The sequence below is a fragment of the Pseudorca crassidens genome, chromosome 15, assembly GCF_039906515.1.
Source record: "Pseudorca crassidens isolate mPseCra1 chromosome 15, mPseCra1.hap1, whole genome shotgun sequence".
In the NCBI taxonomy this organism is placed as follows: Eukaryota; Metazoa; Chordata; class Mammalia; order Artiodactyla; family Delphinidae; genus Pseudorca; species Pseudorca crassidens.
Window position 1 is genome coordinate 69,739,522 of NC_090310.1, and position 144,179 is coordinate 69,883,700.

Consider the following 144,179-nt stretch of genomic DNA (forward strand, 5'->3'; position numbering starts at 1 on the left):
TGAACAGGTCCCAAGCAGGCCTAGCGCTTTCTCACTGGAAGTCTCTCACACTTGAATTCATGAAACTATGCACAAGGTTTCCCTTTTATCCTTGCTTTATTGCCTACCCTGCATTTCCCTGCCTAGTGCATGTCCTCTCCTCCTGGAAACAGCTGTGGTTCACACTAATTTCCTCCAGAAAGTTAAAGCAAACCCACTGCCTTGCCCTGTCTTCATTGCAGACAAGTTCACTGCCGGATTTCCCTGAGGACACTGTTTTCAGGTTGGTGTGTGCAAAAACAGAAAGGGAAGCTCTGAAACAAAGAGAAATCTCTCCCCACCCCCATTTTTCTGTAGCTATTTGGGCTGGTCTCAATCCACAGCAAGTGGAAAATTAAAGTTCTGGCTGTGTCTGAGATACCTCTGTTCACTGGCTTGTGGAGAAAACGACTACCCATCCTGCCACTCAACGGCATTGATCAGGAAAACTTTCTGGCCATTAATCTGACAGTAGATTGGCAGCACTCTACCCACCCCACTGGCCCAGAGCACCAGAGCTTCCTTAAGAACCACATGGTTTACCAGTAACTGAAATGAATGGTCTTCTAACTGGAACAGGGGAGTATCTAGGATTAGGAAAAAAAAAAAAACAGAAACCTAAAAATAATAAATTAAAACCAGAATAAATGGACAAATCCTCAATAGATTGGGATCTGATGTTGGAGCATCAATTCCCTGGCCCTCCTGAGGACTCCTGGCTCTTTCAGTGAGGCAGGCAAGGTTGAACTCTCTCCAAGGATTCTGAGAGATGGGGGAGACATGAGAACAGAAGAGGAAAGCAATTGCCGCCCTCAGGAGTGAACTACAAACAGTCACGAGGTGCAGACAGAGCAGACTTCTCTCAGCGTTGAGAATCCACAGGAGCAGTGAACAGTTTAAATCATGGATGCCGTTGGTTTTTGTAGGCAGAGCCTTTAACTTTCATCCCAGGATTTCAAAGCATCTCACAGCCATTAATTAGTTGTAAGCAATTCAGGCCTGTCAACTTTTCACACCTAATCAAGGGCTGATGTATGTTACCCCTAGGGATCTAATCAATAATTCCTGGGCACTCTCTCCCTCCCTTTACCCTTCTCCCAAGTCAGTTTTTATTTCAAGCCCACCCTCCTTTTTTCCCCTCTTACGTTATCTGATTCCCTTGCCCTTTTCTTACCCTTCCCCTTCTCTCTTCTATTCCAAGGATTCCTTTCCTTCTCATTTCCCTGGATAGAGCTAGAGGGGAATTTGCAAACCAGGGGGTTTCAGGTCAGGGCACAGAAGTTCATGAGTCCCTGGTTTTCACAAGGAAAGACCCAAATGAAAATGAGGTCATGATTTTCCATTTCTCAAGGGAGATATTTACCTGGGAGTCATTTGTTTGTGAATCCTGCTCACCAGTCAGATAAACCACTGCCGATGTACAGGCAGATCTCTGATGATAAAGGAAGGTAAAATACAGCTCTGTGTCTTTAAATTGGCTCAAGCTCTTTTCATCCCTTCAATAAAGGCAAAGCTCCATTCCATGAGAAAAAATCACTTAGACCAGGAATGATAAATCCACTGCACATGAATTGACTCTTACATCCACACTCATGCAGACATCAGTAATCGAGCATCAACTTTCCCCTAGAAACCAACCTCAGACCCAGAATTCTTCTCAAAAGGAAATATGAACCTTCCCTATAACTAATAGAATTTTAGGATTCATAGTTCAGCCACTGCCCTCTCAACTTAAATACTGCTCTTGTCTGCTGTTTAAACCTTGCCCTTTAAAACACACAAATTAAACATCATTTTATGGATGTATGGAGCTAATCATTATTTATATTTACATGCATATTTATCACTTTATTTGTTCACTATTACATCCTACTTCAAAGACAGTCCACTGGAATTTTTTTTTTCTTAAAACGCATTCTTTTTCAATTCCCTTAGTCTTGATCTATCAGTGGTAAACTTTCTCAGGTGTCTGTGAATGTGTGTGTGTGTGTGTGTGTGTGTGTGTGTGTGTGTGTGTGTTCTTGAAAGTGCCTTATTTTATATTCATCAGCAGTCTGAGGGAAATGCAAACACATGATCAAATTCTAAAGGCAAAAATCAAGGCAGAGCTTGATATTTAAACAAGAGAATAAGGTACAATAAAAATAATGCAATTTTAAATAAGAAGACAGGGGTTAGGTTTAAGTTCTTCTTTTGGTCTTGGATAACTTATTCAGTAATATTCATTAATTTATGGGTGAAATAAACAGGGTATATATCTGCTAATTGCTTGTCTCTGTCTTAGACATTCATGATTAAAAACAGAAAGCATGGTTTCTGGCTACAGTGAGCTCAGTCTATAACGTCATTCAATCACATTAATTGGATAGATAAAAGATTATTTTGTATGTGGAGAAATAGAAATATCTATTTATAGTGTCTTATGAAAATATCCATGGGGACATCTATATGGCTTTGGGGTGGAGACAATTGTTGAAAGTTTGGCTTCCTAGAAGCCATGTGAGGAGGGAGGGGTATGAAAGGTATTCCTGGAAGAGGAGGAAAAGAGAGAGGAAAAAGAAAAAAAGAAGAGAGAAAAGGCACAGTGACAAAAATTAGAATGACATGGATAGTTAACTAGTAACCTGAAAGTGGGGCATAAGTTTGAGAAAGGATGCCATTGGAGACAAGGTTGGATGTTTAAGCATGGACCAGGTCATAAAGGGGCATCGTTGCTGTGCCAGAGTATTTAGACTTCATCTCATGGGTCAGGAAGGCTCATTACAGAAGTGAAATGTAGTGACAGGTCATATTTGTGTTTCAGATGGCTGACTCCAGCGAGTGTGAAGAGGCCAAATAGGGTCTGGGGAGGAAAGACTGGTGTCCCATCCGGCTCCGAAACCATTTTATAGTCCAGGCAAGAGCTGATAAAAACTTTAAATGAATCAGTGATATTATTGATGGACAAGAAAAATACAGATTTAGAAAGTAATAATGAAGAAACAAACCCTGCAGACTGTACTGCTAAAAGCATGTGAGTGGTGAGCAAAGGGGAGAAGGAGTGAACAATAACCCACTGATTTCTAGCTCTGGTCTTGGGTAGATGGTGTAAGCCACTAACTCACCAACTAAGAGAATTTAGAAAGAACCTCAGCTTTAAAACAAAGGAGTAGAGCTCAGTTTGGAACACCTTGGGTTTCAGATGCCAGTGGACATTAAAGTTGAAAGCCTTAAATCTGAAATTCTAGTCTCCAAGACTTAGTTTTCTAACACCAGAAGCCAAAACATTAGCCAATCCCAGGGCACAACTACAGCATATGATTATGAAAGAATATTGGGGTCATAAACACTTGGTAGAATATTCCTCATCACAGGCTCTCAGGTGGCAAAAACCAAGGCTTAGGCTCTCTGAGCTCTTAGAACAAACAGAACAAAGAGGGAGGTGTTTTGCCAGCCAAAACAGATGTAATGTTTCTTCTCTCATAGTCTCTTGTCTCTGAGAATTGAAGCTCATTTGGCTTAGATGGCCCAGTTTAAGGTCACTTCCTTTATATGCACTGAGGTCTAAAGTGGTGCATGTTTTATAAGGTGGTTGTACAGGCAGAAATTTCACCTGCAACAGCTAATAATCACATTTCATGATTAGCCTTTACCTATCTGCTTGGGAATTGTGTATGGTCAATAGAATATAGGAGAAGGAATTGTTCCAAATACCTGCTTTGACATTCTCTGCAATGCCTATGGTCCTTTATCACCAGAACAACTCAAACCACTTTCTCTGAGATGTGGAATATACTCAATTAATCAGTGAATACATCCTCACCCCTTATGCACACATTGGGAGTCACCCAGACCCCCTTTTTGTTATATTATCTGTGTACTTATCAATCTTTACCTGAAATCTGTCCTCCATCCATAATTTCTTCCCATTGAGTTATCCAAGACTTAGAAAAATGGGGCTCTCTCTTCCGTCGGTAGCAGGAATCCAAATGCATAGCCCTTGGATCTTCACTATTATTGAAACATTACCTCTGAGAAAATCTCTGTGTGTTATCCTTAACCCTTTAGAAACCAGAGCAATGCAGTAAGAGTGGGAGTTTTGATGCCCCAACCGATGTTTAATCAGAGCAGCCTCCAAGCAAGGATTTATCCACTTAAATATTGTGCTTTGATAAAAGTTCTGCTGAGAATCTGTGATTACTGGAGTTTTTTACAGGGTACTTCATAAGCCATTACATAAAACACTAATTAACCAATATTTCTACCAGCAGGGTCTCTTGTACTAATTAAATTAACACTGAAAACCGCTAACATCATTGATTAAGAGTCCAAAGTGCTGTATATCAGTAACAATTAGGACAACTTCATTTTGGGCAAAAATTAAATTCTGCTCTTCCCTTATCCCAGGAGATTAATTATCATCTTATTCTAATAACCAAGGTTCTCACCTGGGAATAATGACTTTTGTGATTTGTCCCCATTTTGACTCCCATTATAGGGCCTAGTTTGGGGATAGCAGTCTTCAGTTTCAAATCTGGCTTCAGACTTGGTTGAACACATTCAGGCCCCAGCCCTGCCACTTAGCAGATGTGTAATCCTGAGCAAAGAAAGACCTTCTATTGGGCTCAGATTCCTTTTCTATAGTATGTTGATTAAAAGAGTCCCTATCTTAAGGGCTGTGATAATTACCAAAGGCCAAAAGTCCTGTAAAAATGTTAGTTCTGAGCCTGGCGCATGACAAGAGCTGATAACCTTCTCTCCTGTTCATGATCGAAGACACTTCCCAAAACCTTAAATTTGGAAGGGAAGCCTTAGACGATTGCTTTAACTAATCTTTAACGTTTACTGAAAAGCCAAAGTGCTGACATTAATATGATCCAAGAGAGACTCGAGTGGTGGATCATTGTACCTGGCTACTTCCCTTTCTGGAATCCAGGGTCAAAAATTCCCAGAGCTGCTATGGAAAATGAGAAAACACATGGAGGTCACTTACAGCCCAGACACTCTGGGACAATCCTCATGCTCCTTTAAGACTTTTGTTCACAGATACGGAGAGTCCTTGGAGGTGTTTTGGAGAAGTTGTTTTTGGGAATTATTCTCATAACAACATCAATTGAAAAAAAAAAAAAAAAGCTTAGTTTAATCAATCACCCTTTTTGTGCCGGTCATTGTACTAAGCATAACTGCATTACCTCATTTCATCTCCACATGGAGAAGCTAAAATTATCTCCAAGAAGTGTAATTATACCCATTCTACAGATGAGTAAACAGACTCAAAGAGGGTAAGTGACTCCTCCAAGGTCAGCCAGCTAGCACATGATGAAGAGAGGACTTACGTCCATGCCTTCCTGACTCCAGATCGCACCCCTTCACCATGGGGCACACCACCTCCATGTGTAAAAGACTTGCTTCCTTCCTGTGGGCATCCCGGAAAAACCCCACATCCAGGAACTCCTGGATGTACCAGTTCCCTGGCCATCTTGATGCTCAGGATCTTTGAGGAGATTCAGCCACCGCTGGGTCAGTTGGGGACTTTTCACAAAATCCCCAGCAGCCTCATTGCAAAACAATGCAAATGACAACATAAAACATAGTTCAAACTCTTCAGCCTAGCCCTTGCTTTCATTCCTCTTGGAATTTGCTTATGAGAAGACAGTCATTGCATACAGGGATGCTTGCAAATTACCGGGCCTCCTTCTGGCCCTTTTCTATTCTTTCAAAAACCCTCCTTCCCTGGGCCCCATTATCAATCTTCAGCTGAAGCTTCCTTTCCAATTCTCTTTCCATCAGAAGCTCCAGAAATCTCCTTCTCATCCAGTGTTTTCCAAACTGACTACCCCTGCGAGCCTCAAATCCTCCCCTTCCCTCTACTTGTCCCCCCAGCTCCTTCCCAGGGTCCCCCTCCCCAGACTACCTTCCCCCATCACCCACATCCCTTTCTAAGCGTCTCTGCCCACCCCTCCCACAAGCTCAGGCCCTAGAACTTAAGCACTCCATCTAATGGACCTTCTTACTCAGCCTCAATATTTGCTTTCCGATACATTGGATTTATGGAGTGTTTGCCTGAATTAAAATGAGAAATTTTAGAGCAAACTGAGGCTTTTCGGCTGCTAAGCTCCATCATGTACTTTAAATAAAGAAAGGAGGGGAGCGAGTGTGAAGAGGTGCCTGATGCATCCACCTACCCCTGAATTACCATTTCATCCCAGGCTGCTTCCCTTCAAACCCAGCTGGTGCCTACCTGGCACTGCTCGCCTCCCCCAGCTAAGTTAACAAAGCAGTTACAGCTCATCCGCAGAGCTCCTTCTAATCTACTCCCAGTGAAATAATATTTGCTTTCCATGCCTACTTTGAATCCCACTCACTTTGTTAAAAGATTGCCTCTGGCTGTCTCTGCTGGCTTAATCTAATAGTTTCTAGTTTGTACAAGCAAAGTGTTTTCAACCACCTATATAAATAACTTAAGCAGAGGAGGACACTTGTGCAGCCCCAGCGCAGGGCTATAGGACATGACAGATCCCCAAATGATGCCTCAGTCAAGCTGCTGGGGGATGCCCCCAGCTGAGTGGGAGCAATTACCATACTGTATCAGGCTGAAAGGATAGTCTGTGTTCCTATAGAAAGGCTGATGGGAAAAGACATTGCTGTCTGGTTTCTCCAATGCAGGAGACCATCATAAGTGCCTCAGCCCCCTCTGTGCCCCTCGGTGCTGCCAGCATCCATGTAGAGGGAGCCAGAGCAAAGGAAGGAGAGGGGAGAGGAGCCGGATAGTCAAGCTATTTTTTTTTTCTGTAAGATATTTAATGCAGTCAACTTTACTTTTTCAAAAATTGTGGTAAAATACATATATCATAAAATGTACTATCTTAACCATTTTAAGTGTATAGTTCAGTATTGCTAAATACAATTCAGATTGTTATGCAAACAATTTCCAGAACTTTTTCACCTTGTAAAATTGAAACTCTCTCCATTAAATAACAACCTTCCCACCCTGCCTCCCCTCAACCCCTGGCAACCACCATTCTAACTTCTGTTTCTGTGAATTTTACTAATCTAGGTCCCTCATGTAAATGGAATCATACAGTATTTGTCTTTTTGTGACTGGCTTATTTCACTTAGCATGATTTTTAGATTCATCCATCTTGTAGCATATGTCAGGATTTCCTTCCATTTTGAGGATGATAATATTCCATTGTACGTATATACCATGTTTTGTTCATCCATTCACCCTTCAATGGACACTTGGGTTGCTTTCACTTTTTGGCTATTGCGACTAATGCTACTATGAACATGGGTCTACAAACTTCTCTTTGAGACCCAGCTTTCAATTCTTTTGGATGTATGCCCAGAAATAAAATTTCTGGGTCATGTGGTAATTCTACTTTTTTTTTACTTTTTGAGGAAGTGTCGTACTCTATTCCACAGTGGCTGAACCATTTTCCATTTCTACCAACAGTACACAAAGGTTCCAATTTCTCTACATCCTCACTAACACTTGTTAGTTTTTGTTTGTTTGTTTGTTTTGATAGTAGCCATGCTGAAGGGTGTGATCAAGCTATTTTTTAAAGTTTATTTTGTTTTGGGCTGAAATAAGAAAAATCAAAAGCAGGTCAGGTAATGGATAGGGTTTCTCATGGGAGTGAAGGAACATCTCTCCCTTTGGGTAGAGTCATCTTCTAAAACCCTTCTATAGGGTGCAAACTGTAGTTACAGCACCCTATATTGGTAAGTAATATTTTATTGGGAAACAGCCATGCTCATTTGTTTACCTGTTGGTTATGGCTCTGTCCACACTAGCAGGGCAGAGCAGACAAGCTGAAACAGAGATTGTTATATGATGCACAAAGCCTAAAATACTGAATATCTGGTCCTTGGCAGGAAAAGTCTGCCAGCCCCTGTTCAAATAGAATCATGTGGGGAACACCTTGTTAGAATTCCCATAATTTCCTATAGCCAGAGGATTAATACTAAATTACAGCCTCAGCAAGATGAAGCCCTCAACATTCATAGGTGTGTGCAGGGAGTGGGATGGTGGGAGAGCATCACTGAATCCAGCTGAAAATGGGGGACATTGACTCAGAGATCTTAGGAAATACTAGGAAGGGGAAATAAATTTTATATTGAAGGGGTAGCAAAGGCATCTTGGGGAGCTGGAGCAAAGGAGCTGGAGTTTGGGCTGAGCTGAGAGAAGTATCAGGATTGGGTGGGCAGAGAGAAGTGAGGTCGGCTCTTCAGGGCGGGGACGATGGCCTGGGTCAACGTGCAGAGTCAGTAGCACTCTGTACAGGACTGAAGACCTGTAGAGAGCTTAGAGAAGGTGTGTCTGGGACACGATGGGGAAGACCAACAAGCACACAGTGAAGCCAGGTCATGGGGGCAAATGATGTAGCATTAAGCATTTGACTTTGGCCTTGAGAATAAGAGGGTGTCCTGGAATCTTTCATGACCTATGAATTAGATGTGACCCTATTTTAGCTTTAGTCACCTCCCTTTTGAGAGGCACGAGAAAGCGGTTCAAACCTCCATCCAACCTTTGGTGGGAGGCTCGGTGTCCCTTCTAATCCCTTAGACACCCCCGGGTTGGGGGCTTGGGGGGTTTTGCTTTTTCCAAGCAGTTTGGATCCTCAGTTCCTGCTTCCACTGAATTAAAGTTGACCCTTGAACACGGGTTTGAACTGTGCAAGTCTACTTATATGTTTATTTTTTCAGTACTGAATACTACAGTCCTACATGATCCATAGTTGGTTGAATGGGAGGATCCAGAACTGTGGATACAGAGGAATCTCAGGTACAGAGGACTGATTGTAAGTTACAAACAGATTTTTGACGGTGGGTGTCCCTATCCCCTACATTGTTCAAGAGTCAACTGCAGTGGACTTATATATACTACCAAATGTAAAATAGATAGCTAGTGGGAAGCAGCCGCATAGCACAGGGAGATCAGCTCGGTGCTTTGTGACCACCTAGAGGGGTGGGATAGGGAGGGTGGGAGGGAGACGCAAGAGGGAGGGGATATGGGGATATATGTATATGTATGGCTGATTCACTTTGTTATAAAGCAGAAGCTAACACACCATTGTAAAGCAATTATACTCCAATAAAGATGTTAAAAAAGAGTCAACTGCATTCAACTCCATATAATCTTACATCCTAGATGTTTAATCCATTTATTCACTGCAGCCATCCACTTTAGACATTGCCACTTCTTCAATTCATTCACACCCCCAAATACCATGTGTCCAACACAAGTCTGGATAATAATGACAATATAAAATAATTTAATAATAATAATAACAGTACATGCCAGGGGCTGTTCCAAGGATTTTATATATTAACTCATGTTCAGTAAACATTTTCTGTGTGTGCATTTATCTAAATAGCATGGAAAAAAATCACTTAAAATTGAATATTAGACAATTTGGTCACTTTTTCAAGAGAAACTTAGCATGCTGCATGCCTAGCATTTTTCCTAGATTATTTCTCTCCTCTTATATTTGCTCCTCTCTTTTTCCAGGCCTCAGAGATTCCCAAAATCCTGTTAATTTCTCATTGAGAGAATCTTAACCCTTTGCGTATAACAGTCTCCGCTCAACCTCTTGCCTGGGTCTTACTTTATACATCTAAACCCATACCCGTCCATCTGTCCTGGATCTTCCAATGTCCCTTCAAAGGGAGACTCGGGGACCAGCTGAATGGTGACCAATGTTTCACTCTCCTCCTTACATATGAGAAGCAAGGCTTCAGAAGGATTCATTTTCCAGAGTATACAACACGAATTAGAGACTAAAAGCAGGGCTCCATGATTTCTGTGAAAACAGTGAGAGAGCAAGCACTGGGCTCCTGCCAAATGGAGAGAAGTCAGAGAGAATGAGAAGAATCCAACAGGTACCGATAACTCACTGTGTGTCCCAGGCACAGTGCTAAGCTCTGTAGCATCATTCTGTCTTCAGGAAAACCCCATGAGGTCACTACTAGTATCCGAATAGTACAAATGAGTAAATGGAGCGTCACAGGGGTTAAGCAACTTGCCCAGGGTCACACATTTAGTCAGCGAAAGACTAGGGGTTGAATCTTTGCTCTTTCTACTGTACCATGCAACTTCATCTAGATCTATAGGAAAGAAGAGGTTGCTTAAAGGTGTAAGAGCAAGCCTTAATTTGCTGTGGCTGTCGCTTGCGAGCTTTCAATCGCAAACACCAAGATCTCTTATTCTCTGTGTTTGACTCGTATTTCTACTCAGTCTCACCAACACAGGAGTGAGTATATCAACTTTCCAATGGGACTTCATAACAATAATTTGCAGCATCTTTTTTTTTAATTTCCCTTTGAAAAACCAATAAATGGTTAGTGATGCCATTAATAGAGTGAAAGCAGATTCCTCCCTATTATGAGAATTGATATTTGTAGCATGTATCACACATACACACACACACAAGAAACCACAGAGTTTGTTAAACCCTAAATACTTGAGTTTAAATGCCTGCAACCAAAAGAGAAGGCAATGCAGTCAAGAGTCCTAGCACAGAGGTCAGAAAGCCCCAAGTTCAAGTTCTAGTTGCGCCTCTTCCCAAAGGACTATTTTGAAGATTAGATGAATTAGGTCGTTAAAAGCACAATGTCTGCTCCTGGTAAGTAGGAAATGCTATACCAGAGTTAGTCACAGATGCAGGTGAACTGAACCCCTTCTGTGACACTTCACTCCTTGGGTACCCAGGATGCCTCTCCCCTTCCACAGCCCACAACCTCTGGCCAGCAGTCAGCCCCAGCCCTTCCTCTCCCAGTCTGCCTGTTTCCCCCCACTTACTGTGTGACTTGAGAAATATCAGTTCCCTTCTCTCTACTTCAATATTCCTCCCTTTTCATGTTGTTATTTCGTTGTCAGGTACATCCCATAAATGATCTCATACATCCCTAAACATAACATCTGATCCTCCTGAAATAACTCCTGACTCAATATCAGAGGCTTGAATTCCAATCATGAGCAAAGAAACATCTTTGGGGATGACTTTTGTAGCCTGGTCCTAGGGAAATGCATGGCTTTTAATGGGACTTCAAAAAGATCAGGTCCATGACCAATGTCAGACGATTTTGGAGTGCCAAGCACTCCTTAATTATGGAGAGCCCAATCAGTCACACCTGGTGAAGGCTGCACAGATGTCCGAGTTGGATCAACTGGCCAGATCATTCTGGAAGGATCAGACCTAGGGGATCTTGGACAAGAAGAGCCCAGTGAGATCAGAAGCCACAGACCTTGAAGAATGGGCACCATCCTGCAGAAGAGAAGTAAATAAGACACCATGCTGGCCCCAGAGGAGAAAGAGGGGATGAGACAGCTTTTATATTTTCTTTCCCACTCTTCCTCAGAAATTTCCCTTCTCATACCCTGCAAAATGAGGACAAAGAACCCCAGGAAACCTGGATGTCCAGAAGAGGACCCAGCTTGTGCTCTTCCACATAGCTCCAGCTCTAACATAGTTTATCTGCTTTATCTTATCATTACCTGAAAGTATACCATATGTTTTTTTTGCCTACATGTTTATTTGCCTGTCTCCTCCAGTCAATGTAAAGTCCACAGGAGAATACGAACCTGATTTCACTCATTTGCTCTGGAATCAGGTGCAAACTTTATCTTCTGTGCCTAGGACCATGCCTGGCACCAAGAAGGTACTCAGTGAGCATGTGTTGAATGAATAAGTGAAGGAATAAATGAATTAACATAATCTATGCCATTATAAAGACTAACTCTGCTGAAACTAAACCATTAGTGTGGAAGGCTTCTCAGAGCAGAAGCATTTGATCAGGGAGACTGAGAGTTTTTCAGCTAAAGAGCATAGCAGGCAGAGGAGAGAGCATAAGGAAAATCATGCAGTTGCGACTCTGTCATATGAAACAACCCAGGATGGTCAACTTTGCTCCCAATCACCCTGACAGACACTACTAAAACTCTATACTTGGCCTGGGAGTGCAGAGAGAAAAAGAAACACCCCAAATTTATGACTCCGTATCCTCTTTAGTCTTCCAGAAGCAGAGAACCAGCCCTCATTTACATATAAATGGTCATAATTTTTTAATCATAGATAAATGCCATTCTGTTTGCTTGTCCTTGTGCCTCCCTTGATGGAAAAACAAGAGTGACTTCTGATTCATGCGTAACAGCAATTAAAACACATATACACTCAACACTTCCTTGCTTGTTGTATCTCTCTGTATCTTAACTTCTCTCTCCAACTCTCCTTCTCCCACCCTTGAGTGATGAGTGGCAGAGAGAACGCCGTCTTGGCTGAGAGGAAGTGCTTATAAACAAGGGCTCTGTATTCAAATGGTTTGCTTTCAAATCTTAGGTCTTTCATGTACCTTATGTGCAGTTTTGGACAGGTCACTTCACCTCTGTGTACCAGCTTGATCATTTATAACATGGGAAAAATATAAAATCACATAGGTTTGTTACAATAATTAAAAGAAGGGATGCGGGGTTCCCTGGTGGCGCAGTGGTTGAGAGTACGCCTGCCGATGCAGGGGACACAGGTTCGTGCCCCAGTCCGGGAGGATCCCACGTGCCGTGGAGCAGCTGGGCCCGTGAGCCATGGCCGCTGAGTCTGCGTGTCCGGAGCCTGTGCTCTGCAACGGGACAGGCCGCAACAGTGAGAGGCCCGCGTACCGCAAAAAAAAAAAAAAAAAAAAAAAAAAGAAGAAGGGCTGCACCTAAAATACAAATATAAAGCTAGTCCTCAAAGTGGAAATTATTATTATTTCATTAGTATTATTACTATATTGAATGGATATATATATGACTCAATTCAAGTCAGAAAAAGAAATCAAAAGTCTTGCTCTCTTACCAGAAAAGAGAGAAATGAAGCCACATACTAGAAGGTTGCTATAGATTGGACCTTGATGATGCTCATATTGAGAAAGTCCATAATTCATCCCTGGAGAAACCTTTGTTTGGAAAACAGCCTGGCTTGAGCTCACGAACACTTGACTCCAAGAACTGGATCAACACTAGAGAAATCAACCATCAGTGGACAGACACCTCTTTAATGCCTTTTTTAAAGAAAATTATGTTTCTGTTTCAGTCCTTTGTTCTGAGACAATCTGTGGAAAAGAGGGGTAGAGGGTGGGTGGGAGTGGAATGGACACTTACTGAGTCCCTCCTGCAGATGTTTTTCTTGCTTTATCTCATCTCTTTCTCACACAACCCTATGAGGCAAGAGTTATTATTCTAATTTGCAGATGAGGAATATGAGGCTTAACAAGGTTAAGTAATTTGCTGACAGCTGATGCAGGAGAACCTCGATTTGAAGTCAGCCTGCCAGAGTACTTCCATTTGTAGCATGCTTCCTGTTTTTCACGGACATGGAAGGTGTGGGATTATTTGTTAGACCCAGTTTATGGACATCTTTTTGCCAGAAATTATCTCCTAAGAATCTAAAAGCATTTCTCTGACTGCATACCAGCCTTCTGCTGATGCAAGGCCTACTAGCACCAAGAATTCAACACGTCCAAAACTCAGCCCAGCATCTCCCCAGTTCACCATTCCCACCCACCTTCTTGCCATAGACCTGTTCCTTTTACATTTTTTACAAATTGTCTGCTAATATGAGTCACCCTAGAAACCTCCCTTCACTCAGCTCCCAACATCCCATAGGTCTTGTCCACTCCCCTTTTGAAGGTATGTAAAATTTACCCTGTTCCAGGTCCACCATCAAGTCTATTATCTCTCACCTGAAGCAGGTAGCTTCAGGCCCCTCTCTGGTGTACTTGCCCTGGGTATTTGCTCTCCAATACATCTTTTTTTGTCTGCCAGGGTTATTGTCTTAAAAACAAATGTAACCATGCCATACTGCCCTGTCTACATGTTAAAGATCAAAACACCTTAGCAAGGCATCTATAATATAAGTCAACATTATACTCTCATCTTCTCTCATCTCCTTCCCACCACAGAACTTTCTAACGATTTCTCTAAAATGCAATGCCTTTTCATTCTCCCATGTTCTTCCCGTTTAAGAAAATTCTGTCTCCACTATCTTGTCTTTTGACTCCAAACCCGCATGAAATGTTATGTCTCTCTCATCCAACTTCCCAAGACAGATTCGACCCTCTACTCAGCATTTCAGACATACTACCGTCCTTGCCCTCATACCATGATAACACTTCCACACACCTATCTCCCTCAGTGTAACATGAGCCTGGAGCTTCTTCGAGATAAGCATCTTTTCTTATACTTCTTTATCTCTTTAGCACCTTGCCTGAGAATTTTTAGACAGAATCATAATGCAGATACCCCTTTTCATGTTCACATTAAACATATTCCCACCCAACTATGCAGTTTTCCTAATTAGCTTTTTAATTGCTGCATAATATTTCCTGCTCTTGATGTGCCATAATTACTGAAACATTCAATTCAAGTCATTAAGTTCAACAAACATTTGTCTAGTAACTAACATACATCAGGTACTGTGCTAGATGCTGGAAACTTCGAGAGGAGGGGATATGACCTATGTCCCCAAAGATGTCACGTTCTAATGTAGACAACATCAAGTGATGCTAATGCTCTAAGGCTGGTATGTCACCAATGGGCTAAGAACACCAGGTAAAGAAGGACTTTTTGTTTCCTGAAGAGGTTTGGGAAAGCAAATGACATAGGTGACAATTTGTCTGAGTTTTAAAAGTCAAATAGGAACCTAAGAGAAAAGTTTAAAAAAGAAAAAAAAAAGAAATTATTTAAATCCTCACACCTCATAAGGAGCAAGAATTTCACTTCACACAAATGATCTGATTCTAAGAACCCACTGTCATCTTTTTGTTTGTTTGTTTGTTTTGGTGAATTCCTACTCACCTAACAAGGCTTGGCTTTAGCCAGTTCTGTGCTCTTTGTTCATCTCAGTTCTTTTTATTCAGCGTTTATGCATTTCACGGAGCTGGATTGTGCTAGCAAATTCTCTTCAACCCACAATTTACTTAAATTTGATAACTGGGGCTTTGCAAATTATGATTTTTTTTACGTTTTAAAAAATGAGTTCATCATCGTGATGCACTTTCATCCTTTGTTCCTGTTTTCTGTAAGAATTGCAATGTTACCAAAGAAACACGATTCTAGAACAAATTCCTGGTAGATATTAGGTTCTCAAAAGGTATTGAATGAATAAATGGTCAGCCAAAGGCCTGCATGAGTTGACTGTGTGGAAAGCAGAAAAGAATTAGTAGAAAGTGAAAGGCAGTGGCAGGTTACATTATATTTGCAGAAGTTTGAAAAAAAAAAAAAGTACCCAAATTAATATGCTGGTACCATGCCAGATGCTTTACTGCTTATAGAATCAGCAGAACCAAGTTTATCAAGAGCTATGAAATCAACCCTACCTTTTGACTCATCCTTTCATCTAAGAAACTCATTCAAAAAGGAAAATACAACAAATATTGTATGCACCATTTTCTATATTAGTAAAAGTCTGGACACAATCTAAATGTCCACCAATAGGGAGTGGTTAAATAGATTACAATATGTGAACTGGAAGGAGTATTATGAAGTCATTAAAATGGTAATTAGAAAGATTACGTAGCCACATGGAAAAACATTTACTATATAATATTAAGTGGGGAAAAAAAAAAAGCAGAACACAAAATTGAACCTAGACCATCACTGCAATTATGTAAAAATGTGAGCACATGAATCAAGACACCGGGAAAGAGGCATGCATGTGACTAGCTGTTTTAACTGCTGTCTTTGTCTTTTAAAAATATCCTTCAATTTGATGTGTATATTCCCTTGTCCAGCCTATTTTCTCCAACCTCTAGGGGGCGCCCAGGTCTTCCCCTACCGGGGCCTCCTCTATCCACAAGGGGAAGATAGAGAAGGTCTCCAAGGAGAGCCGGCTCGCAATAAGGTGTGCAGGGCTGGGCTGCTGGTGAAAAACTGAAAGGGATTATGAATAGAACTGAACTGGAGCAAACCTTCCCTGAGCCTTTTTTCTCTTGGTCATTTCTGTTCGCAGCTCTTGGTTCCTCTTTTGGAATTATTTGCTCCCTTGACTTTTTCCTCTTCTGGGCATTTACATGTTTCTCTTGCTTCTCTCCTTTGGCCACTGTATTGAGAGGTATCTGGAGTGTCTTTTATCTGGGAAGCAAGTACTATCCACAGCCCCCTTTAAAATAAAAAGCAGAAATTATCCTACAGATATATTTTCACAAACAAGAAGTACATTGTGGTCCCATAATTTATAATTTTTATAAAAGGTATACATCTTTATACTTAAATACTAGGTAGTTATTTAAAAAATAAAACGTGCCTGTGGGTTGATAAAATTCTCCAAAATATAATATTCAGTAGAAGGAATAAAACAAAACACAGTAATGTCTGTGTGTGTGTGTGTGTGTGTGTGTGTGTGTGTGTGTGTTTATGGAAATTATCCAATTGATCATGAGAAACATTTGTCTATATATGTTGGAGTGAATAGCACTGAATATGTAAGAAACTGATAAATAGTTACTTAGTGAGAATAGAAATTGGGGGAAGTACAGAAACTTTTATACTTTTTACTAATACTCTTTTATGTTGTTTTCTTTATTTGCCATGTGCTCATGTTAATTTTGATTTATCTTTTTCACATGGGATTAGGGTAAGACCTAAGGATAGCGAGGCTGGGGTGGATGATTTAGAATCAGATTCTATACTTATACTATATGCCTCTATACTAAGGAGCTTTCACATCTCCCAAATATATTCCAGTCCAGCTCACACTGCACTAAGACACTAGATAGGGGTTTGGGTCCAAATCTAGAAAACACAAACCCACCACCACTGCTACTGCTCTTACTATTACTATCACTAATACGATTACTAATAATGATAATAATAAATGTAATAGCAATAAATAAATTTAAGAAACTAAAAACATTTAATAATAATGCAGTAATAATAAATGGATGGAAGCAAAAGAACCAAAATAACATTAAATATTTAAAGTTTCAATATTTAAAGAAAACTGTATAAAATAGTTTAGTTTTTTAAAAAATCAGGATGGGAGAAGTTTCACAAACAATTCCATTTTAACCAAGTCACATTTTGACCAAGTCACATTTGAAATGGAAAGTCCATTTAAAATAGGACAGGGCTAGTCCCTGCTTGTGGTTTCACATTGGCTTCCTAATAAACTGTGACTAAATGGGCTTAAGCTGGCTTTGAGCTTCAAAATTTGCTTTTCTCAAATGTCCCTTTCTCAGATTTTGAGCCCCCCCCCCTTTTTTTTTTTTTGCGGTACACGGACCTCTCACTGTTGTGGCTTCTCCAGTTGCGAAGCACAGGCTCCGGACGCGCAGGCTCAGCGGCCATGGCTCAAGGGCCCAGCCACTCCACGGCACGTGGGGTCTTCCCTTACCAGGGCACGAACCCGTGTCCCCTGCATCAGCAGGCGGACTGTCAGCCACTGCGCCACCAGGGAAGCCCTTGAGCCTGTTTTGTTTCTGCTACTCTCCATGAGGTTTTAAGTTCATCAGTTTTGCTATTTTAAAGGATTGCTTCTGGTAGGGGATGATAAAGAGTGAGGACTGACTACGGAAGCCAGAGGCCGAGGCACAAGTACAGATACATTATGGTCAAGACCAGAGTCCTGATGTGGCCTTGTCCCAGAGCGGTGCCTGGCCTCATCTCTTTTCCATGTGTAGCCTCATTAAAGAACTCTGGCTTCTCAGGCTTTCTGGTGCAGTAGGCACTCCACTGAGGGCCCAAACCCTATTCCTCCAGCAGAGCTCACTTATTAGAAGAGAACAGAAGTGCACAAAGCACCTAGCATGCCAACAGGGATGGTTTGTGAAGGCAATCACCACCAAAAGGAAGAGTCGCATCTTCACATCAGTTCCTCTCCTGACAGATGTGTCCCAACAGTTGCTCTTCAATGCCACCCCTGGGGAAGAAGGTGGCGTGGAACCAAAGCTAACCTAGGGCTTTCGGTCCTTCATTGCCTATAGATTCCTTGTTCACCCAAGTTTGAGACACAGTGTGTATGGATGGAACTCAGATTAGAGTGTGCTGGCTCCCATGTCCTGGTATGCCAATAATCCACACACCATCACTGCTCGTTGGTTCCCAGAGCTCTCACCCAGATTAATTGGCAAATGGTTTAGTGTAGAGTGATTAATGCCTGATCTCCTCCACCATGGGGTTGGTATCTGAATCTAATTTGTTAAAAAAAAAAAAAAAGTTGCTTCTAGCCAGAACACAAGGAGACTTTAATTTTCAATGTCTCGTTTTTGGAATTCAAAGTGTCTCTCCCCATAAAAGCACTATTACAAAGGGATGGTTAGGACTACAATATAACCCAGAAAAGCATTTTGAATTACCATATTATTAATATATAAATGCATAGCTATGCATAAACTGCAAGCCTGTGACCAAACAGCCAGCTTTGATGGTCTAATAATCAGGGTGATCTGGAACAAAATATTGAATTTCAATGTTCTTTCCTGCAAGCGTGGGGTGTGTAACATTGACCCTCTGAGGCACTGAGGAAATTAAATAAGCTAATGTGCATGACGGTGCCTGGGGCCAGTGCTAGGTAGATGTGCTCAGGATATGTTTCCCCCACTGCTGCATCTTCCAAGAATTACTAAGGCACTGGAATGTCAGAAAGAACCCTAACTCTAGCTACTTGAGAGCTTCTTAAATCATCAACAAAATGTCAACATTAAGAACCATTTTTTGTGTGTTTGAACCAATTTGCTATAAGTAATATCTTGCAAGCACCCAGTGCCAACTGCCTTGTCACTGAGCTCGCCTCAGATGAGAGTTTGCAGATCTCAATTCAGAAAACGAATAACTTTCAGCTAACTTATTTTGGAAAGGAACTCCATTTGCCTTCAAATAAATGTTTTGTGAGTAATTGCTACATTTCTATTTCCATTATTCTGTAATTCTATAGCCAAGAGACAATATGCTAACTTGTTACCTATCTATTATATATGTTTGCTAGAACTGGATAGATTACTTGCTCCAGTCATTACTAGCTTGGTGATCTTGGGCAATTTATCTAACCTTTCTGAGCCTCAGTTTCCATATATGAGGAATAAAGGTAATCATATTTTCTACAAAAGTTTGTTGAAAGATGAAATCACATGCCATATTTATATATATATGTATATATATAATCACATGCCTGGCCCAGATGGTAATTATTATTGTTGTTGTTGTTATTGGGTTTTTAGAAATCATCTGTTACCTTATGAGCATTGTTTTTTTATATTTTCAGCCTTTATGAAGGATGTGATTCTTACCTCTATTTGATCATTCTTCTTTGCCATTCATATCACAATTAATAGAATAATAAATTATAAACATTTAAGATAATCTTTAAAACGAACACAGTATCCAGCACAGAGAGTTGAATGTAGTAGACCTAATGCACGTTTGCTGATAGTCTGAATAAATGATGAAGTCCAATCACCCAATCAGTGTTTTGCATGCTCTCTAGAATATCCCTGGCAAGTGGTTATCGGACCTGTGTTTGGACACCCCTGGTCTCCAGGAACTTAAAACTACCTTAGTTGCATCTATAGTAGGTTTAGCAGATAGGTGACTTGTGAAACTACTTTCTAACCTTACACCCGCGGCAGGCTGCATACATCAATCAGGGCACTGACCCAGAATCCTTGCCTTCAGCTAGATTACCAACAAATCTTCCAATTTCCGAACTTTAGAGAAATCTGCTTTCCACTGAGCTATCACCAATCTCAGTCTCTCCCCCCCCCCCCCACCCCTCTCTCTCTCTCTCCTTCTTGTTTGTGGTCCTAATAGCCAGACATTAAAAGTCTGATTGTTTTCCTGTATGTGGTGGCTTCAGAGATCTGCAGGCAGCAATCAGTTTTTCAAATCCACCCTCAGTAGGAAATACTGTTGATCCTTGAACCACATGGGTTTGAACTGACCAGGATATGTGATTTTTTTTCCAGTGGTAAACACCTCAGTACTACAGGATCAGCAGTTGGTTGAATCCATGGATACAAAACCAGAGATACAGAGGAACTTTGTAAAGTTATATTGGAATTTTTGACTGTGCAGGGGTCGGTGCCCCTATCCCTGGCATTGTTCAAGATTCAACTGTACTCCTTTGCAAGCACCACATACAGAGATGTAAGAAATAGGGGAATTCCTCATGATCTGTTCATGAAGAGGGAAGAAGAGAGGCCCCTTGATCTCATAAAAGCACTATATAATAGTTATATAATAGCTATATAATAGCTATTATCATATGAGCTACTATAAAATAAATATGATTGGCTAAAAGGCCAGAAAAGTTTGGGGACCCCCCCAGGCAAATAGCATTTCCCCAGTTCCATATCATCACTCATTGGATATACTACTAACGCTTTCTGTAGTGCTTCACAAAAATGTTTCAGGATCGAGTGACAGAGTTCAAACACGCATGTCACAGGTGCTCCCTCTGGATGGCTCTGGGGAAACACCTCCAACAAAATAGCAAAGGATGTTTCTTTCCTCCAGTTCCACCCAGGTTTGTCATTACTCTCTCTCTCTCTGGATGGGAACACAGGAAGGTTTTGTTGAATCTCAGAATCATGAAGCCACCATTTGAAATAGGCATGGTTCAGGGTGTAAGTGTCAAATCCAGAGGGTTTTGCTTCAACTTGCTTTCGATTGAACACCTCCCCTGAGAGGTAAAAAATTCCAGAGGTCATTTTTTGTGGCTTTGCTTCAGGTTCAGTCAGGGTTTGTTGTCAAAGGTGACACAGAAGTGTGAGCTTGAAATTTTTCAGAAACTTGGGGTAGAAAGTGTCTCTGGACTTCTGAAAAACAAGCACTATTATAATCTGTAAGGTCATATTCCCAGAAAGAAGTTATATTTACCTGATTTTGCTGAAACACAAAAGGCCTTTTTATTAAGTTGGTGAAGAAAAAAATAAAAGGTGCTTAAATGTATGGTTTACATCAACCTGTCCATTCTGCTCTAGAAGTTTCAGCCTTCTTGCCTACTAAAGAGAAGTGATCCGTTACAATCATTGCTCCATCAGCCACTTTTGAGCTCTTTAAGGAGATAGACAGCCCATGGTTAGAACCACTTTCCTGAGCTACTCAGAGCACTTCCTGCCCTGCAGCCAGGACAGGGCTGTACAAAGATGCAGTGTTCGTTTTCTATTCATCCTGTAACAAATTAATAAAAGCTTAGTGGCTTAAAGCAACTAAAATTTAACATCTTACAGTTCCGGAGGACACAAGTCTGAAATGGGTCTCACAGTGTTAAAATCAAGGTGTTCTGGAGGCTCTAGGGGAAGATCCATTTCCTTGCCTTCTCCAGCTTCTGGAGGCCGCCTGTATTCCTTTGCTGGTGGCCCCTTTCTTCATCTTCAAGGTCAACAGCATAGCATCTTCAAATCTCTCTGTGTAACCTTCTTCTTCCACTTATAAAAACCCTCACGTAAGTGCATTGAGCCCACCCGGATAATCCAGGGTGAACTTCCATTTAAAGATCCTTACTTTAATCACATTTGCAAATTATCTCTTGCCATGTCACCTAATATACTCACAGGCTTCAGAGATTAAGACATCATTGAGGGACCATTATGCTTCTACCACAGATGCAAAGGCAAAGTTATGATCTGGATCTAGATCTAGGAAATGAAGATGGCAGTGAAGCAGACGGCCCTTGACATTGATGGAGAGCTTGCTTTCTGCCAGGCCTATTATGTTGTCATCATAGAATCTAGGGGAAAACAGGGAGAGGTGTCCCATTTTCAAGATATGGAGACTGAGACTCAGAGAGTTTGCATGGTATTTCTAAAACACACAGTTATCCCAAAGAGATAAAATCCAAGATCTTTCCACAGCACCATGCCACTGGCATCAAATGGCAGTTGTGTTTAGTAAGGTTTTTTTTTTTTTTTTTTTTCTTGCCGCACGCGGGCCTCTCACTGCTGTGGCCTCTCCCGTTGCGGAGCACAGGCTCCGGACGCGCAGGCTCAGTAGCCATGGCTCACGAGCCCAGCCGCTCCGCGGCATGTGGGATCTTCCCAGACCGGGGCACGAACCCGTGTCCCCTGCATCGGCAGGCGGACTCTCAACCACTGCGCCACCAGGGAAGCCCTAGTAAGGTTTTATGATTCAAAGTCGGGACTGTGCACTAGTATTAACTTGCAGTTGGTGAAATCTCAAAGCTAAAGGTTGACATTTTTGATGTTATTCCTCAAAGGTGAGACTGACTTCGTGAAATCGTTTTTCTCTTTAGTGGGAAGTAAGTGAAAACATTCCTGTAGTTTTGGCTGAGCCAAAAGAAATTCTGTTTTCAAAGAGTAAGTAGTTTTCACCTGTGAATACTGTATTACATTTCAGGGCTTTAGAGGAGGTTTTAAGGAATATCCAAAAAAATCAAAAGGTAAAACATTTCTATATGGAAAATTATTTTTAAGTCTAAAATAAAAGGTTAGTCAGGGGTGAGAGAAGCAGTGTAGAATTAAATACCTGGTATCCTGTTCCCCCTGCCTTGTATTTCTGAGCCAAATTGTATTGAATTTTTGAAGAAAGAGACTTGGCATTTCCACAAAATTTGGAAGAGAGGGGAAAATATCTCATAGAAATGCTGCAAGAATAAATCATGCTTTGGGACTCCTGGCCAGAGAGACCAGACCTTTCTATCCACCCCAAATTAGCCTAAGAGGTTCTCTTTGAAATAAAATGGACCTTTGAAATTCTGAATTATTAGAGTAACTCAAATTACATATTTAGAATTCTGAGAAAGGACAACAATAGTTTCAGATTTTTCCCCCCATTTTTCTACCATATGATATCCTCTTCTACATGGTTCTGGGAAGAGGCACAATGGACAACATTTTATAAAGACTTATTTTGGTTTAAAAGCTTTACACTTCATTTCAATGCCAGGTGTAGTTTTGAGCATGTGAGAAAGGCATCTCACTTCTGAAAGTTATTGCTGTTGTTACAAATAAGTCAATAATTCACTGATTTCAATAATAAGGCTGAAAGCTTAATTTCCACCTGGCCCATTTGCTATCTTAACCAGAACATTCAGCTTATCCAAGGGCCAAATACAAATCTCAGAAATAAAGTAGGATACTTTACGTTTAGATATTTTATTTTAGTTTTTTAGGTGAAATAGTATAGTTTAGAATAAACATAATAGGGCATCTGAAAGATTAAGCCTGAGGGGATTATGATCTCAACCTATAATGTGAAGGACAGGGGAGAAATTGACAATTTTTAAAGTATCTTCTAATTGCCCTTTTACCATTTATGTGATCCTCATAATCATGCTTTGAGGCAGGTATAGTAACCCTGTTAACAAATAAAGAAACTGAGGTTCAGAAAGCTTAAGTAACTTTTTCAAGGACATCTTATTAGAGATAGTCAACTAGGTCTTTGAGACACAACAGATGTTTTCACTGCCTCCAATGTGAATATATTTACCGCAGTCTAATAAAAGAGATGTAAGGTTAAAATTCATGAAAGTACACAGAGCATTTACCAAGCTTGTTTACTTGCTACACTGAAATATTCCATTTGGATCAGAAGCATTTCCAGGCTGGGCATGAAGACAACGATCCTGATACTTGATGAGGTACAGGTCACATTTCCAAGAACAAAGTGTTCAGCTGATAGTTGAATTGTTCTAACTCTCACATCTCACGTATATAGTATATATATAATACTATATATATATATATAATAAAACACATATACGTATTATTGCTTAGTTATGTAAGCCACTTAGCAGTTAGCCTATATAGAGTTAATTATACGTATATACATATCATATACATATGATAACTAACCTTTATGTGAGCTAGCTAGCATAATGCCCTCCCATAAGACTTACTCTTTGACACTAAATCTGCCGCCTGGTAGTTTTATATACTTAAAATGTTCCATGAGATGTGACTAATAATACCTATTTCATAGAATTGTTGTGAAGATTAAAAAAAACATGATGTATTTCAATTAAGATTTACTTGATTATTCCTAATGCTTTTTTACGATTCAGGCCACATGTCACCTCTTCCAGGAGCTTCTCCTGGCTCCTGCCCACTCCTTGGCCCTGCCAAACTGGGCGAGGAGCTCTTTGGTGTACTTTCCTCTTCACTGCATACACTACATCACTCCTTAATTATCACATTAGACTGTGAGCTCTTTGAAAGCAGGAGTAATGTGTCATTAATCTCCAGACCTTCAGCAACCATTCCAGTCTCTAATACACAGTCTGTGTTGAATGAATAAATGCAAAATGCCTTGCATGGTACCTAGAACATAATATTAATGCTATCTTATTTTATGTTCGGAAAGCACTAACAGTGCAATGAGCATTAACTACTAAAAAGAAATATTTTAGTTATAAGTCAAGTTATGGAAGGTTTTAAAATGATTAAAACAGTGAATGTGAAGAATCTTATGTTTCACTTTTATAATGACTTGTTATTTTTGAAATTCACAGCTTGGATAGTGAAAGAAGTGAGAGAGTTTGAGTTCCAGTACTTTCCATGCTCTACCATAACACTGCAGAATGCAGAATTCATTTCAGACAATTCTTTTTTTCAAGAGTTTTTATGACATAAAAATAAATGTGTAAAGTTATTTTTCCTATTGTCACTACTTACTTACTAGTCTTAGGGAAACATTAAACATTATTTTTGGAAATCCGAATGGGAAGTTTTGGCCCATGAAGTCAATGTCTACTGTCCAGAAGGACTGACTCCAGGTGAGGCCCATGTCTGTATTGAAATCAACAGTCAAAGCCCTGGCATATTCTCAGCAAAGGGCAAATGTGGGCATACCCTCATAACAATCCTTGTCTTTTCATTGAAAAATCAGTCTCATACCTACTGACTTATTCTTTTCCCATGAAGAGGTCCAAATCTTCCAAAGGACTCTGATGGTCCCGAGGACTATATTCCTACCTGACTTTCCAGAAAGTTCCATAGATTCACTCTTAATAGACGTACCCCAGGCAGATCAGGTAACTGAAAGGCACAGAGTGAAGTTAGCATTTTTCCATTTGCAAGTCTAAGGGCCCATGTTCATGGAAACATTTCTTCAATTTGACAATAAGGGAACACACCTGCTACAATCACTGTGGAATTCTACAGCCTTAAAGGGCTAAAGGCAGTGATTCTCAATCTTGACTTAACATCAATATTGATATCATCTAGGAAGGTCTGGAAAATATTGATGCCATCCTGGAGAGGAGATTCCTGTGTAATTGGTCTAACAGCCTGGGCATCTGGACTTTGAAAAAGTTCTCCAGGTGTTTCTAATGTGCAGCTAACGTTGAGAACTGTTGCTTTGAGGTCTATAGTTGTGGTTCTCATCCCTGAGTGCACTTTGGAATCCGGGAAACTGAAAACATCCCAGTCTTCACCACCTCCCTCTAAATCAATGATTCTTAAAGTTTAGCATAAGTCAGAATCGCCTGGAGGGTTTCTTAAAACACAGATTGCTGGTTCCACCCCCAGAGTTGCTGATTTAGTAGTTCTGATTTGGGGTCTGTGCGTTTGCACAAGTTTCTAACAAGTTCCCCTATGGTGCTGTTGTTGCTGGTTCTAGGACCCACTGTGAGAACCACTGCCATAGATATTATCATTTATTTGGCTCAGAGTATTTTATATTTCTAAACTGAAAAATATTTGAAATCCACACCAAAGAGCTATCTTCCTGTCATTTCCAGTTAATCAAGCCTGCATTGTAATGGAGATTCTCCACAACTCCAGCTCAAGTAATTTCTTGGAATCCCTCCCCCATGGCTTTTCAGGGAAGAATGACAGAATGAAAGTAGCACAAGACAAATCTGTTTTCAACTCCTGGCTATGCTACTTAGTAGCGGGTGACCACAAGCACATCATTAGCCTTTGAGTGATCAACTCATCCCTGTTTTCCAAGAACTTTACTGGTTTGAGCACTGAAAGTTCCACATCCCAGGATATCCCTTTGTCCAGGGAAAATCAGAATGGTTGGTCACACTGACTATACCACCTCTGTTTTTTAACCGATGGTAAGGAAAACCAAGCTGACCTTGAAGAGACTCTTCAAGCATTTGAGATAGTACGTGTAAAGTGCCTTGCATGTGCACTTGCTTCATAAAGTGCAGTCATTATTATGTCCATGAAATCTTTTAAGATAGATTGTGTCAGAGAGGGGAGCATCATGCTTAATCACCATTAATATTATTTATAGTGAAGATAATGTGAGGCCCTTGGTTTGGCCAATCTTATAGAGCAATGGACCTCAACCTTGGCTGCACAGTAAAATTACCTGGGGGGTAGATTTTTAACCACCCCCTCCCCTATACCCTAATCAAACCTCAGGTGATTAAATCATAATCTCTAATGTTGGAACTCAGACATCAGTATTTTTGAAAGCTCCCCAGGTGTCATTGTGCAGCCAAGGTTGAGAACCAATTTTCCATGCAGTACTGCTCAGAGTGTGCTTTCCTGACTGGCAGTACCAATATGACCCAGGAACTTGCTAAACATGCAAGGGCATTTCACATTGCAGATGTTTACATTTTTACCTCACACATATCTTAGGCATTGTTTTTTAATTTTTGACATTTTAAATAATGCTTCAATTAATATTCTTAGATATCCAGGTGTACATACATGATTGTTGTCTTGGAAGAAATGTTTAAAATCAAAAATTATTGGGCTAATGAATATGAAACATATTGATAAATTACTCTGTTGAAATAATTTTATTTTAGCTATGTTTCTTTTAAACAGAAAATAATAGTAGTTTTATATGGACCCAAGTTGAAAATCTTTTTAAAAAAGGAGTAATTTGCTTTGTATAAATATATTGTTCTAACTAGGATTGTTCACTTTTGTTGCTGTTATTGTTTTCTAGTTTTGTTTGTTTTCATTTTTGTCTATTTTGCATTTTATTTCCTTTTTTTTGTGGTTCTCTATCATGTGCTAATTAAACACTAAGTCCTTTTATTCTCTAGTAATTCAGAAGGTATATTCAATATTTATACACTTAAATGATCTTTAGTTTTCTGATTTCTAGGTATAATAAACAAATAAGTAACTCTCAATTTTCCCTGTAAGATAAAGAAATTAATCTTCCCTCACTGTCCCTGGCCTTTCTCCCACCTAATTTCCAGGATGTTCCTGGAACTTATGGAATTTTCGACCAGATAATTATGCTATATTTTTCTTTACATTATTTACTTATCTTTTTGTTTATCTGTGATTGTGTTTGTGAAAAGTCCTTCATTTAACTGATCTCTATGATTGCCAGGATACTCTCTAAAGAACTGGTACATGAATGGTTTATTTTTTGGAGGTTATATACTGACATGTGTCTTTCAGCCATTGCTGAAAATGAATGAGAGTCAAAGGAACATTTGATCTGGTTCCTCAATCACAATCCTTTCTCTTCAAAACTGTTGACGTTTCTCTTGTGTTTCTCACGGATAATACTTTGGAGAATTTTGAATTCTGTGAAATGTTTTATAGGCTACTTTTTTGATGTTTTCTGTAAGAAATCATACAGAAATAGATTTTTATCCTTCACATAGTAAGGTTTCCTTCCTTCCTTTCTTTCTTCCTTGCTTCCTCCTCCCTCCCTCCCTCTTTCCTTCCTTCTTTCTTTCTTTCTTTTTACCAGGTTTTATTTAGAAACTGGACTTTGCTTATTAGTCACTCCTGGTACTTTTAATCCACAGCCTCAGCCATTTCATTATCTGTCTTTAGGAATACTACAGATCATTATATTTCCTTCACATTTGTCACATTTGATTTACTGCAGTAGATTATAAACAGGCTTAGCTTCTCAACTAGGCTCAGAGGTATGTAAGAACCTGTGACCGTATCCCATCTCTTAAGGTTGGTATCATGGAAGATAATCTGAACCTTTAAAGTTAGACTCTTTGGGACTTTATTAACAATATAATGCGGGAGTGACTAGATCATGGGTGAGGTTCTCCATCCTTAAGAAAATTCTCCAGCACCCTTTACTCCTCCCTGCTCCCCACAAGGATGGTGCTAACCTGTGTCACTTCTTCAGCTCCCAGTCCATAGTAAGAGCAAGAGGGCTGCTGCCCCAATTCTCAAAGTGCAGTCATGATCCACTTGCACCAGAATCATTTTAGGGTGATTTTCATTTAAACTCAATCATCAAACCAGATGAATCAGGCATCTGCATTTTTATAAGTAACCCAAATAAATCTTGGACACATGGAGATTTGAGAATCTCTGATTTAGATTCTTTTTTTCCTGGAAGGATATAGAAGATTGCATGGAAGAATGAAAGATAAATCCCCCTCTAGTAGTGCAGGCAGCAGAGTCAGTGGTTGCATTGTGCTTTGATTACTTATCTGAATTCAAATTAGACAGATATTTGGGGGATGGCTAAATGGAAACTCTGAGCACTCTGTTTCTTTAGTGGCTTTTAAAGATATTCTGTGTCTTCTTAATGAACCTCTATGAATGACCTCAGTCCTGAGGAGAATTAGGCTGCTTCAAACCCACCACTTTCCTTACTTATCCTGAAGACTAAGTAACTATTAGAGCAGACATTAAACCCTAACCACCACTAGCTATACCAGATGACTCAACTCAGGTTATAATTAGGGGAAGAAAAAGCCAGAGGGAGACTGGTGGGGATTAGGGCAGGGCAGCTAGCTGGAAGGAAGAATGTTCCAAATCTTCCCCCTGAGGGGCAACTGGCTCTCCTCAGGGGTCAGCCCTGGTCAGTCTCCATAGTCATCCCCTGATATCCTTCTTAAGCCCATTGGACCCTTAATCATCCAGAAATGCCTGAGACTTAGAAGGGGGAAAAGAAATAGATTCAGATATTATAATATAGTTTAAGGCTTGACGCTTCAGAACTGTTCTGTGGATAGCATTCGAAGAAGGAGTGGTAGATCCAGGGTATCTAGGGTTTAAGGAGATTCAGGAAGGACAAATTATTTTTGGAGTTAAGAGTAGCCCTAGGATAAGAAGCCCCCATATATAGCAGGAAGAATTGTGGAGCCAGGAAATGGGCAGAGTGTAATTCCTAAGACAGTTCACCTTAAATAATATTAACTCCTCAGAGATGGGAAGGTTGGGAGGAGGAAGAGAATTACAAAGGAGAAGTCTCAGAAAGTCCTTAGCAAAGCTACAGGCTTTCTACCATCTGAACCCTGAATCCTGCTCACTTCTCTGGCCCCAACTTCCTATTGACTTTTTGCTATAGCCATGCTTCCTGAAAGGCTCTGACCACCCCATGCTCCCTCCAGCACGGGACTCTTTGTAAGTACTGTTCGCTCAGCAGGAATTAGTTTGCCCTCTGTCCCTTCCCACTGAACATACACCACTTTCCTAGGGAAGCTGGACCTGAATCCAAGCCTGATCAAGTCCTCCTGTTCCAGTGTCTTCCATTGCACTGGTTATAGTTTTTCTCCATGGCAGTAAATATAGACAAACTTTGCTTTTGTGTCTGTGATAACTCAATTAAGAGCTAACTGCCCTACCAGACTGCAGGCGTGGTTAATGAAGAACCTGAGCCCTCAGGTTTTATTTACCATTGTCTCTACCTCCTTAGAACAACATTATTATTTATGAAATATATGAAGAGAAGGTGCCATCCCATTTGTTGAATGCCAGACTCACCAACAGAAAAAGACACATCTCATTTTTTAACTGAATCACTTTGCTGTACACTTGAAACTAACACAACATTGTAAATTAACTATACTTCAATTAAAAAATAAAAATTTAAAAATACATACATTAAAAAAAAATTCACTTTCATTTATGTGTGTGAGACCCAACAAAGATTTTGGGGGCTTCCCTGGTGGCTCAGTGGTTGGGAGTCCGCCTGCCGATGCAGGGGACACGGGTTCGTGCCCCAGTCCGGGAAGATCCCACATGCCACAGAGCGGCTGGGCCCGTGAGCCATGGCCACTTAGCCTGCGCGTCCAGAGCCTGTGCTCTGCAACGGGAGAGGCCACAACGGTGAGAGACCCACGTACCGCAAAAAAAAAAAAAAAAAAAAAAGATTTTGGTTTGTGTCAGAGAGTAAAATTCAGTTCTTACTTTAGCCAGAGAGGTTTCCTTTTCCTCAAATACTATTCTAGTTTTAAATAAATTCCATCACTCTCAGGAGAGTACAGTGGGAACCATTCCGTCCCCACATGAGCAATCCTGGACTGTCATTGTGAAGAGGTCTGTGCTTTGAGAGCCACATCTTCAGGAAGGAGCCAAAGTACGATAGACAGCAGTGAAAACACCACCAAAGCACAAGGCCTTCTTTTGTAAGCTTGTCCCTACGAACTTGTGTCAACTGCTCCCTGATCCAGAATCACCCAGTTAAACAAACCAGGGATTACCCATAAACTCACACAAAACCAAACCTTCCAGGCCCTTTATAATCCTTGAGACAGTCTCTACCTGTTCACATTCATTTAGGCTCTGATAAAATGGCAGGGAAAGAGCTTCCTTTCCAAGATTCTTAGGATGCAGAGATTAGCTCAGTTTTCCCTTCAAAATGACATTTTCCAAACCATACAAGCAAAGTTTCCTTTGCAGCAGCCCACTGAATTGCAAACGAAACCAACCAATGGTCCATGTCACTTATAAGCTATTCTAACCTCAAATACTCGCCCCAGAAATCATGGCTGGACAAATTTGAAATACCCAAACCTGGATTAAGCCTGTAAGCTTCAATCGACTTCACCTCAAGCCCAGCTCCCTAGTTTATCATGTATGACATTACATCACTTCATTGCAATGAAACATATAATCAAAAAGCCAGACTCCACTTTCCTCTGGGGTTTTGGAAGAGCAATTCCTTTTTAGGGGTAAAACTATGAGCTGTGAACTTGTTCTCCACATTGTCGGTCAAGAATCAACCCAAACATTCATCCTTTTAAAGAGGGGTTGCCGTGTAATCAAACCACTCCCTGGCCTGTTGATTTGTCCCCCACCACCCAAATAACTATGTGTGCAGGTCACTTTGTGGGAAATATCTCAGCAAACAACTCCACTCTTCTCTCATTTGACATTATTGGAAAGTTCAGGCAAGAAAAGACAGACTTTGGGAGATCAGGTTTCACGGACTATGACGAGTCAAGGGTTAGGAATATAAGAACCCTGTTGCCCAGGCACTGGGCTTGGGGTGTAAGACATTATCTCCAGGGCACCTAACTTAAGAACAGAGAATGACGTTCAGATTAGAAGATGGACATAGGGGAACTTGAGAGCACAGCACAGAACTGAAGTTGGAGGTAATAGAGTGAGACGATAATTGTGGAAAGCCAACTGGTCTCAGGAAAGAGGTGAACCACAGCAGACCAGAGAGATCCACAGCTCTTGAGACTGTGGGTGAGACAACTCCTTCCAAACTCCCAGCTCAGGGCCAGATCAGGGATGTGTGCCTGAGCAGGTCTGAGGCCACAGGTCCGAGCATGTAGACCTATGGGCATGGAAGAAAGGACTCCAGGGCAAGAAACCAGGCTCCCAACACAAGCTCAGGCAGCAGCCACTCCCTAACCTCCAGAGGAGCATAGTAAAGCCAGGCGAAAGCCTGTCATCCTGGTAATCCTTCATGATTCCCAAGGAGAGAAGGTGTGTTACAGATGGAATAGGAAGAGAATGTTTTGAAATATGCAAATCATTCCACTCACAAACAGTTAATAATTTAAAATAATCTTTGTTTGCTAAAACTTTGAATATTATGAACTGCGGCACGTCAGAAAGCATACTGATACCGTAAACACCGCACGTGTACTCATCTTGAAGTTTTATTCTATTTTACTTCTCAGAAAAGGAGCAACCTGTTAAAGGATGATAAAACAGGCTGCTAGGGCTCATACTTCCGCACTGCAACAGGAGTGAGTCTAGTTTAGTCTAGGTCAATAATTAGAGACAGATCTAATTTCTGCCAGGTCCTATGGGGCCACTAGGACCACAAGGATGAAACTGACCCAGTTCACCAGGTGGCTCGGGTAAACCATAGCCCACTGGCTTGGGCAGGTCATTGCTGAACATCTGTGGTCTCCCTTTGAGACAAGCAGCATCTTTTCTCATACTGAGGCAGGGGCACATTGAGGAAGGGGCAGAGCTAATATTATTGAGTACTTACCACATACAGGCTCTGTGTTAAGTGTTTTACATCTATTGCTCCACTTAAATCTCATCTCTGGCAGGTAGTATTTTACTTATCCCTATTTAACACGGAAGGAAACTGAAATGCAGAGAACTTAAATGGCTTTCCCATGAACACTAGTGAGTGGGTGTATTAATTTCCTCTTGCTGCTATAACAAATTACCACAAACTTAGTGGCTTAAAATGACACAAATTTATTGTTTTACAGTTCTGTAGGTCAGAAGTACTGTATGACACAGGTTTCACTGGGCTGAAATCAAGGTTTCAGCATGGCTGTGTTTCTTTCTGGAGGCGCAGAGGGAGAATCCGTTTGCTTGCTTTTTTCAGCTTTTAGAGGCCACATTCCTTGGCTCGTATCTTCCTTTCTCCATCTTCAAAACCATCAACGTAACATCTCTCTGACCCGCTTCCATTTCTTTCTCTGGCTCTGATTGCCTCTGCTTCCTTCTTCCACTTTTAAGAATCCCTGTGGGGCTTCCCTGGTGGCGCAGTGGTTGAGAGTCCGCCTGCCGGTGCAGGGGACACGGGTTCGTGCTCCGGTCCGGGAAGGGTCCACATGCCGCGGAGCGGCTGGGCCAGTGAGCCATGGCTGCTGAGCCTGCGCGTCCGGAGCCTGTGCTCTGCAACGGGAGAGGCCACAGCAGTGAGAGGCCCGCGTACCGCAAAAAAAAAAAAAAAAAAAAAAAAAGAATCCCTGTGATTATATTGGATCTACCCGGATAATCCGGGGTCATTTCCACGTCTGAAGATCAGCTGTTTAGCAAACTTAATTCCATCTGCAACCTCAATTCCCCTTTGCCATGAACACTAAGATATTGATAGGTTCCAGGAATTAGAATGTGGGCATCTTTGCAGGGACATTATTCTTCCTAACACAGGGGGACAGGTAGGATCTGAACCCAAGGAATCTGGCTCCAGAATCCATGAGCTTAATCAGGAGACAATGGCAACTGCTTGGAACATGTGACCATTTACACAGCATCCACAGCCACCTATGCAGTTTGTACAAGGTACATTTAAATGAAAAGTTACTATCTGAGCAGAGATATTTACCCTACTGGCTTTTCCCAGTGTATTTCTTTTCAGTTCCATTTAGGTAACCTTGTCAAACTAACCAATGCTATTTAGACTGAAAACTATTTTAGACTCTGATGCCCCCTCCCCATTCCTACCCTAATGACTCTGCTCTATGTCTCTCTCTCTGTCACTCCCAACTCACACACACACACACACACACACACACACATCAGTCACTCATATGTATACATACATAGTTTCATCTCCAGTCTTTCCCCACATTTCAGGTAATAAGACACCCACCCACCCAGTTTCTCACTATAGATAACTTAGGAGCCCTCCTCAAATTTTCCCCTCTCTTGATTACCCACACATCTAATCCTTTAACAGATAACACCAGCCTTACTTCCAAAACAGATCTCTGCCCACTTCTCTCCCCCTTCACTGCCCTATTGTGATCCAGTCAACATCATCTCTCACTGGGACACCCCCATCTCATCTTGCTTCCAACACTCACCCTTCTGCAATCCATTCCCCACATAGCACAAAACGTCATTTTTATTTAACACCAGTAGGATGGATTACCCATTACTGCTTGAAACCCTTCACTGGCTCCCCAAGCTTTTCAGCACAAAGACCACTATTTGTAATGTGTCTAGTAAGCCTGAAGGATCTGCCCGCTGCTGACTCTTCCACCTTCAGCCTGAATTTTGCTCCCTTTTGCTCACTCTTCTCACACCTTCCTGGCTTTTTTCAGTCCTTGACCACCACAAACATGTCCACGTCCAGACCCACTCGCATGCTGTCCTCTCTACCTGGAACATTCTTATGTAAACTCATCACCTGCCTAACTCAGCTCTCCATATACCTCAAGTCTCTGTTTAAATACCTTGTCCCTAGATAAGTCTCTCCTGGCACCACACACACACACACACACTCACCTCTGAGAGCAACCTTTGTTTAATTGTGTTTATGAAGAAAATATCATTTCATTATATAATTATATATACATATCATTAACTATGTGAATATTCTTTTAATGCCATTCTCCCTCCACTATAAGGCCTTTAAGGACAAGGGCTATGCCTTCTTTTCCTCACTATTGTATTCCTGTCACCTGGAACCTAGCACACAGGTGCTCAACAAATACATGTTCTAAAAATGCTTCAGAGATGGTGACCCAGTCCATCTTCCAGCACATTGTCATCATCACCATCATCACAACCACCACCACTATCATCACCATCCTCGTATCTCATGTTTTTGTGTCTTATAGATGACAAAAGAAAAATTCATGTTTGCATCCCATCATAACACTTTGAGATGGGTAGAATAACTATCATTCCAAGGCTGTGTAAATTGAAGCTCAAAGAGAAGTGTGATCTCCCCAGGGAATACCGCGAGGGGGTCTATGGCCGGTTCAAACCTGCTGTGCCTCTAGACCCTCCAGTCCAGGATGAGGGTCCCCTATGGTTATAGCCAGGAGAGAGCAAGAAGGGACCCCGAGGAAGGGCAGTGGGGCTCCTGAGGCCCAAGACTCCAGAGGGAATCACCAAAAACAAATTTGGTTTTCTCTAGGATTTGATTTTCCTCTCACTATTCATGATGAGGGGGCAAGAGAAGGGCCTGCCCCACTCAACTGCTCTCAGTGCTAATATGCGGCTGTGGTAGAGTGATTATGAATGTTTCCTTTCTGTGAGCTTTGAGAGGAGGGCTATACTCGTGGTCAGCTGTCTCCTGCAGAGGGCTAGCTACATGGAGGTAGAGGGGAAAGGAAAGGCATGGACAGTTATCAGGGACTTTCTTTGTCACTGAAGATAAAAACAAGATCCTGTATAGAGCCCACAAGATCCTCCATGTTCTATCGTATTTCCTTTTTCTCTTTTCTTTCTATCCGCACAAGTCTTTTGGATCTCAATCTGTGTGAACATCCTCAGTTATACACCCACCGGGAACCAGGTTTCTTTCATTTATTAGTATGATTGCTTTGTTGCCTTCTGTCTGTCCTGCTAGACTAGGGGTTGGCAAACTGTGGCCCACAGACCAATTCTAGTCCTCCACCTGTTTTGTAAACAAAGTTTTATTTATTTACATATTGTCTATCATCACTCTGACACCGCAACAGCAGAGCTGAGTAGTCGTGACCAACACTATCTTCGCTATCTATTCCTTTGCAGGAAAAGTTTGCCAACCTCTATACTAGAATACAATAAAAGAACCATGTCTGTGTCTGCTTTTACCCACCATTTTTGCCACTGGTGCCTAATAGAAGGTCTGACCTATAGAAGAGTCAAGAACTATTTTTGGAATTATGAATGAAAGAATAAAATTGTAGCCTGCCCAGGTTATTTCTGTACAAAAATCTTATTCAGTCTCCCTCTTAAGACTGGAAAGCTCAAGTACTGTTAGCTCTATTCAGAAATTCAAGTTGGGAGAAGTTGAAAATCTCAACCAAACCCATGTATATTCTGGGCAGTATGAACAGGAGTCCAAGTCAGCTCTCTCATGATACCTGGTAGAGAAGGCCTGGTAGAGGCCTTGAGATGAACAAAACTGTGATTCCACTTATATTCTCTCTCAATCCAAAGACAGGCTCACTCCACTAACTTCTACCTTTTGGACACTCTTCTAGGAACTTTACATACATTGAGAGAAACTAGTAGTTTTGCCTTCCATTTATATATCAGGGATCTAATGGGGCCTATCTTTCCTCTTTCCTTGATTCCAACAAAACTCGTTATTCCAGATGCTTAATACAACATTGAAGATCTTCTTTCTAAAACATTGGGAGAATACGTCGAGAAGGCACCCAGTCCTGAGCCCATCCAATGTGTGGAAGAGGAGGCGTACCTACAGCAGAGTAGCATAAGAAAGCATAATTACTATATGCAGGACACCAAAAATAACAACTTGCAGTGTGCAGACCAATCAGAGAAATGAAGAGGTACTTGGGGGTATCACCAGACACTGATTAGGAACGCAACGTTTGGGGCTAACCTTTGATGAGGTAAGATCAAGGGAACATAAAGCATATGATTGCAGCCATGTTCTATGGAATGTGGGAATTATATTTCACCCTGGATCCAAAGCACAAACATAAATCAACCACAGGGCTTTCTTGAACAAGGTAGAACCTACAACCTCTCTATGCTCCTCTTATCTGCCAGTCAGTGGGTACCAAGAGCTAAATTTAAGTAATATGAGTGGCCGATAGTCTAGTTTCCTGGAGACAAAACCTGAAATATATGGTTTATATGACTTTTTATGGATATTTAGGGGATCTCTGACTCAAACAGTTTAATCAAGTGTCTCAACTCCCACAGAAATTCATATTTGTAATCCTTACACCTGGTCAAGAGAGTGACTCAGCAATGTGTTTGGCTTAATTAATGAATTTAAACTATAATGTAATTTACTTTTTATTTTAGCAACTATTACATACCAGGCTCTATTCTAGACATTTTATGTATTTTGGAAGGGGAGGAGATAATGGGTTTGGCTTCCTTATAAGTTGATTTTGAAATACATGTGAATTTCCAGATAAAGATTCATTTGCTCTTTTCACAAATGTTAACTGAGTACCTAATATAAGCCAGGCCCTAACCCTAGGCGCTGGGGAAACAGAGGTGAAAAAGATATGGTCCCTGTGTTGTAAAAGCATGCACTTTAGCAGGAGAGAGAGGCACGGAAATAACTATAATAACATGTAGTAAGCTACTCTATGATAATAATGACAGTAACAACAGTAATAATGTATTCAGCTATAATTTATTTAGCACTTATTCTAAGATAGACATCTTAAATAAATGACCTCATTAAATATTATTAACCCTGTAAGGTATTTATTCATCGCCCCAATTTATAGATGGGGAAACTGAGGCTTAACTAGGATAAACTACTTGACAAAGAACTTAAAACTAGTCTACTTAGGTCCATCTGACCCCACAGCTTCTTATCGCCATCCTACACTACCCACCTCCTATTAAAATTTCAGAGATATGTGTGCAGTGCAATGAGAGTACAGAGGACCCGAGAGCTAGAAGGGGAAGAATGGAAAGTCTTCATAGGAGGATGAGATTTGAGTCAGGCCTTAAAAACAAAAAAAAGCTAACATTTGCTAAGCTGTGAAAGATGAGTGCTGAGTAGCAATGAAAGCTTGAAGTCAAGAAAGTTTCTGCCTTTTTAAGGAACAGAGAGATTAGCACAGCTGGAAGATAGGCTGCATTGAAAGAAATGTGGAAAGATGTGACCAGAGAGAGACACTGGAACCAGATCTACATAGTCCCTGAGGACCAGCCATGTTAAAGGTCTGTGACTCTTTCATAAGGAAGATCCATTGACCCTTTCTAGGCAATGGAATAGCAAATGTCCATAACATTTAGAGTATGGAGTCATACCCTCACCATGTCTAATGCCTACTATAGTGCCTGGTGCAAGGTAGGTGCTCAGTGTTTGTTGGATAGACTAATACATATTCTTAAAATAACTCCCTGGACAGTGATGTGGAGGATACATTGGAGAAGGAAAAGACCAGTGGCAAAATATAAGGCAAGAGCTTGTTGGAAAAATATAGAAGAAAGATCATAGATAGTAAAGAATTTGATGCGAGAGAGGCATTTGAAGTAGAACTGACAGATCTTAGTGACCAAATGACCATGTGGGCTCAGACAGAGAACGTAGTTGGAATAACTTCCAGAATTCCTACGTGCATCTGTAGTCTCAATACGGAATACAGAAACCGGGGGATAGAGTTCGGAATTTTAAGTTTGAGGTGCCTTTGGAACATGACTGCACAGATCGGGGGCCTGATATGAGTGACAGAGAAGACTCATTCAAAGTGGCTGCCAGCAGGTCTCTCTCTTTCCTCAGGCCTCAGAGGGTCCTGGTGGCAGTGAGGGCCACCCCCGTGGCTCATTGGTCACACAGTGTGAACAATCGTGATGAGAAGACAGAAAAAAACTCTGTATCAGAGATCCTGAAGGTGAGAGGAACTAAAACGCAGCAACCTGACCGTTCCAAGCACGTAGTTACCCTCAGTAGGAACTAGAGGCAAAGCCAGGGCAGATTCTGTAGGCTCTTCCTGTGGAAAGTTTATGAAGCCCAGATTGGAGAAAATGTTCTGATAGTTTTAAGTCTGGCATTTTAAGTTGGAATGCTGTCCCGAAGTAGCACAGAACGGCACAATTCAATAACTCTGACCATTGTGGAAAAATGCCATGTGCCAACAGCAATTTTCCATAATTTTGTTCAGAAAATCTGAAAGAAATGCAGAAAATGGATTTGCAGCCCTGGCAGCAGGCAGAGAAACAGTAGCAGAGGGCTGCAGGCCAGTAATTGATGTTTCAAATATCACTGACTGCTTTGCCTGTAATTTTAGGGGAGAATGATAATAATTAAAAGCACAAACTTACAAGTCATTTCTGAGGAGGGAAAATGCTGAATGCACTTAAAGTGAAGGGGGTTTGTTGAAATGTTTAACTTTTTCCAGATAGCTTTCAGATAGGCAATGATTAATTTTGTGTTCACAGAGTGACTTTCTCCCCAAATGTTCCAAAGCGCCACAAATGGAAGATTACTGATCCACGGGATTATCTGGGAGCCAATAAGAAAGCTATGCCCACATGACATTCCCAAACATTCAGACCTTACCTGATGGTATTGTTTTTTGTCACAAACAACACACTCCTTGAAAGGAAAATTAAGCCTTCCTCCCATTATGGAATCAGTTGTTATAATCATTCATGGAAAATTAGATTTGAGACTTTGCTATGAGGCAGATTTGAACTTGAGTCTACAGTCACCCTTATTAGCTCTGTAATCTTAGGCACATCACTCAACTTCTCTGAGCCTCCATTTCTTCTTCTGGAAAATGGGTATAACAATAGCTCTTACTTCCCATAGGGTAAATATTGAGGATTACCTAAATTAAGTAAAACAATTGGCACAGTTCCCCGTTTAGGATAGGTGCTCAAGAAAGATTAGCTATTATTAATATAACTATTGTGGCTAAAATGACAAAGGCACACTCTTTTTGTATGTGTATTTATTTTTGCTGATGGAATGTAATTTCCTCAACTACAATTTGGCTAAATCTTCTTGACATTGCAAACAAACAATCAAACAAACGAAAACAGCCAAAGACTAAACTGAGCTTCATACCCCTATGCAGAAAGGAATCCCCTTCAGTTACCAAATTCAAGGACTCAGTTTTCCATATCTCTAACCCCATTTCCTATCACAGGTCTGGACATACAGTGAGAACTCTATAAGTGTGTGTGTAGCATACAAATTTCTAGATCGACATAGTTTTATCCCTCCACTGTGATAAAGGACAGGGGACCCTGGTACATTTTCAGCTTCTTTTTAAAAATATTTTATTGGAGTATAGTTGATTTACAATGTTGAGTTAGTTTCTGCTGTACAGCAAAGTAAATCAGTTATATGTATATAACTTTGAAGAGTTTATATATATATATAGATAGATAGATATTTATATATCTATCTATATATATATATGAACTCATATTTTAGATTCTTTCCCCAAATATGTCATTACAGAGTATTGAATAGAGTTCCCTGTGGTATACAGTAGGTCCTTATTAGTTATCTATTTTATATATAGTCGTGTGTGTACGTCAATCCCAATCTCCCAATTTATCCCTCACCCCCCTTACCCCCTGACCTTATCAGCTTCTGATGACTAACCTTGTGCTTCCTCCAACACCACTAACCGTGACATCTGGGTTTATTCGTGTGCAAACTCTCTCTTCCTTCCAACACTGACCGGGGGTGACCTTCTGTAGCTTGGCTTGACAGAGGAGATAACAAGCTATGTCCAAAAAGACAAAGCTATTGGTTGACTGGGATACTGTGATTAACAAGTGAAGTGAACACACTAAGCAAACGCTGTAATTGTAGTGGCCTGCTATTAACAATGCAGTAAACATAGTCATTTTGCCTTATTCTTTCACACCATCAACCTCTTTCTGGCCTATCAGAGTGAATTTTCTACTCCAGACTATGTTTACTCACTTCTTTAGTTTTGACAGACATGACCCTACTTGTTGCTTCATGATTCTGAATATGGACTAGAAACCACCAGGAGATGAGAGGCAGGGCTTTAACTTTTTTTTCCCAGCTTAAAACAGGACCTCTGATGCCCCGGAAAATAATTTACAGCAGGTAGACACACTGCATAGAGGTGGATAAGTGTATGTCAGGCTGGTGGCTTGTATCAGCCTGAGAAGTGATTCTGTCCTGACTAGCTTAGCTTGCAGGAAAAACAGGAAGCCATCATGAAAAATCATACACTTCCTTCTCAGCGCCTCCCTAAATAATATGTTGGCAATCTAATCCAGCTGTATTTTTGTGCAAGAAACACCTTTATTCAAATGCAAGACTAAATGCTCTAAAAGTACCTACACCATTTTGCTAACCCAAAAAATCTAGACACTGAGTTGGGGGAAAAGGGCTGTGTTTTCTCCCTGGAAATTGTGTGTCATGAAAAACTGAGATTCCAGGGGGTAAATATCAAACCAAAGAATTTAAGGACCAGCCAAGCAGCAGTGAGACAAGGTAAAAAAGGGATAGCAGACCATCTTGTTGATTTCATTTTACAGAGAATAGCAAATAGAATTATTCGAAATGAATTTTCCAAGCCAAACTCTGTTGGATTGTAATCATAATTTAGTGTCAAGATGAAGGTGACTGAACACCTATGATGAGTTAAGAATGGCAGTGTAAGTAGTTTAAAAAAATAAATAAATAAAATATGGAGCAGAGCTACAAGGGAACTCTCAGCAGGGAGGGATTCACCTGTCATTCTATGCTGATGACTCGGTATGCCCCAGGAACACCCAGATTGGACTCACATCCCTGGACCTAGGAGGTAGGTGTTTCCATTTAAGACTCAGGATCATTTGTTATTTTCCACGCCTCTCCTTTAAATGGAGATGGATTCATTCCAATCCCCACGTACTTAAGTTGGGGGGTTTAAACAACGCCAGACTAAAAGGCAGATACTGAGGGAATGAAAGGGATAGTATGCCATTTAAACAGAGATCCCCAAGCCTGGATGGGTACCAGAATCACCTGCTGGTGTTGTTAAATAGATTATGAGGTCCTACTCAAAACTAACTAGATACAAACCTTTCTCCACTGAACTGACTTTGAACCTTAGTGAAAAGTAGTTGCCCACATATGTGTGGGTCTACTTCTGGGCTCTCTAGTCTGTATTATTGTTTCATCCATCTATATTGACACACTGCCACACTGTCTTAATTATTGTAGCCTTATGTCTTGAAATCACATAGCATTAGTCCTCCAACTTTGTTCCTATTTTTGTTCCTTGTATGTTGTCATTTTTCCCTTGTTGCTTTCAATAATTTTTCTTGGTCTTTAATTTTTGTCAATTTGATTACTATGTGTCTCGGCATGTTTCTCCTTGGGTTTATCCTGCCTGGGACTCTCTGCACTTCCTGGATGTGGGTGGCTATTTCCTTTCCCGTGTTAGGGAAGTTTTTGACTATAATCTCTTCAAATATTTTCTCGGGTCCTTTCTCCCTCTCTTCTCCTTCTGGGACCCCTATAATGCGAATGTTGGTGTGTTTATCATTGTCCCAGATGTCTCTTAGGCTGTCTTCATTTTTCTTTATTCTTTTTTCTTTATTCTGTTCTGCAGCAGTGAATTCCACCATTCTGTCTTCCAGGTCACTTATCCGTTTTTCTGCCTCAGTTATTCTGCTATCGATTCCTTCTAGTGTATTTTTCATTTCAGTTATTGTATCGTTCACCCCTGTTTGTTTGTTCTTTAATTCTTCTAGGTCTTTGTTAAACATTTCTTGCATCTTCTTGATCTTTGCCTCCATTCTTTTTCTGAGGTCCTGGATCATCTTCACTAGCACTATTCTGAATTCTTTTTCTGGAAGGTTGCCTATCTCCACTTCATTTAGTTGTTTTTCTGAGACTTTATCTTTTTCCCTCATCTGGTAAAAAGTCCTCTGCCTTTTTATTTTGTCTATCTTTCTGTGAATGTGGTCTTCCTTCCACAGGTTGCAGAATTAAGCAGTTGGCTTTTTTCCCCCTCTAGATTCCTGAGACTTTGCACTGGAAACGTGAATTAGGTAGCTCTTTTAAAAGCTCACTTGTCTATCTTGTCTCCATTTAGAAACTTGATATGGAGTATTTCTCTTTTTGCTAGTCAACTTTCTAGAACTACCTCTCTTAAAATATTTGTTTACTGGTCACTTCTCACAATGTCCACCCAACTTGTTTCTCTAAATGCAATCCCTAAATTTTTATTATGTCTATCCTCCCTCAATAACTTTATATTTGTTCAAACCCATCGTTTTACTTACCCATCCCCCTGGACCCACATAAAGGGCGTTTGCTAGCAGACTTTCATGTGAGTCACCTCCCAGTTGCTCACTACCAATGTTAACATATGAAAACCAGAGTGGTATTTTCCTTTTCCTTATTCTGGCCACAAAGAATTACAGTCACATTCACATAAAATTTTGTTTCTATGTTTTCATTGCATCTGTCCCTGGCCTTGACCTTAGAAGAAAAAATAATTATTCTTGATTCCCCATGTATGTTTGATTCATGCTGTGGCTTCTTTAAAAAACTTGGAAGAGTGTGAAGAGTAGAGATGAAATAAAGGACATCTATCCATCTGCCATTCATGTTAAGGAAAGCAAGACCCATGTATTAGGGGTTAAAGATTTCTACAGTGCACAGAGTCACCTTTGGTAAATGATCTCATTTAACAACTGTCACTGGGAAATCACACCCTGAGTTCATACATCTCTCTCACCATTCACTGGGACACTGGGCTGTTGCATATTGATTAAGTCCCCAGAGAGCAAAGACTTGCATATAAAACTGCAAACAACTCAGCAAAGTTGCTAAAAATAATTATATTTCAGTAGATGATTCTAAGCAGAAAGGAAGAAAAAAATGTATTTATCAAAACCAGAAATATCCAACAGACAGTGGAGTGGAACTGAGCAAAATCATATATAAAAATAGTATTTGAGTCCCACCTGATTTTATTGATAAGGACTGTAACAATATGATACAAATGTACCTTGTGTAGCATTTGTCATCTAACTCTGGCTCTCAGACACTTCATAGCATTAGATAATGCTGTTACAGAGAGATCTAATAGCAGAGGGACAGGAAAAAATTAAAAGACCAAAGTCAGGTAGGCACAGTGGTATGCCAAATGAGATTTACAAGTGGATTAGTAGACTGACAGGGCCCACATGATTCCAAAAGGCCAGTTAGAGAATATTTTAGAATGACAAAGATTAAGGCCAAGAGCCTCTGAAAGGAACAAGAAGAAAAATTGTGATCCCATACAGATGTGTGGAGCAGCTAACAAGCACCCACCATTGCTCTAATCCCTTCCATACACTCTATTGCATTTTATCTTCACAGATCTCTCTGATATAAACATCAGCATTTTAACCTTACACGGGAAAAGGAACTAATCCTTGGAGAAAGTAAGGGTTAGGTCCCAAAGTCAGGTAAAAAGGGCCAGAAGCAGGATTCAAGCCAAATCTTCTAGCTCATGGTTCTTAGACTTTAATGCTTATGTGGGCATACACACACGCACACACATGCACATATCACCTGGGGGAGCTCATAAAACTGTACATTTCCAGCCGCCACCCCCCATATATTTTGACTCAGTCGGTCTGTAGTAAGAGTGTGTAGAGCGTTCGAGGATTTAGAGTTGATTAAAGAAAAAGCTAAGACCATGAGAGGCAGTAACTACAACAAGTTTTATTGGGCTGTACTTGGACAGGGTTGATGCAAGGAGAAATCTGTCACAGCATGAGACCATCCAGAGGCTTCAAGGGGCCACCGTGTAGAAGAGGAGGAGAGCAAGAGAACTCCCTGAGGAGGAGGACCTGACCTTCTCTCAGCAGCACGGTAGGGAGTCCCTGGGTCCCAGCACCCCAACGGACAGCAGTGGCTGAGGGCCTTATAACTACAAGGTCCTATCTTATCAATGGAGAATAGCCTTCAGGTGAGGTTTTTAGGGATATGCAAAGAAGATGGGTTGTATGTGGCTAAAAATCTGCTTGTTTGGGTTTTTTTTTTTAAACAACTGGCTGTGTAAAACTTTGGGTTTGGCACTGGTAGGCTTTTGAGGTAACAGGTCTCAGTCTGCAGTGAAGAACAATCAAAAGAGCGACAGACAGACAGAGGCCATCTTTGGCTCATCTCTTTAACAGAATGGGACCCCCATTTGAAATAATTCTGTTGCAGTAGATCACATACCACATTCTGAGGAAGGAAAAGTCTTCAAACTCCATGTTTTGGGCTCTCTTCTCTGCACCGCACCTACTAACACAATGAATGAACAAGTCCACGGATGATTTCCCAGGAAAAGATGGTTTCCTGGGAAGACGGTCAGCACTGAGAATCAGTGTCAGCACCAGCTCATGCTGGTTGGCCCTCAGGGTCTGACTTAGGATGGTCAACATGCCCTCATTGTCCTATCGAGGACAAATTCTCCCCATACAAACTCAATGTTTGCAATCCTTCTTTATAACCAATGTGAGAACAGTGAAGCATTGGGCAATGAACCCTCCACCTCAGTTAGGAGTGAACAGTGAAATACACACCATATTTGAATCATTTCATGATTCATCCCAAAATATATATGAAACTATAACTGTAAGCTCACTGATGGTAGGGACTGAGTTTATCTGAGGCACAATCATACACCCAGCATCTAAGGCAATGCCTTTCCAGGGAGGTAGTTACGAAATGTGCATTAACTGAAAGAACAATATAGAAATTTCTAAGTTAGTGGGCCCTGCATATTCAAATTGGTGACCTGAGAAATTCACCTTCATGAGCCATGTAACTCCAAGCAATTCTGCCATCCTTGGTACAAATGGGGACTTCAGAGTCTGTCCTCAAGGGATGGACGCATCAAGGGATGCGTCATAAACTGAGGCTGCCACTGGGGATGAGGCATTTAAGACTACGCTCACTAAGCTTATAATATATATATATATTTTTGGTGGTGGGGGGAAGCTTTCAGGGGGAGGCAGGATTCGGAGGAGGAGTAGAGAAAGAGAAACACTGATTAGAAAAAGGCTTGAGGGACCTCGTCCTCCCTTCACTTAGGGGTAGGGGTGAAAAAAGAGATTCAGCCCTTCCTTTAAAATGTTGCCTCACTTCCTTGCTCCCACCTCATTCGTTGTGACTCCAGAATGTCCCCTTTTTATGTTTTATTTATTTATTTTTTAATTTTTTAAAATCTGTTCTCCAATGCCCAGAAACCACCTGATGGGAGGCTGGTTTTTGGTCTTGACACTTAATGTGCCATCACAACCTCAAGTTTCTCAACAAGCAGCTCCCTCCAAGCACACTCAGATTTCAACTCACATAGAAATGTTCCAAGTCCCAGCATTATGTTCAGATAGTGTGGAGACATCATGGTTCTACTCACCTCTACCCCACCCCCAATGAAAGAAGAAATACAATAATTCTAAATTGTGGATACCAATATTGTGTTTCACAAAAAATAAATATATCTAATTTCTTTTTTAAATGTGATCTGTAAATTTTGCTTCATTTTTCCTGAATTTACCATTGTGTAAAGAACGTGATTCATCTTTGCCCAAATTACCCCTCATTGCTAGGGATAGACCATGTGTTTATAACACGTGCATAGGTGATTTTAAGGTAATGTGGGTGCTTGCAGTTTCTTACATTGCCCATGGTCTTTCTTACACAGGTAACATTGCAAATGCCCTTTCCTCTACCAGAAAGCCCTTTTTGCCCTGGATAATTCCTGGTCATCCTTTAGGCATCACCTTCTAGACCCTTGCTTTTCAAAGTGTAGTCCATGCGCCAGCAGCACCAGCAGCACCTGGGAATAGGTTAGAAACACAGAATCTCAGGCCTTACCCCATCCTCCTGAATCAGAGTCTCTATTTTAAATAAATCTCTGGGTGCTTCACATGCATGTCAGAGTTTGAGAAATACAGTCCTGGAGGCTGTCTTCCTGGTAATAGTAGCAACTCACTTCTGGCTTCCATCTACTTTTACATACTTCTTATTCTATTATAGTGACTGTAGGAAACCCTCTCCTATTCTAAGAGTGGTCTTTTAAAATTGCCTGCAAGTAATTAGTTGTACTAATTGTAACTCATAACTAGAGTATGGGATCAATTTAGTGGGTCATAACTAGATTTTTTTCATGAAATAAAATAGGTTAATCCACTCTAGAATAGAATGGAAAATGTCACTCAGGTAAGTATTGTTTCATAAAACTTTTGAAACAGTACTTTTCTATGTGTGTGTTATATATATTGGATTATTTATATATATTTACTGTGGGTCATGGTTATAAAAGCTTGAACCCCACTCTTCTAGAGCCTAAGCTCCTTGAATTCAAGGACTGTTTGATCCATTCATTGTATATATAACACCTAACTCAGGGGTGGTGCAGAGTAGATGGCCCCTAAAGGTAGAATGTTACGTGGGATGCAAATTGACTTGGAAAGTCATCAACTATTAGTAAAGAAAGCAACCAATGAGAGGATGACAGAAGGCAGAGGAATAGAAAAGGTCTGGCATAATGCAGGATGCAGGAGAGCAGGAAGGAAGTTACCAACAGATATGAGTCCTTTTTTTTGAGACAAGCCTGAGTCCAGAACCTGCATGCAATTCTTGTTAACCAGATCATGTGGCTTTTAAGGGAGCCCAGGCTTCATCTGACCATGGAAGTATCCCTGAATATGCATATAAGGCATGACAGACCACAGCCATTGGCCTGAGCAATGCTAATCAGAAGTAGAAGTTTGAAAAGAGAGAGGAAAATGAAAAACTGTGTGCAGAAGATTGAGATATGGCCCCAGACAGAATCTTACATTGTAAGATAGCAAAACCAAGATAAATGATGGGCTTTCTGGAGACCAGAATCAGATATCCATGCATTCATTCCATAGTTACCTACTAAATGCAGACATTATTCTGGATACTGGAGATACAGAAGTGAACAAACTGGACAAAATGTCACTGTTCTCATGAGCTGGCATTCTAGTGAAGGAGGAAGAAGTAAATAAATAAAAACCACCTATTTGTATTTATCTTTATATTGTGTTTGTATAATACTATCCAAAATTCTGCATTTTGTTTATATGTTACATAATGTGATGATTGCAGGTGGTAATACTGGAAGAACTGATGGAAAGTGAGAGACAGTAGCCCACAGACCTCCCCTCTAAGCCCCCTCACCTGTGAGCTAGAAAAGATCAGGATAAGGTGAGAGCTACCCTAAAAATGTAAGGTCAAAGATTGATTCAGACTTTTTATGTGATTTATTTAAAAGTTTCACTTCTTTTGGTTTAACTCTAATAATCTGAGGTTAAAGAAGGTAGTATAAAAAGCTTTAGAATGGTCAAGTCCAGCGGTGTTGACCCTCTGTCCTGGACAGCCCTAGGACATCAGCATCTGGCAAGCGGCTGATTAAGAGGATAAGCCAACAGAACCCTGGCTGCCTCACCACTCTTCTCATTCAACTGGGACATGGCCACTTAACCTCTACTGTATTTATGGGGGTACATGGAAAGCTGTGTTTGGCACAGTTGTCTTGATTCTGAATAACTTTGACAATACTCTACAATACTCTCAGCTTTCCTGTAGAGAAACTAAGATTTAGCAATATTAGCTAATTTATCAAGATGCCATGTTGAAGAAAAGTTAGGGATATAATTATGAATTATGCTTGGTTTTCCAGATCTTGGTCAATTACAAAATAACAGACTTTTGAGAACGTCTTACTACGGATAGAAGTTTTCCAGGTTATGTTTCCCTTAGTAGATAGAAGAGCATGAGCCAGGCCAAGGATCACCTGCCCTATTTGACTTTGGCACTACCATTCCTTGTCTGGCAATGGAACCTACACATACCTCATCAGACACTTTTTATCAAGAGATAACAAATGGAGACTTAACTCTTGGGAAATGTCATTGTTCACATATATCCTACCTTAATCATACCCTCTGCTCCTCTGCTCTCAACCTTGGTCTATTAAAATGGGGTGGATATTATTATCTTGTTTGATTGCTTCTCAAAGTGTTTTCAAACCTTTGAAAGCAAACTGTCCATTCAAGTGTACCTCTTTGAACTCCTTCTTTACCCTGGTGCAGACACCAAGATGACTTTTATTACCTTTTTATTCTGCCAGCTCCAGGAAGGATTTTCTCTTCTTTATATCCAAAGCTGTCCAGATGCCAGTACTTTCTAACAAGTTTTCTTAGGCTCAACCTCATTTCTCATAAACAGAAAACCAACCGTGCCCGCATTTCAGAGTACCAGCCATTGGAGGTCTCCCATAGTCAAGAGAAGGTCCTCATGGTACACATCCATTGACTCTACCCCTGCTATTTTCCTCTCCCTCTTATAGCAGTTTTTCCTAATTTCTGTGGGTTCTTTGTTCACTGATCTGTATGTCTTTTTTACCAACTTGAATTGAGATGATCTATTTCCTCAAGGGTCTGATTCTTGTGTTTGCTCTTCTTTTTTCCCCTCCATCTAAGCATTTTAAATTCATATGAACAGATGGAACTGTTTTTTAAACACAGTTGCAGTTTTTCCTCACAGACACATATCCACACATTCTGGTAAACTAGCTGGGTGACCTGGGTAACCAGTCAAAAGGATTTGACAGCCATTTTCCAACCCATCCATAGCTAAGATGGTTACAGTATGGGCTGTCTCGTGGGTACATAGTTTTCTTTCTTTTCCTAACAGAGCATCCTGGCTGAAGCCATTCTGCTGGCTTCTCTGATGCCAGCCCACAGGAAAGTTTCTCCGAACCACCCTCTATAAACTCTATGTGACCACACTGGGGATGGCTACTGACTATTTCACAGCCACTTAGGCTAAACTTCTCTTTAATTCTTGTCTCCACATATTGTCTTTAGTCCTTCTGGAGTTGGAACTAGAAATATCACACATCCCTAGTGCAGCAACAACATCTGTGTTTACTTTATAATACATTTCGATAAGCACCCAAAATGCTTTAGATGAAACTGAAGGGCATTTGTGTGAGGTAGCAGATTGTGAGGAAGTTTTATGTTTCAGCATACTCTGGGGAAAGGAAAAGAAAATGGCTTTCTTTCCTGGAAGAGTAGAAAAGAGAAAGAGAGAGAGAGAGAAGAGAAAATAAAGACTAAGATGGAGAGCAAGCCACAGAAAGACAAGCTGAGGGAATCCCAACAGCATAGACTTCTCTGGGAAAAAATGGCACCTTTTAATCCCCCACAAAAAGCCCAGACTCTAGGAAAACTGTGCTGATGATGTTGGAAACGATGCTTGTTTTGTGATTGAGAACGAACTGCCCCTTTTTTCTGTAGGAGGCTGAACCCAAGAAGTGTAAATGTAGAAAGTCTCTGCTTTTCTGAGTGGAGTAAGCTCCCTAAAAAAGAGTGTGAAGAGAATAGGAACAGCTGAAAATTCCAGCCCACAGCTTCAAGTTTTCCAAAGCCTGTTTGCTTTGGCCCGCCTCTGCCATTCCTTTCTCTTTTTTCAGAAGCGTGAAAGGGCTTGGTTGCTGGTATCTGTTCTGTGGTCTCTGCTGACTCTCCCATCTGTATAAACTCAGCTCTGCCAACCAAGCAGTTTAGCAGCACTTTCTCTTCAGCTGGTTCGAAGGTCCTATTAAGTGGTACTTTGAAAGCTTGCAAATGTGTGATGCTGGCCCTGTGATGGAGGGTGTGAGGCTTAACTGTGCTGCCCTCCCTGGGGCCAGCCCTTCCTCTAGCACTAGTAGCTGAATAGGATGAGGACAAAATGAATCTAAGTCTGGCTTTGACTGTGCCTCCCCAGAAGCAGGGAAGTGGTCACAGTGCCGATGATGTGTTCACAAACGAGAGCCACTGAAGATGGGACATTGTACCTAGAGGTGTCTTCCTTCCTCTAATGATAATGTTTGTTTGAGGGTGAAGAGAGCTGTTGGAGAATCTATATTTCCATTTCTTCCAACATTCCGTTTATATTTAATTGTATCTGGGTCAACCAGCTACTATCCTTCCAAAAGCAAAAGGTTAGCGGCGTACCAATATTTTTATCCCTGTTCCCACTATAACAACTTAGCCTATTTAATTAACTATTCTTCACTAGCTGCTGCTCCATACCAAAAACATTGTCAGATATGACAATTTGCCCTGGGATCAGAAACAAAAAAATGTGTAGAATGGATGGCTTTTGCCAAGCTCAACAAGTACCACTGTGAAGTGTGAACAGTTATTAATGAAAAGAGAAGAGCTACATGTTGGTGCATCTGCTCTAAGGCTGAAGCCAGCCCAGTGGACTCTTCAGTGGAGAGAGGCTAAAATGGAAAAGTCAGGCCAGGGTAAATAACCACTCTAAAGAAACGATTTGAATTAGTGCCCCTCCAAAAGATCTCAACTACATCACAATTAAAGCCCAGGAGCCTTCACTGTGTTCCCCAAGCTAGAGATGGCAAAGCTCTACCCCAGGGCTTCTTGGGGAATTAGTTCACATAAACTACTTTAGTGTAGATACTAAAACTTTAAGACCCTGCCTCTCCTTTATATCCCTGACCTAGATAATTTATTAATCTGCTCATAATGAGGCAATATTAGATTTTATAAGATGCATTCTAAAGTTTTTTTTTTTTTACATCTGTGCAATGGAGCAAATAATACATACTTCTTAGGACTGTTTTAAATAAAATTACCTTTATAGAATGCACAATGGGTTATTAGGGACAAAACAAGTCCTCAAAAAATTAGTAACTAAAATTAAAAAAATATATATGTGAGTCTACAGTGATCTCGGCCCAGTACAATACTGTAAGAAAGAAAAAATATATATGCATTCCTAAGGCCACACTTATACTGTTATCAGTATTTCCAAAGAGGTGGACAGAGCTCTTAAAGCACAAGGAGCAGTATCTTTTTCATGGGAAAGCTCTCCCCACCCTAAAACTCTTGGACAAACACACCAGGGGGTATTTAGACATGGGGGCTCATGTAGTGGAAATTGACCACAATGGAGTCAGGACAATGGAAATTATCAGGAAACATTCCCATAAGATCAAGAGAAGCTTTTAATGTATGCTTCAAAGCACACAGGGTTACTTTTTCAAGGTGGGGCCATCAACATGAGGTAAGACCCTTCTAAAGTAAATTGGCTCATCTTCTTTTGATTCTTCCTGGATAATTGAACTCTGAGCTCCTGGAGGAAAGAGATTGTACATTTCCAGTATCCAGAATAATTAATAGTGCATAGTGAATGCTTAATAAATCAGGGCAATGACCTGGGTTCAAATCTTGCCTCTGCTACTTCCTACCTATGGTATGTTAGCATTCCTGTTCCTTAGTTTCCCCTTCTGTTAAATAGAGAGACTCCCTCATAGGGTGGTTATGAGAATTAAATGGGTCTGCATGTTGAGTGCTTACAGAAGTGCCTGGCATATAGTAAAGATCTGTAAATGATATCTGGTATGATGATGATGACATAATCTATTGGTTGCTTACAATTAGCCATTAACTCTTCTTTCTTGCAAACAGAACCACATTTTGTCAAAACCAAACATGGAAATCCTGTTCCACTTTGCCTGAGATTGGTCTGGCATGTGTCCCAGTTCTGGCCAGTGAAATGTAAGAGGGTTTCTGCTGAAGTTATATTACTATAGTTCAAGGCATTGAGAACATTCAAAGCTAGACTTTAATCTGTACAAGGACTGAATCTTTATTTTTTTAATGGTTTACTCTTACTTCCAGATATAGCCCTTCCAAATCCCAAACCAGACCATGATGGGGGGTTATTGGAGCTTCCTATCCTCGACAGCCCTGGATTCCAAATTGTGTTCCTACAGTTCCATGAGGCTATAAAAAGCTCAGCTGTTTATCAGCCTCACGGCTACCTATTCAGGTAGTTCAGAGAGCTATACTTCTCTGAGTTTCTTTCTTCTCTGGAATTGCATTGCAGTTCTTCAGATTTTAAAAACACTCTAGCTGTCCTAGTTGTTCTCAAAGAGATGTTGACCAGCATGTTGTAGTCCAGCAGAAGGAAAAGTCAAATTTTAATATTCTTGAGGACTAGGTAAAGACATGCTTGTAATATAATTTCTAGATTCAAAGATGTCTGATAAGTGGGCTAACATGAAGCTGAAAGCTGAACAGTAGTAGTTTCTGGGCAGGAAAGGCAAGAAAAGACAGTGAAAGAAAAGAAGAAAGAAAATCAAACAAAAGGATGAAATGTGAAAAGTCAAAGACCTCACGGTGTAGGTATTCTTTTTTATCTCCAGTTTATAATGAGGACTGGCATTAAAAGTAACTTGCTCAAAATGTTGGCATGCCATAGATATTGGAGTCAGTTTTGAACTCAAGACTTTCTGACTCTAGCCTATATTTAGCTCCCTTCTCAACAAGCTGATCTGACTTTATACTTTCGACCTCCCACGGTCTTCTAATTCTTGAACACTGAGAACCGGTCTGAGCTCTTTGACCCAACTGAAAACTTTGGCTAGTGAACTTGACCTTTTAATTTCTCTCTACTCCCCTTTGGCTACACAGAACTGCCTTGTTCCACCAAAAGTGATCAATCCAGGCTAACTAATCTCAGTTCTCCCCCTACACTCTCCTCTGGATTGTTCTCTCCTACAACAGGAATGAATATGAGGAATTCAAAGGATGATAAGAAGGCAGCCTTAGAGATTACTGAGTGGAATGGACTATGTCTATCACTTTCCCTCTCTCTCTTCCTCTCCCTTTCTCCCTCTCCCTTCCTTCCTCTTTCATGGGAAAGCTCTTCTTCCCTCTCCCTCCCTTTCTTTTTTCTTTTTCTTTCTTTCTCTTTCTTTCCTTAAAAAAATATTGCCTCCACAAATGCTGGGTTCTACTGGCATTGTTAAGGACTGAACATACAAGGTAGACTAAATGCTGTAATTCCTATTGATCTGGACCATGGAGGTGCGTGAACGCAGACTTAGGCTGTGTTTCCAAGTTTATCACCCTGGGGCAAAGGTGCAGATCCACAGAAGACCAATGAAGAAGAGAAAGGGTCTAAGTTATGGATAAGGCATTCTGTTGGTGCTGAAGCCAGCCTACACTTCTCCGATTTCCTAGACATGTGTCCACAACATCAATGCAAACGAAGAGCTTTGGCAATTGCTCCATGACTCCTCATTATCTTTGAGCAATAATGTCATTTTGGGCTGAATTGACCTAGTTTCTGAGACCCCATTCCACCAGAACCTTCCAGCTCTCCACTTCCCCTGGCCACAACCCAGACTGCATGGAGACATGACAGCTGAGCAGAAGCCCTGCCAATTAGAGGAATCTGCCCTTCAGGATGCCTGGCAGTGGAGAGCCAGAACATTTGACCCAAGAAAGAGATCCATCCACGGCTTTAAAAATGTATGTACTTTTTTTTTTTTACTTCTGAAGATGAGTTAGAGCCAAACTGATCAGATGACCAAGTGAGGATTGCGTGTCTCCAAATGCCTGGATGGAACCCATTGAAACAGTATCTGCTCCTGGCCTCCCATCCTCCTAAGCCTCCTCAGTAGCTGTATCCAGTCTGACTCTGAGGTTACCCTTGAAGGCAAGTTATTTGTGCTTACAAGTAATTAGTCTGGTTGACTCTTAGGACCAAGGTGCTTCTATTTGTTTAGAAGAAGTTTTGTCCTTCAGTCATTTTTTCTTTCACTAGCTCACAATAAAGCCAAGTACAATATAATTACATCTTGGTATAATAAATCTGATATGAAAGTGACTTCATCGCATTTGATACTATCTTTGATGTAAAGCCCTCCATACTTTAAAATGAAATATGGATTCATCCCTTTAGTGCAGGCAATACCTCCATTGCTAAAAGGGAAATTTCAGGGGAAGGAGAATATAAATTTGTGGGAGAGTTCTTTCATGGAAGAAGAACAGTCTTCTGGGAATAAACCTGGGTGGGAAAGGAAGGTGGAGCATACAAAGTTTGTAAAGTAGAGAGGCTCTCTTCCTCAATATTTGAGCTGAAATTCACTCCTCTATAACTTTTGTCCATTTGTGGTAGTTGTTCTGTCTGAAATAATGCCAAACAACTTTCTTTCCCCATAACAAGCTTTCAATTAATTGAATACAGAGCTCATGCCCTCTTATCCTTTTCTTGTGTCTTCTGTTCCTCAAGTTGAACATTTTCTGTCCTTTCATCTATTTCTGATATGGCATTTTGGCAGAAGGAAACAGGGGTGGAAAAAATTGTGTGAATAAGTACTCCGTGTACGCTTCAGTAAATGGCAAATCTCTCTCTGACCTGTAAGCCAACATTCTGACAACAGATCAGAGTACACACTTGGAGTGGCATGTCAGCAGGCAGCATTCCAAGCCTCTGCCTGTGAGGGGAAGCAAGAAAAAGTGGTCAAACATTTTTGCCCATATTAATTAAGAAATGTTTTGCCTTCATTGATTCTCATATGGAACTAACAATTTTTTTTAGTCACTCTTTAGCATTATTAAAACATTTATATTTTAAGCTCTTAATGAATCTTTCCTTAAGATACATTTGGAACTATTTTAGTACTTAAAACATAACTCTGCAAATGTGCTCTAGAGCATCATGACCTTTTTATTTATTTTTATTTCCTGAAATAAAAATAAACAACTACTCTTAACAACTGTCTCTATTTTCTGAAACTGTGGAACCAGAACAAAACCAGACATCAAAACGGGCTCCAAATCAGGCACAAGTTAATATTTTTTTAATTGAATTTCTAGAATAAAGCTTAGAGTGTAAATTCTGGCATTTCCCAGCCCTTATTAGCTGATAATGGCACACCTCCACCTTTCTTCTCTGACTTTTTTAGCTTGAAGGAAACCAGAGGAGGATGAGGAACAAATGTATTACATTTCGCACTATTAGGCGGCATTAGGGGTTAAACTTGTAATTAATCATAGAACTGTATTCCTGTGTTCATTAAAGTTGAAATTAACACATCTTTTAATATTACTACTAGTTTTATCAACAACAGAAATAGCTATAATGCTCCTGATTATATATGAAAGTGATTTTAATATTTCACTATTAATTATGATAGTGGCTCCTACTTTAAGATAGATTTTAAAATCATGTTGACTGTGATCTTCTAAGTTTTCTAAGAAATGTAATAAAGACGTTAACATTTTAAAGTGTCTTTTCAAATTGTATAGATGTTGTTAAACATTAGTATTTACATATTATTTAATTATTGCTATTATTGGAATTATTTATAATTAATTAATGTGATGTCCCAGTGAAGTCTGAGAAGCTGGTGGTGACAGTGGCATAATTTTTTAAACTATGTGAATCCCACACAAAACCTGACAGAAAAGCTACATAATAAAAACCTAAGCCTCTAACAATCATATATAACCAAACCAGATGACCAGGTATCCCCATTCAATACAAAATTTAACTGGATTGGTCAAAACACAGACAGCTACACAACCTAAGTAGTACCAACATCAGTGTGGGAAGAAGCAGAGGAAAGAAATAGAACATCTGACAAAGCAGAGAAGAGAAAAACCAAAATGGCCACCAGAGACTCACTGTAAAGTACAGTGAACTATGGGTTTTGCCAACCCAATAGTGAGTGAGTGTTAAGAGGTATGAGGTAACGTCTGCAGGTAAGGTCTGAAGAATTCTGGGCACTGTAAACTCTCAAAACTAGCCAACCTCCCCTTGAAGACAAATGAGCACAGTGATGAAGAGTTTCTGGGACAGAATCCTCATTGATCAGAGCACGGATAATTGAGATGAAGAAAATGCAAGTTTCATATAAAAGTAGAGGAGATGAACAGGGCCAAGGGATAGATGTTAGAAATCAAGCTGACATATTTTGTCACAACAGAAATGGAGCTTGGTGAAGTTAGAAAAACTATAACGAACCATGACTTCCTCTAAAAGTTCAAAAGAAGTAATAATTTCACATAAAATGGGCAAGATCTTAAAAAGCATAAGGACTAGCTCCCAATAGAAAACAAATACACATAAAGGACATACACACAACAAAAGACAAATTATTCCTAAACAAGCTGAAAGATATTATGAGTATGACACATAAAGTGAAATAATTTACATGTGAGATTTAGTTTCGATGGATACAAAATCCTTGGCTCATTTTTTTTCCTGAGTGTCTTAAATATGTTAGTCCATATCTTTGTTTCTGGCATAAAGCATTGCAGTTGAAAAGTGTGATGCCAGTCTAATATCATTTTTGCTATAAGTCTTTGTGTTTTTGCCTAGATGCCAGAAGGATTGTTTATTTTTCTTTCAAGTCCAGTAATTTTACTGGAATATTAGTGTTGGCTCTTCTGAGTCAGTTTTTCCAGATATGTGCTGTACCTTTTCAATATGTAGTTTTAATTTTGTATTGCAAATTTTATTGTAAGATATACCATATGTTTTAATTTTTAGGAAAGTTTTTTCTTGTTTTTCCTCTTCAGGAACTGCTATTATACATTTGTTGACTATTCTTTGACTATATTCAATATTTGTTATTTATTCTATGATTACCTTGATTTTATCATTGATCTTTTTTTCCAAAAGATACTGTTAGATGCTCTATTCCCTGAGTTCTGACCTGACTTTAGCATTTGCCGATTTTCCTGGGGTGCATAATCCCACCATGGCTGACTTCAAGCTATGAACATGATGTCCCTGAATGCAGACTTGGGAAGAAATGTTAAGGAGCATGTCATTATATTACATTATATAATATCTACACTGTAAAGAAACAATAGACATAAATAATCTCAAGATCACAGATAATGGTAAAATCTAGCAAACTAATTAGATAGTAATGAGTCTTGAGTATTACTTCTGGTTTTAAAAAATAATTTATTTAATTATAAGTTTATATAATTTAATTTTAAACAAAGTCTGTTTAAAAACCGACTGGTGACATTCCTAAAATTTTAACAATAAGCCCTTGGAAAGTCAGTACAAGCTGGGTCCAACACATTGATCATAGCTTATTTACTTTAGAACTCTAGTGAAAATGGTTTTTGTTTTGTTTTGTTTTGTTTTCTTGCAGTAAATATTACTGTGGAAACATCCAAAGCTGACTTTTTGCAACATGACAATTAAACCCACATACTTTGTCCACTTCATACTTTAAGCCCATAGAAATTCTGGATGAAGTGGTAAAAATTGAATAAACCAAAATAAGCCAAGAGAAATCTCCATGTGCAAGAGGGGAAAATGAAATCAATGCCAGAGTAATAATCTGAACGTGATTCAGTAACAACATTCAGGTATTAGAGGAGGCCTGAATTCTAAGAGTTGGGTGCTGAGGATCTAATGCCCAGCCAGACAATAGCATGTGGAGCAGCTATAATTCAAATCCCACCTCCTCCTCACGGATTATAAACGCTCTGTCCATCAGCCCAAAACAAATTAGTCTTATGTCTAGCGCTTTGGATCAAGGAAAAGAAAAGTCACTGGCAAAAAAAAGAAAAACTCCAAACTCACACCAGGAATAAATATGTGGCCCAACTTTAAACTAGATGAATAGTGCATTAACAGTAGGTCCAGAAACTAACCTAAAAACTGCTTCACAGTCATTAAAATCCCTGAGCTTTCTACTGAGGACCCTCATTATAAGCAATCTTGAAATCATATGGTAGCAACAGTTTCACTAGGCAAGACATGCAGAACTTCCACAGAATAGTTCATCCCTTCTGAAGATGAGCTCAATGTCAAAAAGAATGAAGCAGCAAAGAAAAGATCCATGAGATCCAAAGGTCCTGATGACCCAACAAAAATAAAACTTAGCAACCCAAGAACTAATAAAATAATGTGTAAATATTTAAACACAAAATTTAATATACATTAGATATAATTTTTAAATAACAGAACCCTATGAAAAAGAACAAGTGAATTTTAAAGACAACCAACTAGAATTTCTGGACATAAAAAGTAAGTTGTTCATTAGATATTTTTAAAAAGTGAATAAATGGATTAAAGAGGAATCAGATGCAGCCTAAGAGAGAAGTGATAAAATGGAAGGTGGAGAATAGAAATCATTTCAAAAACACATAGGACATTTACAAAAAATATGTTACAACAAAACACACAAAACACCAAAAATAACCAGTACTATAAATTCACTTTCTGTGATAAAAGTATAATTAAATGAGAAATATATGATAAAATAACAACTAAAACAATCCACATACATCTGTAAAAATGTTTTAATGGTCTAAAAAAGAAGAAAAGAAGAAATAAAAAATGGAAATTGCAAAATATTTAAATTGAATGACAATGAAGGTAGCACAGATAAAATCTGTGCAAAGTAGCTGGAGTAGGGTTAGAGGCAAATGGAGAGCTTTGAACACAAATATTAGGAAGGAAGGAAGGGAAGAAGGAAGAAAGGAAGGAATGAAGGAAGGGAGTGAGGAAGGAAGGGAGGGAGAAAGAAAGGAAAGAAAGAAGAAAGAAAGAAAGGAAGGAAGGAAGGAAGGAAAGAAGGAAGGAAGGGAGAGAGAGAGAAAGGGAGAGAGAAAAAAAGAAAGACAGAAAGAAAGAAAGGAGAAAACTTAATGGGCTAAGTGTTCAATACAACCAATTAAGAAAAAAAAGGTATATTAAAGCCAAAGAAAGTAGGAAGTTGGAAATCAATGATCAGAGGAGAAGTTAATGAAATAGAAAAACCAAACAAGATCAACAGAACTAAAAACTAATTTTCTGAATGATCAATAAAGTAGACAAAGATCTGTCAGGACTAATGAAGCATTAAAAAATGTTAAGGCACAAATGAACAGATTAAAAAAGATAAAGAGACATAAATACAGGCATGGCAGAAATTTTAGAAGAACATAATGGACAATTTTATTCCAATAATCTCGTAAAGTTATGTGAAATGGACTTCTTTTTAAACATAATTAAAATAAATACAAACTTCAGTAGATTTTTTTAAAATAAATTTATTTATTTATTTTTGGCTGTGTTGGGTCTTTGTTGCTGTGTGCAGGCTTTCTTTAGTTGCAGTGAGTGGGGGCTACTCTTCCTTGCCGTGCACAGGCTTCTCATTTTGGTGGCTTCTCTTGCTGCGGAGCACGAGCTCTAGGCGCACAGGCTTCAGTAGTTGTGGCATGCGAGCTCAATAGTTGTGGCTCGCAGACTCTAGAGTGCAGGCTCAGTAGTTGTGGCACATGGGCTTAGTTGCTCTGCCGCATGTGGGATCCTCCCGGACCAGGTCTCAAACCCATGTCCCCTGCATTGGCAGGTGGATTCTTAACCACTGCACCACCATGGAAGTCCCTTCAGTTGATTTTAGAGATGACTATCCTTTAAAGAATAGCTAATCCATATATTATATAACTGTCCCAGTCACAGAAGATCACATTTTTCAAAAAACTGAGGAAACACTCTTTAAAATCCTTTTATAAGACAGATAACTTCAAAACCAAAAAATGGACAAAAGAAACATAAGAAATAATAAAAATAATACTGATAACAATAAGGGCTTCAAGTTATTATGGGCCTTTTAAAAGTGGTTTTCATGTATAAACTCTCCTCGTAACAAATCCATGAGATAAGGAATATGATTGTTCCCATGTTACAGATGAGGAAACTTTGGCAGAAAAATGGTGACTAACTTACCCAGGGTTACACAGATAGGTCATTCTGTAGTTCCAAAGTGAATCTAGACAGTCTAGTATCAGATCCTCTGCTCTTAACCACAGACTCCAGATTTTTAAATAAAATATTAGCAAAATAAATGCAGCAATGTATTTTTAGTACAGAATGATGATGTTGGGTTGGGAAAGATGTCCAGAGCCCTTCTTAGTGGCTGATTCACATTCCTGTAATATACAACCTTCAATCCATCTTCCAAGTCTCCAAAACATTTTGTAAACTGGCAAATATATCTGTCTTCTCCAGCAACTGTTCAATCTCAGATAAGTTCCCTTTCCATCTCCTTCTGCTCTAGCTTTAGCGACATAATATTTAATGATCATGTCACCCCATTTCTACCCATCTACACTGCTCAAAACAATTCAGTGATTTTCCATTGTTTTTATCATAATGAGTAAATCTCTCATCATGGCCTACAAGGTCTGTCCACAGCTGACCTCTCCAGCATCATCAAGGATCATATTCTCTTTCCCTTCCTTCCTGACTTTAGCCACACTGGACTACCTTCCTGTCTAGAACTTGACCCCAGGTGTTCACTCATGCTGTTCACTTACCCTGAGCTTTGCCTAGCTTTCATATCTCACCTCAATCATCACTTTTTGGGAAAAATCCTCCTCTGTGCTCCCTACCTCTTGAGACTAGATCAACTTCCATTGTTTAATCTCTCATGACACTCTATACCTCTCCTGGGTAGCACTAGGTATACCTGTAAATTCATATGTGCTAGTAAGATAATTTTATTAATCTTTCTCTTCCCCACTAAAATGTAAAGTGCAAGAGGGCTAGAACTATGTATTTTCTTTTCTAGCATTGATTCCTTGGTGTGTAACTCAGTGTTTTTACTTTATTAGACTAATTAATGAATTATTAACAGAGAAGAAGGAAGGGATTGTAGATTATTTTTCTAATGGTTGAAATTATTCTCCTTCCTATATCCATGTTCCTTGCAATATGATCTTGCGACTATTTCCTTTAAGAAGCAGAGTCCATTTCCAAAACCCTTGAATCCAGGCTGGCTTTGTGATTTCCTTTGCTAAATAGAATGCAGCAGAGGAAATGATGTACCATTTCTGCACCTATCTTCAAAAGATCCTATGGACTTCTGCTTTCTCTTTTGGACTTCTGTGACTGCAGTGGGAACAAGCCAAGGCTAGCTTAATGGAGGATGAGAGACCACGGAGAAAGTCCCAACATCCTGTCCATCCCAGTCAAGGCCATCTAAGACCAGCCAGCGCCCTGCCAACCTGCTGGCTGACCTCAGACACAAAAATAAGATCCAACCAATGTCAGTCGAGTCTGGCCCACAGAATCAGGGATGTTCAGATAATCCTTATACTCAAGAGCAATAAGAAATGGTGTTGTTTTAAGCCCCAACTTTTGGGGTGAAGGGAGGAAGGAAAAAGTTTAAGGGGGAAGAAAAAGATACAAAATATGTCACATATAAGTGGACAATGTTTATCTCCAGGAAAAAATAAATAAACTAACAAAGAAGTTACATGAAAAGAGGTCTAGGTTTATATTAAGGCTAGACTTGCTAAAGATTGAGTTTTCCAAAAGATGGGTTGAAGTCCCTGTCATGGGCCATATGATGATCAGAGGGGAGGGGGGTAGATATAGGATTTTGGAACTAGAGTTTCAAATCCCAGCTCCCTCTCCTAGTTCTATGTACAGGGATCATTTCCCTAAGTGTGCACAATGGAGCCAACAGTTACTACTTTACTGATTTGGGAGGGCATGTTGATATTGACAAGACTGCGGTTCCATGACGACAAGCCTTGTGGGTAAATTCTCTACCCACCAGGGAATTTGAGATGCAGTTACTGCTCAGACCTGGGCTGATATTTCTCAAGTGGGGCCCAAGCTGCCCCTGTGCCTGAGGGACCACAGATTATCCCTAAACTGCATCACAAATACGCTCACATGAAATATCTCAGCATCCCCAACCAACTGAGACTGGAGCATTGCATTGAGCTCATTCTTTTTGAACAGGAGTCTGCCTCCTATCTGGCTCTTACAAGCAATCTCCTAGTAGCCTAAAGCTTGGCCCTCATTCCACACCCAGTTGTTGTCTTTGTTCTCACTTTGATCTAGATAGCCTTCCCTGGAACTCGATACCAGCACCATACAGCTATGAACCTAGAGTCTGCTCAGACTTTGTCCCTCATGATTTGGTTGGGCACTCTGAACACCAAAGCTAGACCTGTTTGGTGTTCATTACCCTGCAATGGCCATAGTGATTGGAATTGTCCCCTGTGACCCTCAGGAGCCCAGCCCTATATCCAATCTGTTCCTGTAACCCCACCTCTGCCAACAACTATAGACAATAGAGTCTCTTCCCACAGCCAGTGTGGTCCTAACGCACCTCTTGAAGAGGTACTAAAGGTCAGAACTGGGACATTGCTTGATTTTAAGAAAAAATTATAAATTGTAATGTACTCTGCAAGGTCTCAATGTTATCATCATGAGTATTTCATGATCATCCAGCCCCTCTTGCCAGAGATGCTGCTGTGTCGAGGAACATCTTGAGAGGGAGACTGGATTTCTAAGAGCCTTCCACGTCCAAGAAGTCAAAGTTCTGTGGATACACTGAATTCCATGAAAAAAAAAATGAATCAAGACCCATGCAAATTAGTTAAAATTCTGTCTTCGGCATTAATCTCAATATTATTCAATTTAAATTTTTCTCTTCTTATTGGTAGCAATAAAAAGATGAAGCAGACAAAATTTTGTCAGCTGGATGGGTCTAGGCTTTTTTCACCAAAATCAAAAAAGGGCGAGCGACTAATAATTTTAGCTACAAACACTCTACTTGGCGCTCACTCTGTGCCAGGTAGTGTTCTGAGCACTCCACTGGACTCATTTATTCTCATGACCAACTTAATGGGTGGTTACTATGATTATCCCCATTTCACAGATGATGAAGCCAAGGCATAGGAAGTTCAGGTTGTTTACCCAAAGTCACAGAGCCAGTAAATGGGGAGGCAAGATGCAAAACCCAAAAATCTAGTCTAAGAGCCCATTGCTTTAAAATCCTATGTGCCAACACATAGAAGCCCCAGTACTTCCCTCGTCAGTGTCCCTACCTCCTATTACAGAGATGAAACAGCTTGGTTGTGAGGCAGACTCTCCCTGCGAGGAAGAAACCTCTGTGTCTGGTGCACGCATGAACCTGGATTTTTCCAGTTTCACTGGTTCCGGCTCCCTGGAGAGAATGCAGCAAATGGGGAAGGCAAGAACTGTCTCCTGCCCACTCTTGCTAATTAAACTCCTCCAACTGACACTTTTTGGCTGGTTCCAAGAGGATATTATTTTTAGCTTGTGAGGGTTAAAGGGGAAGGGAAGTGTGTCAAATTCAGGTTGTTAGAGAGAAAGAAGAAGAAAGGAGCTCAGAAGGATGCATTACGATCACAACTCCATTTAATAAGAAGAAAGGGAACATTGGGAGCTTCTGGTCCATCTCAAAGGCCATAAGAAAGACTCCTGAACTCTGTCAACCTCCTAATGACCCCGCCTCATTTCAATGGGTGGAATAATTCTCCACCCACACAGTCCCAATGGGACAGCAACTGCAGATGTTAGAAGGATCCAGGAGTTTATTTGTTTATTATTGTTCTTATTTACAGGAACGAAAGAATCGTGATGCTTTTCAGGCCAGAAGAGAAGTAGCTCTCCACCTCCTGCACCATGTTTTCTTTCACAGTTCCCTGACAGCCTGACCCTGGCCCATCCTCAGAGGCGATAAATGATGTACTAATGCAACCCTGATTAGGAAGCCAGGAGGTTAATCTGCAGGGCTCCTTCTGGTAAAGACCAGGCCAGACTCTGCAGCACAGCTCAGCCAAGTGATAAAGCCCAAGCCTGCATGACCACAGAGACTGTCTGAGGGTACAGTCTGCAGTTCTGCCTCCTAGGACCCCATCCATCGAAGTCGGTCTCACTCTTACGCCCACTGCTTCTTTCTTCGGCTCTTCCCTCTTTGCTTTGGTTCCAGTGATTAAAGATGCAAGATACCCAGCCATTTCCCAGCACTTCTGTAAACTGTGGAAGCCCCAGAGGAGAGGCTCAGCCCTGTTAAGCTAAGGCCTAAAGCCCGGCAGTCCAGAGATACAAGCCATGAAACCCTTAAGACTCAGTTCACAGGAAAAAGAACTTTGTTTTTTGGTCCTGCTCTTCATGTGATTAATAGGTGTCATTGTTTGGTCTGACAACAAAGGCATCACTGTGGAACAAGCTCACAGTTTTGCTCCCAGACAGAACCAAGAGAGAAAATACTCCTGACACCCAGATCATTTTTCTCAGAACTCAGTTCATGGCCATTTTTTAAGAGCATGTGGATGGAATTTTCAACATCTGCATTAAACATATACAGTAAAACTGAATCTACTAGTGTGGGAAGACAGCTAACATGTATTACAAAAGTGGCTGTGACATATACTAATTAAGAGTGGGTAAGATCCAGATCTGGCTTTGAATCTCTATTCACCCACTTACTGCCTAAATGACCTTTTGAGACATACATCTATCCTTGTGAAATGGGGTTAATAATAGTCACCTTATAGGGTTGAGTGGAGGATTCCATGAGATGATGCTATTAAAGCTCTGAGCACAGTGCCTGGCACAGAATAAATTGTCCCCTAATATTAGCAGCTGTTATTGGTGATCCATGAACACGAGGGGCAGCGAGAGGTCTGAGGCAAGACCAAATCCACCACATCATCTTTGGCATGAGGTAGGCTCTACTTTTCAAATCTCAATATACCAACTTCTAATAATCAATGGGTATATAACACAAAAAGATTATTATCAGTAGGAAACGATTGTTCATTGTAGATGTCTAACTGTTCCTTCAGTTAGTAGCTGCATTTTTAAAACGTGTTCCTCCTCAGTGAATAACACATTTATTTAGGAACCACTTGGTAAAGACTACAATAAATTGGATTTTAATAGCGGGCAGTTGGTTCACATGTAATAGGCTTTGTAGTAAATGAAGTAATGGCTTTTTATTCTGTCTCTCAGGAAAATGGGAAAATATTTGGCTTGAACATTTTGAATGATGATAAATCAAATGTTAGTGGTTCTGAATCTGGGTTAATTTTACTTCCCCCCCCCCCCACCTGATGGACATTTGGCAAAGTCTGGAGACATTTTTGGTTGTCACAACTAGGGTGAGGGCAGTTTCCATCGGCATCTAGTGGGTAGAAATCAGGGATGCTGCTAGACATCCTAAAATGCACAAGATATCCCCTCACCACCAAGAATGATCTGACCCCAAATGTCACTAGCGCAAAGACAGAAATCCGGGTGTAACCAAACCTGTGGGGCTGTGGAAGGAGTCTAAATGGCTTCTTATTATGTGAGGAAATTTAGCTACAATTTAAATCACTGGCATTGAATTGAAATAAATTTCACCTAAAAACTTATTGGAGAATCATTAGTAAACTTTGTAGTTCTTAATTAATTTCATTTTTTGCATTTTAATTTTTTCCCAAATGCAAAATGCAGTGGTCTTCTGGATTCTCATTGTTTCAAAGGTCACTCGGGTTGGTTCTTTTGATTCAGTCTTTTAAGGAAGGCATGAAAGTCAGAAGCTGGGCAAATACTGTCTCCATCACTCAGGATGAAACTCATCCTCACAAACCCCTTCCCTAGGGCCCCCCTCCAAAAAGAAAAGAAACTAACTGCTAAGATTTTACTTACCTTAACTTCAGTTTAAATATTTTCCTCCTCTAAATTCACCATGAGCACGGTTTCTAATGCAAGGATAGGATTTCCCCAACGGTTGCCAAGGTGGAAATCAAAACATTCAAAAGTACAGGAACAAGGTATAGGTCCCACTCATTGTTTAGTTTTCTTTACCTTTTGTGCCCACGGGCTATGGCTTCACCCATCTGAGAAAGTCATTAGTGAGGGAAGACTACATAAGCACTTCCTTAAAAATGGGGCATGTTTGCTGTTTTTGGAAAGCATCAGCCTGGAAGAGATCAAATTCAGTAGAGGATAAAACTACCAAAGTAAAATCGCATGATCCTTTGATTTCAAAGGCTCTCGGGAAGAAGTTGGTTCTGTCCCACACTCATTCTTCCTCCTACTTCCCACAGATCAACCAAAGCCGTGATGCGGTCTGGAAGGCCCAGAGAGGCCTGAATTCCACAGGGCATGGGTAGAATCAGCATCATCATCTTCATCCAGAACGGGGGGGGGGGGGGGTGGGAACCAGCATTTATTAAATATGAATTATGAGTCAGCTACTGTGCAAGGTGCCTCAGAACATGTGTTCTTCCAGGGGAATTTTAGAAGCCACCACTAGGATAACATTTTTTAAAAATGATTTGGGGAGATTCTTGTTTAAACTAACATGAACCCCAATTTGGATTAATGAACATATCAATATATGTTTTTAAATGTGCCATCATGGAGTCACCATCTTATTTACATATTCTCTGCAGCCTGTTCCCTCCTCCACAGGCTGTCATTCCCTCTGAGCCCAGGCCCCTTAAAGACCAAGAGTTTATCTGCACCTATTTATCCCCATACCATAAAGATGCCTGACTTAGGGAAGGTCGTCATTGGTTCCTACTGAATTATTATATTTTAGTCCCAACGCAAGTGGATGTTTCCCATGATGCCTGGGACAGAGTAGAAACTCCAATACATCATATAATTAAATTTTATTTATCCACAGTATAATGGGATGAATGACAGTTATACCATAGAGTAGATGCCAAAATGTAAATGGACTAATATCAGAGACAGTGCCTAGCGTGGTCCTTGGTGAATAGCGGGGACTCAGTTTGCTAATGAGGCATTAGTATAGGGAAGGGCTTCCTAGAAGGCAGAAGTGATGTATTTGCACAGGGATCCAGCCAAGATTTGCTGGCACTGGCTCTGCTCTGAGAAGCTCTGGAATGCAGCATGGTGTCTGCTGTGGAGCCTCACACTTCACCTGTATGAGGTCTGGCCCTTAAAAAGAATGACAGGTCAGAACCTTCTGCTGGGATGAGACATGCAAGCTGCATATTTGGGCCTTCTTAAGTAGTGGACACAAAGTAAACAGCCTATAACTAAGGAGTAGATCTTGAGGGACTGCATAGAAATATTAAATAAAATTTTTTTAAATCTCAGTTTAAAAATGGGAGAAAAGTTTGTACATGACTTTCCAACCTTCTATGAGAAGACTCTGACATCTGCACATTGTTTCAGTTGAGTCCCTGAATTGCACGGTACCCCAAGTGTATCACACTGTGCCTTTGCTTCCTACCTTCTCGGCTTCTTTTCATTTTTGTTGAGCATTCCACATGCCATCATGTTATTTATCGGGACAAGCCACCATCCCTACCTTAGGGGTACAGGCTGGGGAAGGCAGACATTACTTAGCAGCACGGTGTAATAATGACAACAATAATAACAATCACAATCATAGCATTTACTGAGACCCTTCCATGTGCCAGACACTATGATAGGTGGTTAACACTTTGCAGTCGGGACCCTGGGATCTAGGTTCAATCCCTACTTGATTTGTGGTTCTTTCCAGGGTTAGAACAGTAAGGGACCTGGAAGAGAGACTAAGCACAAACAATGTAGCAAGCATTTTGCTAAGTGCTTTTCCCTATGTAGTACCGTACTTCCAATAAGCTCCTTGAATCATAAAGATGTGGTAAGACAGCAAGAACAAGTCCATTCAAATCTCATAATTAGAACAACAAACAAATACATTGATCATGGTGGTACACTAAACGAGTAAGTATTTATTGAGCATATACTGTGTGCCAGACATTGTTCTAAGCCCTGAACCTATGCAGAAAATAACGCATAACAGGCTCTGCCTGCAGGAAGCTGACATCCAAGTAAAAGAAGGTATGACAGAGAAAAAGAAAGAGAGGGAGAGAATGCATAAATGAGTTTATTTCAGATTATAATTTCTGAAAAGAAAATAAAACAAGGTCATGTGATAGAAAGTGCGCAGGATAGCAGAGGGCAGGGCAGAACCAAACGAGAAGGGATGATAAGGGGAGGCTTCGTGGTGGAGATAATATTCCTGCTAAAGGACGTAGCAATGCCAAGATCATATGGAAGAGCAATCATCTCTGTTGATTCATCAGAGAAGCCAAGATGCAGAAAAGAGGTTCGGTGTTTGAGCAATAGAAAGAGGACCAGCGTGGCTCAAGTGTAGTGAATTGGGGATAGTGGTAGAGAATGAGGACAAAGGGGTCAGCAGGGGACCAGTCATAGGCCATGCTAAGGAGCTTATAAAAACCATTACAAGGTCTGAATAGGGGTATGACATGGCTCCACTTATACCTTCCAAAGACATCACCCTGGATGCCATGTGGCCGCCGTCTCAGATGGTCAAGTAAAAGTTACTATCTGTTATTCTAAGGACCATCCATTGTTCATGTACCCCAAAAGGAGTAATTGTGCCTCACCTATGGCCATGAACTTGGCCAGATCCTGAGGCTGCAATGATGAATAAAATACACACAGTCCCTGCCCTCACTTAGAGTCTTGTGGGGTTTACAGTCCCACAAATGGATAGTTCATTCTAGTGCAATTTGTTCTGCCACTGGGGAGATACAAAGGCTCTTGAAGACATAGCCAGACAAGGCTTTCTGGAAAAAAGTGACTTTCCAGTTGATACCTGATGGTTATCAAGAGTCACCCATGTGAATAGAGGGAGGGGGTGGGGAGCATTTGACAGGAAGTTATCTTGTGGGGCACAGGGACAGCAGTCCAGCAGGGCGGGAGTAAAGCTCAGGAGTGGCCAGGGAGAGACTAGAGAAGGAGTCTGGCCCACAGCTTGAGGGTGTTGTGATCCAGGAGGTGGGTTTATGCTGAATGCAGTGATCTATAAAGAAGGGCTGCAGAAAATCCTGATTCCACAGAGCAGAATTCAAGCACACAATAGCATAACATCAAAGTGTTCCTCTGGCTGAGATGGTTACTTAGTAATCAAGGTTCTCTTCCCCCAGCACAACCACCTGTCTTCCAGCCCTCGCCCCCTGGCCCTCTGGCTCCCTGGCCCATGGGCAGAAGCCACCCCAACTCCCAGGAACCTACGGTTGTCGCTTCTCCAAGGCTGGGTTTTGGTGGCTTTATGTCAAGTGCCCAGATGGAGAAGGAGGGCTGTGATTGATGTTGCTGCTCCCAAAGCTGCAGGAGAGCTGCTTGCCCAGCTCAGTGGGCCGTGCCCCAGCGGCCCCTCCAAACCAGAGAGGCGTGATGGTTAGGGGTGCGTGGCTCGGCCACACAGGCAAACAGCAACAGGCTCGATCTCTAAAAGAAGGTGGAGGAGAAAGAGTTAGGGTTACTGGGAATAAATATTTCGAAAGACAGCAGGGGCATAGGCTCTTTGCCAACCCACGAGGCTTTCTGCTGTGAAACTGCACAGTAGACAGGCTGATAAGACTGGATTTGGAACCATTTGGGCCAAGTTCAAATCCTGGCCCTGCCATCTCCTAAATCTATGATGTTGGAGCTCTTTGCCCCTCAGTTTTCTCACCTGTAAATTAAAGTCAAAAGAGTATCTAGTATAATGTTGTTAAAAAGACTCAGGAAGTCAATACACGTCAGGCTCTTAGACCAGCGCACAGCATGTGGTAAGTGTTCATTTAATGTTAGCTATCGTTACTCCTTACACTGTGCCAAGTTTTGGAGATTAAGAAATGGATAAATTTAGTCTTAAGAACTGCACAGCTTAGTCAGAGAGAAAGAAAGAGAGATCATTTACTGCTCACCTACAGTGTTCCAGGTATTTTGCATATATTAGCTATAAGGTCATAGAAAACACACTAGTTTATTTTTGACTGTCTGATACCACAGTGTGGGGCATTTCTACTAAACATAATAGAGTAGCACAAATTCTGTACCAGGGACACACAGATAACAACTTCTGTATAAAGATGAGTCCTCAAGGAATTCTGATTGTGGAGAGGGAGTGAGGTCTGGATGGACACTAAGATTTCAGTGGAAAGAAGTTTGTTTATAATTCGATATCTCTTCTCTTTTAGCCATCCCTTAATAATTTTCCTTAGCTTGACCTCCTCCCTCCCTGAGACTGTTACAGGCTAACTTATGTATTCGATTTGGTCCAGAGATTAGGTTACTGGAGGCAGTGGAAGTATGAATTCTAACCCCACAGGAAGAGTCCTGAAGCAAAGAGCACAGCGTGAATTTCAAATCTACCTCCTCCAGGTGTGAGGATTTAGGCACTTCACTCAACCCCTCAACTTTATTCCTCACCTGTACAGTGGGGCATGGCCACTACCTGATTGTTAGGAGGATTAAAGGACATTGTATTGGTAGAGCATATAGCACCCCAGAGTGCCCCTCCTTCAGTGACTTGTTCCGTTTTCCATATCTCCATGGTCGATTTCACTGGACATTCAGCATGTGCTCACCATGCCAGGTCCGTGATCCCATAACATGGAGCAACCCCAAGGAGCTGTGTCACGGGACTCTGACCCATCCTGCCTGATGGGACCAGCACTGTCCACCTGCCCCAAGGACAGCCAAGCCTGTTTCAGGACCTCCAAGAGACTGGGCACAAGAAATCCCAAATGGGAAGAAGTAGACCCACAGGATTCTTCTTATTATAAACTTAGATTTGAAAATGGATGAGCAACAGGGAGTCAGGAGTGGAAGCCAAGGTGAAAGACTGTGAGAGTAGAAGCCATGATTAGAGAGGTGCTAGGACAGCACGTGAGGAGGCCACCCAGGAGGTGGGAGAGTACCCTGGGGTGAGCAAATTCCAGAGAAAGAGCTAGAACAAGAGCAACAGTCTCTTCTATGGAGGTCGTCAACACCGGCTTCCACAAAGGCCTTCCAGGGCAAGAGCCATGAGGCCTAATTCCATCAAGGTCCCTGCCCTTGCTGAGGCCTGGCCATTCACTATTCCTTGGGGTTCCTGAGGTCCAGCTACATGCTCAGATGCCTGGTTCACATCAGGCCCATTTGTAACCTCAGAAAAGTGGTTCTCAACCAGGTGGGATTTTGTTCCCAGGAGACAATAGGCAGTGTCCGGAGACAGCTTTGGGTCTAGGGTGGAGAGGGTGCCATGGACATCTAGTGTCATGTCACTAAACACCCTCGAATGCACAGGACAGCTCCCAGAACAAAGAGCCATCCGGTCCACAGTGTCAGTAGTGCCAAAGCTGAGAAACCCTGCCTTAGAGTCAACTCCACATTACGTGAAGCAACTGCAGAAACTCTCCGCCTCTTGAAACCTAAAGAATCCAGGAAACACAATGCTTTTTCACTCCTGCCATCTTGTTGGTACTTGAGGGCACTTTGGGGAAAGATAGATTTGTAACCCCCACAGCTCATGGCTTGGGGGTCTGGTGCAGAGCAGTCATTTAATAGAGTGGCTTTGCCTTGAAATTGAAGTTGGTTTTAACCTGTGGTTTAAATCACACAGACAAAGGCACCCTTGGAAATCACTCAAGTCACACATAATACTTTGTCCATTCAACGTACATGGCTTGGTGTATAGAAAAAAGGGCTTGGCTAGTTCCGGGTTTTCGTGTTTAAAACTTTGAAGCTTAATATGGAGGATGCACAGCATATCAAAAGGGTTTCACATCATGAGCTGTACTAGGCTTAGCTGTACTAAGCCTAAAATATTTATGATCTAGCCGTGTACGGAAAAAGTTTGTCAACCCCTACCTTAAAATTACATAGGAACTGCAATATTGAAACTCATTGTTTTGAGTTAAATGAGAAGTTTTGCCAGAGTGATAGCTGAAACTGAGATTTATTTCCTGCACTCTATTTTATCAAATATAAATTTCGGATCTATCTTGCATCTAGGAGTCCAGTAAAATGTTAGGGCTCTGTCCCCAAATATCCTAATATCATTAATGATGTTTTATGGATCTATTAAGTTCTCTAAGACTTTTGTAGAAGAAATGACACCTTTCAGGTTATGACCATTTTACACTAGAGTATATGCATTCCTCATGCCACTAAACTCTGGGCATTAAATTGTTTATCTACCTCCAAATGTCTGCACCCTTCTCATGCCTCCCTCTTTCTACCCCGTCTGCCACTAGTGCCATAAATTCTGATATCCTGGGCAGGGTTAGATAGTTCTATTAGCTAGCATGTTTATGTCATCAAGAAACCAGGTTTAATGTGATGTAGCATGTGATAGGAACAAACCCGATATGTGTAGCATGAGTGGTGGGTCCACTCTTTGCCTATACCTTGTCACCACAAGGTCTTCCCCATGGGTTAGGTTGCCAGCCTTCCATTTCTTCTCTGTCTTGATGACCTGTGCCGCTGGTCTTCCCCTGCCGTTACTCCAATGTAGAGCTATACCCTTGCCATTTGGTATTTGGACTGACCCCACTGACTTCTGGTTTGACCTTGATGACCTAAGCTCTTGAACTGTCCCTACAGGAGACCTAGAGCATGGCCCTTACTGAACAGGCTTGTCTCCACTGTGGCTCTGGCTCCAGCTGGCATGGGGTAAGAAGTGTGGAGCCGCTGAGAGGCCAGAGGCTGTTTTGGCATTTAATTAGAGGCAGGGGTCCTTACACATTAGAAAGAAGCCGGGCCAATAGGGCAGAAACTTGACTTAGACTTATGGACTGTGCAATTCTTCAGTGAGTCTGACATATTCTGCTAAACTCATTCTGCCTCATTCCTGGTTTCAGAAAAGCTAGAACTACCTGTGCTGAAAGACAATCAGGGAAAGTTCTTCTGGGGAATCTCAGTAGGGGTAAGAGTAACAAGACAGACTGAGATGAGATTGTTAGAAGCCTGAAATGCCAGACTACAAAGTTCCTGAAATTTCTGGCTAACCTACATTATAAGCATTTCATCTTTAAACTTTTAGGTAAAAAGAAAAAGAAAACACCTCTCTAATGCTTTAATGCAGAGGAGGGACTGCCTCATGGTTGGGAAGATGAACTTTGGAACCGGACTAGCTTGTTCCAAATTCAATCTCAATCTCTCACCAGAATATATAATCTGGGACAAGTTTACTTGACTTTTCTGTGCCTCAGTTTCCTCCTCTGTAAAGCAGAAACAATGGTAGTGAGCACCACATCAGGTGATCCTGCAGAGCTCTTGTTGTTATAATTTAGCATTTGCCAAATGTTAGATTGTGAGCAAGGTAGTCCAACTCACTCACTTTTCACAATGACTAGGAACAAAGTAGGAACAATTAGCACCCCTGTTTTACAAATGTGGAAACAGTAGCTCAGAAAGTGTAAGTAACTTGTCAAAGATCAAAGAGTGAGGAAACAGCAGGATCTAGAAACAAACTCAAATCTGTCCAATTCCCAAGTCAAGCTTTTAAAGATTCTGTTATATCTCCTGGTTTGAGGGGGGGAAAACAGTATTTGCATCAAAAGTAATTCTTTTAACTCTTTAGGCCCTGTAGAGCCTTGCTCCTGGAGCTCACCATCCATGGCCTGAGATATAAATGCAGATGGTAGAGGCAGGGGCCAGGGCTGGTTTGTATTCTGTTTATCTCCTTCTCTTGGAAAAAAATCAACCACATGTAATGAACAAACAATTGTAGGAAATTGTGGATACTTCTTTTCTGAGTTTTAGATTTTTAACGAGGCATTGATCATGATGCATGTTTTGCTAATCTTAGAGCATTTACCCTGTTCATTTGCTGCTTCTCCCCTTATCTTCTCACTCCCTTCCCTGTGCAATTTTTGTCAGTGCCCCTTTGCAGATACAGGCTATTGTTTGATGGATGTTTCATAGAGAAGAAAATCTACCTAATTCTTACAAACAAGGAAATCTAAGAACACACACACACACACACACACACACACACACACACACTATATCTATATCTACATACATAGATAAAGAGAGAGATAGAAATTTAGAGAGAGAGGAATGTTGTGGCTCAGTCCACAAGTTGATGTGGAAACATATTCTCTTGTTCATACTTACTGAAAGATGGATCCCTATTAGAAAGATTTTGGGTATTAGATGATACTGAGAGGGCAAAGTAATTTACACATTTATGTATAAATTTTATAAATTTATATTTATTTATATTATATTTATAAATTTATAAATATAATTTACACATTTATATATCTCATTTTGACTCTGATAGAGAGGAATAATACCATGAGTTACAACCTCTAGATTCGTTTGACCCAATTCAAGGGAGCTAAGCCCAGGAGGAGAGCAATGAGAAAGAGACAATGAGGCAGGAGGCAAAATGGGAAACTTCTGCCTGAGTTACCCTGGACGTGCTTAGTTTATTGAGTGCTTACTCTGTGTTTGGCTCAATACTAAGTGCTTTCCATAGATTAACATGTCCCACCAACCCTTTGAGCTAGGTCTTGTTGTTATCCCCATTTTCCAGATGAGAAAGCTGAAGCTAAGAAAGGCTCAGTAACTTGCCCAGAGCCACACTTCTCCCCTCAGGTTGAGCTGAAGCAATACGACCCCAAGCCGACTTGATTAACCCGGAAGGTGGTCTTAAGGTGGGCAGCTCCTAGGAAAGAGATGCTCTGATGTATAAATGTATACTTACTGGAGTCTCAGCCCAACCAGGATTAGGACTACACTAACAGTGTGTGTGTGTGTGTGTGTGTGTGTGTGTGTGTACACGTGTGCAAGTGTGTGCGCTCTGCAAGGATCATGTATGAATGTGTGCACTTTAGGAAGCCAGCAACATCACTGGTGTAAATGTCGTGCACACCTGAATACAAACGAAAAAGAAGGAGGGAAGGAAGGATGGAAATAAAGAAAAGTGAAGTGCCAAGTTTACCAGATGTCAGTAGCAGGTAAGGTGAGTTTTAAGGACACTTTCAGCTGTGGGAGAAAACCCAATGGGACTAAATGAATAAGCCACAGGTAGGAAGACCTGAAGTTTAGCTAATTCAGAGGTTAAACCACTCCACCAAAGACCCAAGTGCTTTCCATTGTTCTGCTCTGCTATCTTCATCCTCAAAATGGTTCCCCTCTGGCCAAACAGTTTGAGAGTTTACATCCGGACATGAAAACATTTAGAGGAAGAAGAAGACCATCTATTATAATGTATTCTTAAGGATTAGGTAGCCTTCCTAGAACCCACCATCAGCCTTCTCTTTGTGTCAGTTAAAGCCAGTCACAGACCTACTTCCACACCAGTCCCTGGGAAGAGAAGTGAATCTCCATGGCTTAAACTGACCCCTTGAGATAGAGCGTGTCCTGAGAGTAAACCACTGTGGCCATCAAACTCCCAACACACCATGTCCCATGCCAAAGATGGCATTTCTGCTAAATAAATGAACTCACAGACGGTGTTGAATGTTGAGTAAAGGGGCCCACTGTCCAAACTCCCAAAAGCAGAGGACTCACGGGAAAGGACTTAGGGCTTGGGAGAGCTCAGCTCTGCATGCTGTTTGCCATGTTCCCTCAATCCCCAGGGCTGTTGCACATGTATCCATACACGGAGCTAGAGAAATGGTCCATACACACAAAGCCCCTGCCTTCAAGGACTTTAAATTCTAGTGGAAGAGACAAAAAATAAAGAATAGACATATAATTTATATGGCAGCAAAGAGTAGTATAAAGAAAAATAAAGGGAGATAGGCTATAACAAAGGATGTACATCCTTCTAACTGGAAAGACCTCTTCATCCCTGCCATGCTATTCGCCCAGCCCAGTTAGTTCCTGTTCTTAGTTCAGGTCTTAACTTATGTTTCACAATCCTTTAGGGTCTTCCTAGCTTCTGAAGCTCTCTCTTCTCCTATGAGAACTTCTTCTTATCACCAGAGTTGCAATCTTATATATACTTATGTGAGTGTTTAGTTGTCCTTCTCTATATAATAAGAACCAAATAAACCAGGAAGTAAGTCCATGTGATCAAGATTCTATCTCCAGCAATGAGCACATTGCTTAGCACATAATAACCACTTCATAAGTTTTTTTTTTTTTTTTTTGAGTAATGGAATAAGAAACTAAATAACATAAAATACTGGCTTCCGGTAGGGCCACAGAAAAGAAGCATCTTTCCTGAGGGCCACGTGCTGCTACCTAATACAGCACATCAAACCCCGGCTATCTACAGCCTAGTTTGCCTGCCCTGAACCAGTTCCCTAGGTCTGCGTGCTTTCCAAAAATGCCAGTAAGTGATTGAAAAATATATAGATCAGGTAGCATTCTTATATCCTGTTCATCACGGAGTAGCAGAAGTATTTTTTTTCCTGTACAGCTTGTACCACATGGAGAGGGCACCGGGAGCACAAAATCCTCTCTCTCCTTGGAGGTGTGTTTTTGAAAGCTCTAGAGAATAAAATTGATAGCCAAGACTTCACAACACCCCTGATGATGAAAACTGTATCCAGCCTTGCTTCTTTATATATAGCAGAGCAGCAAATATAGTATTGCAGACCATGGGGGAAAAATGTACATTTTGATTGTTATTATTATTCCCAGATTTATTTTGTCTCAAGCATAAAAGACAGAAAGGAAGTCACACTTCATTGAGTGTTCACGTTGTGCTAGACACTTTTAATAAAAAATATTAATGATAGAAAATAAGATTATTTAAATGCTTGCCTGCAAGATCTCATTCAGCCTTTGAGACAGATTTTATTAGTATACCCATTTTACAGATGAGAAAACAGAAGCTCAGGATGGGAAGTTATTGCCTGAGATCACATGGTAGATGAGTGACAGAGACAGGTAGGCCAGGTCAGTCTGTCTCCAAAGCCTTATGTAAGTCTCTAAACTTACTGCTTTAGTTTGGATTCCCCTGCTGAGAGCAGAGAATTAGAAAGAGTTTGGGTGCAGGAAGTTTATGTGGAGAGTGATCTCCGGAGACAGGATTGAAGGAGCTGGGCTGGGTACATGTCAGGAAGAGAGGAAATGACAACATAAGAGTGTTTGCTATGGTTTCAGATTTTAAGTCTGTGGGACCTCTGGGAGATTGGGGCATTTATCCACCTGCTTCAGTTCCTCACTGGTTAAGGATAGCTCCTGAGGGTGTTAATTCTCCTACCCTTTCAAGAGAGGGCTGAGTAGGCTCCAGAGACTTTGAAAAAGACCTTGAGTCAGAAAAGCAGAAAGAAGTTCATCAAGCACTTAAGGCGAGGTACTGTCAACATGAGTCTTCTGCACTGGACTCTGCAACAGCACCTGAAATCGCAGGTGGGCTGAGAGATGAGGTACCGGCCACCTGAAGCTCTGCTACACTCACTGTGGCTGAAGTTCAGTTTCATTTCTTCTTCACCATGACCTTGTGAGTTAGGTGTTAAGTGTTCTACCTTGCAGTGGGGAAAGACTGGGGTTACGAATTGTCAATGACTAGCCAAAGGGTGCACAAGTGGGCAGTGCCCTTTGAGCCTCCATTTACAGGCAGATCTTTGCATTTGGCTTTCTTTCTGCTGTGCCACACTCTGTTCAACTAAGTTTGAACAAGGCTTAATGCACAAGGATGCAAGAAACCAGATGAGAGAAATCCCAGCCTTCACCCTCAGAACAGCTGAGAAGGGCATGAGGCAGGGATATCACGACTCTACCACAGGACGGTACTCATCTAAAGAAGAAAACACCAGGCAGACTTCCTCTGAGATCTGTCCTAGAAGCAGGAGGTCATCACTATCTCCAGAAACAGAGCTGATCTCTGTCTTATTGATATTATATCTTTACAATATAAACATCGATGTTTCATCAGTCCTCAGAGTTCACTTTGAGTAGTGAAGACACTAGCATTTTCATTTGCTTTTTAATCAGTGAATGGCTCCAAAATTATTTATTTATGTGCATCTATAAAGACACAACAAGAATCTTTGGGGGAGGGGCATCCTATACATCATGTCTGTGACTCTTCATCAACTTCTCCCCCAGCAAATGTGCAGAAAGGACGGAGCATTCCATGGCCCTGTAGGCTTCTAGTTGTGTCTTCATTCTCAGAACAAGTGAAGAAAAGACTCGAGCCAATTACTAGAGAACGGACTTGAGGATATGGGGAGGGGGAAGGGTAAGCTGGGACAAAGGGAGAGAGTGACATGGACATATATATACTACCAAATGTAAAATAGATAGCTAGTGGGAAGCAACCGCATAGCACAGGGAGATCAGCTTGGTGCTTTGTGACCACCTAGAGGGGTGGGATAGGGAGAGTGGGAGGGAGGGAGATGAAAGAGGGAAGAGATGTGGGGATATATGTATATGTATAACTGATTCACTTTGTTATAAAGCAGAAACTAACACACCATTGTAAAGCAATTATACTCCAATAAAGATGTTAAAAAAAAAAAAGGAAAAAAAGAAAAAAGACTCGAGGCAAGTCTCTCTGTTTCAATCAACCAGGAAGTGATTCTGGATGATAATAAGAGAGGATAGCAAAGAAGGGGAGAAGGGGGAAATTACTGGCTTGGTCAAAGCTTGCAAAACGACACCAGTGATTAAAACATCTTATGCTGTCCTCGGGCGGCAGAAGCTATCACTGACAAAAGATCTCATACACACACACACAAAAGGAAAGAAATTAGCCATTAAAAATATTTCAGCATAATGCAATTATTACAGCTGTATAATTGAATGGGGAAACCATTGATCTGTAGTAGAAAAGAAATTGCTCTTCTCATTGTGTTCCTATGAATATGTGAACATTAATCTCCATCTATAATCAACGTTCACTTCAAATCTGATTGCGTGCTACTAAACACCCGTAGCTATGCTAACATTATGGTAATATGGTTCAACATCATAGCTCCCAGCTTCACAGCACAAATATTTTTCTTTGGCAATCAATAGTAATTTCAGCTGAGTGGATGGAAGTCACGTTTTAATGGTAATCTTTCCTCCAAGCCTCCAAGTGGAAACTCAGTTGATGTCTTAACATGGCTGCAATGCGTTGCATATAATCAGAAAAATTAACCTGAAAAGAGAGAGAAGAAGGAAGGGGGTGGGGGAGGTGGATTAGAACTAAGAAGCAAGCTTGGCAAAACTCTAAATCTACCTAATAGATGAAAGTGCTCATTAGGTAGGAAAGAAGTGAGGATGGGTGGGCGGATGGGATTGGATAAATGTATGTTGGTAGGGGGAGAGGTGTGCAGAAAGGGGGCTGGGACTGTCAAGAAATAAACTATTTCTCTGGCTGTAAGCCAATGGGATGGAGCAGCCAGGTACCTGTGCAACCTGGATTTTGCCAAAGCAACAGAAATGTGTGAGGAAACAATAGGAAGCTTGACAAACCTGGATGCAATCTATATGGAAGCACCTTTGCTTTTGAAGCTAACACTCAGATGTCTCTTCTTTCTCTTACTCTTTCATTCATTCATTTATTCATTCATCTATAGAAAGCAATAGAAAATTTTATAAATTTTTATATTTATAAAAATAAAGAAAATTTGGAAAGTGAAGAAATTTGTGAAGGAGAAATTACCTTTTTAAGCTCCTCTACTGCTGGGCACCAGGAATATAAGAATAAAATCAGCACATCTCTGTCCACAGAGAGTTGATGCTTCAGAATGGGAGTTAGACACATGAACAGCTCACATTAACAACCCCTATTGCTTTGGGAGTTCTCCGTACCTCCCCTGCTCCCTTAGCCATGATATTCCTTTTCTGCCACGAGAAAAAGAGACAGAGAGAAGAATGTTTGCTACATTCATTGGGCAAGCATTAATTTCAACCCCCAAAGACTTATCCGAAGGAATTCTTAGGTGAAATCACTGTCTCAGCTCCTTCATCTAAGGCTGCTGCCCTCCAGGACTCCTTGTCAACCACACCACACCCTCCCATAGCTCCTTAAATCACCGGCTCAATCTCTGAGAAGGGTCAAGTTTATGACCATCAAGTCTGCATGTTGTTTATTATAAGGCAAAGGAAAATAAAACAACACAAGAGGGTTCCCAGGCTCTTTTCCTTCCCCTAATCGTTAACAAGGATTCTAGTGACGTCCCTTTCTTTCACTGCTCCCTCAAGCTCCCCGCCCTCTCTTGCCTAGGTCCTATTTTGAAGATCAGAGGGGAACATTCGCTGAAGGACAGCAGGGTAGACACTGAAATGAGAAGGGAAATCCAGAGAAGAGATGACAATGGGCCAATGAGAAAGGATGAGGAGAACACTTCCAGGTGAAAGGTCATCAAGGTTAAATATTTGCTTGTTTGAGTTCAGAAAGAGGAGAAACTTGTGAAAGAGAAACTGCCACGGATATGGGAAATACTGAAAATATTGGATAAAGGGAAAAATTTTTTTAATGTTTTCTTATAGTTTGCTGCTTATTCCACTTTACCAAGCCCTACAGAGACCTCAGTGGAGAAATTATCATCTCTTTACTATTTGTTTTCTTCTTTATAATTCCAAAGTGAGGAAAGATTTGAATTACTTTTACTTATTTCTTGCAATCTCAAAAGGCTTTTTATAGGATGACAGTAATAATTATTATCAAATATGACTTACATAACAAAGCTCGAACTATTGGGGAGCCTCTCTCAGATGTCTTCTTTATCCCCCAAACTCCTGCTCAACTTTAATTTCATCAGCTCTGCTTGGTTTATTGTGACTGTCTCTCCCCCGGCCTCCCTAGACCTTGGGTTTTTACCTTTTAATCTGTCCCATACAAGATGAACCAAAAAGCTTGCATGATCAGGCATACTTTTCAAGACATTTGGAAACTAAGCGTCCAGAACATGGAAACAAGACTATATATTTCCATCCATGTTTAAAGTCATGCAATAGCCAGTGAAGTACTTGACAAAATTTCACTAAACTTACTGTTAAATGTTTAGAAGCCTGTTTTGAGTTTTACTGCTTATTAGCAAAGCCAACAAAAAAAAAAAGTCACTGGAGAAAATACTCAATCTTCCCAACACAAGAAAAACAGCTGAAAGATTACACAGAAAACAGTATGGTAACAAGTAAAAAGGTATTCCTTTGCCAGCAGATTCCATTAGAAGATGCAGAGAAAACCTTGCTGAAGATCTGAAGAGTCAAGTGTTAAAAGAAATTATTTGATGTGTGAGGTCTGCTGTACAGTTGGGTGAAAGTACAGATGTTTCTAACGTTTCTTTCCTTGTGGAATTTGCGACATGTAATACGGAATAAACTTCTTTTTAACACTGAAGAATATATGTAATGGAGAAAAAATATTTCAGCAATACATGACTTTGTTATGAAACCAATATTTTATGAAATAACTATAAGTGGATCTACTGATAGAGTGACTAATTGAGTGGGATTTATTTTTCTTTTTAACTCCAGGTAAGGTTACAAAGAAAGCTCTGGATATGAAATTCATAGACTAGATCATTACATCTATAGCAAAAAAATAAAATAAAATAGTTGAAGTCGTAGATGTGCAAAAATGTTTACAGTTTATTATCATGTGCTTAATTTTGTAAAAGATCTTTAAAACACAAAAGAATGTTTACCTGTATAATGAGATAGTGACAATAAAAATAATTTTCATAATGTAGCAAAGAACTTCAAGAGCTGCTAGCTTTAAGGTTATTTATTTTTCTTTTATAAAATGACAAGTGTTTTAAGTTTCCAAACAATTTTTCTGCCACTGAAATATCTGTCAGTATAATGTCACTTATCAGATAATTTAATAATAATAATAACAATGATGTTGAGAATAATAATAAATATAACCTCTCACTTCAAGGTTAAGGTGACATTTTAAAAACAAGGAACAAAGTATCTGTTCAGTAAATGAAACAGGCTATGGAGAGAGTGTTTTGAAAATGAATGTTGGAAAACATCTCTGTTACAAATTTTGTTGCTAAAAACAATATAAATGCATTAATTATAAGAGCTCTGCCTATATACTTGGAAATACATCACAGAGTTGTTTCTCCTGTGTAAAATTCTTCTAAACCAAAATTTGTAGTGGCATTTGAAGTGTTTGCATGAACATATGGGGGCAACACCTTCCGATTACTTCGTGAAACTACTAACTGGCATTATGGAAGATAGATTGTCTCTAGATTACATCAAAAACTGCTGTATAATTGGTGGATGAAATGAAGTTGAAAAATGAGTTTGATGATGAGGAAAGCAGAGCCTGGGGTGCCCTTCTTTTGCATTTTGCTCTATGTGTCAATTTCAGGGATAGATTGCTTTGTAACAAACCACTCTTAATTTTGCATGGTTCTGGTGTTTGAAATCCTCAGCTGAACAATTCTTAGGGTATCTGGAGCACTTGCAATCAAATGCCGGTGGGGCCGGAGATATCTGAATGCTTCTTTATTCAAGTTTCTGATACTTGGTCTCTAGGATCACTGGCATGGCTGAAATGATTGGGTGCTAGCTCAGCATCTCTCTCTCCAAGCGGTTACTCCACATAGCTAGCTTGGCTCCCTTAGAGCATGGTGGGTCCATGATAGTCAGATTTTCCCCCGTGTGGATGGCTTCCCCCAGTATGAGCATTCCAGAAAACTCAAGTGGAAGCTCTAAGGTTTCTTCTTATAGCACAGTCTTGGAAGTCCCAGAAAGTTGCTTCCACCACATTCTGTTGGTCAAGAAGATCTCTAGAGCCAGTCCAGAAACAAAAGGATGGGAATTAGACTCCACCTCTCAATGCAAGGAGCATCACAAGTACAGAGAGAGAAGGAACTGAAGATAGTCATCAACTTCTGTAAGAATTAACTGATGTAACACATCTGAAACACCTGATCCTGTTGCTAACTTATAATCAGTGCTTAGACAATATAAAGAACATGTACTCAAATACTTTTTAAAGTTCGAACAGATCTCGTGTGATTACAATGACTGATTCCTTTTCTTATTTTCTTTAACACATGTGGCCTGACAAAGGATTGTTTTGTTTTGTTTGTGGAATATAATGCTAACAACTAATGTTTATTGAATTTTTCTGATATGCTGAGCTCTTTTCACAAATGATGAAATTTGATCCTCTCCACAAATCTTTTAGGTAAGTACTCTGTGTACTTGGATTCCTTAGATACTAAAGACTAAAGCACAGAGAATTTTGTGACATCCTGGGTCACACAGCATCTAGTACCAAATGGATATGAGAGTCACCTAATCTAATAGCAGTGACTGAGCTCTGTCCTGCCAGGTGGTTGAAAAGTCTGTAAAGATATACATGTTAAATTCCATTTTATTATGCATTTCATGAATTAGTTTCATTCTAATTTATTAAAATAGACCACAAAAAATTATAGTATATCTTTTCTGTAGAATACTATAAAACTGTCACAAAGGATGAGGTAGGTGCTTTGTATTATTTTGAAAACAAAGTTGTAGGAATATATAAAATATACATATAGAATATACTTACTATGTATATATTATATATATACAGAGAGAGAGAGAGAGATGCCACATTAGAAACTGTTACATGTAGTTCATACTGGGAAATGGGAATTGGGTTTATTTGACAAGAAAAAAGAAAGGTCCTTTTTTCCTTTTCAGGAAAAGGAAAAAGTTACTATTACTTAGTGCCATAGTGGTTGCTGCTCCTGGCTTGCCTCAGCCCACCCCAAAGATTACCTACAGCTTTGCCTACAGTTCCCATATACATTACTTTGGCTTCGACCTCAAGGTCCTCAAGCCTTCTCTCTCTCTCTCTCTCTCTCTCTCTCTCTCTCTCTCTTGCCCCTAGGATTTTTCTTGCCCTGCTGGCTTGGCCCAGGTCAGAAGCCCCTGTGAGCAGACCTCAACTCATGAGGGACAGCAGTTATGGATAAACACTCCTACTTCTCTGAACTGTGTTCTTCACAGCTTCTCATGGGTCTCTGTGGACTGTACCCCAGTTATCCACAGCAGCCCCCCCCTTCCCGTTTTCACACCCCCTTTATTGGCATTCCCCCTTCCCTGTCTCACTCCCCAGGTCCTCACCATACTTCCTGGGATCACCTCCCAAATAAACTACCTGCACCTGAATCCTTCTCTCAGCATCTGCTTTAGAGAGACCCCAAACTAAGACAAATAGTATTTGAACTTTTTCTTGTGCTCATGTAACTTTCACTTAAACAAGCAAACAAAAGACAAAAGGTGTTATTCATTCATTTAAATGAATAACACCATCAAAGAATGAACTATTTTCAGGCACCAGCATGGGTTGCGTTATCCCTGTTGCACACACTGGGCTTCTGGGTGAGGGTCTGAGTAGCCTTCTGGTTTCCACTAATGGGCACGAACACATTCTGAGGCCACATTTGCATCTAAGGAAAACCAGGCTCTGGACAGGGTCTTTCCAGCAAGGCTTGGAGAGCAGGATTCCAAGCTCACTGCCTTGCAAAACGGTAGCATGACTTGTTTCTCTGTTTCCCGTCCCCACCCTCTCTCACAAGCATCTTTGATTTAACACAGCTTTATGCTCATCACCACACCATTACTACGGGATGCTTGCTTCCCACGAGCGCATAGCCTGGGCCGAGAGACCCCGCAATTCATTGTCTGGCTCTGACACAGTGCCCTGGGCCCTGGCCCTGGGGAACCGAACTAAGTCGTCTCAAGATTACAAGCCATTTCAGCCCAATCAGAGGTTATGGCCCCTACTTTTTAACATCCTGCTTTTATTTGAAGGCTATGAAGTGTAATAGTTCACCATTTGGGTTTAAGTATCACCATAAAAGTCACTGAGATGGAACAGGCCATAAGTAGTTCTTTTACATAGTGTAGCTGAGGCTGGGAGCTTACGTCTTCATTAACCCACAGAAATGGCTCTGAAATGAAATGCCGGGTGGGTGCCGCTCAGCGTCAGGGATCAATCATATCCTTCTGACCCCGTGTGCCTCACTTTGTCCCTTCGTGGTGCTGATGGTGAGTGAGTTGGGAACTCAGGAAGGAAAGGAGCAGACAAACGTCATAAGGAGATTCTGTGGATGAAACACCCAGCTCTGGGATGAAAAGTGAAAAACTCTTCCCGATACGGAGCCGTTTGCCCAGGAAGACATCTCTCCTTATCACCCACCGGCCATCAAGTATTCTGGGTCACCAGAATCTGTCCCAGAGGCATAGAATCTGTAGGCATATGCTGTGGTCTGGCTGTTTTGTGTCTCCCTCAAAATTCGTACTTTAAAATCCTAACCCCCAAGGTGATGGTCTGAGGAGGAGGGGTCTTTGGAGACATTAAGATAGAGTCCTCATAAATGAGATAAGTTCTCTCATAAAAGAGACCCCACAGAGATCCCTAGGCCCTTCCACTAGGTGAAGACACATGAGAAATCAGCAGTCTGCAGGCTGGAAGATGGCTATTACTAAAACCTCACCATGCTGGCACCCTGATCTCCAACTTCCAACCTCCAGAATGGTGAGAAATAAATTTCTGTTGTTATAAACACAGAAGCTACCCAGTTTGTGGTATTTCATTATAGCAGCCCAGATGGACTTAGACAACATAGTATGACAAAACAATTTTATTCTGCTTATCAGGGTGGCATTTGCTTATGTCAGAATTCCAGGGGACATTTTCTACCCATTCCCATGGCACTGTGAGAAAAAAACAGTTCTTTAGTGAAATAATTTGGTGGGAAAACTAACCAGGGATTTTTCACTACATAGAATTTAGGACTCAAAGAGCTTTAATATGTTGACAAATACACAAATTGCCAAAGATTTTTATTTGAAACTTTTCTCAAAGAATTTCTCTTAGAGTTCAAGTTTCATGCCTTACTGACATAAGGTGACCTTTCTCCCAATGCTCACATGGAAGATTCAGAACCTTGTCCCATCCATGGTGACCTAACACTTGAACACATGAGAACCAAACACTCCACTACACTAAGAGATACATATCACCCCATCCTTTTGCAACTGCCACTCATACGCTAAGGTTCCCATCCCTCTTGCCTAATTCTGCCCCTACCCCTAAATGACAGGGTGAGGGTCTGTAGCCAAGACAAGTTGTCTTCATTTTCTTTATTGCCAAGCCATTATTATCTATATGTTTATATTATTATCTATATGTTTATTATCCCATCTCTAAAATTGGATATAGAGAAAACTCTTCCAGCACCAACTCTCTATATCCAATTTTACCCAACAGATTTTTTTTTAATGAAGAGATCTACCCTTGTCTTAGAAATAGGGCCATTCAACCCACTTTCTCCCATGACTAAAATGTGATAGGTCTTCAGTACATGTTAGTGTCTTGTCTTGTCTTTCCATTTTTTCTTTTCTTAGAAAATCCTAAGAACTAAAGCTCTACAGAGTGACTCTCAGATTCGATGGGACCAAAGGCCCACACTAACCAAGGATGCCGTGGTCATGTAGCAAGACATAGACAACTCCTTTTTATTTTCATATTCATGCCAACAATGCTAATCTATTACAACATAACCTACCTCTTTACATCCCTCCTGTGGATCCATTAAATTTTCTCTGAGAGGTAAAACCTATTTGACCTCTCGGCCTTGACTCTTGCTTCCTTAAAATCCTTTCTCTTGAAAAGCCTTTCCAATCATCTTTATCTTCCTCATAAAGGTGTAGATATGGTCATGTGGCCATCTCTTAACAAACATGCATTGTCTAAGCCAGAAAAACTACTCTCCTGCTCCTTGTAAGGTCTTCGCTTTGCAGAAATGCCTCTTTTATTCAATGTCTTTCAAGTTGTGAAACATCGCCCTTTCTGTTCCATGGTTCCCCATTCCCTTGTCTCGTGTGCACATCATGAGGTAATGGGGTAAGAAGGCGCATCATACACCAGTTCCAGAGCTTAAGCCCAAGAATACTGGAGAAATCTCTGCTCTACTAAGTCTGTGGCTATGAAAAGAGCATTTTTTTTTTCATTGTACAAAAGAGATCTGTAGGAAAGTCTGTCTTTAGACACCCAGAAATAATGTGTGCTCCCTCACCAGTAAGTAAACATGGCATCTAAAATGGGGCAAGTCCAGTCTTTCATTTTGCCAATTGCAGAACCAAATTTAGTTTATCAATGGAGGCAGCTCCTTCTATGTCAGCCCAGGTTCTGTACTCAGCAAGAGTGTAACTTGAAGTCACCATTCAGTAGTCCACTGACAATTTGGAGTTAAAGAAGGAAGCTAAGATGTAACCTCTATAATCCACATATAGAAGATTCAGAACCTTTGCTCATCCATGATAACTTAGCACTTAAACACACCAAAACCAAGCATTCTACTGCATGAAAATATACCCAACATCTGGTCCTTTTGTAGCTGTTATCCATTTACTAATGTTCCCATCCCCCATGCCTAGTTCTCGGCTCCCTACCTCTAGATGATAGGATGGGGGTTAAAACCAAGTCCCAGACACTAAGCTCTCCATAAAAAACAGACCTCTATCACATTCACTCTGCATGGCTGCATTTCTGATTCACTGTCCTCTAGTCATTTATTTCCTTCAACTCCACACTCCCCAAAATATTCCAACAATAATTTTTCATTTTCTCCTAATTTTGTTTTTAGTTTTTTTTTAAGTTTAGGTTCCCCATTTTCTTATCCATTATACTCTTGATTTAACCTCCACAGCTATTTTGATGATTCCCTTTAGATTATTCCCTTTTGATTATTCCTTCCATCAAACTTATACTGATACCCCACTGGGCTTTCTCTGGCTGGTATGTGGGGGCCTGTAAACTGTTTCTTTGCCAACCATTTACATATTTCCAAGGATGTAGGTACAGCATTATCCTTACTGCCACCTTTCTGTCAAGAATAACATTTCTAATAAACTAATAGCAGCAGATTCTCTCCAGAAAAATTATGGAACTCTCATCAAAGAACCATGCTATTGTCCTTTCCCTCAAAGTGCTGCCTTTGCGGGTACTTGCATCATTTACTACTTTTCTTTGTGTTCTTCAGAAGCTTGGCTTTCTCATCTTTGAATTATTCCTCTGGAACAGTTAGATATGCCTTGGACCTCATATGTGCAACATCAAGATGATGTATTTTCCTACAGGATTAAGGATTAAACTTGCCACTACCCATCCCTACATGACTAATATGGGCTGGTTTGTGTCCCCTCAGTATAAGGCATCCAAAACACATTAAAATCATCTGAGACATGACAAGATTTAGCTTATTCCCAATCCTTCTAGATCCCAGCACAACAAAGACTTCCTTGAACTGGTGACTTTATGATTGTGATCCATTGCCTTGGGCCTCAAATGACAGAATAGAACAACATTAAGACCAACAGGGCAGAGCGAAGGGCAGTGGGTGTCCAGAAATTGAGGCAGCCACCACCATCTTCCTCAAGTTAAGCTCTTGAGAACTCCTTGGGGAGATGAATTTTGTACCCAGGACTCATTTATCTTCTACAGCATTCTCTTAATTGGCTTCCTGTCTTCCTTTCATGTCTTCATAAAATACAGATACACTACCCCACTAGAGCTAATATTCCTGCTGCTGATTTGTGGACGTTTCATCACCTGGTGCTCTTGCATCCGTATCCATCTATCTATTTCCTAAATTATTTTCCTGTGTATTTTTCCAGATGTTTGGAATTGCTAGAAGTCTGAACTCTGATTTACAGAGTGGAGGTGGGGGGAGGGTGTTATTTAATGCAACATGATTTGAAGTGTCACACAGTCTGTCTATATTTGGAAATATCTACTTTCCTGGCATCACACAGAACCAGACACAGCCTAAGGCCTTATGTTTCCTATTTAACTTAACAACCTACACAAATGTCTCTTTTACATATTATCAATGTGTCTTTAATAGTCTTGCAATTCTTGAAGCAATCTGAGTCTGATTTGAATAAGAAAAATCCTGCAGGCTGTGGTATGTGAGGACCCAACTGCCTCACACAACCAAGTACAGTTTCAAAATACACACACTAGCCCAAAAGAGCATCTTTCGTGCCTTTTGAAGAACACCTATTCTTAATTGTTGTATTTAACATGTGTTTAAGATTTATGGTCTGGTAGGATCTTTTCATTTTGTTTTTATTTCTGTTTTGACAAGGGATGGGGTGGGGCAGGGTGTGGTTTACGAAAACAGCTCAATGAAATAGCATAAAAATGATGCAATTTCTTGCTCTGTCATATTGGTCTCCACTCTCTATCAGTAAAATATTGGCTACAAATAATTTCTACAGTCCTCCTTGAAGGCTTCCAACAACAGCACAGATGTGTGTGTTATACACAGCATTAGCTGTGGAAAGAATAACAGGGTTAAAGAAGACGTTTTCCAGTTATAAGGAGAGTGAGAACCACTCTGACTTTTTTAGGGTGAAAGCAATCAACTGTGAGTCTCATTGGGGTAGCCTTGGTGAGCCCTCCAGACTGGAAATTCAGACACCCAGCAGGTATTTTGTCTCCTGAGTGAATGGGGTAGCAATGAGGAGTAATATGAATAAAGCCTAAGGGAAAAAAAATGGAACAAGAAAAAAGATGACAATAATTATTCTCCGGACTGGATAAAGTTGCCCCTCAAGTTCACTCATCTCCAAGTTCACTGAACAACTTTCTAATATTTTTGTTGAATGTTCATACCAGGGAAGAAGTAGAGGAAGAGATCCTTGATAATAAACAGAAGAAATATATTCATCTGGAAAGTAAAGGTAACTGTACATTGGTTCAATGTTATCTGGTTTATGCATCCATTGTTTATGAGTTTGGTTACTGTGAGTTGGTTCCAAGAATTTGAACATCAGACGAACAACAATCAAGTTATATTTCAGGACATGCAAAGTTGAGAGGTGGTCACTTCTTTACCCTGGCCCATTGGACTCCCTCTTTGAGAGAATTTGAATCTTGAGTCAAGTATAAAAATTCATAACTCATTGGAACTATATTTCTAGAGGCACTTTTTGAGATTTCCCTTGCATTCCTATTGCTGAGATTCCCTCAAGCTCTCCTGATTTCTATCCTTCTCAAGGTTGAGAAGTGCAGTTTTTCCTTTACTTCTCTGAACTATCCACTATATACTTCAAAATATATATATATATTTTACTTTGCTTTCATTAGCCAGATGTGAATTCTATTTCTTGCAACTTGGGACCATAAGTCATTCAGGAACCACGAGGGCTTTTCCACTTGGGTACAAATCAAGGTACTTGAAAGCCACAACTTTTTAACTGGATTTCAGGACCCAGAGGCAGGATAACTAACCTTTTATTAGGGAAGCTGTGAACTCTGCCTCCTCCTTTCCAGGCAGAGACAAACAATTCTCCACCCAGGCCTGACTGAGCAATGTGATGGTCAGAACCCACAGGCGTTCTCACAGGAAGGAACTGCTGGAACTTGCTCAGGAGGCCCTGGCCAGCACCACGTGCTAGAGGGCCCAGGAGGAGGGTTCCTGCCTCACCCTGGGCGGTCGGGTGGAAATAAACTGTGTCTACCACCTGGTTCTGGCAGCAAAAGCAGCACCAGCACCAGAGAAAGTTCGGACTCCAGACCCCCCAAAACCAGGAAATTCCATGCTGGAGCTAAAATTGTAGCTGGCCTCCCCAGCCGTGCTCCCAGCTCGCATGCACTGAAGCCACAGCACAGCCTGTATCCACACACCAAGTTACCCACGTGGGTTGAATTATGGAAGCACAGAACTGCTGGGGCTGAGGTCCTCTGTAACTCTCCCACCCTCGGAACCCTGGGGCAAGCGGGATCTTCACCCTCCATGTGCTTGAATACTTGGAACAAGCTGGCTGTTCATTTTAACCACCGCATTAGAAACAGAAGACTCACACACGCGAGCCAGGCACCGAACTAGAGAGTTAATGAAAGTTATCTATCCACTCTTTCTGACAACATTTTGTTCAAAGTAATATTAACCCCATTTTACAAAAGTTGCCCGGGTTTACATGATGTTTATGAGCCAGGTTTGGAATTTGAGCCCAGATTTCTTATGCCTGAAGCCTAACTATTTGATTGTTTCTAACTGAGGGATCTGAGAGTGTTTGCACTGATGCTACTATGCTCAAGTGCTTTTATAAAATTAGAAAACCAGACCCCTTACACTATTGGAAGAGCCAGGAAATGCTTTCCTCTATGCCAGGAGATTTTCCTCTGCCTATCCTGGGAAGGTCATTGTCATGCTCAGTTCACAAAGGATATGACTTGGAGGAAAGAGCCCTGGATTAAGAATTAGGAATCCAAAGCCACTGTTGGCATGTCATGGGTTCTGACACTTGCCTTCTTTGTGTCTTCAACACATTCATTTCTAAGACAGGGCATAACAACCTCTAGCGGCAATAGCTGTGTGCTCTGTGAATAAGGCAATGATGGATCAAAAGGTAGGGGAGGAAGCCATCTGTCCCAGTGGAGGTAAGTTTTTATTACTAACATTGTTTAGACTTGAAAATGAAGGTGGCTTTTAGTTGTTTTATGATTGCTTTTAAATTGCCTTTAGACAATGCAACCCTTACAACCTGCCAGATGGAGTGGGGTGGCGGGGTGGGAGGCACTCCCAATTCTCCTAACTCTGCATGTCCATAGATCAAGGAATCTACCAGAAAAATTCAAGGCTGCTGCTAGAAAAAGACTTATAGACCACAAACATCAAATCCGTCACTTACAAATCCAGAAATTAAAGCCCCTAAAAGAGAAGTGACTTGCCCAAGATCACATAGTAAATCAGTGGCAGAGTGAAGGTTAAAGCCAATCTTCTCAATATAAAAGGGAATTTTGGTACAAATGTAAAGTAATATTATCACATTATCTTATGGCTGGAAAAGCACCCCCTAATATTTCCAAGGAGCCCAGGCCCTTCCAGTTCTGATTCTGACACTCAGGCAGAGTTTCCTCGGGTGGAGGGAGAACAGGACTTGGATCCCAAAGATTTGGATTCAAGTCTTTGGGTGCTGATGACCTCATTGTGTGGGGAGGAGACATGAACAGCTAATTCATGCTATCAGGTGGAAATGACTGCCCAAGACACCAGCACAAGCAGTGTCCCAAAGAGCACACGATGAGTTGTCAAATTAGAACAAGAAAGTAATGATCCCGGAAAGCAGAGTAAAGCAACCACTTTGCCTCTTTCATGAACCCTTCCCAGCTCACCTTATATCCTTCTGGCTTTCTAAGCCCTTCATCAGTTACTTAAATAGGTGATTTGCTTGGTAATGATGTGTTTATGAAAAACGATGTTTTAGGGAAACCATAAGAGATTTAGAGTCAATAGACCTATGTTTATAGCTCATCTCTGCCATTTGCTAATTGAATGATCTTGAACAAGTTCCTTTACCTTTGAAACTGAACTTTCTCTTCTGCAAAGAGGGAACAATAACCTATATTTCTCATGACTGGGTGAGAGTTAAGTGAGAAACTGGACAGAAAGCATCCACCACTGTCCTTGGCTCCCGGTGAATGCAGAGTAGCTCCTTTTTCTTCAGTTGTACGGCTAACTCGTTGAGGGTAAGTTCAGGCCTTTATGTGACTCAACATCTCTCATGGCTCTTTCACAGTGGTACCCAAAGCACTGTTGATTTGAACTGACTCAAGAATGGTCAGGAGACAAAAGATTAATCTCCAAAATTTACAAGCAGCTCATGCAGCTCAATATAACAAAACAAAAAAACCCAATCCAAAAATGGACAGAAGACCTAAATAGACATTTCTTCAAACAAGATATACAGATTGCCAACAAACGCATGAAAGATGCTCAACATCACTAATCATTAGAGAAATGCAAATCAAAACTACAGTGAGGTATCACCTCACACCAGTCAGAATGGCCATCATCAAAAAATCTACAAACAATAAATGCTAGAGAGGGTGTGGAGAAAAGGGAACCCTCTTGCACTGTTGGTGGGAATATAAATTAATACAGCCACTATGGAGAACAGTATGGAGGTTCCTTAAAAAACTAAAAATAGAACTACCATACGACCCAGCAATCCCACTGCTGAGCACATACCCTGAGAAAACCATAATTCAAAAAGAGTCATGGGCCTCCCTGGTGACAGAGTGGTTGAGAGTCCGCCTGCCGATGCAGGGGACACGGGTTCGTGCTCTGGTCCGGGAAGATCTCACATGCCACGGAGCAGCTGGGCCCGTGAGCCATGGCCACTGAGCCTGTGCTTCCGGAGCCTGTGCTTCACAACGGGAGAGGCCACAACAGTGAGAGGCCCAGGTACCGAAAAAAAAAAAAAAAGAGTCATGAACCACAATGTTCATTGCAGCTCTATTTACAATAGCCAGGATATGGAAGTAACCTAAGTGTCCACTGACAGATGAATGGATAAAGAAGATGTGGCACATATATACAATGGAATATTACCCAGCCATAAAAAGAAATGAAATTGAGTTATTTGTAGTGAGGTGGATGGACCTAGAATCTGTCATATAGAGTGAAGTAAGTCAGAAAGAGAAAAACAAATACTATATGCTAATACATATATATGGAATTTAAAAAAAATAAATTGTTCTGAAGGACCTAGGGGCAGGACAAGAATAAAGATGCAGGCATAGAGAATGGACTTGAGTACACAAGGAAGGGGAAGGGTAAGCTGGGACGAAGTGAGAGAGTGGCATGGACATACATACACTACCAAATGTAAAATAGATAGCTAGTGGGAAGCAGCCACATAGCACAAGGAGATCAGCTCGGTGTTTTGTGACCACCTAGAGGGGTGAGATAGGGAGGGTGGGAGGGAGGGAGACGCAAGAGGGAAGAGATATGGGGACATATGTATGTGTATAGCTGATTCTCTTTGTTATAAAGCAAAGACTAACACACCATTGTAAAGCAATCATACTCCAATAAAGATGTTAAATAAATAAATAATAAAATTAAAAATAGAATGGTCAGGAGAGAGAAGAGGAGAGTCCATGAACAACAGACAAAAGTTGGATTTCCACTATTTTTCATTGAATATCAATCAGAATCTGAGTTGAGCTTCCCAACAGCTCTTCATGGCCCTGGGCCACTGTGTGATTCCATCACTGGCTTGATGCAGAGCTATGCCGACAACCAAAGAAGAAAAATTACTTCCCCAAACATCTCAGAACCCAGGTGGTTTTACTGGTGATCACTTTAAAACTTCCATATGGCAATCTCTACAGCATATTCCTTTCCCCAGGACATATAAACTGATAGAAAACTACAAGTTCAAATAAAGTAAATGAAACCTTCATGGCAGAACCTGACCAAAAGAAAAGTACCACTTATCATCATAGCCATGAGAGTGCTATACCAAAATTAGTCACAAGTACTGAATGGTTTATGAAAAAAAATTATTATTATTTACAGGCATACCTCAGAAATGTTGCAGGTTTGGTTCCAGACCACTGCAATACAGCAAATATTGCAATAAAGCCAGTCACATGAATTTTTTGGTTTCCCAGTGCAAGTAAAAGTTATGATTACACTATACTGCAGTCTATTAAGTGGGCAGCTGCATTATGTCTAAAAACAACAATCTACATACTTTAATTAAAAAATGCCTTACTGCTAAAAATTGCTGACCATCAACTGAACCTTCAGTGAGTTGTAGTTTTTTGCTGGTGAGGGTCTTGCCTCGATGTTGATGGCTGCTGACTGATCAGAGTGGTGGCTGCTGGGGTTGGTGTGACTGTGACAATTTCTTAAAATAATACAACAGTGAAGTTTACTTTCACAAACAATTTCTCTGTAGCATGCAATGGTGTTTGATACAATTTTACCCACAGTAGAACTTATTTCAAAACTGGAGTCAATCCTCTCAAATCCTGCTGCTGCTTTATCAACTAAGTTTATGTAATATTCTAAATTCTTTGTTGCCATTTCAACAATCTTCACAGCATCTTCACCAGGAGTAGATTCCATTTCAAGAAGCTATTTTCTCTGCTCATCCATAAGAAGCAACTCCTCATCGGCTCAAGTTTTAGCATGAGATTGCAGCAATTCAGTCACATCTTTGGGCTCCCTTTCTAATTCTAGTTCTCTTGCTATATCCACCCTATTTACAGTTACTTCCTCCACTGAAGTCTTGAACCCCTCAAAGTTATCCATGAGGGTTGGAATCAACTTATTCCAAACTTCTGTTAATGTTGGTATTTTGACCTCTTCCCATGAATGTTGAATGTTCTTAATAGCATCTAGAATGGTGAATCATTTCCAGAAAGTTGTCAATTGACTTTGCCCAGATCCATCATAGGAATCACTATCTACAGCAGCTATAGCTTTAGAAAATGTATTTCTTAAATAATAAGACTTGAATATCAAAATGACTCCTTGATCTTTGGGCTGCAGAACAGACGATGTGTCAGCAGGCATGAAAACAGCATTAATCTCATTGTACATCTCCATCAGAGCTCTTGGGTGACCAGGTGCATTGTCAATGAGCAGTAATGTTTTTAAAGGAATCTTTTTTTTCTGAGCCAAAAGGTCTCAACAGTGGGCTTAAAATATTCAGGAAACCATGTTGTAAAAAGATGTGGGGCTTCCCTGGTGGTGCAGTGGTTGAGAGTCCGCCTGCCGATGCAGGGGACACGGATTCGTGCCCCTGTCCGGGAAGATCCCACATGCCGCGGAGCGGCTGGGCCCATGAGCCATGGCCGCTGAGCCTGCGCGTCCGGAGCCTGTGCTCTGCAACGGGAGAGGCCACAACAGTGAGAGGTCCACGTACCGCAAAAAAAAAAAAAAAAGATGTGCTGCCATCCAGGTTTTGTTGTTCCATTTATAGTGCACAGGCAGAGTAGATTTAGCATAATTCTTAAGGGTCCTAGAATTTTTAGAATGGGAAATGCACGTTGGCTTCAACTTAGTCAACAGCTGGATTAGCCCCTAACAAGAAAGTCAGCCTGACCTTTGAAATTTTGAAGCCAGGAGTTGACTTCTCTCTAGCTATGAAGGCCCTAGATGGCATCTTCTTCCAATAGAAGGCTGTTTTGCCTACACTGAAAAGCTGTTGTTTGGTGTGGCCACCTTCATTGATTATCTTAGCTAGATCTTCTGGATAACTTGCTGCAGCTTCTACATCAGCCCTTGCTGCTTTACCTTGCACTTTTATTTTATGGAGAGAACTTCTTTCCTTAAACTCATAAACCAACCTCTGCTGCAGCTTCCTCACTGCTCCCTCCTGCAGCTTCCTCACTGCTCTCAGCCTTCATAGAATTAAAGAGAGTTAGGGCCTTTTTCTGGATTGAGGAATGCTGTGGCTAGTTTGATCTTCTATCCAGACCACTCAAACTTTCTCCATATGAGCAGTAAGGCTGTTTCACTTTCTGATCATTGATGTATTCACTGGAGTAGCACTTTTAATTTCCTTCAAGAACTTTTCCTTCGCATTAACAACTTGGCTAACTGTTTGGTGCAAGAGGGCTTGCTTTTGGCCTGTCTCAGCCTTCACCTTGCCTTCCTCACTAAGCTTAACCGTTTCCAGCTCCTGATTTAAAGCAAGAGACATGCAACTTTTCCTTTCACTTAGAGGCATTGTAAGGTTATTAATTGGCTTTTCCATTACTGTTGTGTCTCAGGGAATAGTGAGGCCCAAGGAGCAGGAGAGACTTGGGAGAACAGCTGGTTGGTGGAGCAGTCATAAATTTGCCATTTTATATGGGCATGGTTCACGGCCCCCCCAAACAATTACAATTGTAATGTCAAAGATCACCCATCACAGATCACCTTAACAAATATACTAATAATGAAAAAGTTTGAAATATTGTAGGAATTATCCAAATGTGACACAGAGACAAGGAGTGAGCAAATATTGTTGAAAAAATTATACCAATAGACTTGCTGGACACAGGATTGTCACAACCTTCCATTTGTAAAAAATGCAATATTTGCAAAACACAATAAAGCAAAGTGCAATAAAACAAGGTATCCCTATATTACTATTTTATTATTTATTACAATAAAAAATAATGTTTGTTCCAAACAATTGAAAAAAAGAGTTTTATATTAAGGAACACACACATATATATGTCTGTGTGTGTGTGTGTGTGTGTGTGTGTGTATATATACATATATGTGTGTGTGTGTTTATTATATATATTATATACATATTTATATATCATATTGGTCATCTTAATAAAGGGCAAATAAGCATTAATTTGTTTACTGATTATGATGGGAATTCTAAAAAATGGGGAAAATACAATATATCAGTCAGTCAGGGTTCAAACAGGAGACAAAACCCATGTAATAATTTGACCAGGAAAAGTTTAATACAAAGAATTATTAACTATAACATGGGATTACCAACTAAGGGGTAAAGAAGTTTCCAAAGACTTTAGGAATAGCAGAGTAGGAAGCAGCCGCTAGCTCTAGGGCTGAGGAAGAAACCCAAGGAAGGAACAGACTTGGAAGACTTCCCAGAACAGAGATCCAGACCTGGTTCACAATGGTGCTGCTTTGGTCCACTGGATGGTGGAGAATTTCCCCAAAGTGTGCACCTCTGCAGGGCTAGGGGAAGCAGCCCACGGTACTATGTCATGTCCTGGTAGTGAGTGTCACTGGGTGTCCCCTGGCTGCCTCCCACTAGAGAAGCAAAGACTCCATACCAGAACGAGGATAAACAGCCCCTTTCTAGTCCAGTGTCTCTCCAGCACCCTCTACTGATACATCACACCATTGTGTTGCTGACAAAGGAATGGCATTCCAGTGTCACAAGCAGGGCAATAAACGGAATAAGCTAATAACTAGCACATACAACAAAATAGAAGAAATAGAAGAAAATAAATTAAGATCACCAATAATTCCAACAACCAAAATAAATCTTCTCCTGATATTTCAATAAATATTCTCCCAAAACTTTTATTTATTTGGAAGGGGGAGTGTCATTTCATATATATATTTTACATAACTAAGATTATATAAAACATACAACTTACAAGCAAAAGCTAAGAGAATTCAAAACCACTAAACCAGCTCTACAACAAATGCTAAAGGAACTTCTCTAAGCAGGAAACACAAGAGAAGGAAAAGACTTACAATAACAAACCCAAAACAATTAAGAAAATGGTAATAAGAACATACATATTGATAACTACCTTAAATGTAAATAGGTTAAATGCTCCAACCAAAAGACATAGCCTGGTTGAATGGATACAAAAAGAAGAACAGTACACATGCTGTCTACAAGAGACCCACTTCAGACCTATGGACACATATAGACTGAAAGTGAGGGGATGGAAAAAGATATTCCATGCAAATGGAAATCAAAAGAAAGTTGGAGTATCAATTCTCATATCAGATAAAATAGACTTTAAAATAAAGACTATTACAAGAGACAAAGAAGGACACTACCTAATGATCAAGGGGTCAATCCAAGAAGAAGATATAACAATTGTAAATATTTATGCACCCAACATAGGAACACATCAATACATAAGGCAAATGCTAACAGCCATAAAAGGGGAAATCGACAGTAACACAATCATAGTAGGGGACTATAACACTCCACTTTCACCAATGGACAGATCATCCAAAATGAAAATAAATAAGCAAACACAAGCTTTAAATGATACATTAAAAAAGATGGATTTAAATTATAGTTATAGGACATTCCATCCAAAAACAGCAGATTACACATTCTTCTCAAGTGCGCATGGAACTTTCTCCAGGATAGAACATATATTGGGTCACAACTCAAGCCTTGAAATATTTAAGAAAATTGAAATTGTATCAAGTATCTTTTCTGATAACAACACTAGGAGACTAGATATCAATTACAGGAAAAAATCTGTAAAACATACAAACACATGGAGGTTAAACAATGCACTACTAAATAACAAAGAGATCACTGAAGAAATAAAAGAGGAAATCAAAAAATACCTAGAAGCAAATGAAGTTGGAGACACGACGACCCAAAACCTATGGGATGCAGCAAAATTAGCTCTAAGAGGGAAGTTTATAGCAATACAATCCTACCTCAGGAAACAAGAAACATCTCAAATAAACAACTTAATCTTACATGTAAAGCAATTAGAGAAAGAAAAACAAAAAAAAAAAACCCAAAGTTAGCAAAAGGAAAGAAATCATAAAGATCATATCAGAAATAAATGAAAAAGAAATGAAGGAAATGATAGTAAAGATCAATAGAACTAAAAGCTTGTTCTTTGACAAGATAAACAAAATTGATAAACCATTAGCCAGACTCATCAAGAAAAAAAAGGAGAAGACTCAAATCACTAGAATTAGAAATGAAAAATGAGAAATAACTGAAACTGGAGAAATACAAAGGCTAATGAGAGATTACTACAAGCAACTATATGCCAATAAAATGGACAACCTGGAAGAAATGGACAAATTCTTAGAAAAGCACAACCTTCTGAGACTGAACCAGGAAGAAATAGAAAATATAAACAGACCAGTCACAAGCACTGAAATTGAGACTGTGATTAAAAATCTTCCAACAAACAAGCCCAGGACCAGATGGATTCACAGGCAAATTCTACCAAACATTTAGAGAAGAGCTAACACCTATCCTTCTCAAACTCTTCCAAAATATAGCAGAAGGGGAACACTCCCAAACTCATTCTATGAGGCCACCACCACCCTGATACCAAAACCAGACAAAGATGCCACAAAAAAGAAAACTACAGGCCAACGACACTGATGAACATAGATGCAAAAATCCTCAACAAAATACTAGCAGACAGAATCCAAAAGCACATTAAAAGGATCATACACCGTGTTCAAGTGGGGTTTATCCCAGTAACATAAGGATTCTTCAATATACACAAATCAATCAATGTGACACACCATATTAACAAACTGAAGGAGAAAAACCACATGATTATCTCAATAGATGCAGAAAAAGCTTTTGATAAAATTCAACACCCATTTATGATAAAAACTCTCCAGAAAGTGGGCATAGAGGGAGCCTACCTCAACATAATAAAGGCTATATATGACAAACCCTCAGCAAACATCACTCTCAATGGTGAAAAACTGAAACCATTTCCACGGAGATCAGGAACAAGACAAGATTGCCCACTCTCACCAGTATTATTCAGCATAGTTTTGGAAGTTTTAGCCACAGCAATCAAAGAATAAAAAGAAATAAAAGGAATCCAAATTGGAAAAGAAGTAAAACTTTCACTGTTTGCAGATGACATGAAACTATACATAGAGAAACCTAAAGATGCTACCAGAAAACCACTAGAGCTAATCAATGAATTTGGTAAAGTATCAGGATATAAAATTAATGCACAGAAATCTCTTGCATTCCTATACAGTAATGATGAAAAATCTGAAAGAGAAATTAAGGAAATACTCCCATTTACCACTGCAACAAAAAGAATAAAATACCTAGGTATACACCTACCTAAGGAGACAAATGACCTGTATGCAGAAAACTATAAGACACTGATGAAAGAAATTAAAGATGATGCAAACAGATGGAGAGATATACCATGTTCTTGGATTGGAAGAATCAACATTGTGAAAATGACTATACTTCTCAAAGCAATCTACAGATTCAATGCAATCCCTATCAAAGTACCAATGGTATTTTTCCCAGAACTAGAACAAAAAATTTCACAATTTGTATGAAAACACAAAAGACCCCAAATAACCAAAACAATCTTAAGAAAGAAAAATGGAGCAGGAGGAATCAGTCTCCCTGACTTCAGACTATACTACAAAGCTACAGCAATCAAGACAGTATGGTACTGTCACAAAAACAGAAATATAGATCAATGGAACAGGATAGAAAGCCCAGAGGTAAACCCACACACATATGGTCACCTTATCTTTGATAAAGGAGGCAAGAATATATAATGGAGAAAACACAGCTCCTTCAATAACTGGTGCTGGGAAAACTGGACAGCTACATGTAAAAGAATGAAATTAGAACACTCCCTAACACCATACACAAAAATAAACTCAAAATGGATTAAAGACCTAAATGTAAGTCCAGGCACTATAAAACTCTTAGAGGAAAACATAGGCAGAACACTCTATGACATAAATCACAACAATATCCTTTTTGACCCACCTCCTAGAGAAATGGAAATAAAAACAAAAATAAACAAATGGGACCTAATGAAACTTAAAAGCTTTTGCACAGCAAAGGAAACCATAAACAAGGTGAAAAGACAACCCTCAGAATGGGAGAAAATATTTGCAAATGAAGCAACTGACAAAGGATTAAGCTCCAAAATATACAAGCAGCTCATGCAGCTCAATAACAAAAAAACAAACAACCCAATCCAGAAATGGGCAGAAGACCTAAATAGACATTTCTCCAAAGAAGATACACAGAATGCCAACAAACACATGAAAGGATGCTCAACATCACTAATCATTAGAGAAATGCAAATCAAAACTACAATGAGGTATCACCTCACACCAGTCAGAATGGCCATCATCAAAAAATCTACAAACAATAAATGCTGGAGAGAGTGTGGAAAAAAGGGAACCCTCTTGCACTGTTGGTGGGAATGTAAATTGATACAGCCACTATGAAGAACAGTGTGGAGGTTCCTTAAAAAACTAAAAATAGAACTACCATACGACCCAGCAATCCCACTGCTGGGCATATACCCTGAGAAAACCATAATTCAAAGTCATGTACCATAACGTTCACTGAAGATCTATTTACAATAGCCAGGACATGGAAGCAACCTAAGTGTCCATCGACAGATGAATGAATAAAGAAGATGTGGCACATATATACAATGGAATATTACTCAGCCATAAAAAGAAATGAAATTGAGTTATTTGTAGTGAGGTGGATGGACCTAGAGACTGTCATACAGAGTGAAGTAACTCAGAAAGAGAAAAACAATACCATATGCTAACACATATATATGGTATCTAAAAAAAGAAAAAAAATCGTTCTGAAGAACTTAGGAGCAGGACAGGAATAAAGATGCAGACACAGAGGATGGACTTGGGGATATGGCGAGAGGGAAGGGTAAGCTGGGATGAAGTGAGAGAGTGGCATGGACATATATACACTACCAAATGTAAAATTGATAGCTAGTGGGAAGCAGCCACATAGCACAGGGAGATCAGCTTGGTGCTTGGTTTCCACCTAGAGGGGTGGGATAGGGAGGGTAGGAGTGAGAGTCAAGAGGGAGGAGATATGGGAACATATGTATATGTATAGCTGATTCACTTTGTTATACAGCAGAAACTAACACACCGTTGTAAAGCAATTATACTCCAATAAAGATGTTTAAAGAGTAAATAAATAAATAAAAAATAAAATATACAACTTAACCGTATGGTTTTTTTTATGTAACACCATAAGTAATGTTTTATATCATTGAAAATCCCTTTTAACATCATTTTATTGGGTGCATAATATTCCGCAATGGAACACTTATTTAAGCAGCCTTCTAAATCAATGAGAAAAACACAACACACTAATAATAGATATTAAAAAAGGAACAAACACAAACAAAATGACTGTTCACTAAATATGAACTACAATCATGAAACCATTAAAGATGAGGAAACGTTAAACTTCATGAATAACCAAAGAAAACTATTCCTGTGATAAAAATTACAGTAGCGCTGGGCATCCATTTGTGGTCATGATTTTCTTGCTAGCACCATCTGAGTTACTATCCAAATCAGTTTCAGACAATGACAAATTCTTCAACTCCAAAACTGTTTTTCTTTGAGTGAAAATGGCTGTAAGTTATAATTTTTCAGATATGTGTATTTGTGTGAGTACGCCACTGCTAAATCCGAAATAGGCGCCCAGACAGATGGGAGCCATAACACGACCTTCATCTCTCCCGAGGCTGCCTCCAACAAAATGATTTGGCTTTGTTTTGAAATGTCTTCCCCAGAGAAGGAGTCTCAAAAGGAATCTTGTAGACTAAACCTTTGGCTTTTCTTGGCACAATGCCTGCAGTGGCCAGACCCTGGGAAATGTTGAGGATCCCTGCAGGGGAGAGGAGACCCCAGGAAGGGGTCCGGCTCCAGGCCCATGATTCCTAACTTGTTTCTGCTCTGGCCTCTGTGCTGACCATGACCAGTCTTGCTGCCTCTTCCGTGGACAGTGAAGGAGTTATGAGATTCACTTATAGAGGTACCACTCCCCCTTCAAAGCTCACCTACAGTTTGGAAGAGTGGAAAGAATGCTGGATTCAGAGAATACCAGCTCCTTCACTAAATTGCTATATGGTCGTGGGTAAGTTACATAAGTCCATGAGTACTGAGCTTATCACCTAGTAAGTTGGGTCAGTGCTTGCTCTGTCTATGTTCCTGGATTATTGGGAGAAATACAGGTAATTTAGAGTCAATGTGCAAGATGGTTTAGACTCTGAGACAAACCAGACATTTTGGATTCAAATCTTGTTTCCACAGCTGTGCATCCTTGAGGAAGTTTACTTAACCTCTCTGTGCTCAATTTCACCATCTGTAAAATAGAGGTTATTTCTTATAGAATTATTTTGATAATCAAATTACATAATATTTACATGCAAGCACTATAACAAGGCCTGGAACTAGTCCTGTTATAATGAGTACTCCCCGTTTAAAAAGTCCTACTATTCAAGCATTCTTTCCTATACTCTCTTCTTCATCCAATCATGCTCTTCCATGCTCTATTTCCAGCTTTACCAAGCAGCATTTTGTATTTTATATTTTTAATATGTTTGATACCATCTGCCACAATAAATGACATTTTCCCAGCAGAACCCTCATCTACCTAAGGTCCGGGACTACATTCCTATCCCTCTCACTCATTCAATAGGTATTTATTGAGCATCTATTAGATCCCAGGTCTTATGCTAGGCCCCTTAAGATATAATTATGACTTACGCACAATCCTGGTCACTTAAATCCTAGTGCTCAAGTTCTAACTTAGAAGACAGGCAAATAAACAAATGATTTCAGGTAATAGAGTCGAGAACGAGGTTCTGTGAGAAATAAAGTGAGATGGGATTAGCTCTTCCTACCAGGATTAAGAAGGCTGTACCAGGTCATCTGAGCAGGGCTCTGAATGTACTTGGCAGGCAAAGGAGAAAGGACACCCTAGAACAAGAGGACAGAGTGTTCAAGGGCAGGGAGGTGTGAGCACACATGACCTACTCAGGAGATGCTTCAGAGCTGACTCTTGCAAAAGTAAGAGGTACATATGGAAGAACGGCTGCAACAAGTCAAATGGGAAAAAAAACAAAAAACAAACAAACAAACAAAAAACCACAGGGATCAGAAGAGACTTTGAAATCTGGGTGAAGGTGTTTGGACATTTTCTTAGGAATTAGGAGCTTTAAACGCATGACCACCAGGCAGGCCTGATCATTAGAAATCAATGTCTTTAGAGTTTGCATTGAATATGGCACACACACTACCTATTTAGCGACAGACCCCACCATGCCATATTGCCTATGCTGGTCCCCTTCCCACATATCCCAGATAGATTTGAGTTTGCAACCCTGCTTAGTCTTAGTAAGTTGCTGAAGCATCTATTCCAGGTATTGACTTCATCAAATCCCTCCAGAGACCAGGAGGAGAAGGTATTGTACATAACAGGGCAAGAGATTGTATATGGACAGAGCTGCTAAAGAGCTACTGCGATAAAATGAAAAAGACAAGAAATAAGTGCTTGTAAGGCTGTAGAGTAACCCAAACTCTCATATACTACGATTACTGGAAGTATTGATTAGTACAACCATTTTGCAAAACTTTTTGGCAGTGTCCATTAAACTGAGCATCCGCAGGCCCTATAACCCAGCAATTCCTTTCCCAGATATATACCCAACATCTACATGTACATGCATGTACCCAAAGTCATGTACAAGACCGTACAGCAGCAACATTCATCATAGCCCAAACTGGAAGCTACTTAAATGGATAGTACATTGTGGATAAATTACCAAACGTTCACACAATAGATTACTATACAACTAAATGCTCTATGCCTGTGCTCAACAATGTGGATAAATCTTATAATACTGAATGAGAGACAAACTCAAAAGGGTACATATTAAATGAGCCTATGTATAAACAGGCAAAACTAAAATTTACTATTAGATACAATGATTACCCTTGGTTGGGGGCAGTGTAGATTTGGAAGAAGGCAACAAGAGGGCTTATGGGATGCTAGTGAATTTCTTTTTCTGGATCTGGGAACTGGTTTCATAGATTTGTTCAGTTTGTAAAAAAACATTGCACTGGAAAAAGTACACTTATGTACACTTTTTTTGAATATATTTCAATTAAAAAGATTTCACAAGTGTAAAAGATAAGTTAGAGGTCACTACAAATAATATTATTGTAGTAGACCAACTAAAAGTTAATAAGATCTTAGGCAGGGGAAAAAACTGTGACAATGACCCATTATTCATACATTCATTCAATTTTTGTTGAGGATCTACTATGCATCCAACACTCTATTAAGTGTCAAGGACACCTAAAGCTACAGTCCGTGGAGGAGAAGGATACTAAACCATCAGCCCCCCAAAACTAAATACTTTCAGTGAGGAAAAAACAATTGATATACAAAACAAGGTGGTGAGGTACAGCATAAGTGGGCAGCAGTGAAGGATTTTTTAGGGGGCTACTTTAGACAGTGTAATTACTGTGTTTCCTCTGTCTCAGGCTGTTAGGATTAAGTTCTTCTGCACAATTGGTGGTGTTAAAACTCATAGGATGCTATTGTATCCCAAACCAGCAGAGTTTGCTTTTTACTGACAGTAAGATAGGATCCCCTTAAAGAAGGTATCACGTGTAACAGTGGGGCGTGATCATTACATCATAACCCACAGTGCCCTGCTAGCACAGAACTCTGATGATCCAGGGTTCATGGTGTAGCACTGGGCACTGGGAAATGTATTTTACACAATTCTCAGTGGACATTCTCAACCACTGCTTGGCCTGTTTTACAGGAGCCTCAGCTGTTTGCCTCCAAAGTGGACGATGGTCCAAAGATTCCCTGACGGTGTATTTAATATACCCTTCCTCTCAACATTTTTTCCTGAAATGTTTTTCCCTCCAACTCCCTGGCAATTCTGAGCATAATTAGTATTGCTTTATTACCAGGGCTTTTTCAATGCACTTCACTTTTGAAAGATTTCTTAAAACATATTTATTTTTAATATCTGAATAATTTTAGATTTCACAGTTAGTCCAAACATCCCACTAACTCTCATACGAGTTAGAGAGCTCATTGGGAGAAAAGGTGCACATATTTTGCAAGACAGACCAACATTAAAACTGAAGGTTTTAGTTTTTAATAATATCCCTGGAGCCTCTAAAAATAAATGTGCTATATAAATGTAAAATTCTAATCACAATTTTTCATGGCAGAATATGCAGCAAAGACAATGTGAAAATATCTCAGCTTTTCAGGAGTTATTGCCAGGTTCGATTTGGTTTCAACAACATTGGTCCTATCAGTCTGTCCCCACACCCCCAAAGCTTATATATTTCAAGGGCCCAGCTTAGATAGTAGCGCTTCTATGAAGAACCTTGGGCAGGAATGATTTCTGCCAGCCAAACTGTTGTACCTCTTATTTATACCTTTCTCACCCATGACTCTATGAGGGCATGTCTATAGCTCCAACCGGCTTGTGAATGTCTCGGAAAAAGGGACCACATCTGAGTTAGCTTTGTATTGATATCTTCCACGACACAGCGTCCTCACCGCCACCATCAACATCATCATCATGATCATCGTTATCACCGTTATCACCGTCATCATCCCAGGTAATACCCAATGAGCACAAAGCTTCTGCCAAGCAGGAGGTTCACTGCTTTAAAAGCCGTGTCTCATTTAATTCTCGCAAAAGCCCCATGATAAAGGGATCATAACTCCTCATTCTTTACAGATGAGGATATGGGACCATGGAGGACTAAGTAATTTCTTCTAGTTCCTCAGTGTTAGAACTAAAACTCCAGGAGGTCTGGCTCTACACAGGGTCATATCTTCAATGCCCCTTTGCCTCTCACCTAACATGGTAGAAGTTCAGAAACAAGTGTTAAGTAAGGTGGTTCCAGAGCATGGCAGTGGCTGTGAATTGGTTCAGACAGAAAAAAATAGAAAGTGAATTCCAGCTTCACAAGTGTTGGGGTGAGTTTAAGAAGAAGGCTGAGGGTCTACATCCCAAGACTACCAGTGACCCCTTTGCAGTGATGTATCCCAGGGGGTCTGTGATGTATACTGGAAGCACCCCAGTTTTCCCAGGATCATGACACCCTCCGACCAAATGGTCACATAACCACTGTCTCCTATAATGTCTATCCAGCTGCTCCTAGGATTCCCCAAGAGGCACATGGTGAGGACAGGTGGGGCTCTCGGGATGGAATGGATACATAGTTCAGCAGTTGGCAGCGGTGTGTTTTTTCCATTCCCTTTATTAACTCCCATTGACTTCCATTATAAAAATGAAAATGCATTCCCACAGGATAAAACACTTGGCCTCGCCACTAGACAAAAATGACCTGTACGAAGCAAACAAATCGTTTCCAATCAGCTGTTTAAAGGAAAAATGATAATGGATGCCAAGGCCTGAAGGAATAAGGAGGGTCATCTTTGGAAAGGGATGCTGAACTCCATAAAACATGAAGTAGGAGAAAGAATTTCTTTTAGAAAAAATAAAATGGAGAAAGTAGTCCCACTGAAGAAGTTGAAGCAAATGTGAACTTTTACCTCTTTATTTACTTTTTTTCTTACCCATTTATTTTCTTATTCAACATACCCCACTGATTTGTGTTGTATGCACCGTGCTTGATACAGGAGAGAAAAAGACAAACTGGAAGTTACTTAAGAAGTAATATGCAGGGGACTTGGGCTCAGGGGGATGTAGAGGTGTTGGAACAGAGTAGTTATGATATGGATTTCAACTTTTTTTAATTTAATTTTTATTTTATATTGGAGGATAGTTGATCTACACTGTTGTGTTAGTTTCAGATGTACAGCAAAGTGATTCAGTTATACATATACATATATCTATTCTTTTTCAGGTTCTTATCCCATATAGGTTATTACAGAATATTGAGTAATGTAGAGTTCCCTGTGCTATACAGTAGGTCCTTGTTGATTATCTATTTTATATATAGTAGTGTGTATATATGTTAATCCCAAATTCCTAATTTATCCCTCCCCCCAACCTTTCCCCTTTGGTAACCGTAAATTTGTTTTTGTATCGTATGATATCACTTATATGTGGAATCTAAAAAAATGATACAAATGAACTTATTTACAAAACAGAAACAGACTTACAGACTTAAAGAACTTCAGCATTTGAAAGGCAGCATAGCACCGACTCTGGACCTGGGCTGTGTGGGCAAAAATCCTGCACTACGCTTTACCCTGAGCCAGCCTTTAACCTCGCTCTACCTCAGTTTCCCCAACTATAAAGTGGGGAAGAAGTAGCCCCTGACTCCTAACAACAAAGGGTTGTTATAAGTGTTAAATGAACTAGTATTTGTAAATCTTAGAAATGGAGTACAAATTACATTCCAACAAAAAAAAAAGAGAAATGGAGTACAAACGCAGTTCCACCATCTGTTATCTGTAACAACAGATAAAATCAGTTTACTCACCTGTACAATGGGTAAATAACATATCTAAAGAATGTATATATATATATAAATCATACACATATTCAGATATATGCATCTATATCACATATATACACCACATATGTATACACATAGACATATCTAGATATATACGTGTGTATATGTGTTTGCATATGCACATCTAAATATGTATGCATATATTTATATTATATATATATATGTATAACATAAATATATGAAGTGCTCAACAGGTCCAGCATCCATGAGAGCACTCAAGTAGTGTTACACACTATGCCAACTTCTATCTGCCTAATTTATATAATTTTGTTATTTGATTATTATTTAACAAAGAATGAGGCAGAGGGAGATCATTCTTTATATATTAAAAGAAAAAAAAAAAAGATTTGCTGAACCCCTCTCAAGGGCCAGACACTGAGATTCCACAGTGAAAAAGAGACAGATGTGGTTGCTGTCCTTGAGGACACTTATTTTTCAGCCAGTCGGGCTGGCGTGGATGTCTACTCAGATACAGAAGCTTAGCGGGAAGAAGAGTTTGGAGGGGGAAGTTCACGAGGTCAGTCAGGGGCACTCCAGGGTAACAGAAGAGGTTCTTTGACAGGAAGACACCTGGGTTTGGAATTGAGGGAGAGAATGGGGTGTGTTATGGATCTGGGGGTTCTCAGGATTGGATCAGGGGGAGTGAGATCACCCAGACTGAGCAAAAGGAGGGAGAAACAATGGAAGGTTAAGAATGGAATTCTTGATCACTCTAAATTTTTTTCAAATGCAATGAGAGGAAAAACAATTTAAACGATGGAGACAGAGAAAAATGTCAGAAAAGTAAGAGGTCCAGGATTCTGAAAGAAATATAGAGAAATTAGAGAAGGATGGAAGAAACAGGATCAGGCCCTCACAGTGAAAAGCAAAGACATCTACCAGCAGCTGAGACATTACACAGGTTTGGTTACATGCCTGTTGTGAGAGCAATTTTAAAAGCTAGGCTTGGAGACACTTCCTCGGAGCCTTTCACGACGCTCTTGCAGTCCAGCAGCATCTCATTTCCTGAAAGTTGTTTCCATTCTGCTCAGAACAAGTCTTTATAGTTTACTAAGGGCTCTCTCCCATCTTGCCTGGGCCTCACCACTGAGAATCAGGCAGGGCCGTGATCATTATCACCATTTACAGATGAAGAGGAAATGGGTTCAGAGAGGCTAAATCATGTTAGAGGTCACGCAGATCTATTGACATCCTGCAACATACTTGTCATTCTCTACCTGACCTTAGCCTTGGAGAGTTGTGTCTTCTGAGACATATTTGTAGAAATTATGCTCTGCAGGGTCTTTGGGGGGCATTTTTGAGCCACATGATCCATGACATATGGAGAGTTGACATCCTTAAATCCTTTGGGAAGCGAATAGAGAAAGAAATACATAGGGGACTAAACCGGCGGCGGGGGGGGGGGGGGTGGTGTTCACAGTGATAGAGAGTGAAAGGCAGAGACACCCATCACTGTGTGTCATTATGTCTCACTCTCCCCTCCCCCCCCCCAACAGACAAAGCAACCAGGCTGAGTCTCTGGGGATAGCCTGGGCAGCCCCCTGCCTATGCTCCCTTCCCTGGGGGTTGCATTTCCTCTGTCCAGTGGTGCAAGTCTCCTGCCTTCTCTCCTATGTTCACATATTGCTGCTACTGCTGCTGACTTAGGACCTCAGCTCTGACTCGGGTTCTCTTCCTCCTGGAGTTCAGTCAGACCTTCTTATTTCAGGAATCAGCAGCTTCCCTAAAGCATAGAGACACAGGATGTCGTAACTCAGGTGCCAAACAGCCGGAGCTGCCAGGAAGGGGAGGAAGGAATGAAATGATGCTGGTGGCTGAGCCAAACAAGGTATGCATGTGAGTTGGAGCCTTGGTGAGGGTGAAACTGAGGTGTCAGGCACAAAAGCCGCTGCGTTAGGTGTCCAACTGACACCTCATGTTCAAAGTCCAGCTCGTATGCCAAGGAAGTGAAATTTGGAGCAATCAGACCAGGGAGGTAGAAGGAGCTGGGTGCAGCCCCTTTACTAGACATAGAAGGTCAAGAGGTGGGCGGGGCAGTTTCTAACAGGACATTGAAGCACCTGTGAATGAATGGAGCCTATCAGAAAGCCAGGCAATGGCAGGACTGGCACGCTGCTCACCAACACGCCAGTGCAGATGTTGCCAAGAAGCTGGCAGCAGACTCCTTCCACATTTTACAACCCGGTGGGCCTGCAAGACCGCGCAGGTCAGGGTGAATGAATCTGACCTCGTGGCTCATAGCAGCCAGGACTCAGCAGAGCAAAGTCAGGAGCGAGGAGGCAAGGCCCCAGAGAGGGGCAGGGGCTGCAGTCACTCCAGGTCCCAGAGAGAGGCCAGCATCCTGCTGTCGGATGCACTGTAAGGGAATCACTGTATCCCGCTGCATCTCCCAGTTCAGGGTGTTCACATGTATCATGCTGTCTTGGTCCTTGTTCACAGAATCTTTTAATTAATATGGCAGACATTTGACTGACATGACTTTAAGCATTTAAATTACATTAGATAATTATATTATTTCCCCCATAAAAGGTCAAGTTTTAGATCACTTGCTTCATTCTTTTTAAAAACATTTTAATATACATATAGAAATATATACACATACAGTATATACCTATATAGATGTATAATAAATGCATAGAAAAGTATAATATACATACTTAAGTGTATATAACTCGCTGAGTTTTCCCAAACTGAACACATTCATGTAACCAGCACACAGATCTAAAAATAGAACATACCAACACCCTGAAAATCCCTATAACACTTAACTCTAAATATATACACATACACATATATACATAATCCACTCTGCCAGCTCCAAGAAATACCTTCCTAATTTAAACTGAAAACAAATAAGGAAATACTCTGCACGATGTGGGATTTCACTCTCCCCCCGGCTTCCCCAGCAGATGTATTCTACACAGGGAATCGCACCCCGTCTCCAGCTTGACCAGCAAAGCTCCTGGAGGTCTGCTCTGACTACACAAAACGGACCCATAGCCCTTTATGGTGGCTGTTCTGCTGTGTGGTCACTGGGAAGTTGGCCCTGAGCCCGGCTGAATGGCTCGAGTCCTTTCAATGAATCGTCCTGCACAGCGTCCTTATAAGCGTTGAGGCAGCAGCCAGCACTGAACGGGTGGGTTTTCCAACTGACACATATTTCTTCTCATGAGGGTTCCAATAGAGTACTGGGCACCCTTTTCTTTACCAGGACGTGGGCACCTTGGAATTACTGCTTTTAAGGTATTTTGAAGCCCAGAGCCTCTGCTGAGGATAGGGAATGGGGGGAGGGGTACAAGTATTCTTCTGAAACTGTACGCAAGATTTCCAGTATTTTTCTGGGGAGATTCTCAGAGTTACATAATTATTTCCACACCAGGCCCTTCTCCCTAAAAGGTTAAGAACCTCTTTATTTGACTGTGAGTTATGCGTGGGCAGTGACGTTGATCTTCAACTTGCAGCCACACTGAGATGTTTTTCCTACCTTCCCACCGTGTGTAATGGAAAAAACTGGGAATTCGGAGTTAAACCCACCGCCCTCCCCCTATGTGACTCTGAGTACATTTTTCAAACTCTCTGAGCCTTAGTTTTATCAGCAGTAAAGTGGATATAATAATGCTCACTGCAAAAAATATATATATACACACATACATATGTATACATGCGTATGTATACATATAAACATATACATATGTATGTATTCTATGTCTGCCAGGGTGCTTGGCCCTTTGAAGGATTTCTGCAAAATCCAGCCACCTCTGCCTCTCTCCACTGCATCCAAGGCCAGCTGAGATGAGGAGGTAGGTTGGGCTCAGGGTGATACGGATATTTTAGACTCACAGAAAGTATAACGTTGAGGCTTTGCCCCAAGATGGTAAGTTCACCCAGAGCAGCCTCAGAACTGTGTGTCTTTGCAGGTCTCAGGTGATTAATAATCTCACCACCTCCAGGCAGGAACATTTTCTCCCACTATGGATGGTCCACAGCCCTTTAATTAAAGGGCCCCTTGTATGTGGCCCTGATCAGTTTGCCCTGTGGTCTGCAGTCTGTCCAGTTCATGACTTCCTGCCTTAAAACGGTGCAAGCGCTTTAGAGCAAGAGCTGCATCTGCATCCACCACTGAACTAGCACAATGCTAGGCACCCAGCCGGTATCACCAAACGTCAGCTGAATCTAAAGTTCTAATGATGAAGTTTGTGGCTGAGTTTAGCCTGAAATTACAAGTAAAATGGTATATGTAAAAACCTCTATACACGTCTGGTCCCCAGAACAGAGGATGAACAGATAGCGTTCATCAGATTATCAAATGGTGGGAATGATAATGCTGATCTTTGAAGGAGATCACCCCACAGTCATCTCTAGATGCTCTTACAGACACCGAATACATCATGGATGTGAGCGTTCAAGGGAGTCGTCAGACTCGCCTGATCACTGTCGTGGCCTAAGTGGACAGGGTGCCCCAAACTGGCTTCCTGTCCCACTTAACAACCACTTAACTTATCCACAGGCCCAACTTCAGAGAGAAGTGATTCTTGTCCCACAGCTCTCTCCTACAGAAGGGAAAGAAAGTGTATCCGTTAATAACTCCTTGATTCAGATTTTCAAGTATGTAACCATCCGGATGGCAGAGAAGGTAGAGAATAATAACCCACTATGAACGTGATAATAACAGCAACAATAATAATACCTACCATTTATGTATACATTCAAAGAACCAAGTATTAGACAGATTGCTAATTGTGAAAAATCTCGCAATATTTTCTCAAGAAGGCAGTAAAATAAACATTAGTTTTATCTCCACTTGTCAAGTGGGGAGACTTGGTTGAAAGAGGTCAGGGCCTCGGCCAAGAACACAACCACAGAGCCCAAACCAAGCCAGGATCTGCCTGATTCCAGAGCCTCTGCTGGGAACTGAAAAGTAAATGCCCCACAGTCAGTGTCTCACTCAAAACTCAGTGTCGATGATGGGGCCAGGAGTCGACTCCATTATTCTCCATTCCTAAATTCTGCTTCTGCACTTTGAGATGCTCTCTGGATTTCCTTCCAGAGCCTTGTAGGTTATCCAATTCCGATTTTAAGTCAGATCACACAATGGCCGGGCCGACTTCCCCAAACCCTGGCAAAATTTCCTTTGCCTACAAGATGGCGTTGAGGGGTGAAGCAAACACCCCTAGGTCTGAATGGCCTACGTGCACAGTTCTATCGCCTAAATGTCTTGTCATTCACCAGCAGGATCTGCTTCCAGTTTTGGACCAAGGAAGGAAAAGGGACTTAGTTATACATATCAATTACCTGTCATGTGCCATGTTCTACAGTAAGTGCTAGCATCAGAGCAAAGTCTCAGAAACTCCCTAGGGGTTCCCCAGCAGGTGCTACAGGTACTTGGTAATCATGTGCTAAACTAAACTGGATTGGTTTACCCCGAAACCCCCTTAGAAACCTTCCTTACTTGAGTTTCCATTCTAAACAGACAAGTAGGTGGGTGCTCAGACTGCTGAAGAATTGGTACATGATGTTCCCTACAATCCCTTCAATTTCAGCCTTCTCTGGATACATTGGGACAAATTTCACATCCAGAAAATAGTGAGGTTGCCACTGAGAGTTGAGATTCTGAAGAGAAAAGAACAGGGTCTTCTGGAAAGACATCTGGACCACAAGGGCCCTGATTTACAGCTCTAGGTCTGCTCCCCAGAACCCTGAACAAATCACAGTAAGTATCAATGTCCTATCTCGACAATAATTGTGTTTGCCCTGAATAGTTTACATTATTGAAATAATCAAATATGCTAAGGATTGCGAATCACTATGCAGAAAAAAAAAAGTCACTATGCAGACTACACATGAAGAGGGCATTTATTGCCTTTTAGTAGGTGACACCAAATATGGTCATACATAAAATTCTAGAGTCAGGTCTGGGTCTGAATCTCAGCTGTAGCATTTATTAACAGTGCGACCTTAGATGAATCACGTAGTTCTATGAGCCACAGTCTCTACCTCTGTAAAATGGGGATAATAGTACAAACTTCCTGGAGGTGTTGTGCAGACTGAGATAAATGTAAAGTATTCATCATGATGCCTGGCACATAGCTGACCCTCCAAATGGTGCTACTAATAATATCGGTATTGTGTACAACTTTTCTTTCATGTATGTTGTGAGCTATGGTATGCCGTACATGGCTTGTGCTGACCATAAGCCAGTTGCGTGCATCTCTTTCTAATTTTGTGTTCCATGACATCACATTGGTAACTTGAAATCGGCCATCGTGGGAGTTATTTACACCATGGAAGTTGGCAGAAGCCACAGATCAGAGTTGTTGTCGTTTGTTTTTATGTCCAGAAAGTCAGTTCACCATCATCCCACTGGTTCTGAATTTTGAACGTGTTTTAGTTTAGGTCCACTAGAAACAGTACCTAAGATGGAGATTCATATGCAAAGAAGTTCTTAAGGGAGTGCTCTCAAGTAAAATCTGTAAGGGAGAGAGGAGCTGCATAGGGTAGGCGAAGAAACCAGACTAAGATGTGGTTTCAGCTGATGGCTTGTCTCAGCCTGATCTCACAGACAACTCCGCAAGCCTGAACGTCATCACAGAGTTCCCACCGCGAGGCTAGGGAACCAGGCTTTTCTACCCCCTTATTAATTAGCCATTGGCTACTGGGCTCCTTCTGGGGGAAATGTAGCTTTCCAGATCTTTCTGGGTGAGATTTCTCCTGATCTTAGAGTACTTCTCTGGAGAAGTGTCCAGGTAGGAGTCACTGACTTCCTGTACTGCTGACAGATGCCCCAGCTCAGTAAAAAGGACCTGAGCATGACACCAACAGTATCTATCACAATATCAAAACAGTTCATCGTCCTAGACATTCGACTAAGATAGGTTTGGGAAACCTCTCCTACATGTGTAATGCAATACAGAAGGGTTGTTTATTCGATCATAAATATTTACTTATTATGAACTACATTCCTGGTAATGGGATAGATGCTGGGGATGTAAGGATGATACCCTCACAAGTGGGATTCCTGCACTGAAGGAGTTTACATTCCAGCTCTGGAGACAGATACTAACCAAATGCTGGACATAAATAAACATACATTTACAACTGTAATGGTTACTGTGAAAAGGAAAAGGAACGTAGTACAGTCTGCCCTCTGAATCTGTGGGCTCCACATCCGCAGATTGAGCTAACTGGGGATCCGAACATTTTTGAAAAAAAAATTCCAGAAATTTCCAAACAGCAAAACTTGGATTTGCCCTGTGCCAGCAACTTTTTACATAGAATTTCAATTGTATAAGGTATTATTAGTAATCTAGAGATGATTTAAAGTTTACAGGAGGATGTGTGTGGGTTATATGCAAATACTACTCCATTTTATATAAGGGACTTGAGCACCCATGGATTTTTAGGTATCCCCACCAAGTCCTGGAAACAATCCCTTGTGGATACCTACGGATGACTGTACTCTTGGATGTAGAGAGAGGGCTTTGATAGATAGGGAGGCCCCAGACAACTTCACTAAAAAAGGGACAGCTGAGATCTGAAGTAGGACTTGGAGCTCTCTAGGTGTGGGAGTGCGGTGGCTCTAGAAGGAGGAGGCGCTGACATCAGGAGGGGAAGGGAATCTTCCCAAGGGTCCGGCTCCAGGTCAAGTTTGTGTATGGAGATCAGTCCCTGAGGCCCAAGGAGTGGGATGGCTCCCTGATGCCAGGGGAAGAGGGAAATGAGGAAGTGAGGGGAGTTCTCTTTGCTCTGAGAACAGTACTGAGAAGGCAGGCCAGCTCTTCTCTATTTCCACTGAGATTCTAGCAATCTCTATTTTGAAAACAAGACTATTTTTATGCTCTTGATATTTTCTAAGATTGGTTACTTTCCGTTTTTCTTTGATGTTTAGAAAATTGCCTTTTGAAAATCTCTGCCTGATTTAGCTGTGCCAAGGAAGGGGGGATGGTATCCTTACTAAAACCGGAAGCTGATAAAAAAGGGGGGAGTGATAGGTTTCTGTATATGTTCATGGATGTGTATGATGTCTATAAATGTGTGTGATCCTGTGAGCACCTATGCATGTGTGTGTGTGTGTGTGTGTGACTGCTTTGGTGACCAGGGCTGGGAGGTGGGGAGGAGAGTGGACAACAGGGCAAGTGGTGGAGGGAGGAGGGGAAGTGTTCATTGCTGCTGCTCAGCCTGTTATTAAAGAGAAACAACGTTCCCAGCAGGAGGCAGAAGGGCAATAAAACCAGTGGCTCCACAATTTATGACACTAACTGAGATTCCATAGTATGAAGCTAGGCTATCCCCCGAGTATCAGGGTCAACAAGCCTGCGGTGCCCAGGCTCCCAGAGAGCTCCCCAGTGCCCCCTTATTAATCAACCCATTGCTGAACATGCACCAATGAGCTCTGCTCTGGAAACATCATTAATAAGCAGGGACAGGCCAAATGGCTAAGAACTGCAGGATAAGGGCAGGAAGGCTAGGGAAAAAAAATATTTATATACACATATGTGTGTGTTTGCATATGGGGTGTAGCCTATTATGTATACTGGGTCATCTGTTACCAAGGTCATATATAAGTGTGTCTTTTCATTTTCCATATATTTCATATTCTAGGAGAAATTTTCAAGCTTTAGAACTTTGCCAGATGGAATTAGAGCAATTGTTCTTCTGCCGAGACTTTGCGAAATTAATGAGGTCCTCACGCAAAGCCATGAGAAAATAGAAAATTCTTTTCTTAAGTGCCCGGTTTCCAAAAATACAGCAGCCACAATCCCGGAGAGAGCGATCAGTTTAGTGGCTAATCTTGAGTCCCATCAATGGCCCCAGCATATCTTCCGGGTTTATTGCAATTCTGAATGGAGCTTTAATCAGCTTAGCCCAGCCTGGCTGCCTGGGGCCTTCCGGCAAAGGGCATTTTCCTATGAATCCTCTAGACACCATCTCCTCCACTCTAAAGAAATGGATCATTCTTTCTCCAGCTCCATCCTGGAGCGCAGAGCTTAACTTTCTTTTGTGTTTAGGGAAGAAAGCAGGGAGGAAACCTTTGCAATCTGAATCCCAAAGAGCATTCTCTCTGTATTAAGGCTTCCATACTGGATGGGAGTTTGGACCCCAAATTGGAAATAGCCCCAAAAATGTGTTTCTGTTTTAATTTTCTAGTGTCAAAACTTTCCCTGGATGCTCTGTTCCCGTCAGAGACCACACTGAAAAAAGAGCTGTGTGCCACTTTTGTCACTCTCCAAGCCCCACGCACGGGACAAGTCTTTGGCCAATAGGTTGACCTCCCATTCTGATGGCTCCCTCACAGAATGCAAGCGGTGAGGAAAGGAGAGCCAGCACTAGATCCCCGCCTCCGACAGATGAGCCAGCTGGGCCCAAACTAAGCCAAAAAGCTGGCTTGCTTCCTCCCTCTGCTCCAGTCTGCCTCCAGTTTGGAACAGGAGGGGATTTTTGTCAGCAAGCAACCCCAAAGGGTATTTTCCTATTGCCTAACAGACCTCAGGATCAGAAACGCTATCTGTTTGCCCAGTTCCTTGGTCCTGCAGCTCTGTCTTCTGTTTGGGGCTCTCTCAGAGGGAATCCAGGGAATTTATAATATGTCATGTTTGGTCTAAACAACAGAAAATGACCCAGGGTAGATTTTAAGGGGCTCTTCTTGTTAGCAATGTAGGGCAGGGCATATATATATATATATATATATATATATATATATATATATATATATATATATTTTACATCTAAGTGTATTGATATGATTTATAGGGGATTTTTTAAACTGTCATTTATTGAGCATATACTATATATGAGCACTATATGTTAAGTATTTATATCCATCATACAATATCCTTTGATGAAATGAAAACTCAAAGGGTAATTTTCAGCATTGGAGAGTATAGGAGTTAGGGTTTTAACCCAAGTCTGTCTGATCCAGAGCAGGTTCTGTGTCTCCATGAGTCCTAGTCCACAGTCATCAAGTATCAGAAATTCCAATAAACAGAGCTCAGCTCACTAAACTTTGGCATTTTTGCAGGTGGACCATTGAACTTGTCAGTTGGTAAGCAGCAGAAAAGAGACAAGAGCTCAAGTAAGTCAGGGCTCTTTGTTCTGCATCTCTGCGTGATGAACAAGATGGGAGAGGAGAGCCTTTCTCCTTCCACTCCAGTCTTGGCAGAAGGTCCTTACCTTCCCCATTGGGCAAACACAAAAGGCACTTCCTGAACCACCAGGAATGGAATTCAGGCATCTCATTACCCCAAATGTGTCCTGGGCAGGAGTGACCACCTGAGCTAGGAGGATGACCTTTGGAGGACCAAAGGCAGCCTGTAACCAAGAACCAAGGTTACATTGCAAGGTCAAGTGCCGCACTCGTTGTGGGAGTCCAAGAGGTCCGGGTTCTCTGCACGCACAGACAAGCTGAGTGCAGCTTCCTGGGCTGGCATCGCTAGGAATGGATCCTAATTCACAGACTTCCCACAGAGAAAGCGATACAGGCTGTGGAGCCAAGGGGGATGGGGTGGACATCGGGTGCTGTGGATGTTTCTTTCTTAATCTTATTAAGGCTAGGGAAAGACCCATTGTGCTCCTAATGGCTGCTGAGATAGGAGGTCTGTCCGCTGATTGGAAGCATTTTGCTTTTAATTAAAAACACAGAGTCTCTGACCTTCACAAGATGAGCTAGAAAATGAGGACCCCACAGCCAGCCTTCAAGGAAGCTTTAGGAAAACTGACTCTGAGTCCTACCTTACAGTGTCATGACCTTGAACAAGCTCTGTTATCATGCCGTGCTTTGGTTTCACCATTCATGTGGCTGGCACTTAATAATTCTTCTTGATCTAAATTGTTACAAATACGTGCTTTTCCAACCCAGCTCTGAGTATAGACTTTGGCTACCATGGGATCGTCATTATTCATATTGCACCTCATGGGAAGGAAAACTAATCCTCGCTGAGAATTTACTCTGTACCAGGTACTATATCAGACACTTTGCAGGCATTAATCCAGTTTCATCCTCATCCTACAAATCTTCAGCCCCATATATAAATAAGTTTCAGAGAGATTTTGAATGTTATCTGATCTCAGACAGCTCTGAAGTGAAGAGCTAGGGTTCAGAACCAAGTCTGTCTGATGCTATGCTCAAGCTCTCTCCGACCCTTGGCATCATACTTAGATATTTTTACACTCACATCAAAAATAAGGGATGATTCCTTTTGTGCCCCATGGTACTCTATATTTTTCCCTCTACATCACTTTCATTTGCAAATGGACCCTGCTCACTCAACTGGTCCAGTTATTTTCAAATTAATGTCTTCATGACCAATTGTTCACCCATCCCCCCTCATCCAAGTCTAAAGGACTGCAGAGGACACTTCTGTTATCTCCTTTCACTTGAAGCTAAATGCCCCAAATCCAACTTGTCCTTGGGCCACTAGCTCAGTCCTGGAGCAGAGTGGGTGTGAGTGATGTTGGCTGAGAGCAAAGAATGAGCAGGCCTTACCTCATGCTCCCAATCCCCTCCCTGGCCCGCCACCGTCGACTTCCAATTTTTTGGTCGATAGGATGATTTTCCATCACCAGTGCCATGTAACTCCTCCCTTGGCCAGGGCTTGGGGCTCAGGCTCTGCCCAGATGATCCCAGGGTCATCAATGGGGATAGCTTAGCAGGTTTGACAATTCAGAGGTGTAGCAATGGCAGGAAGGGAATATTAACTCAGTGCTTGTATATCAAAAGTCAAGTGAGTCAAGCGGTCATTGATCAATAAAAAAATGAATTACTTAGACTCTGAAGATAAAACAAGCCACTACAGGAGAGAAGGCTAATAAAAAATAACCTCTAAGGACAAATGGAGCCCTTCATCCTTCAGCATCACACTTCCACCTATATAGTTTTTTCACTACTTTTACTGTCTCCACTCAAATCTACTTCCATGTGATGGAGCATCAGGGTGTCAGGGTTTCAGGCCCTGTGTCTATTACGTTACTGTTTACTGAGAGACCACATCTAGCTCAAGAAACATTTGAGTTTTAGAATTTGATTTCTTTCTTGCAGAACCAAAGGCTCCTGCTCTGCTTGGCTCTATCCGGTTCTGTCTGGCCGTGCTTTGTCCTCTGAAATAACTTCCCTGCTTCAGTTTTCCTTCTCCTTTCGGAAGCCAGTCCCTTCCTGCTTCTCCTCTGTTTTTTCTAGTGGAGCCCATGACGCTGGTTCCAGCTGTTTATAATCACCTCCCTCAGGCTTCTTGGGGTGAATGACTCAGCACTCTGCCTTGTTTTCTGGTTTTTGTTTTTTGGTGTTTTTTTTTTTTTTAAAGAAACCAGATATTTGTTTAACATAGTTAGTCCCTGCAATGTCATGGCCACTAGATGTTCATTCACACTTCCCTTAAGTAAGCAGCTCCTACAGTTCTCAAGTCACTGAGTAAAGAAGGTAGATTTTGGAATTAGAAGTAACTGGACTTGAATCCCACCTCTAACTGTATGTGCTGGTTATTTAGCCTCTCTGAGCCTCAGTTTTTTCATCGGTAAATAGGGCTCGTGGCATATATTTCACAGGTTATTATGAATGAATGAAACTGAATTCAAAATGAATGAAAAAGGCCCAATGCAGCGCTTACCCACTGGATTTTTTTTTTTTTTACTTGAAACATATTATTTCTTTTTTGTCTAGATATCCAGTCAGCAATTAAATCAGATGAATTCTTCCTTCCAAATGTCTCCCTAATGCTCCCAATTCTCTCATTTCTACTACTCCTTTTTAATCAAGGTCATAGCACTTAGTTCCGAACTATTAAAATAATCTTCCAAGTGATTTTTTTTCAGCTTCTTAGCTTTGCCTTTTTTTATTATTATAGATTAATTTTCTTAAATTATACATTCTATTCCTGCTGAAGTGTCAGCCCCCAACCCTTCAAGGTCACTCTTAGCTGCAGATCTGAGTTGTACCCTTGTGGATTCAGCTCTCCCCACCCAGTCCTCTGAGCCAGTTTCTACCAAAGCAGAGGACCCAGGTTGCCTCCTGGCCAAGCACACCTAAGGCATGCTGTCAGAGACACTCCATTCATTGCCTCAAGGATTTCACACTGATCTCTAGACTTTCCATAATCTTGGACCCCTCTCTCCTGCTCTCCTTACCTCCCGTTTTATCTAGTCTTGTCTTTGCAGTCTGGAGTGTCTTCCATCTTAAAACACTGAAATGTCACAAGAGAAAGTATTTGACCCACAGAGACTAGGGTTTGAATCTCACTTCTAAGGAGTAACTTCTACAAGGTCACTTAACCTCTCTGTCATCAGTTCTGTGTATGAAATGAGGATGTTGATACCCATCTCAGATAACATCATGGGGACTAAATAAGAAAACAGGGTCAAACTACCCAATGACCAAGAGAAAACACTCAGCATATACTCATCTTTCTTTCTTTCCACTTTCATGTAACATTTTGTCCCTCATAGGTGGGATAGTATCCTCACAGTTCTCCACATTTTGTGTCATCTCTTTGCTTCACCCTCTGTTGCTCATGTTTCCCCCCCCCCCCACTAACTATATATATTAAACCAATCCACTCTATAAGGACAATGGGAAAAACAAAATTCAGAGCAAACCACTCATATATCTTTTGGTAGCATAGCACCAAAATGTACAATGAAACAACTGTAGAAATAACAAGGAGGAATTCCCTGGCAGTCCAACGGTTAGGACTCCACAATTCCACTGCCAAGGGCCTGGGTTCGATCTCTGGTGGGGAACTAAGATCCCACAAGCTGCAAGGCATGCCTCCACCCAAAAATAAATAACAAGGAGGCATCAATGGAGACACGTTCATAAGATCAAGAGACTTAACCTCATCTTCCTCACCCCAATATGCCTTTTCAGGAAATATACATAGGCTACAAACAGAAAATAACTGGTTTTGTAAAATATCCATGGGACATCAACTATCATCCATATATGAGCCAACACAGAAACTCTTAATACGTCCCAAAGTCAAAAATCAATTAAACAACAAGAAACTGTGTGCACTATTCAGAGCCCAACTCACTTTCTTCCTCTTTTAAGCCTTCTCTTAGAGCTGCATGCAATGTGGATATGATTACTTGTCTGAAGCTCAGTTTGCCTTGCCTTTCATTGCGAGGGCTTCCATGGTTCCTAAATGCACCCTTCCCTTGTGCCTCACCTTAAAAAATTGCAGAAAATTTGTTTCATTCATTCATTAATCCATTTGCTCATGTGGTCATTCATTCATTGATGCATTCTTTCATTTATTTAAGACATTCAGCTATTTAAGATAAGGAACCACCCAAAGGCATCCCTGATAACCACTGCTAACTCCAAGAATCATCCTGGATCCAATCCATGGATGGCTTGCAACTTAGCAATTCTGTGTAAGCAACTCGTATTGGGCAGGGTGTTCTACAGGTTTTAGAGTGCTAAGAAAAGCAAATTAGGACACATGCTTCATGAAGTAGGTGAGAATGGGGTTAGCATCACATCCCGACTGATTTTGAGACGTGAAGGGCACCTTGACTCCTGGCCTCTTCTCTGGAGCCCCAGGGCCCCAAGTCTTCCCTGTTGCTTCTCAGTGCTCAGTGAATCAGCGTGAGAAACCCTGGTGACCATGGGTTCTTGACTGGTCTTTCCATGATCCCATCTCACTCCACTTCACCTGCCTGCCTCCTTTCCTTTGGCTGCCTTTGCTGCTCCAGCCAGGACCAGCCTGGCCTGGAAGGATCTTATCCTCTGGGATAAGGTCTCCCAGAGTCCTCTGTGTCTGGTCATCCTAACCCATCCCAGGTGGTATCTCTGACACTTGCCTCCTACAACTACACCCTTGCCTTTCCTGTGTCAGTCCCAAACAAGGTAGGCTCAGCCTTAGCAGGGAGTAGGCTCTTCACTGAGTTTTGCACTCTTACACATGGCTTTTGCTGCTGTGTACGTGTTATCCATTTGGTAGATAATTAACCATCTCCTACTAAGTGCTAGCTGGTGTCAAAGATCTTAAATTCAGAGATGAATAAGACACAACATTTGCCCTTTAAAGAACTATTAGATTAGTGGGAAAAATAAACTCCTTTGCAAATAATTATAATAAACACAATACAACTTGAAAAGGGCTCAGATGGTGAGCTATACAGGTTCTTGGGCTTCTTCTGCCAGTCTTTCACTCAAAAAGTATTTCTTGAGCACTGAATATATTCTAGGCCCTGAGGATGCAGTAATGGAAACACGGACACATTTTTTCACTCTCACAGAGTTTACAGTCTAGCGAGAGATGGAGATAGTAAATGATTAAATATGTAATTACAAGCTGTGATAAATTAATTCAACAGATATTTATTGAGGGCCTGACATGTCTCAGACACTGTTCTAAACACTGTGGACGTGAGGATAAAATTACATCCATTTCCGAACTTCCTAGACCTTCTAGAGATCAGTCAAGGAACAAGATAAAAAGGAAACAAATGACATAATTTAGTGGTCAATGCTAAGGAGAAAAACTGTAAAGCAGGAAAAGGGGGTAATAAAATATTGGGGGAGGGGGAGGGTTTGAATTTTTAAATGAGGGGGTCGGGGAATGCCTCCTTGAGAGTGATTTTTGAAAAAGGACTTTGAAGCAGTGAGGGCACAAGGTCTACAGATGTTTAAGAGAAGAACTTTCCTGGAAGAGGAAATGGCAAGTGGGAAGGCCTTGAAGTGAGTGTATCTGAGTAAAGAAAATATAGCACATCAATAAGGAAGCACAGGGGTATCTATTTGGAGTGGTCAACAAAGGCCCTTCTGAGGAGATGGCCTTTAAGCTGAGGTGGGAGGCTGAGGCAGTGTTTCTACCTGTCACAGGACTGTGTTCCTATTCGCATTTCTGTTTCTCATTCCAGCTGTTTCCTGTGCCTAGAACTCATTCTTGAGAAGTAGACCCCTCCAGTGGTAAGTCTCTCCCAGCTCCCTCCTCCCCAGAGCTTCTAACCAGGGTCCTGCTCCAAACAAGGATGCCACTCCAGCATAATCATGCCCTGGAAATTTCTGGTCCCTTGGCTCACAACCCCAATCCCACAGTGCCCCACTGTAGAAGTGAGACTGCCCTGGAACCTGACAGAATTTCCCATATTCATGTGGACAACTGGGACCTCTCTGTCCATCAATGGTCAGCTTTCCAGCTGGGCAAATTCCCTCCATCCTCTTCCAGACGCCTCATACTTCTGAGGTCCCAGCATGCCTGTGAGCCTGTCCTGGCCAAGTTATGACACATTCACACTGCTCTGAAAAAGGTACCAATATAGCTTCTGGAGACTTGATTATTTATGGGGCTGCAGTCTACTTGGAAAGCATACAGAGAAAAATGACAAAGGAACATGAGTTATGACGAGTTATATTTAGTTCTCTTTTGCCATTTACTAGTTATATGTCTCTTGAAAAATTGACCTCACTAAGCCTTGGTTTTGTCATTTGTAAACTGGGGATTCCTTTCCTACTTCATAGCTCTTGAAGGACTCAATAAAAATAAATTAACTGAAGTATCTGACACATAGTAAGTGTTCCAATGAATGTTTGTTGATTATGAAACTTCAATCCCCTCTTTGGTTTATGCCAGGAGTCAGCAATCTATAGCCTATGGGTCAAGTCCAGCCCATGGCTTGTTTTTATAAATAAAGCTTTATTGGAATAGAACTACAATGTTAATTTACATATTGTCTATTGAAGGCTTTTGTGCTACAAAAGCAGAGTGAAATAGTAGCCACAAAGACCACAAAGCCTAAAATATTTATTATCTGGTCCTTTATACAACAGATGTATAAACCCCTGGTTTATATCTTCCTGGGACACTTTAGTATTATGGGTAAGCACAGGCTCTGGAGTAAGGCTGCCTGGGTTTAAATGCTGGTTTTATCACTTACTAGCTTTGGAACTCTGAGCAAGTTATTTAACTTATCTGGATCTTAGTTTCCACATCTGTAAAATGGAAACACTCATTTATCACATTTGGTGGATGCAAGGATTAAATAAGCCAATCTAATATAGAGAATAGCACACTGCCAGGCAAACGGTTAGTGTTAATCAACATAACAGTTATTATTGTCAGTGTTCTAAAATACTACGTATGCTGTCTAAGGAGTTTCTCCACCAACTGGGCCTATGAATAGTTCTCAGAATCAACCTAAAATCCAAGGATCCTACCTAACATGCTTATTTGGCATATGAACATTTCTCAAGGTGGCCCATGTGCGGCCCAGGGTTCCAGGATCTGGTCCCACTCTTTCTAATTCTCCCCATGGCTGCTTTCCATCTTCTGCTCCCTCCATAGCACCTGGTTGGTAATCTGGCCTGAAGATTCAGGCTTCCAGATGAGGCTTTCCTTGCGGTGCCCTTGGAAGGTGTGGGAATGAGTCTCTGCTAAGCCCAGGGCCTTTTGCTAGTGAGGATTCCCCTCCCTTCAGACTGGCTTGGTAAGAGTACCTGGGAAAATCACCAGCATGGACTGCACACCATTATTTGGCCTTGAAGTTGATCACACCAAGAAAGGAGGAGCATCCCCTAGAGGCCCCTGTGTCCATTTGAGGGTTTGTTGAGCAGAACTTTCAGTTGAAGGTCAAGGGCTAATGTGACAGCTCAGATGGAGAGCAGAACTGGGACAAGGTAAGAACAAGTATCTAATGCTCTAGTTGTGACCACCTTCTGGAAACTGGAAACTTTGGTGTCGGGTACCCAAAAGTTAAAACACAAGAGCTCCTGTTAAATACAGAGCCAGGTAGATGAGTGTCAATAGCGCCCAAAGGATTAAGAGCGATAGTTGGGTTAGAATTAGGGTTAGAATCAGAACTACTTCTCAAGAGAAAATACAGAGTTGTCCAAAGATAACAAGAAAAAGAGGAAATGTGTGTGTGTGTGTGTGTGTGTGCGTGCGCACATGCACTCATATGTGTATGTACATTCATGCATGAAAATCCATTCTCTGCAGCCATTAAGAAAAAAGATTGTGGAATTATTCTTTAAGGTTTACCAGCTTAAACCCTAGAGCTGCTCTTGATTCTTCCCACTTCCTGTCTTCTATACCAGTCAGTTAATAAGCAACATGTAAATGTGGAGAGAGGAACCAAGATGGTGGAGTAGGAGGATGTGCTCTCACTCTGTCTTGTGAGAACACCAGAATCACAACTAGCTGCTGGACAGTCATTGACCGGAAGACACTGGAACTCACCAAAAAGATACCACATCCAAAGACAAAGGAGAAGCCACAATGAGATGGTAGGAGGGGCACAATCACAGTAAAATCAAATCCTGTAACTGCTGGGTGGCTGATTCACAGACTGGAGAACACTTATACCACAGAAGTCCACCCACTGGAGTGAAGGTTCTGAGCCCCACGTCAGGCTTCCCAACCTGGGGGTCTGGCAACGGGAGGAGGAATTTCTAGAGAATCAGACTTTGAAGCCTAGTGGGAATTGATTGCAGGACTTTGACAGGACTGGGGGAAACAGAGACTCCACTCTTGGAGGGCACACACAAAGTAGTGTACACATCAGGACCCAGGGGAAGTAGCAATGACCCCAGGGGAGACTGAACCAGACCTACCTGCTAGTGTCGGAGGGTCTCCTGCAGAGGTGGAGTGGGGGCTGTGGCTCACCCTGGGGACAAGGACACTGACAGCAGAAGTTCTGGGAAGTACTCCTTGGCGTGAGCCCTCCCAGAATCTGTTATTAGCCCCACCAAAGAGCCCAGGAAGGCTCCAGTGTTGGGTCGCCTCAGGCCAAACAATCAATAGGGAGGGAGCCCAGCCCCACCCATCAGCAGTCAAGGGGATTAAAGTTTTACTGAGCTTTGCCCACAGAGCAACAGTCAGCTCTATCCACCACAAGTACCTCCCATCAGGAAACTTACACAAGCCTCTTAGATAGCCTCATCCACCAGAGGGCAGACAGCAGAAACAAGAAGAACTACAATCCTGCAGCCTGTGGAACAAAAACCACATTCACAGAAAGATAGACAAGAAGAAAAGGCAGAGGGCTATGTACCAGATGAAGGAACAAGATAAAACCCCAGAAAATCAACTAAACGAAGTGGAGATAGGCAACCTTCCAGAAAAAGAATTCAGAATAATGATAGTGAAGATGATCCAGGACCTCAGAAAAAGAATGGAGGCAAAGATCAAGAAGATGCAAGAAATGTTTAATAAAGACCTAGAAGAATTAAAGAAAAAACAGACAGAGATGAACAATACAATAACTGAAATGAAAACTACACTAGAAGGAATCAATAGCAGAATAACTGAGGCAGAAGAATGGATAAGTGACCTGGAAGACAGAATGGTGGAATTCACTGCTGCGGAACAGAATAAAGAAAAAAGAATGAAAAGATATGAAGACAACCTAAGAGACATTTGGGACAACATTAAATGCAACAATATTCGCATTATAGGGGTCCCAGAAGGAGAAGAGAGGGAGAAAGGACCAGAGAAAATATTTGAAGAGATTATAGTCGAAAACTTCCCTAACATAGGAAAGGAAATAGGCACCCAAGTTCAGGAAGGGCAGAAAGTCCCATAGAGGATAAACCCAAGGAGAAACATGCCGAGACACATAGTAATCAAATTGGCAAAAATTAAAGACAAAGAAAAATTATGGAAAGAAGCAAGGGAAAAATGACAAATAACATGCAAGGGAACTCCCATAAGGTTAACAGCTGATTTCTCAGCAGAAACTACAAGCCCGAAGGGAGTGGCACGATATACTTAAAGTGATGAAAGGGAAGAACCTACAACCAAGATTACTCTACCTGGCAAGGATCTCTTTCAGATTTGATGGAGAAATCAAAAGCTTTACAGACAAGCAAAAGCTAAGAGAATTCAGCACCACCAAACCAGCTCTACAACAAATGCTAAAGGAACTTCTCTAAGTGGGAAACACAAAAGAAGAAAAGGACCTACAAAAACAAACCCAAAACAATTAAGAAAATGGTCATAGGAACATACATATCTATAATTACCTTAAATGTGAATGGATTAAGTGCTCCAACCAAAAGACACAGGCTTGTTGAATGGATACAAAAACAAGACCCATATATATGCTGTCTACAAGAGACCCACTTCAGACCTAGGGACACATATGGACTGAAAGTGAAGAGATGGAAAAAGATATTCAATGCAAATGGAATTCTAAAGAAAGCTGGAGTAGCAATACTCATATCAGATAAAATAGGCTTTAAAATAAAGAATGTTACAAGAGACAAGGAAGGACACTACATAATGATCAAGGGATCATTCCAAGAAGAAGATATAACCATTATAAATATACATGCACCCAACATAGGAGCACCTCAATATATAAGGCAACTGCTAACAGCTATAAAAGAGGAACTCGACAGTAACACAATAATAGTGGGGGACTTTCACACCTCACTTACACCAATGGACAGATCATCCAAAATAAAAATAAATAAGGAAAGAGAAGCTTTAAATGACACAATAGACCAGATAGATTTAATTGATATTTATAGGACATTCCATTCAAAAACAGCAGATTACTCTTTCTTCTCAAGTGCGCATGGAACATTCTCCAGGATAGATAACATCTTGGGTCACAAATCAAGCCTCAGTAAATTTCAGAAAATTGAAATCATATCAAGCATCTTTTCTGACCACAATGTTATGAGATTAAAAATGAATAACAGGGGAAAAAAAGTAAAATAACAGAAACACATGGAGGCTAAACAATACCTTACTAAATACCAAGAAATCAATGAAGAAAACAAAGAGGGAATCAAAAAACACCTAGAGACAAATGACAATGAAAGCACGATGATCCAAAACCCATGGGATGCAGCAAAAGCCATTCTAAGAGGGAAGTTTATAGCTATACAAGCCTACCTCAAGAACAAAAAGAATCTCAAGTAAACAATCTAACCTTACACCTAAAGGAACTAGAGAAAGAAGAACAAACAAAACTCAAAAGTAGTAGAAGGAAAGAAATCATAAAGATCAGAGCAGAAATAAATGAAATAGAAACAAAGAAAACAATAGCAAAGATCAATAAAACTAAAAGCTGGTTCTTTGAGAAGATAAACAAAATTGATAAACCATTAGCCAGACTCAGCAAGAAAAAGAGGGAGAGGATTCAAATCAATAAAAGTAGAAATGAAAAAGGAGAAGTTACAACAGACACCATAAAAATACAAAGCATACTAAGAGACTACTACAAGCAACTCTATTCCAACAAAATGGACAACCTGGAAGAAATGGACACATTCTTAGAAAGGTATAACCTTCCAAGACTGAACCAGGAAGAAATAGAAAATATGAACAGACCAATCACAAGTAAGGAAATTGAAACTGTGATTAAAAATCTTCCAACAGGGTTTCCCTGGTGGCGCAGTGGTTGAGAGTCCACCTGCTGATGCAGGGAACACGGGTTCATGCCCCGGTCTGGGAAGATCCCACATGCCGTGGAATGACTAGGCCCGTGAGCCATGGCAGCTGAGCCTGCGCATCCGGAGCCTGTGCTACACAACGAGAGAGGCCACAACAGTGAGAGGCCTGTGTACTGCAAAAAAAAAAAAAAAAAAAATCTTCCAACAAACAAAAGTCCAGGACCAGATGGCTTCAGAGGTGAATTCTTTCAAACATTTAGAGAAGAGCTAACACCCATCCTTGTCAAACTCTTCCAAAAAATTACAGAGGAAGGAACACTCCCAAACTAATTCTATGAGGCCATCATCACCCTGATACCAAAACCAGACAAAGATACTACAGAAAAAGAAAATTACAGGCCAATATCACTCATGAATATAAATGCAAAAATCCTCAACAAAATACTAGCAAACAGAATGCAACAACACATTAAAAGGATCATACATCATGATCAAGTGGGATTTATCCCAGGGATGCAAGGATTCTTCAATATATGCAAATCAATCAACGTGATACATCATATTAACAAATTGAAGAATAAAAACCATATGATCATCTCAATAGATACAGAAAAAGCTTTTGACAAAATTCAACACGCATTTATGATAAAAACTCTCCAGAAAGTGGGCATAGAGGGAACCTACCTCAACATAATGAAGGCCATATACGACAAACCCACAGCAAACATCATTCTCAATGGTGAAAAACTGAAAGCATTTCCTCTAAGATCAGGAACAAGACAAGGATGTCCACTCTCACCACTATTATTCAACATAATTTTGGAATTCCTAGCCATGGCAGTCAGAGAAGAAGAAATAAAAGGAATACAAATTGGAAAAGAAGAAGTAAAACTGTCACTGTTTGCAGATGACATGATAATATACATAGAGAAGCCTAAAAATGCTGCCAGAAAACTACTAGGGCTAATCAATGAATTTGGTAAAGTAGCAGGATACAAAATTAATGCACAAAATCTCTTGCATTCCTATAAATTAATGATCAAAAATCTGAAAGAGAAATTAAGGAAACACTCCCATTTACCATTGCAACAAAAAGAATAAAATAAACCTACCTAAGGAGACAAATGACCTGTATGTAGAAAACTATAAGACACTGATGAAAGAAATTAAAGATGACACAAACAGATGGAGAGATTATACCATGTTCTTGGATTGGAAGAATCAACATTGTGAAAATGACTATACTTCTCAAAACAATCTACAGATTCAATGCAATCCCTATCAAACTACCAATGGTATTTTTCCCAGAACTAGAACAAAAAATTTCACAATTTGTATGAGGAATCAGGCTCCCTGACTTCAGACTATACTACAAAGCTACAGTAATCAAGACAATATGGTACTGGCACAAAAGCAGAAACATAGATCAACGGAACAAGATAGAAAGCCCAGAGATAAACCCATGCACCTATGGTCAACTAATCTATGACAAGGAGGAAAGGATATACAATGGAGAAAAGACAGTCTCTTCAATAAGTGGTCCTGGGAAAACTGGACAGCTACACGTAAAAGAATGAAATTAGAACACTCCCAAACACCATATACAAAAATAAACTCAAGATGGATTAGAGACCTAAATGTAAGACTGGACACTATAAAACTCTTAGAGGAAAACCTAGGCAGAACACTCTTTGACATAAATCACAGAAAGATCTTTTTTGATCCACCTCCTAGAGTAATGGAAATAAAGACAAAAATAGACAAATGTGACCTAATGAAACTTAAAAGCATTTGCACAGCAAAGGAAACCATACACAAGACGAAAAGACAACCCTCAGAATGGGAGAAAGTATTGCAAACAAATCAACGGACAAAACATTTATCTCCAAAATATATAAACAGCTCATGCAGCTCAATATTAAAGAAACAAACAACCCAATCCAAAAATGGGCAGAAGACCTAAATAGACATTTCTGCAAAGAAGACATACAGATGGCCAAGAAGCACATGAAAAGCTGCTCAACATCACTAATTATTAGAGAAATGAAAATCAAAACTACAATGAAGTATCACCTCACACCAGTTAGAATGGGCATCATCAGAAAAACTACAAACATCAAATGCTGGAGAGGGTGTGGAGAAAAGGGAACCCTCCTGCACTGTTGGTGGGAATGTAAATTGATACAGCCACTGTGGAGAACAGTACAGAGGTTCCTTAAAAAACTAAAAAAGAATTACCGTATGATCCAGCAATCCCATTACTGGGCATATACCCAGAGAAAACCATAATTCAAAAAGGCACAGGCACCCCAATGTTCATTGCAGAACTATTTACAATACCCATGTTATGGAAGCAACCTAAATGCCCATCGACAGACCAATGGATAAAGAAGCTGTAGTACATATATACAATGGAATATTACCCAGCCATAAAAAGGAACGAAATTGAGTCATTTGTTGAGACGTGGATGGATCTAGAGACTGTCATACAGAGTGAAGTAAGTCAGAAAGAGAAAAACAAGTATCGTATATTAACGCATGTATGTGGAACCTAGAAAAATGGTACAGATGAACCAGTTTGCAGGGCAGAAGTTGAGACACAGATGTAGACGACAAATGTATGGACACCAAGTGGGGAAAGCCATGGGGGACTGGGGGTGTTGGTGTGCTGAATTGGGCGATTGGGATTGACATGTATACACTGATGTGTATAAAATTGATGACTAATAAGAACCTGCTATATAAAAAAATTAATTAAATTTAAAACTTTTTTTAATAAATGAAATATTCATCATGCCTGAAATGTTTATTCTTGCGGTGAAAATCACTCCAGGTTACAATTTTTCCCCTTCTCAAATATACTGCTATTTCTCTAAAAAAAAAAAAACATGTAAATGTAATGTTAGCACAATATTTTAAGGCAAGATTTGGATTTAGTTTATCATAATTTAGGATTTTCTAAGAGTTTAAAACTTCCTACATAAATTCTGTGAACTCAGAAAGTTATCATTGTTTCTACAAATTATTTAAAATTACAACAATATAGAATCATGTTTAATTGTATGAACTTGTAATAATACATGTCTTTTTCAAAATGTTGATCTTCTGAATTCTTGTAATGCTGCAAATCGTATGTATGGTCATAATGTATTTGCTTAAATTGTAATTTCCATATGTTTAGTCAACTTTAGGCTAACATTTAGTTAATTAATATTAAGTTAATTAATCCATAAGCTTTGGATTTGTGGGCAATTCTTAAGAAAGAAAAAGATGTAAATATTAGTTATTAAATATAGTTTTAATTGACCTTTATTTTATATATAAATGACTGTACCTTAACAAGATATGAAAATATCTTTATTAATTAATTTTATTTATTTTTGCTGTGTTGGGTCTTCGTTTCTGTGCAAGGGCTTTCTCTAGTTGTGGCAAGCGGGGGCCACTCTTCATCGCGGTGCACGGGCCTCTCACTATCGCGGCCTCTCCTGTTGCGGAGCACAGGCTCCAGACGCGCAGGCTCAGTAGTTGTGGCTCACAGGCCTAGTTGCTCCGCGGCATGTGGGATCCTCCTAGACCAGGGTTTGAACCCATGTCCCCTGCATTAGCAGGCAGATTCTCAACCACTGCACCACCAGGGAAGCCCTGACAATATCTTTAAGTGGTATAATGTATATGCTGATTTTTCTACCTTAAAAATTGTCAAAGTGATCTAAAATGTGTGTGGAAAAAATTAGCTGGACTGTTTTTGGTTCCTGTATTCTAGTTTTCTCTTACCTCTGGAAAAACAAAAGCTGCTTACTTTAGTAAGGGAATGATTAATATAAATTGTTGAGATAATACTAGGTATAATAATTTTGGAGAAATATAAGTATGTAAAATTAAAAAAAAAAGAAAGAAACAAGATTGTGCAAGACACCATGGGTACATTTGATTCATCCACAATGCAAGACTTCTAACATTTCTGAAATGACTGATTCCAACCTTCCTCCCTTTAAGATTAATAACCATATTCTTAAGTCAATGTAATCTAACCAAATATTATATTTCTCTATTTTGGAATAGCCTTTGTATAAAAGTCTAAGTTATAAATTCAATCACACAGATTTATATACTGCTTTTGTTGACAAGATCACAGCCTCATGTTAGCAGGTGAGCCCTCAGATCTTCTGAGACTCACACTGCCCACATCAACAGGTATACACTTTTGAGCAGCCATCAGATTCCTGGAGATGACTCCTCATGTGAATCCAAAGGAGTTTGATTAAGAGTCAAGCCACCTGTGGGGAGTGTAGCAGAAACTGCCACCCCCTCACCCTAAATGGATAAAGAGATTCATGCTGCAAATCAGGGGCCCTGGCACATACCCCAGGTGTAGCAATGTTAGGAGGCAACAGTCCTGTCCAAGCATCCACATAACTGTTGAGCTGTTTTTTCTAAACCAAGATATTGTCTTTAGCACATGAGGACACCTCCCTGAAAAATAAAAACCTCAGCCACAAATCCCGAGAACTATCTTGCCCCAGTATAAGATCACTTTCTAACTTAAACAGCCAGCCTGGCCCTGGTGAACTCTTCAAACAGGTGATGAAGGCATTTGCTGAGGAAAAGAATCAAATCAATTTCTCCTACTGACACATTCTTTCTCTGGCTTTATTACCACTCCAGATGCAGAATTTAGGGCAGGGGCAAGCGAGTCCCATTGAAGGGCTTCCCTGGTTCCAAAACGCGGCTCTTAAGAAATCTGTGTTGACTTTCTGATTGACTGGGTTTCCCTTTGGGCAAAGAAACCAAAGTCATTATTTATTCATTGCCTGATGCTATTCCTATGAAGTGTTGTTTCAAACCCGTTCCTCCAATATTCTCTTTGCTAACAGAACTTAAATACATGTAAACATAATATGCCGGCAGATTTATTTTTCTGATGTTATCTAACCAAATTATCCATTCTGACTTAGAGAGCGATTAGATCTAGGCTTTCATTGGAGCCTGTCTGTCTGTCAGACTGGTAGCATGTTTGCATTGTACCAGCCAAACCCTCCGCAAAGCCTGCCATTCCCAGAGGCAGCGTTCAATGTGCTCAGGAACTTGACTGGGAGGCTCGGGGGGAGTGTGATAGAAGAGGCAATTACTCTTGCCAAGTTTAGCAGAATTTTTGACGAGACATCAGATTTCCCACGAACATGTGAGTCCTCAGAATTAGAAATGGGGTGCTGAGTATCTCCTTGCATGGATACACACATGCACCATCCCTTTGCTTCTGCCTCCAGGAGAAGGGAAAAGATGCAAACAGGCTGCAGAGAGTGTCCATCTAAGGACCACAGTGCAAGGCTGGCCCTCGACTTCTCTCACACCTGCAGGCTCCACAAACACAGAGGCTGCAGAAGCGAGGGGGAGAACATACAACCTGGAAGCCGGGTTCTCCCCTGCCTCCTTCTTGAGGACGTTCAACCACCTGGCACTTTGGAGATGCTTCTCATTAGGGCTGAAGGAGAAGCTGAAGACAGGATTTAGGTTGCTGAGCAGAGTATCGGAAATGTTCTTCCCCAAGGCAGCTTGGGCTGAGTCAGCTTTCAAGGCTCAGCAGGAGGTACTTCGGGCAGATACTGGGTGAGGCCACCCTTGAAAGCTTTGGAAGGTCTGTGAGGTCCACGGTGCTGGCCTGCCTGCAAAACGTGCTCCCTGCCCTTCTTCCTCATCTGTGGCTAAGGCAAATAAATCCCTCCAATGGCTGCCACATGGGGGTGATTCCACTCATGAACGATCATGCTACACCGAGGAATGCAGTCACTGGGTAAACTCAGCCCCACAGCGAGTATGCCCCAGGTTTAAACATTTCCCAAGTGCCTATTGTGAGCTCAGAGCAGTGCCAGGTGGCTTCAGATGGAATCACCCATTATTTCTTTATCTTGTTTGATCTTGCCTTCAGTCTCTCATACATGTGCTGCAGGGAAGTTTCGTCTTAGTTCCAGAGCTAGGACCCGGGGATACGGCGGTGAATGAAAACCAAGAGGGATAGCTCAAAATCCAATAAAAGAGACATGTATTCATCAGATCATCACATCTACAATTGGGCTCTTCCAAAGTGAGTTACGTGTTTGAAGGGAGAGGACCAGCATCCTAGGCAAGTTCTGGGAAGCATAGCATCGTGGTTAAGATTGGAGACGTCAGAGCCAGTCGGCATGGGGACAGATCTCACTTCTGCCAATTTTGCTATAAGACCTTGGCCAAATTATTTGGTCGGTGCCTCCTCTGTGAAATATGGCTAATAATAGCACCTGCATCAAGTTAGTCTTTATAGGATTAAGTGAGATCATATTTGTAAGAGAGATGGAATGGTACAGAGGAAGCCTGTAGCAAAGGAACACTCACTAAGGAGCCCTGAGAGGGGGAGACCATTATTCCCATCTAGCTGACGAGGAATGCGGAATCCAGTGAGGCGATCTGACTACCCCCAATGCCACACACTCTGTGTTGGGGGCGGCTGAACGGGCTCCCCCCGAAATCCGGCCATCGACTCCCTTTACCATGCTGCCCACGGGCTTGGCAAAGGGACACGCCAAGGAGGCCCAGCCTCAGGCACGGCTCGCCATCACCTCCACAGAAGCAGCCTCCCTATCATAACACATCTCTGTTTAAGAAACATAAACCACCCTTTGGCAGCTTCTCAAATACAAGTCAGAGTCAAAAAAGAGCTCCCTCCCCTCGCTCCACTTTCCAACCTGGACCACAAGACTCAGCCCTATGGGGAAACACATGGGAGCTTACCCAACAGGTTTCCCCAACAGAACGGGCAGGCCCTGAGGAGTCCAGGCTGGGAGGGCCCTTCTCCTGGCTGCCAGTGCCCCCACTGACCCAGAGCAGGCGGCCTCCCTCTCCTCCTGTCTGAACCTGCTGCCTGGGAGGGGCTGATGTCACTCATTCCTCCCACTTAGCTGCGGGCCAGCTCGGGCTCCCAGCAGCCATCACCCATCTCAGCCCTGCACAGGCCATGCCTCCTCCCTGCTGGCATCTCTCCAGCCGTGGCTGAGAGCCCAGCTTGGAAAAGGGATGGCCTGGCCCACTGGTAAATGTCCTGGCCGTATAATCCGGCCCAAGCTTGACAAATAATATCTGTGCTTGTCTAGCCTGGCAGTGAGAGCCGGGCCAAAGGGCCAAGTTCCAAAGCTGGGTCTTCAAAGGACAGAGGAGACTCTGGAAAGTAGATGACCACAGGCCACAAATCTCTACGGAGTTATTCTAAGAAGAAATCACACCCAGTTCCCAAACTGTGAGTGTAAATGACTGCTCAGAAAACCATTAGCTGTGCCTACCCTTCCATTTCTAATTAGCAGCCTCCTTGCACCCCTGGACTATACTGAGGCCAGATCATGTTCACATTCTCTTAAGATGGAAACTAAGGCCATACCAAGAAATGCCCAAGGGCTCCTAAGGACAGCAAAGGTGGTGAGGAAGCAGGTGCTGGGCTCAGAGCTGTCAGAACAAGTCAGAGGGCAATCAGATTTAGCACAAGAAAAAAAATAATATAAGAACAATAATAACAGCTGACATTTTATGCTAAACATTTTACCCCCTTGGCTCACTGAAACCTTAGAACCACTCAGGACAGTTGATCTTGATATTTTCCACCTTACAGATGAGGAAGCCTGAGTCTGACAGGGAATTGACTTCCCCAAGGCTTTTCAAGTGAAAACAGCAGCCCTCAGGCAAACCTGACGTGCTGAACTCCAGGGCAGACCCGCAATGAATAGTGGGGGCAGGCGTCTCCCTGCCCCTCCTTATGGACTGTAGGGTCATGGTTCTACAAACAACAGGAACTAACCTCTTTGCTTCTGTTACCCTCACCTAGATCTCTAAAGATCCAATGCCAGACATGTAAATTTGACATATCTTCCTTGGATGCTTGAAACTGACCAAATATTGGTCATTGGCCAGGTAACAGGCAACATGGGAGTACCGGAGTCAGACGTGGGGATATTTCCCAGCCATGCCGCAGATGGACTGGGTGGCCTTGGGAATGATCAGAAACTTCTTTAAGCTGTAAGCTTCATATCTATAAACCAGGGGTAGTTCTTATTTCATTGGTGGGCAGGGCAGGGGTGGGGACAAGGTAGAGTATATATCTGAAATGCAATAGTCAGGTAGATGGCAAACTCTATGAAGGCAGGAAGCAATTATACCTTGTTCCTGCTGTATTCATAGCATCTAGTCCTCCGCCTGATACATATTTTGCTCAATACATTTCTGTTGAAGGATATACATACAAGGGTGTAGAAATAAACAGGTTGAGGGTTACGTGTACAACCAGCAGGAAACAGTGCATATGACCACGGATGGGGCACAGCTATACAAATGTGAGGACTTGCATGAAATAGACTGCTAGGTAGTCATTAAAAAGAGGGAGGCAGCTCTATACGTAATCATGTAGAAAGGTAAGCAGGGTATACAAATAGGCGGATTGCGGAACGATATGCATTTATGGTCACATTCTTGACAATCCCCTTGAGATTAAAATTTCAACAAGGATATGACACAGACGGACTTATCTACAAAACAGAAACAGACTCACAGCCACAGAGAACAGACTTGTGGTTGCCTAGGGGGAGGAGGAGGGAGGAGGGATGGAGGGGGAGTTTGGGATTAACAGATGCAAACTATTATACATAGAATGGATAAACATCAAGGTCCTACTGTATAGCACAGGGAACTATATTTCATATCCTGAGATAAACCATAATGGAAAAGCATATTAAAAAGAATGTATATAGGGAATTCCCTGGTGGTCCAGTGGTTAGGACTCTGTGCTTTCCCTGCTGAGGGCACAAGTTCAACCCCTGGTTGGGGAACTAAGATCCCACAAGCTGCACGCCACAGCCAAAAAAAAAAAAAAAAAAAGGAATGTATATATATACGTATAACTGAATCACTTTGCTGTATAGCAGAAATTAACACAACATTGTAAATCAACTATACTCCAATAAAATAAACAATAAAAATAATAAAATCTCAACAAGGAAGGGCAAGTGGAGGAGGAAATGTGGTTGCTAGTGTAGGAATATTTTCACTTTTTACCCTGTGCATTTTACATTGTTGGTTTGTTCTGATAAGGAGCCTGAGACACTTTCCTTATGTCAAAGTGCAATAAAAATTATTCTTACATCTTAAATAAGTGACTAGAAGACCAAATAAACATTTTAAGTGTCATACATAAAGTAGGCCCCATAAATGTTCATCCCCTTTCCTCCCGTGGCCCTAAAGAATATTTATCACACCCCTGCATCTCTGTGACTGGAATGAGACATGCAAAGTCCTGCTAAAGTTGGTTTTGTCCCTTAGTGTGTGTGGCCCTGCAAAATCTGACAGCACCCAGTCTTCCAGAGTTTTCTGGCTTGGTCTTAAAAGGACACATGTGTTGAAAGCACAGCCACTGGTTTGTCCCAAAGCAGAAACAGAAACTTGGATGCTTTGGTCAAATGTGAAGTCAAAGGTTTGGGTGGGCTCCTGGGGCATTTGTCTTAGAGAGAATTCTCTGAGGTTTTGGCCTGGCTTTGGTGCAAAGGAATATTCATTATTCCAAAAATCCTTACCAAAAAGATATAACTCCAATTTGAGAAGCTGAAGGTCAAAGAGACAAGTAAAGAAGGGTAAAGTAGCAATGCAGGAGTGATTTCCTAAGTCACAGGTCAGAAAGCTAAGCTAACAGTCCCTCAGAAGAGCCAGGTTCCCCTACAACTAACATGGCCTCTTCCATTGACTACATTTGTGTATCTAATTAACAGACAATTGCACGACTTCCTTTGTCTTTGCTATCTAGACCAAACCATCTCCAAGCAGCCCCTGAATTTGGTAGAGGAGGGCATAGGGAACAGGAATATAGGAGACAAACATTGAGGAGGTACCCAATATGTTTCTGGAACTGCACTAGCTATTTAGTGTAGATCTCTTAAAACTTCAAAATATCTTGTGAGGTAGGTTAGATTACCCCCATTTACAGACGATTCAGAAAGGTTAAATGCATGTTACACAGGATGTAATGGTAAGACCAGGAAGGAAATTTGGGTTTGTCTTTCTCCAAAGCCCATCCCCACCCAACACAACACACCCAACATGACCCCCCCCCACACTCACACACACCCCTCTTCTCCTCACTGTAACTACTTACCCAACCAGAACAGGTTGTAATGGGTGATGTTTTACTCCCAATGTTTTATACCCTCTGAGAAAAAACAACAACAACAACAACAAAACAATTGTCAGGGAAGAAATGTCACACTGTCATTCATCATGTTCCATATGAAAGTCTTAGAAAATAGCTTTCATATTGTTTTTGGACTCACTTAGATGTTCATAATCCTAATCTCCTTATACCAATAGTCAGGTGCTGTTCGACATTCTGTACAGGGCACTGAGCCAGGCATTGACAGGGGAGCAAGTCCCTAATCTCTGCTCCTCCCCCAAAGCTGACAGCCTGGTAGGTGACTGTGGCAAAATTACAGCAGCAGCCATCCTTCCTTTTGCTTCTTCTTAGGTGCTGTCAGAGCTTAAAAGTTCCTAACAGAACATCAGCTCAAAGACCTCAAACTACAAATGAAGAAACTACAGAGAGAAAGGAAGCCCTTTTTTAACATCACACAGCAAGTCAGTGGAAGATTCTGGAATAACTTGTCCTCCATGGCTCCCTGACTCTGCATAGCTGATGTCTGCAAGCCTATTGTGTGCACATTTTAACAGCTTTTGTTGAAATATAATTTACATAACATTGAATTCACTTGTTTTAAGTGTACAGTTCCATCACCTTTTGTATATTTACAAAGTTGTACAATTATTGCCATCTAATTTTAGAACTTTTCCATCGCCCTGAAATAGAAAGCTTGAGCTGGTTTGCAGTCACTCCTCATTCCTACCCCAGCCCCAGACAATTACTAGTCTACTTTCTGTCTGATTTGCCTTTTCTGGGCATTTCATATATGTGGACTCATACAATATGTCTTATGTGTCTGGTTTCCTTCACTTAGCCTGACATTTCGAGGTTCATTCCCATTGCTGTATGTATTCATACTCCATTCATTTTTATTAGCAAATAGTAGTCCATTATATGAATGGCCACCTTTTATTATCTATTCACCAGTTAATGTATATTTGGGTTGTTTTCACTTTGGGCCTATTGTATTTTAACACACAGCCCAACCCCACATGACTGGTGATGGCTGTCACGTAGATTAAAGACCTTGCACTACATCTAGACTCAGTTGAAGGAGTGCCCTTAACAATTAGTGATGTCTGCCCATGGTCAGGGAGCAGAAAATTGAGGCATGCACGCAAAGTATGATTACATCATTTCCAAAGGGGTGTCTTCTAGTTCTAAAAGGGTTAGTCACATTTCTCCCAAAAACAGAGTTAAAAGAAAGCAAAACGTTGCAACTAGGAAGAATCGCTTCATTTTTGGTGAAGAACATACCTTGTAGGGTACAGTTTATTATTAAACAATCAGTGGTTGGGACATCTTTAGCATATTTTTCCAGAAAGGCAATGGAGCCACTCTGTCATGACTTCTTCAGGCCAACTCCTTACCAGGCTCAGGATTGGCATCATTTATGTGGCCAAGGATTAGTGAATGCAGCCACAGTTATGGCCCCAAGTGGCTGATGAGTTAGCATTCCTGGTGATCATATCTACAGCCAAAATTTTTTTTGTTGTTGAGTAAAAGTCGGAAGGGTAGTTCTTTACTTTCCTCTTGGGAGTGGAAGAGTAGACTTAACTCCTTCAAAACTCAGTGGGCTTGTTGTTGTCTTTGTATTGTTGGCCATGAGAAAAGAGATGGGAATTTGAGTTGGACTGATGCAAGAATGTAGAGATTATGGTTTATGTGAATATGCCCCAAGCAAAGAACCTGGTGTTACCTTAGGAGAATGTAAAGAAAACGTCGTTGATGTCAGGGGAAAATGGGAGGAAAAAGCAAAGTAGTAGAGAAGGATGAAGAAAAGGAGAAGGCAGAAATTTATAACGAAGAGTAAAATAAATCATAAATGTTAAACCAGTGGTTTGTTAGCCAAACCCAGGCCACAACCATCTTTCTACTGTTCGAGACTGTTTTTCAAAAGGAAATGAATTAGTTCGAACACTTAAAAATCAGGAAACTTTGTATCACTTTCTGAGTTTCCTATTTGTTAAAAAGAAAGGAAGGAAGAAAGAGAGAGAAGAAAGGAAAGAAAGAAGAAAGGAAGGAGGGAGGGAGGGACGGAGAGAGGGGGGAGGGAGGGAGGGAAGGAAGGAAGTCTGGCAAACATTTATTAGAGCAGAATAATGACAGCTCCTTGAGGATGGGGCATGTATGCTCCAGTTTGCCACAGTCCTCACCATACCCTATTGCTTATATTCATCTGTTTCACAGGTTTGTGACACCCTTTGTATCTGCAACATCTTAGATAACTATGTTTATATTGGCTCAATCATTCCAGACATCCTGCTGGGCCCCTGTGTTATATCCGATCTTTCAGAGAATGAAATGAAATTCATAGACATTAAACAACTTTCCCAAGTTCACCATCAGTAACAGTCAAAGTTATTTCTTATCTCAATAGAGCTACTGCTTTTTCCAGTATATCATACCTTGACAAACAGAGAAAATAATTGATTAAACATAAAGCGAAGAATGGAGCAAAATTGAAGGAAAAATCTGGAGCAGAGGGAGTTTTTAAAAGAACAATTTAATTAGTTAATTGAAAACAAAGCTATAGCATGGACTTACCCAATGGGGGGCCAAACACAAGCCTGGATGGACACACATATTCCTTGCCCACTTCTCTAGAAACAAGTCCAGGCCTCCTAGACATAAAATACTTTTTTTCTTGGCTCATAAGGACAGCTCTGAAAAAGCATTTGGGAGTTGGCTTAGGAATAAAATAACTTGTTCGAATTAGCAAACATTTTCCAAATATTTCTTAAAGAAAGAGTTTCCTACGTATAATTCCCAAACCTCACTGTGTTAGCAAGTTCTCCAGGTGGCTCCAGAAATTCAGCTTAGGCCACGGTTACTATCTGGTGGTATAACCCATCTCTAAATTAGTCTCTGAGACAGAGCCCCAGCACTGTCAGCTGTCAGAGTTTATTGGGGCAGCTTGAGACCCTGTTGCCCACTTATTGGCCCCTTCCAGAGAACCTGAGGTCTCCCCGAGGGTCACCACTTGTACAGAAATAGAGGAGAACAGAGAAAACAAGCATTTCTTTTTGCAACTTCGAGATCTATTTCTGGGGTTGAACAGAAGCCATTAAAACATTCCCATGACTCTGTGCCAAGCCCCCAAATTACTAATGACAGACATGCTGGCTCAAAAGGAGTCATTTCTGGCAAATAGCCCTGCAGTATCTTGTTAATGGTAATAATCCCGAGCCTTTCATTGAAAGATCTCAAAGCACAGGGCAAGACTTAATTGTCTCCCCCGTCAACTCTGTCCCTGAAAAAGGTAATTATAATTCTATCCCTCAGACAGTTTACACAGGGGTTAAATGGGCCACGGAGGTTGAATGATTTATCCTTGTTTCTATTCTAAGTTGAAAGGAAAAGTCTAAATAATGTCATAAGTTGGGGTGAACTCAGCTGTACGAGTTGGAACCAGTGGGAGATTAAAGCAGACAAACCGAGAGCCTGGGGAGGCTAACATGATAAAAGATGCCCCTGACTAGTAGCCACAGGACAAGCACCACGTACAAAGGTGCTGACCTGAACTGAGTTTACCTTAAGGATGTTATCCATAACTGCCCAGTCCAGGTTAGAAGGAGGGAGTCAGAACCAGAGTCCTGGAAGGAGGAGACCCTCAATATTGTGTGTACAGATTCCAAAGTGAGAGCCCATGCTCAGTAGCTTAGATAAAAATAAGTTTATCTCACTGGCAGAGTAGTGTGGCAAGAGCTAGAAGTGTACCTGGTCCCCAGATAGATGAGGGGTTCATCCTAGTGAAGAACCTGAATGCCAGACATGGCATGCGAGACGGTTACCTGAATCTGGAACCTAAGCCACTATGGAGATAGTCATCACTGACCTCACAAACCTGTTTCTCCTCTTGTAAATCCCCATCTCAATAAATGGGACCTCTTCTCACTCTCGTGCCACAACCAAGGTACAAGGATTCATCTTCTCCATCACCTTTTATGTATGATCCCCACATTCTAATAACACAATATATCTTCCAAATCAGTATTCTTATCACCATTCCCACCTGCTTTGACTTATTTGAGACCCCATGATATCTCCCCTGGATTATTTTAACAACCTCCTAGCTGTTTCTGTTGCTTTTACACATCTGTTTTACACTTTTACACTTCTGTTTCCCCAAGCCAAACAACTCTTTATAATATTGTCCACAGAATATTCCTGAAATACAAATATAGTCATGGCACTTATAACCACCTGCCCCCCCCCCAAGTTAAACCCTTCAACTTCCCTTCCACAGGGAAAAGTGCAAAACAGAACTGCCAACCTGGAATTCCATACCAACAAAATCATATTTTAAAAATAAAGATGAAATAATGTTTCAGATAAATAAATTGCTGAAGCAATTTATCACCAGCAGAAATTCAGAACAATAAATATTAAAAGTTCTTCAGAAAAAAGGAAAAATGGTACCAGATGAAAACTTAGATCTATACAATAAGAATGAAAAGCATTAGAAATGGTATACATCTGAGTAAATATAATACTCTTTTTTCTCACTTTTAATTTCTTTAAAAGATATATGTTTAAAGTAAAAATAACACTATTTATAACATGTGCATAAATAAAAAGTGAATGAAAACAAAAATGGGAGGG